Genomic DNA, 121,896 nt, shown 5'->3' on the forward strand with positions numbered 1-121,896 from the left:
TTGAATTGTTATTTGCGTGATACAATTAACCAATCATTCGGCACGCCACTCTTACCCCCATCTTTAATAATTTAATTCAACACTTAAAATTGCGTTTGTTAAAATTGAAATTTAAAGTATGAATTCATTAAATTATTTAATTATTAAATACTAAATTTGATACATTTAAGTATATATCACATTAAGTAATAGGTGAATAATAAGTGAATATTTTATTATTTATTTATGGGAGCAAGTTTTGTCTAGAAAATTCAGTGTTATTTAATTAATTTAAATATTCAATTTTAAATACTGAGTTGGGTTATCAAACAGGGTTTTAAATATAATGGTTCAGATGTTAACATGTTAAGACGCGTTTGATAATAAAAAATAAAACATCTGAATTAATTAAGCGACACTAAATTTTCTAAACAAAACTCGTTAAAAAATTAAGTGACAAGCCATTCGCTTATCACTAAATATAATATACATTCAAATGATATTAGACTTAGTACTTAAATTATTCAATTATTTAATAGATTCAAATTTTACATCTTAAACTCCATTTTTATCAAATGTGCCCTTAGTGATTTCTTGATAAGACGTAGCTTAACCAATAGTTTCAAGAAGAAACAAGAGTTGCACTTTTTGTGGTTTAGGGAGGCAAGGGTTTGCCAAGAAATACTACAAATGAAAGAATTGTACTTACAAAAAAAAAAAATGAAAGAATTGTCGGCTTCCCAACATTAAGGAGGAGGACATATACCATCAATCAATTAAACTGGAAGAAGAGAGAGTCGGGAAGACGCTGGGAAATCACTCAAAAAAGTCAATCTATCAACAGTATTAATTGTACAAGAAAGAAAAAATTATTTGGATGATTTATTTGAAATAATTATTATAGCACTTTTTGTGATGCGATATATGTGAGATAAAAAGATAATTGAAAAGATACAAATATGATTGAAATCTGTGAAGTAACTTATTTTATTTGATATCAAATCAATCCAAACAAACTCATTAATGTCATCGAAGTAGTAACGAAGACATGTATGGTGCAAAACACCCCAGGGATGCCTTATTGAAGGAGTAGAAGAAATGAAAGGCGCTGATAAAGGTTGGGTCACATGAAGATGGCGTGACACCCCAATCAGAATCTTGATCGCTGATTCTGGATCTTCTGCTAAAAGTCTTGGTCAACTCTGAATTATCTCCACTTCGAAAAATAAAAAAAAAATTACCACAAAAGGATTTCTTCACTCTTCAGTAGTTTCTGACGCCCATGATTTTGTTGTCGGAGCATTTCGGAAGTCAAATGACAAATGATCGGACAAATGCAGTGATAGAAGTCAATGGAAATGCCACAAGGCATTCCTCCGTCCCAGTCTCTTTATTAATGGTGCTAGCTGGGCGAACTCAATATTATTACTTTCCGCCCAGTTTTGTTCAACGTTCAATCCCTCCATCTCCATGTCATCATACTCAAACCTAAACCAGCCCAGACTAGTAGTATTATTGAAGCTCAAAGTGTGAAGGAACATTCCCTGGATCAATTTTGATGAGTATTTGATACTGTACTTTTGTGATGCAGATTTGTGGTTGGGGAGACAATGGTGATTCTGTTCTGCATGCTAGTAATGAAGAAGAGTACAGCAGATATAAGAGCAATGTTGTGGGGGTAAGAATCCATATACTCTTCAACAATCACATCGCCACCAACTTCATTAATGAAATGTCATGAGACAGTAGCTACTCACGAATCCCTTTTATGGCTTAGTAACACAAGTTGTTTGTACCATAAGGAGTCAAGACTGAAGACTGCAGCTAGCAGCATTGAAGCATCGGAATAAGCATAAAGAGATATTGATTTATCTCCATTCCAAATTGAAGTAGTATGTGAATAACAACACGTACATCCGTATAAACAGAAGGATTAGTACAAAGAGAGAATACTTTTTAGTTTTAATCATATAGCTTGCACAAACAAAACACAGGTTTTGCTTTCTCTACTCCCAATGGAACCCGGCAAAATATTCTGTTCTTCATTAGTTCATTTGCCTCCAAGGGAAGGAAAACATATTGGTCGGATAATTGGTTTTCACGAGTAGAGGCCATATTCGATTGAACTAATTAGTGATGCAAACGGGTCGAGTCGAGTTTTGATCTAATCGAATCAAATATCAACATAGTTTTATGAAAGTCGAGCTTTCAACGTAAAATTTGAGTTCGAGCTTGACTCAAATTCGAGTCGAGTTCGAACTTAAAAAAAATAATAAAATAATTATTTTTAATTTTAAAAATAAATAAAATAATAATTATTTAATAAATAATAAAATATTAAAAAAATATATAAATTTATTATTAAAATAAAAATAAAAAAAAATATATAATCGAGCCGACTTGCGAATTAACGAGGTGAAGATAATTCGACTCGAGTTCGGATTCAAATTGCTCGCGTGTAGCCCTAGATCCAATATTGCACCATATGTTCTAAGCGCTAAAACAGAAACCCGCCACATGATGCTAGCAATTCGTAACTTGCGCAGGATTGATCAAGTTTCAGGCTCTAGTTCCATGTGTACTGTTTGAGTAACTTAACATAGTAAAAGCAGATTCTTTTCAACTTAACCCTGGATGAAAATTTATTGTGTTTTTTTCTTTATGGACTCGAGCGAAGATGGCAAACATGAGCTCGAGTACTAGATTTCAACAGCGCTTGATAATTAAAGACCCACGTACATTCTTAAGAGACGTCTTGAGCTAGAGATGTTATTTGCTGATTCTATTCAGATGTTAATGACATTTCAATAATTGAAAACTAGCTTAGGTTAATGGTGAGAAGATTCAACATATCCACAGCAGCTGTAAATTGTGAATATATATAGAAAGTGTCTTCATCTCAAAGATGCAATCAATTTTTTTTTTATAAATGGGGGAGGAATGGGTTGGATGGTTCGGAGAGAAAGAGTTTATGTGAGAGATCCCATGTTTGAACTCTTCCATTTACACTATCAAAAAAAAGAAAGAAAGAAAATCTCTTATATAAACAATTCATGTGGATTTGTGGTTCAAGAATAGTGAGTGTAGGTGAGAGATCTCAGATTCGAACCCTCCTACTTACATTATAAAAAAAAAGTTTATATAAAGAATTCACATCTATTAGTATCTAAACTAGGGAAATTTTATCTCCATCTCCACCAAATTGTTTGAATTCGAGATCTCTCACTTACATTCTCTTCCTCGAACCACCCAACCCATCCTTCTCACACAATGCACCAATTACATGACAAGTGCTAAAAATTAATTATATTAATGCTCCAATTGGTTGCATCCCTAAGAGTCGGACATGCTACTATTAAATATCTTGTCATAAAATTAAGAAATTGTCACAATTAACATCCAAGGTGGCCGAATTAAGAATTCTTGTGTCGTACGTACCAATGAACAAATGGCCAAAGATTAATAATCTATACATCCGCCCACTAGACCTGTATAATCTTATCCTCCTGTTCTTACCTCCCAGCATCCCTGCACGCTCTTGTATTTACCACCCCGTACCCAACTCAAATTGCGCCACATGCATGATATACATTAAATAGCGGTGAGGTTGTAAAGAAAAAACCCATCCCTTCTTTCCAGTCCCGAATCCTCCTCCTTACATTTCTGTAGTTCGATCTCCCACCCATGGGAACTTTGGAGGTGGAATCACTAAACACCACCACCACCACCACCGCCACCAACAACCACCACCAAAAATATGAAGACGAGGATGACTCGCCCATTGAAGAAGTCCGGCTAACTGTGACCAACTATGACGACCCAACCCTACCCGTATGGACCTTCCGGATGTGGTTGTTGGGCCTGCTATCATGTGCTCTACTATCGTTTCTCAACCAGTTCTTCTCTTACAGGACAGAGCCACTGATTATATCCCAGATTACGGTCCAAGTGGCCAGTCTGCCTATTGGACACTTCATGGCCGCCGTCTTACCGGAAAAAAAGTTCCGTTTACCGGGGTTTGGGCAGAGGTTGTTCTCGTTCAATCCAGGCCCATTTAACATGAAGGAGCATGTCCTCATCACCATCTTTGCTAATGCTGGTGCTGCATTTGGGAATGGTTCAGCTTATGCGGTTGGCATTATCAATATTATCATAGCCTTTTACAAGAGGAAGATATCCTTTTTGGCTGGTTGGCTACTCATTATCACCACGCAGGTAACTTGTACTCATCTCTATGTCTCTCTCGTATCATATGGTGTAGAATTCTTTTTCTTGATTTCTCCGCCAAAAGCTTGTCCCAACTGCCAACAACTTAATTGGTTTGGACAAACTTGTCTGACTCAAATTTGAACACAGACAATTTGCTAATCTTCCCAATTTTTTTATTTCATGCAACAGTTATCTTTCCTAGCCTTCTTTTTGGGATTTCCTGCTTTTTGTCTCTTAGTTTTAAGTATCTCGAGTGAAACAATTTGACAGCGAACTTTTTTTTTTTTTTTTTTTTTGTAATCTTTATGTAAATGGGGTCGATAGGGGGACGGTTGGTGGAAGCCGTTGATATATAAAGCACTAGCAAGAAAGCTATTTTCAAAAGAATCTTGAAAGATGATGGAAAGCTAAAGACCTAACACATGCTTTCAGAATCCATTTTCTCATCTTCTACGTACGAATTGATGATTAGTTGATTAGGTAAAATATGCGGCAGCGTATCATCTTTTGGTTTTGGAAGTGACTGCACTAAATCTAATGATGTGGAATGGAATCTACAGGTATTAGGCTATGGGTGGGCTGGACTGCTGAGGAAATATGTGGTGGAGCCAGCCCACATGTGGTGGCCCAACACCCTTGTGCAAGTTTCACTGTTCCGGTGAGTTGTATTTTCCCCCCCGCCGCCCCCCTTGCTTCTTATCGCTTTTCGCGGCTCCTGTCCGGTTGCTGCAACGTCTCCCCTAATCTTTTGAATTATTATTAATTGATTGCTCCATCATTCCCTACCTTAGTCCTGAGACCTGCCTCGATCTTGATGGGCTGAAGCTTTTAATAATCACTTTTTGCCCAACCAAATTGGATTTTCTTTCGTTCCATCCCAAGAATCTTTTTCTATCCATGTGCGGGGGGCTTCGCATTTCACAATCAACAAGAAGAAAAGCTGCCAAAAAGCACGATGAATTCTTTTCATTTTTGTTCTCTTTCTCCGCCAAAAAGAAGTCGGCAACCTTAATTACAAAATCATGCATTGAGGAAGTTGTTATTAAACAAGATGCTAACACAAGTTGCTTGTTTGAAGATCACTAGGACTTGACCTAATAAAATGCTAACATATATCATTTTAGGATTTGTCTAGTTATACCTTCGTACCATTTATTTATTTAACACTCTAGCTAGTACTTCTTTTTGTAATATGATGAAACGAAGAGTGATCGAAAATATAAAAATTAGTTAAAAAATATATTTATAATAAATGATATCACTATTGTTAGATCACTGTGTTAGTTATTACTACTTACTAACTAGTACATGATGGTTGTCCTACGATTTTAGTAAGTGCAATGAATGGTTTACAAGGACTCGTAGATTGCTATTTTTTGAAACTTTTATAGAATGATGATGTATTATAGTAATTTTATGTATATGAGATAGATAAAAATATAATTAAGAAAAATCTAAAATTTTTTTAAGGAAAAATTACAAACCAAACAAGCATATGACATGACTCTAGCGGCCGGAAGAAATGCAGGCCGAGATGTTGGATTGCACGTCCGACACAGTAGTAGTGTCTCTCATCCAATAATGCGATTGGAAAAAGCTTAAAGACCTCTGGATTTTGAGGTGACTGTCTCGTCGGCCGTCACGTGCGACTCTCAGCCGCATGTTCCCATTTGAGTACAATTTTACAGCTAAGCTGCTCATAGCTCGTCATCTGGTTTCCCAACTTGCACATGCGACCCTTTACCTTTAGACGTCAACTAAAAAGTAAAAAAGTAAGTAAAGGGTCAACTAATTAGAAAAGCTGGGATGGGATATCTATTATCTACGGCTATAATATTACTAATTGTAAGAAAGAAACAAAAAAGAGGAGCTGGACATTGGACAACTTGACGTATAAACTTTGAAATTGGAGCTTTAGAATTAGTTAGAGGTTCGAATAGCTCTTAGTTGGCTTTCTTTTAGATTGAGTTATCCAATGGTAAGGACGGACAATGCTGTGTGTATCGTATTGTACTGACTACTGAGAGATGGGATTAAATGGTTGAAGTGATGCAGCTTTGGTCTGTGCCGAATGTATTGATGCTGCAAGGCAGGATTTCAGTAAGTTTGGAGTTTAGTCTTGGAGGGTAGTACATACATGCAAGGATAGCATAAACTGCACAAGACTACCAAATTTTTTGTACAGATTGGCACTCAATTCAGCGTTCTTGCTGTCTTGACAACTTGGTAGCTCAGTCAGAGAATTTTGTTTTGTTTATTAGAAATTTAGAAGACCTTCCCTCCACTTAATATCATCAAGTACTGTACAAGAGGTTAATAAAAAATTAGCACTTCTATTCTATGAGCTTTCCAGTTTCAGCATTTGAACTTCCCATCTGTTGAGAGAAATGAAAAACTTTGAATCAATCCCATCTGTTGAGTTGAGACTCCTCCGTTTAGGGCTTTGTAGTGCCCAGAGAACCATTCATATCTCTTTGCTGATTGCAGCAAATTGTCTGGATGATTTAAGAGGAACAGTGTACTATGAGCTAGCTGAGAGGCATCTATGGTTGGCCACAAGCCTACAGCACGAGAAACCACAATACATCACATAATAATTGTTGCAACGAGTAGTTCTTATCGCCAAATTAACATCATCATTTCTGCGTTAGCAGGAAAACGGATAAGCAAATATGCTAGGCATTTACAGCAATTACAAGGAGTAGTACAAACCAAATATTCACCTCATCGTAAACCGCATCCGAGATTGTTCAAGCACTAGTTGTTGACAGATACCACAAATTAACTCATTTTATAACCGGCAATGTATCTCCCTATTTTCATTTTGTCTTGACTGCCTATTCTCAACAACATTTTCACAATCTACACAATGCAATTCTTTTTCTGAAACAAGTTAAATAACATTCATTTTTCTTTTGCAGGGCCTTGCATGAAAAAGATGAGCAGCGCATGACGAGGGCAAAATTCTTCCTAGTTGCACTGATCTGCAGCTTTTCTTGGTACCTGTTCCCGGGATACCTCTTCACAACACTCTCCAGCATCTCATGGGTCTGTTGGGTATTCTCCAAGTCAGTCACTGCCCAGCAAATAGGTTCTGGTATGAGGGGCCTTGGTATAGGAGCATTAACACTGGATTGGTCTGTTGTTGCATCCTTCCTGTTCAGCCCCCTAATTAGTCCTTTCTTTTCCATTGTCAACATTCTCGTGGGGTATGTGTTGATACTCTACATAGTCATCCCCGTTGCCTACTGGGGCCTTGACTTGTACAGTGCTAAAAGATTTCCCATTTTCTCATCACACTTGTTCACAGACAAAGGTCAAAAGTATGACATAGTAGCGATAGTAAATGACAACTTTGAGCTCGATTTGAACAAGTACGAGGAGCAAGGAAGGATACATCTGAGCATGTTCTTTGCTCTAACTTATGGTTTTGGTTTTGCCACTATCGCATCCACTCTTACACATGTGGGTTTCTTTTATGGAAGGTAATACTAAGCCTGAACCTCTCTCTTATTTTCCATTCATTAACACCCTTTTCCTAGTCTAATATATCAATATAGCACTTGCAAAGAAGATTCATTTAGATATATTTTCCATTCTTTCAAAAATGACTTTCCGAGCCTTTAACTGTTTCTTTGTCTAACTTGTTTTTGCCTTATCTTCAACAGCAACTTTAAATTTTTGGAGTTCTGCTTTCAAAAGATTTTTAATCAGAATGGTGAAACTATAGTGGCGAATTTCAAATTCATACCACCTTTTACCTAAGTATCTTATTTTGGCATTGACGCAGAATCCAATAAATATGAAATGTTACAACTCACTCTTTTGATTAAAATTTTGCAGCAAATATTCCTTTAGAACAGAGAATTCAATGTGTTGAAAACATTTCATTCAAATTGATTTGTTACTATTGTTATTTCAACAATGTTGGGAAAATACTGAAACTTAACCATACATACTGCAGGGAAATTTATGAAAGATTCCGTGCTTCGTACAAAGAAAAGGAGGATATACACACGAGACTAATGAGGAGATACAAGGACATACCTTCATGGTGGTTTCATGTCTTGCTCGTTATAACGTTATTAGTCTCGCTAATACTCTGCATTTTCTTGAACAAACAAGTTCAGATGCCATGGTGGGGTCTCCTCTTTGCTAGTGTCTTGGCCTTTGTCTTCACGCTTCCAATCAGCATCATAACTGCCACCACAAACCAGGTAATATAAAAGAAAAAAAAACTTGGTTTGCTTTACAGATCATTGTATCTTGCTGACATTGTAGAGATTGATTTGCAGACTCCTGGCCTGAACATAATCACAGAGTACATAATGGGTATAATATATCCAGGAAGACCGATTGCCAATGTTTGCTTTAAAGTTTATGGTTACATGAGCATGGCCCAGGCAGTCTCATTCCTCAGCGATTTCAAGCTGGGCCACTACATGAAGATTCCCCCGCGATCAATGTTTCTAGTCCAGGTAGATTACATTTACATTCTTAGCAAGAATGCTACAATTAAAGCTCTATCATCCAAATGAAAGCACATCATGATCATATCTAGAGTACTTTTGCAATGCCATATAATTAACAAACTGAGGACTCTGTTTTCTCCATAGTGTAGTTAGTCCCAATGAACATCTTGAGGTCTACTAAGTACTTTTGACATGCTCTTGTAACTAATACAGACCTAGAGAAGCTTTCAGTTCACTTAGATGCATAGGTCACTTTTGCCCCCATAATTTACTTTGAAGTACCACCCCTTAAAGTTTATAAAGTTATAGCGATCTCCCATGTAATTCTGTCGCTATGTTTTATTGACAGTCATCTCCCTTTCTGACACTGTTCATAATTCTGAGCAAAGAGCCTGATATTTGCTCACATGTAAGCCTAAGGGGGTCTATGTTTATGAGGTTACTGACTTTCTGTATTCAAACCCTAATTATCAATATGCCAATACTTAACAGAGGGTATTGTAATCTTCCAAATATGCCTATGGTATAATAAAGTCTATGGGATGCAACTGCTACTAAAGACATGCCTGGAAACTTCATGTATGTCAATCTTCTTTTTGGCATTAATGATGCCTGTCAAAGGGCATACTTAATTTAATTAAGATGTCAATGACTTTTGGAACTAATAAACCTTATTCAAAACTAGGACTAAGGGCAGAGATCATTTCATCTCAAAGATGCTTAAAGGAAATAAACCTTTTTAAGGATTTTGAACCCAAACAGACGGGTGGCACAAAGAAAATTGATAAGACTACCAATGAAAATAGCATCTATAAATCACACAAATACGGCATGTATAAACAAAGAAAGTGCTGCTTTGCTTTAATGAAAAAACAAAATGTACACTACGATCAGAAGTAATAATTACACAGCTAGTCATCTCAGAAAACATACTAGAACAAGGAATTCTGTAGCAAAACTGTTCAATTTTTCTTTTGAATCATACTTAAGGTGGTATTAACATTAGGATATCTTATTTCCTCTTGGGTGAATCCAGTTCATAGGAACAATTGTAGCAGGCACCATCAACGTATCTGTGGCGTGGTGGCTGCTGCACTCCATTAAGAACATCTGCCAGGATGACCTCCTTCCACAAGATAGTCCATGGACATGCCCTGGGGACCGGGTGTTCTTTGATGCATCTGTCATATGGGGTTTGGTTGGACCTAAAAGGATTTTTGGAACTCAAGGAAACTACACTGAAATGAATTGGTTTTTTCTTGGAGGGGCCCTGGGACCTATTATAGTTTGGCTCTTCCACAAGGCATTTCCAAAGCAGTCTTGGATTCCTCTAATTAACCTCCCAGTCCTTTTGGGAGCAACAGGTGCCATGCCCCCAGCAACACCATTAAATTACAATGCCTGGATCATAGTCGGAACCATTTTCAACTTTTTTGTCTTCCGTTACCGAAAGCAGTGGTGGCAAAGGTACAATTACATTCTTTCAGCAGCTCTGGATGCTGGTGTAGCTTTCATGGCTGTGCTGCTATACTTCACAGTGGGAATGGAGAATAGAGAAGTTACTTGGTGGGGTACAAAGGGGGAACAGTGTGATTTGGCAACATGTCCAACAGCCAAAGGCATAACTGTTGATGGTTGTCCAGTGCGCTAATGGATAAATGATTACAAACATCATCTCTGCTTGTGGTCTCGAAAATTTGCAGAACACACTATGTGGATGGTTGGATTCTTCATTTACAGAGAAGACCTTAGATATCTAATATTTTGTACACAAGCTATTTATTCAACACTCTGATGTTAAACATCCTCCAAGAAATGTCAAAGGCCACATCAATTCTTATTTAGTAGGAGAAATATGTTATTCAGTTGCTTTGACTTTAAGATGTCATATTCTTTTGGTCAACACTCTGCAATCAAAATAGAATCTGCAACATCTATGTCAAAAGTTTCTAAAAGACAATTGTTGACATAGGGTTAGGCATGCATTTCCAATTGCCATTCAACTAAGACATTTCACAAACAATTGATGTGACTTATTGAACTACGGTATATATATCAAAGTAGGGGATCAGCTACACCACATTTCCATTGCCCTGTTAACATGGAGATTTCATCAATGACTGAAATTCATTCTCTAACAAATAAAAGCTCTAACAGGACTATAAAATCAATCTTTAAAAAGCAATTTAAATGACATAGTAACAGATAGGAAGAGATTGAGGTAAAGAGAACAAGTTAGAATTGTCAATTCCTTCTCAATGCAGCAAGACTAAAAGCAAGGAGACTTTTTCTGCTAGCAGAAGGCAAAAGATTATGTTTATGCGCACCAGTAGACATCTAACAAAATTTACTTTCCCAACATCTCCAGTGTGAGAGTATATGTGAGGAAAAAGACTATGATGCAGATAACTTCTATAATTTCTAGGGAAGATCCATCAATTTTGTCAGAAAAATAACAGATATCAAATTAATCAAGATTTGCATTACAAATACTGTTGACAATAAAATGCAGCAATCAAATACTAAAGGAAGATAGCTTTGTTTTCACCATGCAACCCTCTGCCCAGGCGAACATGCAAGAACAAGGAGTTCTGTAGCAAAAGCTGTTTCGTTGGCAGTTAAAATCATATTTTACAGAAATATTACCATCAGGTTTTATAATTCTTTCTTGGGTGGATCCAGTTCATAGGAACAATTATAGCAGGCACTATCAACATACCTGTGGCATGGTGGCAGCTGCACCCCATTGAGAACATCTGCCAGGATGACCTCCTTCCACCAGATAGTCCATGGTCATACCCTGGAGATAGGGCGTTCTTTGATGCATCTGTCATAGGGGGTTTGGTTGGACCTAAAAGGATTTTTGGAACTCTAGGAAACTACTCTGAAATGAATTGGTTTTTTCTTCGAGGGGCCCTGGGATCTACTATAGTTTGGCTCTTCCACAAGGCATTTCCAAAGCATTCTTGGATTCCTCTAATAAACCTTCCAGTCCTTCTGGGAGGAGGAGGTGCCATCCCACCAGCAACACGATTAAATTACAATGCCTAGATCATAGTAGGGCTCATTTTCAACTATTTTGTCTTCCATTACCGAAAGCAGTGGTGGCAAAGGTACAATTACATTCTTTCAGCAGCTCTGGATGCTGGTATAGATTTCATGGGCATGCTGCTATACTTCACACTCGGAATGGACAATAAAGGAGTGACTTGGTGGGGTACAAATGGGGAATACTGTGAATTGGCAGCATGTCCAACAGCCAAAGGCATAGCAGTTGAAGGTTGTCCAGTGCACTAATGCATAAGTGATTATACACATCATCTGCATTTGTAGCCTCATCGGATTTTTCATTAACACAGAGGACTTTAGGTATCTTACATTTAGTACACAACTATTTCTTCAACATTCTGATGCTAAACCTCCAAGAAATCTCAAAGCCCATAGCAATCCCAATTAAGTAGGAAAAATATGTCAATCAGCTGCTTTGATGTATTATGATATCCTATTCTTATGCAACTTCTATGCCAAAAATGCTTTTGGTCCAAGAAAAGCTTTGGAAATGTTGAAAGCTCTAAAGCAAAACCTTTTGGTCCAAGAAAATCAAGAAAGTAACACTCTTTTAAGTCCTTCAATGCAAACATCTTCCACACTATATGAAAGAAACTGATTAGTGAAATATATTACTGCTAGACATGCTAGCCTTTTTTTTTTTTCATTTTTTTTGGGACAATAAAATCAACTTGGAGGAAATGTGAATATAGTAGTATTAGTCTTACCAGAAGGGAATGGTGGAATAGAAAGGCAAAATGAGGCAAGGGAGATTGAGGCGGGAGTGGTAGAGGTGTGCAAAGAGTGAGGAGAAGGATAGCTGTAGAAGATGACGACATGTGGGGTTTTGGCCTACGATGTAGAACTCCGACATGGTAGCACTGGTGGTCGTGGGGGACAGTGGAAGGGAGAACAATGACAGAGCCATTGGGCTAAGCTTCATGAGGAAATGTCCTTGCCGGTTGCTGGTTCGACTAATTGTACAGCCATTTCCTTCCAACAATGTCATTCAACTTCTTTAAGCCTAGTTTGGGATTTGGAAAATAAATATTTATATTACAGGATGAAAATTCATCTCTGTACCTTAATAAGCTCAGGATGAGCATGATGAGAGCCATTTGTTATATTCATCCATCCGGATGATGAAGGAGCTGGAACCTGGAGAGCCACCTCCACCACAAGCCTTCATATTTGAAAATACAAAGAAGCTTCAGAGGAGTATTTCACAAGACAACCAGCAGTCTAAGTTTTTTACAATCACCAAGCACACCTTAGAAATTTCGGAAGTATCAGTATTGACATCCATGCTCCTCAAACACATTTTAAGATTGTTTCGTTGCATGTAAACAACAGCTCCTATAGACCTGAATCAACACCAAAGATCCAGATCAGAATAGAGAACAAGAATTGATAGTGTATGTGCACACTACAATTACACCACCATTCCTTAACTAGTCCTGCTGGACAAGGTTTTTTCCTATGATAAAATTAAACACCGTAAGGAATAGTTTTCAAACCACAGGGCAGTTTCATAAACCAGGAATACTTCAAAAACCTCAATACTAGCGTGATATACCAGAAAAGTACTAACAAAGTAAATCAAACACTCTGCATTTAGCTTCTTAGACCAGAAACAATAAAAATGAATGAAAAGAAGACTTTACTAAGATACTACCTTAGTCCAGCCACAGCACTTCTTCTGCTAAGTTCCTTGCCAATCTCATCAATTAAATCTGAACTACCATAAAGTCTGACCCCCTAAAAAAAATAAAGGAGTTAAAAAGTGTACATAAATTACCAGAAAACAAATCAAATAAATAAATCTACAAACATTTCTGAAGAGCGATTTTCTCTGCTAGCAGAAGTTAGAAAATTATGCTCATGCTCACAGAGTAAAAATCCAGCGACATGCACTTTTCCAAAATCTCCACTATGAAAGTATATGTGAAGAACATGGCTATGATGCAGGTAATTGTGCTTTATTATAATTCTCAGGTAAGATCCATCATTTTTGTCAGACAAATAACAAATATCATATTTCATCAAGACTCTTATTCCAAAGCTTTTGAGGCAAAAAAGAACCTGAAGGATGATAACTTTATTTTTACCAGGCATTCCCCATACAAGCCTCTGCCCAACCGAACTTTGAAAACCTTATCCAACAATTTGTTTGCAGCAATCTGTCGAGTAGACACAGAGGAGATGCCTCCAGCAATTATATCCATGGCACTCATCTCCATCAACTGTCACAGAAAGAGAATTGGTATGACTAAGTTAAACTTTTGAAGAAAAATTTAAACCTGCTGAATTTGATGCATAAAGGAACACACAATGCAGAAAGCATATACTTCAATCCTGATTAGTACTATGGAGCCTTGAAGAAAAAAGAGAAAAAAAAAAAGAGTGCTTCCTACCTAAAATTATTTTTAGGCACCGTTTGGATTGAGAAAACGGGAGGGAAAAGAAAGGAGAGGAATTGGAGGGATTTCGTTTTTTGTTGTTTGGATTGATTTTTGAGGAGGGAAAGGAAAGGATAGGGAGGGAAAGGGTCTAGTTATTTTTATGAGTTATGGTCTCTGCCCAAAAGTGGGCAGAAATGGAGGGAAATGAAACTAAATTAATTGAAATAATTTTAATTTTTTTAAAAGATCATTTTCCCTATATTCCTGTAAATTAACACTTGATCTTTTCATTTCCTTTCTTTTCCTTCTTCAATCCAAACAAAAATTTAGTATTTCCTTTCTTTTCCTCTCATACTTAATCCAAACAAGATAGATGGAAATCACTTTCCATTAATACCCTTTCCTTTCCCTTCCATTCCTTCAAACCAAACGGTGCCTTAATGAAAGGAAGATGCACATGGCTACCAAGAGAAAGGTTATGCCACTTATTTTTCTGGATTTTTTGTAGAAAAATTACTGTAGCGATTTGGTATATGTGAGGTAAAAAGGTGATAGGGAAATGTGTTCACGGAAAATGTAGTAATTTTTCTGAGGAAAATTGCAATCCAAACGGGGCCTTAGATTTCTTCTTTTGACAGAAATGATGAGAAACCCACATAAAATCAGACAAAAACCAACTTGTTCTCAATGTAATACAAAAAATTAGCAGACTTGAAGTCCTTTTCACCACTAGGCAATGACCTCAAAAGCCAGTGTCAGTGTGTAACCCCCCAAATAAGATTAACTTTGAACTCTGAGCTACCCAGAGAATGGGAAACCAACAATAATTGCAAACTTTACAACAATTTGAGTCACTTCTAAGTCAAACCTGCTTATACATCTGTGGATTAGTGATGCAGTTGAGCTTCGAGCGCCATTCACGAATACCAACATTAAATGTTTCGCTGTCTGGCAAACTCCATCTACGAAGATCTCCATCTTCAATGTACTTGAGAACCAATTCCACACGCTCTCGGTCTTTAGGATCTATCAGACCTATACTGTTCTCCTATTATTTTATCCAAACTACTGTGTCAAAAAATCTACGTAAAAAGACAAGTATATAAACATAATACTGCAAAGCAGTAATACTTACATCATCCGAGACAATTTCTGAAAGCTTAGAAGAGAAATATTCATAGACAGCAAAGGAGCTACTCTTCTCAAGATTGACATGTAACGCAAGGTTCTCATTCAAATTTTCCTTAGGAGCAGGAATCTTCGCCAACGTCGACTTACGATGATCAAATCCTATTACCCTAATTAAAACAACAATTAGACTCAACTTATATTTTCAGGAAATTTCTTCGCAAAAAAGAACTCGAATTGAAAGAAAAGGAAAACAGAAAAAAAGACATACTTGCAAGATGTTTGCTTGAAAAGCTCTAAAGCAAAACCTTTTGGGCCAAGAAAATCAAGAAAGTAGCACTCTTTAAGTCCTTGAATGCACACATCTTCCACCCTGTATATAAAAAAATGATTACTGAAAAATACAAGACATATTAACCATTTTTTTTTTTTTTTGCGTTCGAGTTGTTTGGCATAAAAAAGTCAACATGGAGGGAGTGCGAGTATAGTAGTATTAGTTTTACCGGAAGGGAATGGCGGACGAGAAAGGCAGAATGAGGCAAGGGAGATTGAGGCGGGAGTGGTAGAGATGTGCGAAGAGTGCGGAGAAGGCACCGGAGAAGGAAGGATAGTTATAGAGGACGAGGACGCTTGGGGTTTTGGCTTCGGAGGCCTTGGATAGGGCTTCAAGAGCTGCGTCCGATCGAAAACTCCGGCATGGTACCACTGGTGGAGGTAGAGAACAGAATCTCCACTTTCGGCAGAATACTGAAAGAGCCATTTTGGCGAAACTGGAGAAGCAAATGTCCTTGCCGGTTGCCGGTTCGACTAATAATGCCAGCGTTGCCAAAGAATAAAATAGATAGATAAATAAATAAATAATGCATGTGTAAGTAACTCTTCCAAACGACTTCGTTCCACTTTCTTTGGAGGGGGTGAAAAAGCAAAACACTCAACCGCAACAGGGAACGAGTCTCCTCCTCCTTGCACTTACAGTCGAGACTTCTTCTCTTCTTCCTTTTTCCTCTTCGCCGGATTCTTCAGCACCGGCGACAATACCGCCAACGCTGATTACTCCCAATTACCGCCCCCGGGCGCCAAATTTATTTATTCCTTTTTAGTTTTCATACAGCATTCTCAGCTGGTAACTTCGTCACTATTACTGCAATTGACTTTTGATTTACGGCGTCGTATCATTATGCTGGTGAAAGGCTCTACAAAATATACGATTGCCACTCCGATTTTCTTTTGAAGCGAAATAATTGGACAATTTGCTCTTCTGTGTCCGCCATTCACTTCGATCCAAGGTCCTGAGCACTTGATCCTGCCGCAGTATTCATTCTTTTCTTTTATTTTCCAGTAAGTATTGCGAAATTCATTTTGTTTTGATAAATTATCCTTTTCCCCCCCTTCTCCCAGCTTTTAGGGCTCTTTTTGTTTGGTTTTTTAGGTAGGACGTGCTTGACAGTATCAATTGTGTAATTCTTTCAATTGTAATAGCATTAAAATTTTTAAATCTGGTATGGTTCTCATTTTTGGCGATTACAATCCGATTTGGGTGCGAGAAACTGGAACTTAGGATTTTGTAAGGAGTATGAATAAGGTTAATGTACTTGACCTTTGATGTTAAGCTTGTTACTGCATTCTCTTAATTTAGTTTCGGGTTAGTTACATCTCATTTGGGTATTCTTTTGTTCGTTTTGTTATTGGGTAATTTTTCCCTGATGTTGCTTGCTTTTGGTTTTGAAGGAATGGCGAAAGCTAGAGATAGAACTGAAGATTTCAGGGATGCTGTCCGTCGTTCGGCTGTTTCATTGGGTTTCACTGAGGTTCATTAAATCTTTGCGATCCACTTCCATCTTAGTCTGTCTGGTTATCGATGCTTACACAGAAATTGAACTTCTGTAATCGTTACTTGTTTATCCAGATGTAGGAAGAATTTCAGCTCGAATGCTTATTGCTTACAATCACATAGCCCTTGTCATCTATTGATGCTGCATTCTTCCAGTGCAAGTTTTTGTTTTTGTTATTCTATGTTGACATGCCAAGATGTCATGGAACCACTTTGAAAGTAGCAATCTTTGTGGTCTAGATAGACAATTGTTTTGCTTCATAAATTTTGTGGGCCTTATCTCTTACATAAAATTTGCCAAAGAGAAAATATAGTTGCAAAGGCTTTAACTTTTGTGGCTGGAAATGTACTTTCGAACAGTGATGGTTTGCCTGCAAGTTTGTGTCGCATTGTTCTGTTACAGTTTAATAAAATCCTATAAGAATTAATTTGACTGAAACTATCTAAATATAGCTGTCAATTTTCTTTTTATTTCTCTAACCATGCATTGTCAGTCCAGCATCTTTTCTTTTATTATTTGGAATTCAGACTATAAACCTTACACTAGTATTTGGATGCTTTTTCTGATTTGTTCATAGTCAAGGTTGTCTTTATGTGAGGTTGGATTCTTGTTGACAGGCCAAAACAGCAGCTATTTTGTCATCTTTTATTATGCACAAACCTTGGGAAAGGACTTCATTTATGAAAGCTGCATTGAAAACGGTAATGAATTGTTAACTACAAATACTTCATTTCTTCTGCTTTATTTTGTAATTGTGTCTTGCCTATGATGTATTTGAGGTAGAAATACATATAAAATCTTTGTGTCTGCTTCCTGTTTATGTAACTAGTTTTCTAAATTATTGTCTAGCTTGGAAGCATTGAAGCACTGGAACACTTCTTAATGAAGCATAAGAAGGATTATTTAGATCAGCACCGCACCACTGAACAAGAGAGAGATAGCATTGAACATGAAGTAAGTTTTTTGAACACCATTCATTTGGCGTGCTTTAGTTTTAGTAGTTTTGAAATAGAAAGGTTTCAAATGTAGTTAATACATTCCAGTTTTACTGAATGATTTTGCTTAGTACTTTATTGTCTTTTTGTAGTAGTAATAGTTTTGCTTAAATAAAAGTTATGCATGGCAGTAATGCTACTTTTTGATCTATGGGTGGTTTGTTGAAATAATGGAACTATGTGGATAGACATGGAGATTCTATTGGAATGTTTCCAGAATTAGCACCTATTGTAGGTACATTCTTTTTCTTTCGAGTTTCAGATCCTAAATTATCCAATGGTTCTTGGGATGGTGGAGGATTGTCCTTGTAAATGATCTTGCATTTTTGGATCTTAAATTGAATGGGGTTTGTGGGAATTGAATCTCATTTGAGGCCTACTAAATTGTGATAACTTGAAGTTCTGTAACTTCTAAAGAGTGTCTTATGTACAGATAGAAGTTCTTAGTCCTAGAAAGTTGGTCTGTGCTTCCATGACACTTTAAAGTAAAAGGTATATGAATATATTCAAAGACCTTTTATCGAATGTGCTTATATTGTATCAACTGAGCTAATTGGAGCAGTGTAGATTGATGAAATGTTGTTGTATGATCCCCAGTGAATAGTTTTTCTAACACATTTGCTTTTGCAGGTTACTGTTTTCATTAAAGCATGCAAAGAGCAAATAGATGTTCTTAAGAATAGTATAAATGATGAAGAAACAAATTCAAGGGGCTGGCTTGGTATCAAGGGTGACAATTTGAACGCTGACACAATCGCACACAAACATGGAGTGGTATGCACACAACTTTTGCTGTTCTGTCTGGTTAGAGATCAACGCATTTCTTTTTGGAGACCATTTTATTCCCTTTTATTGTCCTGTTTGCTGGGTGTGGGTTGATGGTGCATAATCTATTCTCTGAGATGAAATACAAGTAATTTGGGGGGCTGGTTATGGCTGGAACCACAATGACAATGAAAGTAATTGTTCAAACTGAAGATGTTTTAAAACCTGTGTCCAAAGTGGTGAGAATTGTCTGTATCCAATCTCTTATCATGCATCACTGTACACCTTTGTATGCACAGTTATGAAAAGGACAAATCCTGCATCTCCTGAAGAAGGATTGAAATAGAAAAGCTGCTTAAGTTTTTGTAGTTCTGTAATGTTGTATGTTGAAGATAAAGTTGTGCTGGTCAAATGTGTATGTGAAGTACATGACATATAAGGCTTTAGATACATGAGAAGCTTATATTTAATCTTTCAGGTGTGTTGTTTTAGTTTCTGTTCTCCATGGAGTCCTCATTTGACTTTCTGCATCCTTTCCATTCCATTGCATAGGTTTTGATTCTAAGTGAAAAGCTTCATTCAGTTACATCACATTTTGACAAGCTGAGAGCTGTACGCTTCCAAGATGCTATTAATCGAGTAACCCCAAGAAGAAAGCGGAGGCAAGCTGGCACAGAAGAAGTAAAAGAAGTTGCCAGATCAAGTAATGTTGGACCCAGAGAGACATATGACAAAGAGGTCAGGGAGTCTGAAGAAGCTCAACCAGGTCCTATTAGGGTTCAAGAGCAACTTTTGGATGATGAAACACGTGCCCTCCAGGTTATACCCATATCGACTGGGGATGAAAATTTGGAGTCTATTTTTATTTTTTACCAGGAATGTCTCTAAGATGGATAACTTAGCATTTGCTTTGTTGCATGCATATTGGTGCAGGTTGAGTTGTCCAGCCTTCTGGATGCGGCACAAGAAACTGAGAAAAAAATGGTTGAAATGTCTGCCTTGAATCACCTGATGTCTACTCATGTCTTGCAACAAGCTCAACAAATAGAGCTTTTGTATGAGCAGGTGAGATCTTCCCAGTCCTAATGGAAGTATCAATAGCATAACATATCCTGCATTTTGCTCTTTTCATGCCATTTCGGCAAGTCATTCGGCAAATATCTGTTAATACTGGATTATGTTGGTGGATAGCATACTCATGAATTTGTTGGGAGAAAGAGACTATGGATAACATGTTACAACTAGTGGAGTAACGCATACTTGACTGAACGAATCCTAGGAGTAACGCATAATTGACATAATTGCAGTTTTTATAAGCCACTGAAAGAAGATAAGCTGGATTATGCTGGGAGAGGAGAGGTTTATTGGTAGCTTAATCGGGAGAGTTATGTCTTCTGGTTGTGTGTGCTCAAGACTGAATGTGGATAAGCTATGTATGCCACGTGAAGCATCACCATTTAGTCTGAGTTCAACATGTCATGTTAAGAATTTGTCTACTTTTTTGCAGACAAAGTATTGAGAAGACCGATTAACTTGAAATTTCCATACTGCTCATTCTTGGATTATCTTCTGGATTATAGATCTGTCTACTAATTGATTTAAATTTGTGTCAGATGTTTTTCTCTGTCAGCTAAAAAATGCATATGCTGAAAGTGTTTTTGGAGAGCATTTTCAGCTGCAAAAGAGAAAAAAAAACTTTGTATTTACACTTTTCCTTTGCTGTTAACAAACAGGCAGTAGAAGCTACAAAAAATGTTGAGCTGGGTAACAAGGAGCTCTCTCAAGCCATTCAGCGGAATAGCAGTAGTAGAACATTTCTCTTGCTTTTTCTATTTGTACTTACTTTCTCCATCCTTTTTCTGGATTGGTATAATTAATTTGGGACATCTTCTACCATTCGTCCATAGTGTATTATTGGGTTTCCTGAGATGTTGAGGTGGCTTTCATACATGCCTTGGCTCTCATTATTTCTTCATTATGCTTTTGCATCAGGCCTTTCAATACTTGTGCGCGCCAAATGAATTTGTTTACTGGTGTCTTACTTAATTTGATTGATCTAAACATGGTGGACGCGTTACCAATGCATGTAAATGTTCTAGAGTAAGGGGAATCGATGATACAGCTGCTACTGCAACTTTAAATACTTTATTGTACGGAATATAGATTTTAAGTGTCTTGAAAAGAGTTTCGAGCACAAGATAAAAAGGAAAACAAATGCAAAATCTATTGCAATCTTGATAATGATGTTACAGTAAATAAAAATTTGTCTCCAAGCTTGTGAGGATCAAAGAAAGTTTGGATGCTATTCTCGACGGACAAGAAAATTGATTGGGACACTGCATGTCTACGGGATCAATGTGTTTCTGTAAGGTCTGCGTTACCTATGCTGGGACTGTAACCCCCCCAAAAAAAAAAAAAAAAAAAAAAATTCTGTTTCGTGCACAGCAGGCTTCCCAGATTCTACCCTCGAGGGTGGAGACTGCCCTTCGCCTCTACACTGTCAGGTGTTCTATGCAACCACTTTGTGTCAAATATATTGCATAACCATCTTTGCACCAAAACCGCTCTGCTTAGCGGTTCGGGAAGCAATCTGCTTTTTCTTTGCTTGTATCCCTCTGTTTTGTTTAATCTTCACAAACACAACCAGGCAAAGGATTGGCATAGAAGTTCTCTTCAAGTTTTGCAGATTCTTTAACTTCTCTGTAGTAGGGTCCTCCAATTCTGCTCTCGTGTAATCTCTTAACTTCGGATGAGAATTCATCCCAAGACATCAGTCCTTTGTCCAGTTTATCAATAAGCGTGACGAAGTTCCGCCTGCAACATTTAAGACGCGTCATAGGCAGGGAAATATGGACTAAATCTTTCATGTACGGATCGTGCAAATTGTTTTGTTAGAATGAAAGGATCAATAAAACCAACAAAGAATACTCACTTGTCAGGGTTGATTGTTTTCCGAAAGCCTTCAAAAATGCGATGACCACGCACTGCTTTTGCCATATTCCCGTCATAGGTGTAAACAAAGACATCACTCTCTAGGGCAACAGTATAGTCTATTGCAGCAAGCTTGTTGTGGCGTCGCCCAAATGGTTGCAGCTCTTGCTCAGTAGCCAAGGTGGAATGAGAATAAGTATTTGGGTAGTGCTTCTTGAACTGAGTAAGTTTGTCACCGTATATTTCTCCGGCAACTATGTAGATTTTAGTGCTGGAGGGATATCCCAAAGCCTGAAGAAAAACGGCAGCTTCCCTCGGTGTCATGGGACACCCTCCTTCGAGTCGCCGCAGCGTGCCGTTTATCTGTTTCTCTTTCCAGCGCCTGGTTTTATACCTTAAACGCCGAAGCTCCTCGGATTCTGTTCTATTGAGGTTGTGGGTGCAACCAGTGAAGGCAAGCATGTCCTTTTCGTATCTGTCAAGAAATTGCCTGCTTAGGATACTTTCCAATGCCATCAGCTATGACATTAACAAATGCTTACTGTAAACATTCTTTTAACCTGCCTTAAATGAAGTGCAATGTATCGATCACCATCTTCCCTTAGTCTGCTTATTAACTTCTTTCCTAGTTCTTCTATCTCTTCCGCAAATCGAAGTGCTTCAAACATTGTATAACAGCGAAGCCTCTGGATTGAACTCGGCACGCCATTGTTAGCAAGACGGGAATCCGAGAGTGGAAATTCTATCACCCCTTTCTTCTTTAATAACGACAGGATTTCTCCCCTATAGTATCTCGGCTGCAACATCGTGAAACCACCAATGTTTTTAGTGCTCAAAAAATTGAAATAAAAGAAAAAATAAGTAAAATTAGAGGAGGAGGAGATCAGAAGAATTACATGCCTTTGACCAGGAAACGGGGGCTTTGACTATAGGCTTCACCTTGGCGATGCTTGGTGGAAGAGACTCTAGTACTTCAATATCATCTTTGAGAGCTTCCATGAAGTGCTTCCAGTTGAAAATATCTTTAAATTCACTGTGGCAATAAGCTTTATAAACAGCGAGATCCTTTTTTTTCTCCCCAAATTCAGAAAGTGATTGTAGCAAAATCCTCACCTTGGATCTTTCCAAAAGGAGGTATGATCTAAGGAAGGAAGAACCAACGTTGCATTTAGTAATTTTGTGATGGCAACCATATCACTTATCTGTACATGTTTCTTGGATTCAGAGATGGATAGCATAAATTTCGCAAAAATAGTATTAGCAGCACATTTTCCTGCGGGTATGATTGCTTACGGCTTACCCCTGTAGTCATTTGATTTAGTCCACCATTTGCATGAACTAGAACGTAACCATTTGTGGCAGTTTCGCCTGAGGGAAAGTTAAGCTACAATCAAAGATGGTGTAAAAATGAAGATGGAGAAAAAATTCCAGTCGTCAAGATGGGAAAACGATGAATTGTTACAGACCGAGTTTACGTTTCGATCTTCCGATGCATTTAGAAAACCTGCCACTTCTAGGCTTCTTCCAAATATCAGGTATCTGAGATGAAAAACCAAGAGGTTACTATCTTGTGGTATCATCTTTGCTACTGATACACTGTTTGACTATACCTTTTTTCTTTTTGGAATAGGTTTGACCATAAACACTAAGACATTTTTTTTTTTTGGGGTTTTAAAGGGTATGCTAGGGGACAATTAGATAAGCGTCTTTCACTATTTGTATACAATCATGGTAGATTGCAGAAATGCGCTTCAATGACCTTGACTCCCAAAGAGGAATTGGAAGAAGTGCCCCAAACCACAGCGATATATGCTAGAGACATTGGACGAAACAAGCTTGTCCAACAGAAAAGAACATCTGATGATAGGTGAGTATCTTGGTCTAGAAGAAGAAAATAAAATGATCATAAAGCATAAAAGCTACCGTAAGACGTAATAACTTAAGGTGAGGTAGGAAGAAGGTGAGGGGTAAAAGGTGGTTTCAACTTTCACCTATACATGCCAGAATCAGTCATCTTTTAGGAATCACCACAAATGTACCAAACAAGTGAGAGTAAAAGTTTTGCTTCCCACAAGTGGAAAACGCAAGGAACCCCTCTATCCCAAATAGAAGCATGTCTAGGAGATGCATTCTGTCATAAATAAGAAGTTTTATGTACTTCAATGATACTGGCAAGATTAAATAAAGGTACAATAAATGGGAAAAAAAAAGATTTATCTTCCTTTTTTCTTTTGTTTTGAAGAAGGGGGGGGGGGGGCAGGGGTGGTTGAATTTGATAGGGGGAATTGTGAAGAATATTATATATATTTTAGCTAAAAGAAGCATATAAGCACCACCTGTTCATGCAAGTGTTGAATAATCTTCCGTGATGCAACGGCAGAGGAGGCTTCCAAAGGCTGTTGACGTCTCAAAAAAGGATAAGAATTCGTTTTAGCATCAACTGTAGGATTAAAGCTGCTCATCAGCATTATCTTTAAAAAGATGGTGGAAAGCACAAACAATATCAAGGCTCCGAAAAAGCAAAGGGTCACACTCCACCGTGGCCATAAACATTTCAATGTCATTGAATTCATTCTCCTTCGGGGAGATCTATTATGCTCCGAGCGTTGCAGGCTGTGACTGGCCGATGAACCATCGTTTTCCGCGTACTCTATGTAATCCAATGCTCTTCTTCTCGTCTTATGGACGGTGACCGGCAGCAAAGAAGCGCCGCCGGTGTTAGCCTTTTCTTGATCCCCGGTGAACATTAATTTGATTGTTAGTGTGAAGAAACTGAAAAAAAATAGTTTGAGGGAAATGATTAGAGCGGAAAAAAGAAAAACAGGAGAGTGTTCTCAAGGTTCATGAGAGGCATTTTTCTACAACACGATGTTTCTTGCTGGTTCTTCCCACTTCCATATATGGTTGGTTTTTTTTTTTTTAGCATTCCAAGTTACTGGCTCCGAAATGTAAGGTGAAACATCAGCTCTATCTCAAATAGTTATGCGTTCCTAATAACATGAAAGAACAAATAATGATATCCAGCACACCATATATCGTATAGCATAGAACACATTTCATCTTTGCTTATGTTTTGTCAAGAACGAAAAGAAATATATATATATTTTTTGGGCTAGAACTCTGATTTAATTATATAGCTGTCAACTCATGAAAGGATTAGGGATTAAAACCAACACCATTTATATTGAGTTTTGAGGGTATAACAACAACTGCTTGATCTGATAAATGTTGAAGCTAATTGATTTAAATTTATTTGTATATTCATTTTTTTTTAATTTTGAGTTAGAAATCATTTTTACAACAATTGTAAGGTAAGTCCTTTAACGTTTGTACCCAAAATTGTTCCAAGACATTTCAAATGGGTGCTTAGATATCACTATAATTTGCTTTCCAAATTCTTAGGTACACTTTGGATATGGACGAATACACGGTAGCTGCGTAGACTAATTTTCTGAGGATAGGTCATTTTGGCTTCTCGACTTTAAAATTTGCCTATTTGGTCGCTAAAGAATTCATTTGGTTTTTAGATGGTCAAATCAACCATGAAGATTTTGTTTCTACATGGTTGGTAACTATTTATAAGTTGACAGACCCACCAAGTGTGTCAAATTTTTCTAAATTTTCAAAATGCGTTTTTTTTCTTTCTAAATTTCCCTGTGTGTTGACAGACACACAGGGATGTCCGGGTCAATCCTTATGTCCGGATCAATCCTTACCGGTTAGGTATTTCTATCTCTCTTACACTTTTAACCCACCAAGTAAGTGTCAATATAGCATTTGCAGGTACATAATATGTACATCCTCCTTGAACTCTCATTTTTGCTCGTAAAATAGACGAAAATATCAAGAGAAGACATCGAAACAAGCGGAAATGTAACTAAGAATAATTATCTACTTCCCCCACGTGCATTTGCTATTTTGAACATTTAACTATTAATTGCTTTTGCATCATATCTAAGTATGTTTGTGCCTAGCTAATGTGATAAATGGAAGGGATAATTTCAGAAATCTCCCTTGAGGTTTCAGAAAATATCACAAAGCTCCTTCCACGTTTTCAAAATCTCTCTTACCACCCTTTGAATTGACATTTTGTTAACAATGTCAGTCCCTCTAACCAAAAGTATTAATAGAAAATGCATTTTGGAGGAGAGAGAGTGTTTTAGTTCCCTTAATATCATTAAGCTGACCAAAAAAAATCTACGTAGAAAGTGAGAGGGTCAAAGTGTGAAATGCATGAAAATTGGACTGCAAGTGAGAAAGGTGAATGACCGTTAGGAAGGCAACGGTTAGTTTTGGCTTCCCAACAGCAATATTAAAAGGCAGAAATAGCTTTAGAAAATGGGCAAATTGAGAGGAAATTGATACAAGAAAATGACCAGCTATTAAAAAGTATGACATTTTACTCTTATTTATTTGTTTGTGCTATGTTATTTGTACACCTTCTTGGAACTTTAAAACTTTGTAATTAGCAATGTAAATAGAAAAATTATATATTTAACTTTTTTTTGACAAAAACTTCCAAGAAAAACCATTCAAAACCACCCCAATTTTTTTCAATATATACAAAGTTAGTTTCCTTTCAACTCACCCTTGTTATAAGGGTATTATTATTGGATGTATGCATAAAAAAATTCGATATTCCAAAGAACATTATCGTAGCCACATATTTTGATTATACGAGTGTAAGGAAGAAAATTGAAAGAAAACTAAAATAAAACAAAAATATTAAAAAAGATATCGAAAGGGTAATAATAAGGATCCTATTCTCGTTTCTAAACTTGCTACCAGTGTTAGATGTCAAAAGACATGGTGCTGATTTCTTTACCCCAACTAAGGATAATAGATTAAGAAATAACTAGTGAACTAAGGCAAGTATGAAACTAAAAGCAAAGGTGGCCATGGGTAATTTTTTTTTTAAAAATATTTGGTTATATTAAAAAATTATCAAGACGCTTGCACAATATCAATAATAGTTTATACTAAGTGCACATGAAAAGTCAAAATTATTATGTATTGGCCCCAAATTCAAGTCAAATTATAAAGTCCAATGTTTAAGGAAAAAATTGAACTAGAAATCAAAACAATTTTTTTTTGTAAATGGACCAACTGTTTCCCGGGCTTTAGGCTATTACATGCTTTCTTTCTCTTTTTTTTTTTGCTTTTCACATGCTAAATAATTGCTAGAGGAAATGAAGTTATTGTTGACAATTTATCCATTTTGATAGTGACATGTGACACCACAATCACTTGAGGGGTGGTAAGAGAGATTTTGAAAACGTGGGGGGGAGCTTAGTGATATTTCACGAAACCTCAGGGGAGGTTTCTGAAATTATCCCTAAATGGAATGGTGGTATTTAACTTCCCATGAATGGTATTTAATTATATCTGGGTGAAAAAAGTATTATAGGGTCTGAAACTACTTAATTTAATTAAGAGGGATTAATTGCTTGCGATGTATTTCTTGCGGCATTCAATTGTAAATTATTCGCACCCAATTAAGCGCGAGATCTAATTTTTTATTATTTTTTTATTTTTCTAATCGTGTTTTTTCCTTTGGAAGTTATGGTATTAATTAGATGCCATCAATGACAAAAGGACATATTACATTCAAATTAATGGCAAGACTGCATTAAGGCCTGCCAATTTTTAAGACGCGCTTTGAGCTTGTGATTTTAGAAAATCAGTTTTGTGATGTTATGATGTGCTAAAAAAAAAAAAACTTACTTTTTGGATGCTGGTTTTGAGTTTATAAAAATTAACATATACAAGAAGCGTAATCAGCATAAGTACGCCCTAAACACAAAATGACAAGTCATTTTCCTTTAATTTTAGTCCTACACATTCTAAATTTGAAAATGTAAACTTTTCCTTTATTTATTTATTTTTGTTCAAGTCTTGAGGATTAATTCTAGATACGTCAGAAAGACGAGGGACCATTTACCAATTTGCCGCAACATTAGGACTTATGTGGCATGCTTATCGATGGACTATTCCACGTGTAACTGCCAGCCACATTTGTACTTGCTATATGATCGGTTTTCTTACTCCTCCATATTAACATCAAAAATCGAATTTTTATGAATGATCAAAGTGTTAGGAACCACAAAAGTTGCCGGCTTTTGTGGTTTCCTGTGGATTAAGTTTAGTAAAATGCAAAAGTCATTCTGCTGACTAGAATAAAAAGACAAACTGTCCGCTTGGGGTGTGCGTTTCTCTTTAGTGCGTGTGAGCTCTGAGTGCTTAGGTTTGTCCCACATCGAACTTGGGAGGGGGATTTGGGTAGTTTATTAGGCTCCTCAGGAACCACAAAAGTTGCCGGCTTTTGTGGTTTCCTGTGGATTAAGTTTAGTAAAATGCAAAAGTCATTCTGCTGACTAGAAAAAAAAGACAAACTGTCCGCTTGGGGTGTGCGTTTCTCTTTAGTGCGTGTGAGCTCTGAGTGCTTAGGTTTGTCCCACATCGAACTTAGGAGGGGGATTTGGGTAGTTTATTAGGCTCCTCAGAACCACAAAAGTTGTCGGCTTTTGTGGTTTCCTGTGGATTAAGTTTAGTAAAATGCAAAAGTCATTCTGCTGACTAGAAAAAAAATGAATGATCAAAGTGTCAATATCTTCATAATTGCTCGAAGAATGGTCCGAAAAGAATTGGCTATCTGCGGATTAGAGTCTGAATCTGAAGTACGAACAACTACTATTCATCTCTTCGTTAATGCACTTTGTTTATTCTGGGATTAGTTTTCAACTTTCCTGTTACTACCATTGGTTACAACCAATATCTTCGAGAGGTAGCAATTAATTTGGTGAACAATGGCAGTAGTTGTAGCCTCTGTAGGAGTAAGAGGCCAAGAGGGGTCACCTTTTCATGATCTCACCACAACTATGTGTACAAATCAACCAAGACACATCAGTATATTTTAGACCGCATTTGTAAGTCATTTCTGAAATTTGTCGCCCGTCATCATCTTCTTTTTTATTTTTTTTACCATATATTGAGAAAAATGATTTGTTTGGTGGTCTACAATCTGCATTTGGGTGTCAGAAGATTGCCGGCCCAATTTATTTTCTGCTGCGTAACAGATGGGAATCTCCCTTCTGGAATTTCTGGTAAAGGTTTTAACTGCAGCTGCGCCTGATTTTTGATGGGCTATTAACCTAGTTTAAACCATTGCTGGATCAGAGAGAGCTAAATAATCCATACCTAGTTGTATGTTTGACATATTCTCTCGTTGTTCAGTCACTTGAATAAGCAGGCTTTGGTAGTTCACGAAACTTAAAGCTTGGAAGTTGGACGAATTGGACTAAAAATATGTGGGCTATCAAGTACAAGGAGTGCTGGTGACCCTGTAAAATTGCATCAGTTGAGACAGAACATGGTCAATCATAGCCATGAACAGGCTTTGTTGAGCTTGTTTGTTATTCTGGAGTTAGATAACACGCAGTCTTCCGGATGGATAAATATCCCCCTATTCATAGTCAAGCAAGCTTAAATACCAAGATGCTAAGCATCATACTCATTAGAAGTTCAGAAGCAGCAAAACTTACAGATTCTTTGCTTTCAAGATCTTATTCAAATTATTACTTTGCATGCATATTTGCTTTCCTTGGGAGATTAATTCTAAAGCCGTTTCATAGAGTGTAATGAAAATCTCAAACTGATAACTATATTTCTTATAAATTATTCTATCACAAGTATCGCTGTTAAAGCTTGCTTTTTATGATGGGGCAGATTGTTGATGAAGGATGGACCGATACGCCTCACAACTCTAACCCTGCTCTTTAATTCAGCTTCAGCCTGTTTTAGTTTACATGTTAGATTAGTACAAACAATTTCATTAATTAGCTAATCACAACAAAAAATCATCTGAATATACATTGTACGTTTTTGAGTGATACTTACCCAAGTGTTATTAGATCGGCCGGTGGACCATTCCTCTGTGTATGAGGTTGGCTTAGCCGGAGATCAACTGGTGCATGTAAATCATTCATGTTGCTATTGCTAACCTCATGTGTAGTGTTGGTGCCCCTGTCTGCTTCATTTGTGCATCCTTGTCTATGAATCTGGATAAAAAACTCCACTTTTATTTAACAGATGATGAACTTTTTTTTTTTTTTTTGGATAAACAGAAAAGGAAGGTAATGTTGTTATCTCTCATCATCTTTAGAGTTCTAACCTTCTTCTGCAATTCTGTATTTTCTTGATGAATGAGGTTAATATTCTTGTACAATTCAACATTTTCTTGATAAAGAAGGTCTACCTGCAATAAAGTCTTTAAAATTACAACGTCAGTTTAAATTTCAGTATAGCTACCGCATGAAAAAGAGATTTGTTTCCAAGGAGACCTTCTGGTGCAATTCTTTGATCTCATCAGTTAGTATCTCCTCCTGAAACCAATAACTTTATGTTCATAAAGACTCTAAAAGGAAAAGGATTATGTTCAAAACCATTTATATGTTTGGCTTAGAAAATCTATTTATTGCAAACTAGAGTTCTGTGAGGTAGAAAGAATATTTACCTTTCTAGTGCTGACGCTTTTCAAACTCACTTGCAGATGATTTTGTAGATTTTGCAGATCTTCAATGCCCAACCTGGATAATTCCTCCCCTAAAAGGTTCCTGCAATTGTGTTGGCAATTAAGCTGTGTACCACATGTGTCGCTTCCCAAGCACAATGTGTCGACAAGCCAGGACTATCAATCTGTAAATATCTTTGGATTTTCCTCCATTTCATTTAAAGTTGAACCAAAGATAGGAGATTTGGGAACTATCAAATGATACGTAGCGGTGCGATACAATCAAAACATAGTATTTTAGTAATGAAAGATACCTCGTGGCCAAGTAGAAACTTATAAACATATTCTCCACCCAAAATCTATATATGACATGACCAAAATTATTTCTACATTTCAAAGGAAAATTTAGTGGCTTTTTGTTTCCCCCCCAATAAAAAAGGGAATAGAGATAGAACCGTGAACTGATATTCTCCCTCTGTTTTTCTTTTACTCCTTTGTCTTTGCTTTCCAAACATGAACTGAATAATGAAAATAGCGTTAGGATCCTTAGCCCTCTAGTCTTAAGTTTAAGGTCTCAAGTTCGTTCGCTAATGGCTTTGCCAGTTGCGCCCCTCCTGCGTTAAGACTTAAGACAAGAACTGGGGAGTATTGATGAATGGAGGGGAATGGTTTTCCTTTTTCAATCAACAGAAACATGATGACTTCAAAGTTTTCTTCTTCTTTTTTTTTTTTTTAATGTTTCTAAATCTCACTTTATTAAATTGAGATAATACTTCCCGGAAAGCAAAGAGAGAATCACAGAGCGAGAGCAGAAGATTCTTCTTTTCATTCAATTATACTTTTCCTTGGCATTCCGTTTATGTGACAAAATTCTTGAACTAGCTCCACGGTCTTGTAAAAGTAACAAATTAACATCAGTAACTTCTAATTAAACCACTCATTTTGTAAAAGAAATTAAAAGAAAAACAAAAGATGATTTCAAAAAATATTTCAGAAGATGGACCTCATAAAGATAAATTGATTGGCAAGCCTGTTGGAAAATTCAGCGTCTCTATTCCCAGATATTGATCAAGCTGCTCATGTATATGGGCAGTTGCAGGTGGATTCTGCTCTCTTTAATGTGTTTTCTTGATATATGTGGTTAAGTGCCCATTTCCTGTGTTTACTGAATTTTCCCAACAGCAGATGTAATAGGCCATGATTCCTGGGGAGTACTTTGCGAATTAGACGCTCCCTATTGGGCCACCAATTGTATAAACTATAAAGATCGGCCGGGGTTTTTCTTTTTTTTTTTTTTTTGGGTTTGTTGGGGTGTTTTGGGGGGTGGGGGGGAGTTCGAAAGAAAAATTGAAAAAACCTTAAAAAAAACACTCTAAATTAGCTCTTACCTTATCATGCCAGCTTTTAAAAGCTTAAAAAACTCTATATCTTAGTTGCAGTTAAATTGATTGATTGAATTATTAATGTCAAGTTCTAGCTTTGTTTGGATAGAGTATTATTTGAAATATTATTTGGAATAATTACTATAGTACTTTTTGTGATGTGATGTATGTGAGATAAAAAGGTGATTGAAAATATAAAAAGATAAATTGAAAAATATGTTTCTGATGCAAGCGAAATATTATTTGGAAAAACCTGCTATATATCCGAATACACCCAATATGTATGTCCCTCTATTAGAGACTACACCCATTAAATGTGTTTGAATATACAAGGAGCCAAACTAATAATGCTTCCGTTTTTACTTTTGCTAAAAACGTTGATTCCAATATATAAAATATGGGCACCTTCTTAAAATGTGCAAGAGTAGAGTATGGAAATGAAGTGAATATTGTACATAAATTGGACCAATCATTCGTCTCACACTACATTGATGATTGATTAGGATGTTACAATGGTTGGCTCATTGAGTCTACACGTGCATGTTGTTTGATTGTGCCCCAAGTCACTGTTGAAGCCTCCTACGATGAAACACTTAGTCTATCAACATATGGAAAGGGGTAGCTGTTTCTTAACCTTCTTGACTTACCGTCACTACTGCAACGGGTGAACGGGGCTTTGTCTTCTTTTTTTTTGTCCTTTTCACATTTTCTTTTTGTGTGAACATGCAAGGGATGAATTTGATGGAATTTGCAAGTTTTGGTAAGTCCTCATGTATAACTTTGAGCCATCTAGATGGTATCTTGCTTGTTCACAATAATGAGTCTAGTGTTGATTTAGAAAAGGTAGCCTTGACTCCAGAACCCTTTTCTTGAGCTTTGGAGGTGCGAGGCAATTGTAATTTCTTGCTAGACATGTTGTTTTCAATTGCAGGACCTGATGAAGTCACTGAATACTTCTTTTACTGTGAAACAGATCATTTAGGCAGCTTGCAGAATGCCTTTCTAGTAGAATCTCCTGGTGCTTTGGTATCACCTGTCAAAAAAGATATTGTGTTCCTCTAGTTTCATAGATGCCTTCTTTTTGGTTATTCTTGTGAGTGACCTCAAACTTGGTGACTGTGCAAATCCATGTTAGCTGTACAAGAGCATTGAGACTGGAAGCTTGTCTAGAGACATCTTTGCCATTCATCATTTTCGGTGAAGTTAATTTTTTTGTTCAATCCTTCCTGCAAATGAAATAGATCCGAAGCTGGAATCGTAACACGGGGTTTCTAAAGTACAGAAACTCATTGTCACCCTGTAAAACTGTCTCCAGGTCTAGCATTTACAGGATTAATCATAGCCACAGAAACATTTCACAACGCTGTTAATTTTGAGTTTGGTACAACTTTTACTCTTGACAATACCAACCAAGAAAAAAAAAATCACTTACATGACCTACCGCAGGTACCACAACTTACAAGCATTAATAATCAAAATGTTTAGTTACAGCAAACCTCGGACATCCTTCAAGATCTTATTTCAATGCTTACTTAAAATCCATGTGTTTTGCACTGTAACTAGATTTACAACAACTTGAAGTCTGTCCCACAGATTGGAATGAAACCTGAAACTCAGGGCTATCATGCGTAATGTAATTCATCATTCATCACAAATGTCAGTCACTAGGAGTGATAGTCTTCATCACTCTTTGCTCCCTAGTACAGCTCCAGCCTGTTATAGGTCACATGTATTATTAAAAATAATTTAAATGGATATAGGAAAATCACCTTAATAGCACATAAATCTTGTGAGGAAAAAATTACCCAAGCTTCATGGGATTTTTCGGTGCTTCATTCTTCTGTGCATGCGGCTGGCTTAGCTGGAGATTCATTGGTACATGTAACTCATTCATGTTGCTGGTCACATTTGTTGTACATATGCTCCCGTGTGATTTATTTATGTTCTCTTGTTCTTGAACCTGGATCCAAAACTCATTTATGGTCAGCCGGCTAAGAGATATTTCTCAGTGGACAGATGAAAAGCCAGCATTCTCTCTTGCTCTCTCTTTCCTTTCATTTGTTTGGGCTTATCTAAAGTTACCTTCTTCTGCAGTTGTATGTTCTCTTGATGAATGAGGTTAACCTTGTTGTACAACTCAATATTTTCTTCATGAAGATGATTCCCCTGCAATGGAGATAGCAAAGTACTATCAACACATGTTTTAGCTTAAGAAACTATAAAATAGCACTAATTGCTCACAACCTTCCGATGTAATTGCTTGATTTCATCAGTTAGAACCTGCTCCTGAAGAAATTAAGCTATGGTCAGGGTGATAGTAGATTAGGTATTCTCCAGGATCATTGATATACTTGATCTGGAATTATTGGATATTGCAAAGAATTGTCTTAGAAGATGAAAGGATCTACCTTTTTTACGCGGACTCCTTTCAAACTGACCTCCAGTTGATTCTCGAGCTGTACTAGATCATTGACGCTCAACCCAAATAATTCTTCTCCTAGAAGCTTCCTGCTCTTACATGGACACTACATAAGGTATTTGTTTTGTTCTTACCTAGACAGCCTCAATACCCTTTTAAAAAGCATATAAGAACCGTAATGGTACATTTTCTACCATTTCCTCTACATATCTCTTATCTCCAGATTGAGAACATAAATAATCATCTCTGTAGTGATGCATCTCAACTGAAAAAGTTAAGAAAGAAATAAATAACAGGCAGGTGTGATCCTTTATGGAAAAAAAGTTGATTTTGAAGTCAGATATTTCATTTCTGAATCAGAACTTTGACTTTCTTGAATAGATTTTTTTCCTCAATAAATTGCCATCAAAGCAGCCTTTCATTTTCTTTGTCCTACCTTATAAAATGTTTAATGCCTCTCCTGACTGGCAGCCAAAAATTTTGTCCTGTCCCAAATGATAAATATAGATGATATTCACTAGAAATATATTATCTGTCTAAAGAAGCATTCCTTTAAAGAAATTCGTGCAAGGAAAGATCAGCAAGCTTTCATCAAGTTGGTTCACATTAGATTAGGACATCTAGAATGTAATCATGACCTACAGTTTATGCAATCTCTAATTGAGTACATAAGATTATCACCTATCAGCCCTTTTTTCAGAGAAATGCTGCTTCTGTCTGAAAAGAATCACGTTTACTTAGATAGAACAGCCTAAGTGAGTGCATAGCTCATGTCCACAATTATGTCCATGGTTTAAGGTTCAGATATCTCCTTAAAGAAAAATGCAGAAAATTGACAGTCATAATTAACAAACATGGTTCTTCATTTCAATCCTGTGTAATAACAGTAGAAGAAAGGTGATAATAATAACTCACACATCTAGGGTCTCTGTCTGAAGTCAAGAGAGTACTATATTACAGATAGAAAGGCAAAGAAAGTAAAAACGCCAAGTATTCCAGACTGATTAAACCTAGAGCTTTTTTGTGTAAACTTTGCATTACTTATGAGATCGAGAAAATTTTCAAGTGATCGCATGAGAAAAAAGTTTATTGGGATATAAACTTACACTTCATAAACAATCAATCTCATTAAATTAAGTCAACTTGGGTTGGACACCTTATGTTCTTTAACAGCTGTATTAGCAATTTGCCTGTATTTTGCAATTCAGTCAAGTATTCCTATATCTCTAGCCTCTCAGTGCCCTCCTGTTCTGGTTGTCTATCACATCTCTCTATGGATAAATGTACTTGGATATGAATTTCATGCAAGGAGTAAAAACCACCTTTGAGGTTGCCTTCTATAATCTTACCTGTGGGTATCTTGCAAGTAATGCAGCTGCTGCCTCAAACTTGCTACTTCCCTTTGCCAAAACTGTCAAACAATGAAATGAAGCGTTTACCCGGTTTAAGATTAAAAATTCTAGGCATAGTTTTAAATTTAGTTCCCTTTGCTTTTACAACGAAGCGGGAGGTACGCGAACTGCCAAATATACCACAATTATATCTAAAAAACAAAAGGCAAATGCATGTTATGAGTTAAATGCACTTATTATTCATCAGCAACAACAGGACATAGTTCAGCATTGTAAAATGTTATCAAGCAGATCCATTTTTGTCCTTTGCAAGTTATCTAGATGTTTCATTTCTTTGAAAATTGAGAACTCACTAGATTAAATGTTATTGAGTAATACGAAGTACACCTTTAGGATCTGTCTAGTTTCAGAATACTAATCCATTCCGACAAATTGTGAAAAAACAGAAATATGTAATCATCATAACAATGACCAATCAATGTCATTAATGGCAGTTAGCTGCCCTGTATTAAGATGAATTATCTGGGTAATGGATGTTCTACTGGAAGATGAAATTCACAAAGTATGCTTGTTGGAGCATATCACAGGCAATGTCACTTGCGCAGATGAAATTGTGCAGGAGCTCTTGCACTTGATATTTATCACACGACCGAATAGCTTCTTCCCTCAATAGATACTGTAAGTACATAAATAATTTTTTGTTAGTCTCACTGCCAGTAGGAACTTGCAGTTTGGTAACAGATTCAACAAGGAGTTGCCTACCTAAACCTACAAGTTATATAGCATGAACTTAGAGGTGTGACTGGAGACGTTGGTATGCATAAATACAGAACTGACTGCTGTGGCTTAGAGGAGGAGAAGGAGCCAATTTGGAAGCTGATTCTGACTTGGGATGACCTGCAGAATGGAATTAATCATTATCTCGTAAGTAAATGCCTTTGGGGGTTGGCTTAAAAGTAGTAAAACTCTTTTGAAGGGATGATATGTCAGGTACAAGGATCCAACTTTGACTGGAACATATCTGTGGAAAGAAGTTGGGTTGTGAATTTCTTCTAGGCCATACAACATCTTGAATGTGGCGTTAAGAATTCAGAATCTGGCAGACGAGGATTTTTACTTTTTAGGCATCTAAGCGATGCAATCACAGTCATGCTAGAGTTCTTAAACTGGATTTTGAAGTCAGCTTATGCTAGCATATCTTGTGCACAAACATTGCCATATTCAGCGCAGCAAGTCTCACACTCTTTCCTTTGCGGACACCTGCACATCTATTGTCAATCTTAAAACAAAACTGAGCAACATTATCACGAGGACGACTGGTTTTCTCTGAGTTAAAAGGTCGAGGTTGGATCAATCCTGTTACTGGGACCAGCATCTGATAGAGAACATTCCTAACATGCTTGTGGAATACATGATGGTTCTACCTGCTGTCACCCTTACGACTATCTGTAATGTAAAGGAGACTACTTACATATATAGGTTCAACCGGTTCTACCTGCCGTACCAAACTCGGGCTCTCCCTTACAAACGGGTTCTACCTGCTGTCTACATTATACTTACATTACCAAAATGTACCAAAATGAGCTGTGGGCATATAAATTCATATCTTCCTGTACCTTCTGGAGCAATGATTTTGGCTTTTGACTGAAAACAACTGGGAAATGGGTGAAAAAAAGGTAAGGGTTTGCTTGTCTAGAGAACGGGAAAACGATGTCTCAGTAGTTGGTTTTACTGCAGCATAGCTAACTAATTCAGATTTTGGAGTGATGGTACCTGTCCAATTCTGGAATTGAGTCTTAATCTTTCTAATTATTGGATTTCCTTAATGCAATGATTACACTTTGCTTGATTTACGGCAAATACTGAATATATTGTACGTGCATTCTTGGCTCAGTTGAAAAATGTTGAGGAAGGTTTGAATACTGGCTCAGAATGCAGAATCCACACTGTGATTACGTACCTTGTTCAAATTTCATGTCAAGTGCTGAGAGCTGAGGAATGGACAACTTTCCTCTTTACATATGGTGATCAGAACTCAGAAGTAGTAAAATGTGTTTATTGTCATGATACATACAAATGCTCCTCATGACGTAATCAAGTTTCAGATTAGTTCTGTCACTAACCAGCTCTACTTTAAACAATTCTTCTCTTCTACTTGGTAAAAAATTTGGAAAAATCCAATACTGACCTTCAATTAGAAGCAAAATTTTTTTTTTTTTTCAATTAGAAGAAATTTGAGATTGGTACGTTGATGGTCGATCTGAATATATACCTTATAGTATAAGCCCCTCTTTTCAAGTCGTGTATCCATTATGCTATGAATGCTTTTCGAGACAAGCAGTTCTGCTGCACTTGAACCATAAGGTGTTTTGTGTCCTTCCAAAAAAAAAATCTTGGTGTTTTGTGCGATGCACAATTAATTCTGTGTCTAGACCTCTGGCAAATTCAACTCCAGTTTTCTCTGATCACTTGCAATCTATACGTCCCACTGCCATTTTAGGCCAAATAGTTGTGATCTCACCAAGCAACTTGCAACGATGAAAATAATCTTGAAAAATCATCAAATTAAAATTTAAGCATAAATTCAAGCATTGTTACTATTTCTAGTTAAAATATCACCAAAAAGAAAAGAATTCAAACAAGCCCGAAAAATAGCTCGAGCTTGTTTGTCATAATAATCTTTTCAGGACATTTTAACTGGTAAAAGCTGAACTGCTTGACTTTTATATTTGGAAATCCAATTAATTTGATGTAAAATAAATAAATAATCAATTTTGTTAGTTCATCAAAAGCGTTTTGATTAATTTTTGGAAACATGTAAACCATATTGGATTATTCAAGATTTTTTTTTTCCCAGTGGACCGGAGGCACAAAGCCCACGAAACATTTTGTTTCAATTCTATCTTTAAATTGTTTGTGCACTTTATGATCTGACGCACGTAAATAAATATCTGTATTTTGGTGTATTGCATGCATGTACAGAAGTAATTTAGAAATTTTTTAATTTGAGTTGCACCGAGATTTTATCCATTCTGCCAATCTCGATTTTTCCTTGCTTTGCCGTCGGTCGTATTTTGTTATGCCAATTTTCCATTGACCAAAATCAAATGAAAAATTTCAAGCTGAAATTTTATTGCATCTGATTCTCAAGTCATGATGCTTCTTCCCAGAGAGGTGATCGAGGTGTAAATGCAGGCGCACGTCGTCTCATTCTGGAATTCATTCCGTTTCATATCCCTAATGTGGCTCATTCGATCGTATGATCTTTCAAATTACAAATGACTTTCTGGAGCAGATCATTTGCCACTTAAGTTAAGTAGCTTGATTCGCTGAATTAATTAATCATGTACTATCACATTAAGTTAATTAATTTTCTAGTTTCATAGGGTTGCCTATATAATCTGTCATTGTTTAGTCATTAGTCAGTGCTACCGACACCATACGTACCTTGAGGATTGTCTATCTCTATAATGGCCTCGTGAATATGGAGATTCCTTTAGTCCATGTTGTGGTTTACATTTAAATTCTTCCGGCGTCACTCATCTGGGATCTGGCAACGTTGAATTTCCTGATGAACGAACTATCTTTCAATGGAGTTAATGTTCGAACTTGAAAGTCTTTCTCTCTCTCTCTCTCTCTCTCTCTCTCTCTCTCTCGCTCTATCTTTTGAAGCTGATCTCGCATGGCAACACCAAAAGTCCTGGCTTCTGCTCATTCCTCTGCAAATGCAAAGATAATCAATCATATTTAGGTATTCTCTTGCACAGGTGAACCAACTATATATGTTAATATATACTGATTAATACTCCACCTGTTATCCAGAAGCTCACAGCATTCTCCAGAACCCTCAGCTTGTTTGCTTCACCGCATGCAAACTTCGCCAAGCCTATTGGAGAATCACATGCTTGATGAGCCAAATATTCCATCGTCTTTACTTACTGCTCTATGCCATAAATGCGGTTAGCATAGAGAGAGTGTTTCTACGTTAGGTCCTGTGAACAACACTCAGAATCTATGGGTTATAACTAGAGGTGTTAAAATGAGTGACTTGGGCGGGTTTGGATTGGGTAAAATGGGTAATGGGTATAAGTGAGTCAACTCATTTATACCCATTTAATTAGAGGGTATAAATGGATAAGTCAAAAAATGAATTGGGTAACCCAATTACCCATTTATAACCCATTTATTTTAACTTTTTGTAAACTCATTTAAATTCATTTTTGCAAACTAAGTTATCAATTTATACCACTCTTTGTACCCATCATTAGTTTTAAATATTTACTTATAATGTTCAATAAACTTAATTACCAATTTTTTTTCATTTATACTCTATGTCACAAAATTACCTATTATTTAATAATTGAATAATAAGATATAAAAATTTGAACTAAGTACTATAAAAATTAATATAAAAACTTAATCCAAAAATTTTGAACCCCTAACATTTTTTTCATATATAAATTTAAAATTTCATTTTATAAAGATAAGAAAATAGGCTAAAATTTATCATAAATTAGTAATGCTGAAAAATGAGCAAGTTAACAAACTAAGAGAAAATAAAATAATAAGATAAAACCAACAAATAATAATAATAATAATAATGAAACAAAAGTAGTTAACATCATGACAAAATGAAAAATTTGAAAAAAAAAAGGTGGGGGAAAAGAAGAGACTTGGGGGAAGAGAATTCTAAATGGGTTAATTGAGTTTGATTGGTTACCCAATAATACTCATTTAATAAATAGGTATTATTGGGTAACCCATTTATACCCATATACAAAAATTTAAGATACACATACCCATCTATTCATGGGCGGGTATAGGTAAATTTAGTTAAGTGGGTTGATTTGCCACCTCTAGTTATAACTAAGGGCTTGCATGGTCTTCTTCTTAGGGCTTTACAGGACATGGAATTTTCATTCTTGGCTTCTTGTAAAGATAAAAAGCTAAGAATATTAGATTGTTGTCTGTGTCAATTGAACTGCTTGGACAACTGGCAGTTCTGTGTCGTTCACTTGTCAGTAAAAGTCACTATAAGACTGATGAAGCTACTCATTTCTGTTAGGTATATAAAGTCATGGTGGTCGCTAGCTTCGACGACCCCATTTACTTATTGACCTCCCCCATCCAAATGGAGCTAACTCCTTAGAGGTGCCTGCCTCCCAGATTCAGGTCTTCAATAGCGAAGGAGTGCCCCACGCTATCGGCCTATTTGCTCCATGTAAACACTTCAAGAGGAACGCCTTTAGGTTCGTCCTACACTTGAGCCTCAGGTATCAACTAGATATTCCTAGAAAGAACTAATCCTCTATGTGGAAACCGAGCTTAAAACGTACTAATTAGCATCAAGAACTGAATCTTGCATGCCTTAATTCATTGATGGGCAAACCCCGAATGGTCAAAGATCCAATTCCCCAGGACAGTATCCAAATGTCCGATGATCTCATTACGTGGTGAACTACAAACAAATGCTCGTTTGTCCTCTATATTTGATATCGTAAACACTTGCATCTGACTTTTGCAAGATGCATGCTACCCCAGGCTAAGCAATATGATAGAGAAATGCATGCCAGTTGAGATGAGGTTATAAAGTCACTTGGGAAAGGGATGAATCTTATGAAGGTGTCGAAGGAATACATTGTCTCATAACTTAATTGTGCGTTTGATAAAATTGAAATCTGAAAACCGAAATTCGAAGTGTAAATCTATTAAATTATTGAATTGTTAAGTTCCAAAACTGATACATTTTGAGTGTATATCACATAAAGTGATAAATGAATAACTTATTGCTCATTTTTTGAGAGTAAGTTTTACCTACGAATTCAGTGACATTTGATTCATTTAGATATTCAATTTTTCGTTATCAAACCTATCTAAACATATTAACATCTAAATCTATTAAATTTAAGTGCTGAATTGAATTATCAAATAAGGCCTTAGTCTTATTTAGTAAATATACTTATTAACCACAATCTTAAAAAATTCTCATAAACTTTTCAAATATTGAAGAGTACTCGTACATTTTAACAAAATTATAAAATATAAACACATAATAAACTTTTCCTTTATAATAGTTCACAAATAATACATCAATATATGACAAAATTACACAATTCCTATAGAGATAAAAATGTGATTTAAGAGTTTCCCAAAACTAACAAATGTTTATATTGCACTTTTGCCATATATATGCATCCAATATCACCAATTTGAATTAATATAATACCTCATGCACAAGAATATAAGTCAAAAGTAATATTGATATAGCGTAACATTTAGGAATCATCGTAAATGAACCTAAAGTTTTGTGGCTTTCATACAGATTTTTTTTATTTCCTACGATGCTCTACACGTAATTTGCTGAACTCATATCTGCCTTTGTCATTTGATTAAAAAATTCGTATAGTATGTGCATGTGTAATATTTACCATATCTTGTTAGCCATGGTAAATATACACTTAAAGCTTTTAATAAGCAGCAAAATTGTCTACACTGTTATTTCCTAAAAAAACTACATAACTGAAATATTTTAGTGGTTATGTGGCCAACTAACCAATATCACGATATGTTATATAGTACTTTTGATTAGAGGATCTTCTCTTTGCTATTGACTTTTTTTAAGTTGCTTCACAAAAAGTTATTTCTGGATATATTGTTGGAAATCACTTATAGCTTTAATCATGGATCTATGGAAATTAAGTTAATTAACGAATAGTTAACAACCCGGAAAAATGTAAAAGATTCCCATTTTCAGTTGAAGATGGCCTATTTTGTACAAAATCTCTTTAACATTAATTAGGCAACAAATGCTACTATTTTAATATTAGGATTTTTCTAAATAGACACTCACTAGTACATTTAAATCACACTTAACTACCATGTGAATGTATATACTAGTCATAATTATTATTCTTTCATGTATTTATATATTTTTTCTAATTAACTTTAATTTTAAAAAATTAAACATCTGAAGTATATTTTAATGAGTGTCAAGTCCTTAAACAGATCCTTAATATTAATTCTATCAAAGAACAATCAGCTGCTTCAAATAAATCACAATAAGCACAGAACTTAGAGACTAAAATGCTATAGCTTTGTTAGCTAATGACTTCCAAATTAGTTTATTGACCTACAACAACTAAGCATAATGTATACTATGTTCATACCTTCACTATTTATGCACTTATCGAATTAATCATAAAGGAAGAATGTTTGGTAAAAGTTACCTTGATCTCAGAAGCAGGATTCAACAGTCTGTGGTGCTCCTCTTTCATTCTGTTGTATCTTTCGATTATAGATTTCATGCTGCTGATGATGAAGGAAAACCAGGAAAAAAAAAATTATAGAGATGTACCATAAACAAAGAGGGATATTGGGGGGAAAAAAAAAAAGAAAATCTAACGAATTGAGCTGATACAGAAGCCCAATTTGGCAATTAAAATGTGGAATTTTTTATAGTTTTTTCTTCCAATACTTATTTTAGCGTCTCAGACTCTAATCTTTTCCCCTTTTTTTTTTAAGACTCTAATCTAGTTTACCAAACAAGGAGAAAAAAAAAACAAAGAAATAAACATTAGTCTATCACTATAACTTCTAGTTTGTTCCCCGTTTAGTTCCATGCATGAACCGGGAAAGTGTTGAATTCTTGAGGGGTTGGAATTATCAGACAAAACCCTCGGGCTCTAAGCATGCATGTTTCTATCAAAGATAAGCATTTGTCCGATCCAGGTCATTAAAATGGGAGCCCTGTTTTCCTTCTTACTTTTTCCCTTGATTTTTGCCCCTCACCCATTCTTATCATAAGTACTCTGTTAAGATTGAGGATGGCTGCTAGGTAATAAATACTTAGTTTCAAGCTAATTTGGAGCATGAAAACTGGAAAATTAATCAGTTAAGCTATCGAAATAATAGTGAACAATTTGTGTTGTAAGAATTGATTTAAATGAACTCACGTGAATTACTACAAGTGTGAGGATAATTTGAAAAATAAGGCTTGATAAGGGGCTTCATAGTGGAGATGAGCATCGGAAGCAGAAATTAAGAGGGATCTCGACTCCCTACCATCTATGGCACTGAAGCAATGCTTTCAATTAAACAGAAGCGATAATAGAAGGAGTTTCAGAAACTTTTTTCCTGGGTCTACAATTTCAACCTCAGGAGATGAAAAGGCATTGACAAAGCATTAACTATTTGGCTGTAAACATGGCCATACCTTTTTTCAAACACTTGACCAACAAAAATGACACGTTAAGAATAAGAAAAAATGAATTCTCATCCCTCACTTGAGTGTACATGCATGAACATCAATAAAGATAGGAATTTATAGAAAAAAAAAAAAAAAAAAGGAATTCTCATGCTACATGACCTTTCATTTAGTATACATTTCATTGAATTCTTTAAAACCCAAAATCTTCCCAAACCTAGTCACAATTCGATGACTTGCATCTTTTAACAATTTAGTACTTCAGATGACAAATTTTACTTCCCTTACAGCATAGACACCAAGAGATGAGGAGATGAGGAGGACTCAGAGGCAGCTATTCTGATGAAGAAAAAAATCTTTTAGGCCCACCTTTATTTTCTGGTGATCTTAAATAAAAACTTAAATAGATCCATTTCTAAATTAAACCGGCTGAAGGGGGAAAAAAAATTCAATGACTAGACACTTGTAATAATTTCAAATTTACTTGATAATGGTAAAGAGGAGAAAATGATAGGAGAAGATGCGAAATCAACAAAGGATGGGAGCAATGGTTATATGTCAAACTAACCTAGTGCTGGCATAATCATAGAGCTTTCCAGTGCCAGAGAAGATAATAACTCCAACTTCAGCATCACAAAGAATTGCTAGCTCCTTGGCCTTCTTCAACAAACCATTTCTTCTCTTTGAAAAGGTGACTTGCCTACTTGTGGAATTGTCGATCCTACGGATCACAATCTTTCCTCTCCCCATCTGATCTTCTTTTCTACGGTGTTAAATTTCTAGTAAAACTTTCCTTGCCAGTCTGCTTTCCAAATGATTTGACGAAATGAGTTACTTTCAAAGATAAATAATTAGTAATAATGAAAAACAAAAATAGAAAGCTTGCAGCACGGTAAAGATCGAACAATGGCACAATTTTAGCAGTCGACAAAAATGAAAAAGGGGAAAAAAAAAAAAAAAGAGGACATGAAAGGAATAAAAGGGTGCTGATAGAAGGGGCTTACTTACTACTTGAGAGAAAGAGCAAAAAAGGACTCCTTTTTGGAGGAACTATTTTGGAAGCAATTTGTAGCCTTAGATGGAAAGGAGAAAATATTAGGGTAAAAACCGTACCTCGAAATCAGGCTCCATCCAAGCCACAAGCCAATACTGATAGCCATTGCAGGAATTTTTTAACCTTAACACCGAGTCGCACTCGCGGGAGTATGAGATGCCTCTCCACTCGGCCGCTTTGGGCAAACACTTGGGAGACTTGCGGCGTTGACCAACCAAATCTGGTATATTCGAGGTAGTTGGATCTGTGCTGGATTGACACATGGATCGGGAGACAGGAGAGTAGGCACACCACATACTCAGAGCGAGTTGCTAGAATCGCTACCTCGGAGTCTCAAAGTGTTGTCTGATTGGACGGAGGTTCAAACAGTAGTTGAAATGAATTTAGAATTTTAATGAAATTGTCCCACGTATAGATCATCGACACGTTGGGGAATTAGCTGCTGGATTTGGGCTTCTTTTTTAGTGCATAATGTATATTATGCCCACCAAGAAGCAAAGAGTATTGCGAGAGGATATGAAAAATTTTATGTTAGTCATGACTAATTACTTGTCATTGTCTAGTACTATTTGCTCCAATCTCAATTAGAGAATTTTCTATCTCTCATGGGCAGCTCGATTGGTCACAGCAAGCCTCCTTAAGAGCTGTTATCCAATGCCCGCTAGGGTTCGAGTCCTGTGGTTATCGTGTTCGGGGGGATGGGGCCTCTCCTCCCGGGCCGGTGGGGGATTAGTCAGGTCCGGTCTACCCGGTGACCCGGATACCCTCTCCGTCAGTTAAAAAAAAAAATTAGAGAATTTCCTATAGACATGCAAAGATTCCCCTTCATTCTATATGTATGTCAATGGATCTCACTTGGTTCCATAATTATTTAGGTAGGACGTGAATGGGAACCAAGTCGGTATTTACATATTCTCTCATTGATTTTGACTCAATTATTAGGCATGAAGTAGTTGGTCCTCCCCGACATAAAATCTCTCGCAAAAAATTTTTTTTTCTCCAATTTCTTTTATATATATATAAAGAAGTTATTGTATGACTCTTGGGTGGTTTTTATTTGACGTTTGTAGGAGGCGTTTTGGAAATGGTAAAATAGTAACGACATTAATTAAGCAAAGTGCACAAGTTTCTGCTACCTAATTTCACACGGTTTACCTACTTTCCCCTTTGGTAGAAAATGAAATCAACTCCTCTCAAGTATGTTCAGCTAAATTGATTACGCAAATTAAATGCATTTAAGACAATATTAGTGCGCTCAAGCTAAAGATGAATGTTTGAATTGTGACGTCTTCTTCATTCTTAAAGCTCAAGAACCATTAATTCAGCTCTTGCAACAAATGGCACTTATTTGAATCAGTAACTGAAGCACATTGATGAGGCCATTAAAGTGTGAGAGGGGAAGAATCATTTAGGGTGAACTTGACCTCCCATCTTCTTCAACATTTGCTCATCAATTTGTAAAGTAGGTTACAATAATGGTTGTTAATAAGATACAAAATTATGGATTCAAATGGCTCCATTGCACAGTATCAGAGTTCGGTTTGTAGAGATATGCTCAATTTTGCTCTTGCTTTCTAGTCTATGGGATGTATAGCTTTATTCGACAATCAAAATCATGAATAAACCTTTGTGCTTGCTATTGTAGGTAGGTGAAGTATGGAGAGATCTCGCTCTTAGACTGCATTTTGTTGCTAAGGTACATGATAACTCTATATTCCTACTTGATGCATGTCATTTGTTGATTAAATGTGATTACAATTGTACTTGATTCACTTGAATTGTGTGTGAATGATTGTTCCACTTTGAAAATTACATTGCAGTTGATGCAATTTATTGGTTCAATAGTTAAGTGACTGAGATGTTGTGTGTGGATAGAAATTGCCATATGTTATTTTCGTATTGAATTTCGTAGACTTGATAATTGTTTGATACAAGTTAGTGTTTGTAACGAGGAAAATTGATTTCCCCTTTAAATTGTAGATGAATGTATTGATCAAAATAATGGTTTTTAGTTGTGGTAGTTAAGCAAACAAATGTTATATCTAGATTTTCTATGTTTAAATTTAAGGCCTGTGGGTTGAAATTTAGGATAGATCAAACAAACAATATCGATAAACTTAATGCTAAGAAGCAATTTCGAAATCAAAAGGCAAGAAAAAGATATGCATTATTATCAGCGAAAGGAAAAGATAAAGTATGATAGAAACAACGAAAAATAAAGATAAAGGATAAAAAATACAAATTCGTTCTGTTGAAACAACTGACCAAAACAATGGTCCTGATTGAATAATCCAACTTTGTTTGAAAGATTAAATGTAGGGAAAAATGATACATATAATAACACCATTAGCTTCTATTTGTACTAGACATTGAAAAGGAAAGTAGGGGACCATGCCAACAACCTCTGGTTATTATGTGATGCAAATTATGTGATACCAAGTTATTTAACCACGCTACAGGTATCAATGCCTACGCTTTGTAGTTTGTACGGGACTTCCCACTAGTTTTTTTTTTTTTTTAAACCAACTTGGTTAGTAAGAAATACCAATTTAGCTAGTTGGTGCTAACTTGGTTATAACCGATATAAAATTTTGGGCAAAAAAATTTAAAAGTTCTTTCTCCAATTTAAAAACTACCAACTTTGCTAGTAAGAATATTAGTCAAGTGATTATGAAATCTCTGATTTAATTTTTAAACTCTCCCTCTCTCTCTTCTCACTTTTAAGGTCTTAGAGTGTCCTCTTGGACTGAAAAAAAAAAAAAATCATTTGCTTGTGCCTTTGGGCCATACTCATTTTAAAAACATTCATTTGCATAATACTTGTTAAGCCCCAACCTCTCACCGGAATCCAGATCATATGCAAATAAGCTCTAAAAAAAGATTTAAAAAAAAAAACGGTACGAATTAGTTAATGCCATGCCATTCCCAATAGGTATTAACACAAAGGAAAAATACCGGTTTTCATCCCCAAACTTTGGGCACAAGACACATTTCGTCCCTCATCTTTCGGGCATGACACATTTGGTGTCTGAATTAACAATTTTTGACCAAATGTCATCCTCAGACGGCAATTTAGCCAACCTTTAACGGACCTTTAAGTAAATGTGGCTATCTGAAGCAAAATCAGGTGAAAAATGACGTTATCTTCACTTTCCCTTTTTCTTTCACTTCAACAACTTCCTCTGCAAATTTCCAAGACTAAGCTCCTACTGCAAATTTCTCTGAGAGTAAACCCACTCTTCCAATTATAAATATATAATACATATAAATATTACTTATACTAATATTTTATATAATTATAATGTATATTAGATATTAAATCTAATCATTATATAAACTTATATTCATAATAATAAATATAATTATAATTATCTAATTTATTAATATTATATACACATATATATTATAAGGGATAATTTCAGAAACCTCCCCTAAATTAGCTTATGGAAAAATGGGAAAATGGATAATTTATGGAGAAAAGCCATAAAGAGCTGGTGTTTTATTGGAGAACTGGTTTATTTTTATTTTATCCGATAAATAAATTTGTTTATGAAAAAATAGATACTCTGTTCTTATAATAGAGGAAAACCATAAAGAGCTGAAGTTTTATTGGAAAACGAGTTTATTTTTATTTTATTCGAAAATAAATATATTTATGGAAAAATGGGTACTCTGTTCTTATAATGGAGGAAAATCCTAAAGAGCTAGTCTTTTATAGAAAAGTGATACTTTATAGAAAGTGACCGCGATTTGGTTTATGAAATTATCCAAAAAAAAAAATTAGAATGAATTTGTTTATTTAATTAAATAATTATTATATATATATTTATATAATGCATAATATAATTATACTAATATTATTATAAAATATATAATTATAACTATATTATATATATAAATATTAATTATACTAATATATTATATGATTATAAAGTATATTATATATTAATTATAATTTTTAGTATATATTAGTATATTTATAATAATAAATATAATTATAATTATATAATATATTATTACTATATACACATATATATTATAAATATATGCACATATATATTATAAATATATGCACATATAATATACATTTATAAATATATATATATATAAATATATTATAGTTATTACCCTAAATATATTAGAGTTATTAGGGTATAGTTATTATAGTTATTACCCTAAATATATTATAGTTATTAGGGTATATACCCTAATAATATATTTATATATATTTATAAATATATATTATATGTGCATATATTTTAATATATATGTGTATATAGTAATAATATATTATATAATTATATTTATATTTATTGTGATAAATATACTAATATATACTAAAAATTATAATTAATGTATAATATACTTTATACTCATAAAATATATTAGTATAATTATATAATACATTATATAAATATATATAATAATTATTTAATTAAATAAACAAATTCATTCTAAATTATTTTTTTGGATAATTTCATAAACCAAATCGCGGTCACTTTTTGTAAAGTATCGCTTTCCCATAAAAAACTAGCTCTTTAGGGCTTTTCTCCATTATAAGAACAGAGTACCCATTTTTTCATAAATAAATTTATTTATCGAATAAAATAAAAATAAACTCGTTTTCCAATAAAACTTCAACTCTTTATGGCTTTCCTCTATTATAAGAACAGAGTACCCATTTTTTCATAAACAAATTTATTTATCGGATAAAATAAAAATAAACCAGTTCGCCAATAAAACACCAGCACTTTATGGCTTTTCTCCATAAATTATCCATTTTCCCATTTTTCCATAAGCTAATTTAGGGGAGGTTTATGAAATTATCCCTTATAATATATATGTGTATATAATATCAATAAATTATATAATTATATTTATATTTATTATTATGAATATAAGGTTATATAATGATTAAATTTAATATCTAATATACATTATAATTATATAAAATATTAGTTTAAGTAATATTTATATGTATTATATAATTATAATTATATATTTATAATTGGAAGAAGGGGTTTACTCTGGAGAAATTTGCAGTAGGAGCTTAGTCTTGGAAATTTGCAGAGGAAGTGAAGACAACGTCATTTTCCACCTGATTTTGCTTCGGTTAGCCACATTTACTTAACGGTCCGTTAAAGGTTGGTTAAATTGCCGTCTGAGGATGACATTTGGTCAAAAATTGTTAATTCAGACACCAAATGTGTCATGCCCAAAAGATGAGGGACGAAATGTGTCTTGTGCCCAAAGTTTGGGGATGAAAACCGGTATTTTCCCTAACACAAATTTCTGTAAACACTGCCTGCTATTTTGGAAGATATTTTGGAAAATCAATGATTGGCTATTGGGGTAATGTCTAGGACATGATATGACGGGCCACAGTCAATAATGACGTGGCATATGTTGTTTTGTCAGAATGAGAGAAATAAGTATTTTTAAGGCGTTCCTTGAATATTTTTGAAAATTTTAAATAAAGAAAATACAAGAAAATTTTTTTGTACATAGTTCGTACATGTCTTCTTCTTATTTGAAGATGGTAATTCGACCAAATAGACGTCTATAAATATGTACGAACAATTTCGGGTTTTTCTCCATATTTGGAGAGAAGAGTTCATGAGCTAATTAATCTTCTCATCATTTGACCTCATTTAGTTTTTTTTTTCTCTCCATTTGAACCTCCCAAGTGAAAGATACCTCAATTTTCTCTCCAAACCACTCCATTCAAGTAAGGCTGAGGGAGGAGTTGTTTGGAGCCAATTCACGGTATCAAATTCAAGCATTATCTTGTTTTTCCATCTTTTGGCTGATTAACATATTCAAATTCTCAATTACTCCTTCAGTCAATTTATACGTCCACTCATTCCTTTTTTTTTTTTTATTTTTTGGGTTCTTTGGGACAGAATGGATCTGATCTAGAAAGATGAAGAATTAATGTTCACATGCATAGTTCTTATGCAAAGAGACTCTTCTTATGTGCATGTTCCTTGAATGCCCGACTGCAATTAGATAGTTTCAGTAGAGCATTAAACTCGCCAACCTTCCAAGCTAGTGGGAAAGAAGAACAAGAATGGTGCCAAGAGATAACGCAGTAGTGAATGTTCAATTTTTTTTTTTTTTTCTGGCAGTTCTTTTTTAGCTTCTTAATAAAAATTTAGGAGAACATCTAACAAGAATTATTCCTTTCACCACAGATCTTGCTCTCATATCTGAAACAAATTATTTGAGGAAAAAGGCAATCCAAAGTGAGGAACCAAATTTGGCGCATGGAAAGTGAAGGAGAAAATATTTTAGAGCATTACCTTTATTCCTCAACGAATTCCATGCATGAGGGAAAGCATTCGGACACATCATTTTTGGTACACTTATAAGCTAAGTCTAGAATAATATAAATAATGTTAGTTAGTAATAGTTTAACAAATATAGGGTACGGATCCCACCAATTCTTTTTTTTGTTTAATCTGCTTAACAAAGGGTCGCAATCAAAACGATATTTTGTGTGGTTGGGCAATGCGGAGATTTTTTTTTATCACTTTTTTATTAAAAAGAATCAATAATAGTTCCCGTTCATCCCCGTAATGATTTGAACTCATGATCCGCTGATTACAGGTGAAACGCTTTGCCAACTAAATAACGTAGAAATTATACAATTTGGTTAAGGCACCATATCATTTGTAAAAATATAGCAATTTAAACCAACAATATAGTACCTTAATGAAATTGCAAAATTTCTTTAACAACTAGTTTTGAAACATGCCCAAAAAAAAACTAGTTTTAAAACACACTCTATGTGTGAGCAAGTAATCAAAACTATGATTATTTAAAAAAAAAAATATTTTCCATGAAAATTGGTTTTTCACCATGAAATGTATTCTGTAAAGAATATTTCTAATATGATAATATTCTTTTTGTACGGTGGTTAGTTATGTGGTAATTAATTTTAGTCATTACTAATTACCAATTGACATGTTAATACTTAAACGTAGGATAATTAACTCACAAAACTATTCTTGAAACTATTAGTTATATATGCGAAGAAGAAGAAGAAAAAAAAGGCAAGTACTCTTAATTAGTACTAGTTAGCGTGCAAGAGTAAGTTCAAAAAACGATAACCTGTCCTTCAATTCAAATTAAAGACGCTCAACTCATACCTAAATGGCAACCCCTTCCTGCCAAAGATTGGAGGGTAGCTGCAACAATCGAGTATTATTTTACCAAATAAATAACAACCCACAATCATCAAATTGTCAGTTTCACTTTCGCAGTCTGGGATATGTGATCTTTAAAAATGGATAGCCTCAACTTAATTACTACGTACTTACTCTCTTTGTTATTTGGATCAGATTCTTGATGTCGTGAACGAAAGAAAACATCGATCTCCACTGTCCGGCCTGTACTGCAAGACGAACAAATACAATATACAATATTATGATTGCATGTACTTAATATAATTACGCTTGTCAAGCAAGCTGTAATCTGTCTTCCAGAAGACATTATTGTCATGGGTCTTTCAGTTCAAGTGTGCACTTAACAGATTCTTCTTGTAGGGGCATGGCATGTCCGATGGATTCTTTCTACTTGAGCTAGCTAGCGCACTTCCACATACACATGTTATCTTGGGGTGCCCATAAAACATGCCTGAATTATGGCCGATTTCAAGAACGCCATTTTACATCCTTTTCTTATTTCCTTCTAGTGCGATCGAGCACAGCTCAAGGGACAGATATATAGTCCTACAGAGAAATTTCACAAAAGATGCTTATGGAGTATTAATGACCCTGCATCGGGAAGAAGTGCTTTGGTGCATAAAATATATATATATATATATATATGTATATAATAGGCGATATGATAATGTAAGCTATTAAACAATAATACAGTATAAACTTGAGAACCTTAGGCTTAATGTCAAGGGAAAATTTTTGAGAATTCAAAAGGGCACAAATTATAGGATAAGATTAAAAATTTTACTAATCAATTTTAAAAGTTCTTCAAATTAAGCTGGATGGTTGTTGTCCACTCTCACTTGAATGTGAATGTGACTCCACCAGTGTGGACTGTGGGGTAAGCACGTTACAGGAACCAACTCCCAAATGTTAAAAACACAGTCCTTTTCATTTTTATATCGTTTTAGAAATTGAGAATGCATTTAACAGAGATTAGACAAAACAAAGAGACAATGTGCATATGTATTTGCTAGATATTAACTGATGCATCATGTACTAAGAAGACAAAGTTAAAAGCTGCTGTCTTTTCTACCGCACTTTTAAGCTTGATCAAGATAAAAATACATAGATAGAGTCCTTTTTCATTTTTAATTTTTGGACCCTAAAGTGCGTAAATAGATTTCTTATAAAGCAGCATAACAACTCTTGGAAAATCCTAAATATTAGAATACGTGAGTAAGAGACAGTTCTTAGTATTCCAGTTGGAGCGATTTGAATAGACGGTGATGTATATTTAATGTGACAAGCTGTGGGTTCCGTTTTGCAATAAAATATGATAGTATTATGATGTAAAGCCAGCATGGGCTGCAAAATTGCCCGCATCGATGGATTCTTCTTCTTTTTGCTCGATCCGTCCTAGATTAATTACACCACTCGAAAAACAAATAACTAATTGAAACAGTAACATGCCCATTTCTTGCTTTCTGGAGCTGCATTTCCAGGTGTCAATGATCGAAACGAGATGTATAAACATAATTGACTAATATATTGGGAAGAACCAAGACTGCCCAAATCTTTAGTACTCCCACTTAGACCTGTCAAATTAAAAGAACCATATGTCTTAGTCCTAGCTCCATAGCCCATATCTTCTTTTTTTTTTTAATTATTCAATGCGGTTGAGATTTCAATTGCAGCAGCTTTCCGCTCCAACCAATGAAGCTGACTTTAGGTCCTCAGAATTGTGATTATTTTATTTTTTCGAAGAACAAATCTTCATCTTGGTAATAATCTAATCAGTCCCAACCCCTTGTAGCGTATCAACAGCAAGTGCTTGCTTGATGATAAAGCCAAAAGATGGCATCATGGCATTAGGAGGTCGAGGAAGGACATTGGTTGGAATAGGACTGTAAACGAGTCGAGTTTTGATCTAATTAAATCGAGCCTTGAGTTAATTTTATTGAACTCGAGTTTGACGAACTAATAATTTAAAGTTCTAGCTCGAGTTCAAAAAAATAAAAAAATAATTATTTTATTTTTTAAAAAAATAAATAAAATACTCCCTCTGTCGTGATCAATTTGTTGTGCTTTGGAAATCCCACATTTTTTCAACAATGCTCAGATTTCAAAAGGTAATGGGTTATATTCCAAGAATGCCCTGGTTGATTAGCTATGCAGCCTGACGTGTTGCTCCATTGATGGTAGGATAGAGTGGTGATAAGATTGTGGGACCCATACACATGATATATTTTCAAGCTCTTTTGGAGAAGGTGCAATGCACGAACCCTGCTGGTTCTAACGTGACACTCACACACCTCACATGAAAATTCTCTATTTCATAGGTGAACTTTGGGGCCCACTAAAATATAAGAATCTTGTTGTAAGATTTAAGGGTACCAGTGGAAATCAGTGAAAGTTTTTATTGCCATTATTGGTAAGTAACATACTAATTTTGGGATGGACCAAAAAAGAAAGTATGACACTTCTAATGGGACGGAGGGAGTAATATTTTTTTCTTAATAAATAATAAAATATTAAGGATATATATATAATTTTACTTAAAATAAAAAATAATTTATATATATATACTTTAAGCTCACGAACTAACGAGTTTAATATTTTAAACTCGAGTTCGAACTCGAATTTGACTCGAGCAAGCGATTTGGTTCGTTTGCAGCTCTAGGTTGCAAGCAGGGACAAATTAAACCACTACCCTGGGAACTTTGCCCTATGGTACACTTGAAGCCCTATGGGGTCCTAATTAAGCATTAATTGTGGGAAAAAAAGTAACCTAGGACAAAGTTGAAGGGGCACCGGTGCAAGTCTCCCTTGACAGAACTGAGGCTCCAGCACCCAGCATTCAGCCAGTGCACCTATTATTTAAGGTCCTTTGGTAGAAATCTGATGGATTGGGAAGTTTGAACGGGAAACTCTTGATGGATTGGTACAAAATTGAGTTCACTATTATCTTTTATTGATTGAAATCTTGAAAAGTTAATTGTTAGGATTGCTATTAATTGCCAACACAATACCAAACTAATGGTCCTTGGCACTACAATATTGTCTCACTAGTGACACATTAGAAGCAAATGCATCGATGGTGGCAGCTAATGACTTCACTTTTTTGTTTCTTATTTGTCTTGATATGTGTTATATATTGTTGCTTGCCAATTACTAACGGACGCCCAGAAATCATGCTTTGATTGTAGTACGAGGTACTAGGCAGACCATTAAGAAAATAAGCACTAGCTGCTGACCCACCGCATGAGAGTACAACAGCTGCTTAAAGTTGTTACTCTCGGCCAAGATCCTTGATTATATTGCTAGCAATGGGATCTAAACTCATTTTTCCAAGCTTTTTTAACTTATTTCTAGTTTTGAAGTCTGAACAGTACCATGCTATGATAACATTTTTACTAGATATTCTTGGCTAGCTCTTGGTAAACTCATATCCAATTGCATGTTTTCCTTTTACTTTGTTTTTTGTCCAGAACTTTTTTTTTTTTTTTTTTAAATGGTTTTTCCTCTACTACGCATCTTTTCTGCTGGTAAACTGTTCCACGTTCGTGAGTGCCCGAGTCTTGTGTACCAAAAAGTTGTAACATTAAAGATTTCTAATAGTAAATATCGAAGCACAACAATTAGGAGGAAGAGCGGATCTATAAAGCGAAACATGATCAGCTGACCACTAGCGATGAACATGATTATCAATTAAGCAATATGATATGATTAAATAAATTATCTTTTTAACTTTAGTAACTGAGAGAATAAATATAGTGCCGTTTATTTTATGGAGAAACAGTACAAAAGAACCTCGTCTTCATTGCTGTTTCTGGCAACTGCTACCCATATTATCGACTAATCAAATAATAATGCATGTGTATGCTGGTCATCACTAATATGGCTTTGGCTTCATTTCCTTCGCTTGCCACAAAAACACAAAATGACATCTGCAGCATGGCCCGTTGTTGCTTGGGAACAAAAATTCCAAGAAAAAGATTTGAGGGGCTAAACTTTCTTCCGTATGTAAGCAAGTATTACAAGCTTCAACCCAAAAAGCAAAATGCTTACCAAAAAATTCTAATTTTCACAATGACATATTTAAATTGCCTAATTTGCATTCTTTTTCTCATTATCAAAAGGGCTTCAAATCCTCGTCGCAGATGTAAAAGATCCTTCCATGTTAAATTCACTACTCTCGTCATGTGATAATTATTTTGATTTTACATGTGAGTTGAGTTACTGGAATCCACGCGACATTATCTCATTTTTGGACGACCGAATTGGGACCAAAAACTTCCGCGACGAGGATTTGAAGCCAAAAGTGCCTAATATTTCACTAAGAGAGATGCTAATTTCAGAATGTTGTGGGTTGCTGCCTCTACCGTTTCATGAGCAAATTGTAGAAAACTCCTGTTTACCCAAAATCAGAGCCCTTTATGGTATTCTTGATTGCTTCCTCGGAGAGCAGAATGCAAGTGCTTAAAGTTTTAATTATTTGGATTGCAAGAGGCCCGCTCCAACCTTTCATAAATCATTCGGTTTCGATCTCTTTAACACACCCAAAGCCCCAACAACGCCCAGATGACAGATCCAGCAATCCAGGAGTCCCAAACACCGCTTTTATTAATTGGGTTGCCCACAACTTGAAAGTTGGCAACTTGAAAAAAAAAAATTTAATGTAAAACAAAACATGTTTTTGAAAGTTTACAGAAATGCATGATGAAATTGTAAACAAAAATAAAGATTAACCGGAGAATACTTGTGTTCAGTTGAGCCCTAAGGCACTGGTAGTGTACTAGTTTTGTTTTAACATCATGCTAAAATCTTTACAAAGATAATGCATACCACCGGTGACAGTGAATTCCTTGATTCTGAAGTCAGTTTTCAGATTACAGATTTCTTGATCTAGATGTGGTTTTATTCATCTCCTTTCCAAAAGACTTTTAGCTTTTGAAATGCATGATGCTGCTATATTTGAAGAATATGATGGCAGAAAAGTAGTCAACCTTTTTCAAGACATTTGCTTGCTTCCTCTTACTAGGGAGGTATATGATGGCAGAGATGTATTCAACTTCTCTCTTAGTGATGGCTTTGAACATAATGCAATCGTTGCAGTTGAAAAAGAGCCAATGCCATTTTTTCCCGTCTTTCTGAATGAAAGTTGAAACTACAAATTAGAAATATCAAATGATTCACGGTCATTTTCTATAATGGTCAATTCGAACATGCCGAATTCTGGCAGTTTGTACAGGTAAACATTCATTTACAAATGGCGAAAGTAGTGGTGAGTTCTTTTTATGACCAAACCAGCAGCTACTGAAGCAGATAAGATCCAAGTAGACCAGGGACATAACATGAACAACTCAGCTGGAGAATATCTACAGCTTATTAAGCTCTTTGTTTGCTACGTGCTCATTTTGTTCGTCAACTAATGAAAATATGAAATAGGATTAGAATGATCAGCAACTATGCTTTTGCCATACTTTATGACGAGGAATGGTTGAATTCTCAGTGTCATAATACACTTTTTGAATTCACTTCCCATCGTTTCTGTGTGGGGAGAGGGAGCCAATGAATTAGCTCGGTTTGCTGTAACTGAAAATGTTAAATTTTCTTCATTTGGAAGGAGAGGATTCTGAACATGAAATATTTGGGTTGGGGCTGGTTTTAGGCCATATATGTTTAATTTGGTTTCTCGAAAGGAAAAAACAATTAAGAGGTTTTTGTGAACTTAGTTTTATCATTATCATTCCTTATACCCGGCAATTGAGCAGGTTGGACGGGTTTTGGATGAGTTAATATTGGGTTTTCATTTGAATGGGATTATACTCAATCCGCCCAACTTTAGATTGGATTGATTTTGGATTGGATCATATTGGATCATCTCAAATTCATGACCCAAATATGACCCAATATATTAATTAATACATTGTGATACATAAACTCTCTCTTATATATTTACATACACAAAAAGATTTTTTTCACATACATAAACACATTTTCACATAAATAAATATATTTTCACACATGAACACACTTTCACACACACTCACTTTTTAAATTCCTTGGAAACACATCATAAATAGAATAATATTTTATATTGCTTGTATTGCGAATTTTAGATAATAAATTGTACACTTAAATAGATTAACCAAAAAAAATGTTTACTTTATACTTTTTAATACTACTAATTGATTGAAACTTATTTTTGTCAGAACATATTTAACACTTACTATTCATATCTACTTTATTGTAAGTTGTAATATTCTATGTATTTAAATTATTGAATGCTATATTATATCATGCTCAAAAATATAATTAAGAGACATCTAATTTATTGTATTATAATATTGATGAGGAATTATTAACAATGAAATAAAACAACTTAGAGAAAAGTAAAACAATGGAATTAGTACAAATTTAAAACTCTATTCTAGGTACGCAAAATATTAACAAATAGAAACAAGTAACAATCGGAGAACAACAACAACAACAAAAAAAAAAGACAAAAAAGGGAGGAAAATAATATACTCTTAAAAGACATAATAAATTATTATAGATGTTGAACAAGTTTAACTATTGTTGTAAAAGTAAAATAAGCATGAGTTTTTATTTCAAGTTTTTTTTCTTTTAAATAAAAATTTAAAAAATTAATTGAAAACATATATATGAGAATTTTGAATACAAATTGGTCAATGAATTGTTAACACATGCCCAAATGCAAGTAGTTGGACATATGTGTATTGAATCTTGTATTTATTATTTTGAATTATTTTTGAACAAGTTAGGTATTAGGTACTCAAATAAAAAACCTAATCTGTCCAATAAACAAGTTGGGTTGTTCTTACCCAATTCAACTAATCCAATCCATTCTTCAAAATTAGTGAGTGGGTAGGGCGAGTTGTTGGGTTTTAGACATTTTTGCCAACTCTATGACATTCCTACATAAAAAGTATGATGACTCTTGACAATAGAAAATGTAAGAATGTAAGCATATTTTGATCTTAATTTTTGTTATGTCTAAATTACCTTCATATCTTTTAATTAGAGTTATTGCATGCTTTGTAATTAGAATTATTACATTTCGATCATGACACTAACAAGAAAAAATGAAAAGTTTCAATAAATCACATCTCAAAAAATGTTGGTAATTAGAATTAAAAACTATCCATTTACAACTATATTCACCAATCATTTCCCTCATCTCCAATTATTGTACATGTTAAAACTATCTCCAATTATTATATTGTTATTTGTGATAATTAAAGTTAACTATATTTTATATATACATATTGATTTAAAAGAAAATCACAATTAACAAGAAAACAAAAGGTTATAAATAGCTAATGGAAAATAAAAGGTTAAATTGATGATTAAATTCACTACATTATGTCATATTGATTAAGAAAGCTCCTAAAAAAAGTTACCGATAATTGTTAAAAAAAATAATAAAAAGGTTTACAACTACTGAAATTGATAAAAGTTTGTTGTATCCAAATCAGAATGTTTTAGTGTGTGTTAAATTCACGTGCTTTGAACGTGAGTTATTACTAGTTATATATCACTAGTTATATCAAACGTTTTAATCACCTTGGTTCAATTTAATAATAACCAAGTAAGGGGAAATAAAAGGAGGAATGCAAACAAAACTATGCCGAGATGATTGATTGCACTAATGTACAAGGATTTCAGAGTTCTGATAATCAGCACACACATGCAAGCATGTGGACGGTGCACCCTTCTTCCACGACTGTTCTGCTGCTGATCATGTGATTCAACCAGTTTTCAACTCTGGATTATCTACTATCGTGTTTGATTAAATTATCTGGTCTAGAGGATAATCCACCAAAAAACAAGAGTGAAGAGTGACGACTCTTCTCCCCCCACCACCACCACCACCACACCCAATAAAAAAAAGTGAAGACAGAAGAAAGAACACTTCATTGACATGAATTTGTGGGAGAGAAAAGGGGAAGCAAATTAGTTTTGTTGGGGCACATGTGTCCGGGGATCCATTGGCCAGACAAACGAGGAAAGATATTCCCGTCATTCCTTTTCATGTTCTCTCCCCTCCAATCACTCGGGGCCCCAACAGATGACCTTTCCCACAACAACACAACCTCACATTGATCAAACCTATAGACATATCTCTCTTTGGTGAGAATCATGTGGGTCTTGTCCTATTGTGTCAAAAGAACATCCTAATCATTCTTTTCAACAAAAGAGAATAATTACATGCCAAATTGACAAGCCATATTGTCCAGCCTCCGGAGAACTCCACTGAGGCTTAGTGCGCATACCCCAAAAAAAACAAAGGACAAAAAAAAAAAAAAGAAGGCCAACACCAGGCCCCAAGCAGCCACCATGGAACAAAAAGGGAAAAGCCCTAGAAAAACATATTGAACAAGCAGGTGTAAGTCTGAGTTGCGTGCTGTAAAAGATGCATTTGGTTTTTCTTTCTAAAATGTGGGAACTACGCATCCCAAACAGTGTTTTAAAAAAATGTACATTGCATACAACAAGAAACGCGAATTTATTATATCCCAAAAACTGCAAAAACAAAAAAAAACAAAAAGAATGTAACAAGAATCCCTACCCTTTTCCCTTCTTAGAAAAAAATAGTTATGGCAGGAAAAGTAGAAACAGGAGTATCTAATATCTATACTTTGATTCTAATGAAAATCCAAAAGGTGACTTCGCATATGTATATCAGGCATTTCAGCATTTACTTGCTGTAATTTATACAGACTTTCAGTATCCTCCTAGATCAGGTTGCATGAAGATGAAGGAGATTTATCACCTAGCGACGTCATGGCAACTGTTAATAGGACGTCTCAATGCTGATAGAATATCTGAGAACTGAGGACGCTTTTCCGGACAGTTATTCCAGCACTTCATCATCAGAGCCCTAAGTATTTGGGGGCAGTCCTTCGGGATATCAGGTCTAAGCCCACATGCAGCTATTCCAACAGCGGCTTGCACTGGTGAATAAGCAGAATAGGCAATCTCACCAGTAACCATTTCCCATAATACCATCCCAAAGCTATACACGTTACTCATTGATGTCTCTGTGACACCCTCTGGATCACCTGAAATTATCTGTGATGCCGAATTGCAAATTAAGTAACATCATCAACATGACTTCCATTATAATATTAACAAACTCCATTCTCTTCTTGGTTTTCTTCTCTCTTTAGGTCCCCATTCAATTTTCTTTGGGAAATTTCATGTCAAGAAAGATGCCTTTAGAAAAGCTTACTTTTAGATTAAATTAGTCAGGTGATCTGAAGGATCTAAAGCCCAAGCTGTTGAGTAGGAAGCTATGTTTAATTCAGCAGTTATACATGTAGGCAGCAAATCGATTCAAAAGTGTTTTTCTAGAAACTCTTAGCTTGACTAAGATCGGAAGAAGAAGAGTTTTATCCCCAACAAACCAATCACTTTCCTCTTTCCCAGGCCCAAGAGCAATGAAACGTTAACAAGTATCAGGAAACAAATTCTACTTTGCAAACATTTTGTTCAAGGATATGAACTGCAGGTTCATGAAATTTAGTTAATCATTTATTTCAGTTTAATGAGGCGAGGATGTCAAAGGCCTAAAATCAAAAGTTTCAGGGTCCAAAGTAGGTTACCAGCATGGTAGGATGGAATATAATAAACACTAGGGGAGATTATTGCCCAACACTCCCAGCCTCCACTAATGATGAGAGAGAGAAACAGTAAAGCTAGATTAAAGCTACTTTACTTCTGCTTAGCTAAAGTCTTAAAGGCAAACAACCTCTTAACGTGGAAAGCAAAATTATCATGAAAACATGTTACGCATGCACAAAACAATAATGAAGGGATAATTGACATAAAGTTCTCATTAAGTGGACAGAACCGCAAAAGCCTAACATACACTGAATATAACTATATTCTTGAAAGAGCAACACTCGAGAACAAAAAGTTTCCACGGTAGAAATCCTTCCTTTACATGAAGAATTTTGGTTGCTGCAGGTTTTCCAAGGTAATGCTCTGCTTAGGTACTATGAAGGGCAAGATTTTCTGTAAAGAAAGCATACTTTATTTTATGGGCTAGTTTGTGCTTTCACTAATAAACTAACATTTTGAAACGGTCAATCAAATAGTGAAGTAAGCTAAATATCAATAAATTAGAGAAGATCAGCTAATCTGGCACCACTAAGTCACAGTTCAACAACAGTTCAGCATAGGATCAAAAGGAAAAGTTTGGTCCTCATCCTTACTTGAAACTACTTATTTGCTTTAGAATTTCTGCACTACTGTACTTGAACCAGAAACAGAATACCTAATCAAACCATCAAATAAGTAGCTGGCCTTTTGAGGATACCCAACAATCAATGGAATTCTCTTGCTTCAGGAGAACAAATAATGAAAAGTATCTACAGTATACAGTGGGTTATAAGGGTCTGCAAATATGCATAAAGTCCTTTGTGGTTACTAACAAAAACATTATTTTACTTTTTCATATTTATGTTTCTGTTTTACCATTTCTTTTATAACACGACAGTTGGACAATCTAGATTTGTAGGATGATTCCCATCTTCCACAAATTTCTCAAGACCTGTTAATAATTTGATTACAACATGAATTTATATGCATGTCTATTTATATGCATGTGTTGGAAAAAAGAAAAAATAGAAAAAAAGAAATACCATACAAACCTCAGGAGCTAGCCACCTGTAACCATCAGTTTCATACTCCATAGCCTCACCAGTACTTTTGCAAGCTGCCACTATTCCCATATCCCCCAAACAAGAACTTCCATGTTTGTCTAACAAAATCCGCTGGGTATTGAGGTCCCTATATGCTACACCATGATCATTCATGAACTTGATTCCCTCTGCTACATCAGCAGCAATCCTCATAATTTCCCTAGTATGAAGCTTCTTGTTCTTTGACATCAAATCCTGAACTGATCCGCCTTCCATCAACTTAGTCACAACACATAACCCGTGATTTTCATCAATACAAACACCATAAAAATGCAAAATGTTCTTGTGCCCACAAGTCATTAACTCCAATAAATCCTCTCGAAGCTCGAAGTCATATGCATTCCCCTTATCACATCCCTTGAGCGTCTCAATCCCAACTCTTTTGCCCTTATAAACCCCCTTAAATGTAGTAGCCCCAATCTGATCAATAAACTCAAGATTATCAGTACTTAGTAACCACTTCCTGATCTCATTGCCTCCTGATTGCACTGTCTGCCATTCATCAACCGAAACTACAATGGAAGTAGTTGGTAAAGGCACTCGTAACTGAACCTTAGGACTGCCATTCTCAATCCCATTGCTATAACTCTGCTCCACACAATCTTCATCCGTCTCTCCAAACTCTCTACCCCTTGCATTATCCTCCTGACAGCCGCAAAGCCCAAAGGACAGCTTCATGGAGGTACTTTTTGGCTTCTTCAGAGCTACTTTAAGTGCACTTTCAATCTGGGTTTTGAACAATTTTTCTTGCCCAGATTGAACCAATAGCATGACAATTCCCAATGTCAATCCCTTCCTCTCAAAGATCTGAACTTTCTTGCAACAAATGGAAGCACTATCAAGTGCACCCGACATTGCTGGCCATGAAAGTGGAGAGTTACATGCAAATGTCAGCTTGACTACTGACCCATTAGCCTCATCATCAGACACCTCTTGTGTCATTAAAGCTGGCTGGTCCTCCGTTATTGATTGCTCTACCAATTTCATATGCAGAAACACATCCTTCATTTCAAATCCAGCTTGTGCATAGCTATTAAAATTGCATAAGAAACATAATTGTCAAAACAAAAGAAATGTAAACATAGGAGCAGGATATTTAACTTTAGGTTCTGAACCTGTCTGGTAGAGAATCATAATGCTTGCGAATGTTGGAAACAAGCTTTTCAGGGAGTTGACTACCAGGATAAAGCTGAGTTAAGCTCCGTACAACAGTGGCCCAAACGTGCTTTCGGCCATTTTCACCACGACTAATCTGTGTCGACGAGGGCAGATCACGGACCAAGTCAAGGTTAAGGGAGTTCTTGAAAGAGGCAATAGCCTCAGACACATTGCGGCTCAGCCTCTGCAGTCGCTTCTGCATTGTGGAAGAGTCTCTAAAAGCTCCTCCACTGGAGGTTGCAGGATTGGAGTTTCCTGGAGGAGCTTCGGATCTGTCCTGGGTTCTCATCAAAACTTGCTCCACCATGTCCTCATCTGCACTAGCTCGACTAGTCCAGCATTCTAAAGCTGCAGCCATGGCTTTTGGACAAGCTACCGGATCAGGGGTCAGTCAGTCCAACCAGTAGAACTGGAACTAAAAGCCTGATGGCATCAGTATCATGGCGTAAGCATAGACATGTAAGAATTTAAAAGAAAAATTTTAAAACACGCACAGAAAAATAATAAGAACATAATTTTTTCAGTAAAAAAATTGAATGGACATTTGGAAATACTTTTTCTGTCTTTTTGTTTTCACACATTCTGCAAATTAGACCCCTAAAAATGATGAGCCGAAGAATATAAAAAACAAACTCACTTTCTGTTCTACTTGCAAACCAACATAAATTTTAAATTTTAAAGGTAACAGCTCTTCCTACATGTGTATCTCAAATCTAATCAAGTCTAAAATGAGCTATTCAATAGTTGCATCAAATCAATTTGAGACATAAAAAATAAGATACATTCTTCAAAAATAATCGAAAATTTTTAAGAGATACAAAAAAAAAAAAAAAAAAAAGCAAAACTTAGAAATCAGAAATCAAGCTCACTCACATTTACTCACTTTTCTTGAAAACATAAAGCAAAAAAGGTACCCCCACAAGTGCCTAAAACCCATGCCTTCTTTCTAATTATTTCCAAGGCAAGCAATGGAAATATATTCTCAGAAAGCTTCCAGCACAGTAAACGTGATTCAGAAAACTTCCCACAAAGAAAATGCCAGTAACAAACAGATATAGCAGTAGAAGAAATGTGAGGATAGGGGTGGTCGACTGGTGGGCTAGAGACCGTAATACCTTTCTGCATGTGCTTTTTTAGTGAATTAAAGCTTGAAAAAATTGACAATCCAGTGGGCTTGAGTCATTAAAGTAGCTCCTGGGATCCTTTACTCCGTCATCTAATGGGGAGGGGTAGAGGTGGTTGAGCATTGACTGAACGAACGTGGGATTGTGGGTGTACGGACTGTGATTTGAAGGAGAGTTGGGACTTGGGAGATCTGTGTGGCGTAGTTCTTGTTTTTCCTGGGAAGAGTTAACAATGGCCCAAAAACAAAGAGAGGGAGCGGAAAAGGCCAAAAATGAAAAGGATTTGAGGGTACTTCAACAACGTCGTTTTCAGTCCAAAAGAAAGAAACAAAACATGAAATGGTTTTTGTTCTTTTTTTTTAAATTACTTTTTCTGGGAATTTCCAGGTGACGTGCCTGTCCTAGTTATTCGATAAAGCTCTCCATTGGCCGGTTTTAAGAGGATATTAAATTCGGGTCTGCGTGCCGTTTTAAACTGAGCATAATAGCTACAAATGTCTACTAAAAAAATTCGCAATACATGCATTTTATGTTGTAGTTATGAACGTGTCTTAGATTGTGATCAAAATTGAAATTGAAGTTACTTGTCTGAATTCTTGAGGTCGGTCATCTGGATAAAATGTTTTGAGCTCAATCTTCCAAAGAAATGGCGTTTGTTCCTAACCGTAGGACGATTATCTTCTCTTGGTGAAGGCTGCATGTGATTCTTCTTGAAGAAGGTTTCAAGTTTGCATATTAGCATTAGATATTGAAACTCGTATGTCTGTTAACCCCTTTTTCCTTTTTTTTTTTTTTGGTGGGTAAATGTGAATGGCTGAAACCACATTGTCATTGTTTTTTTTTTTTTTCCTTCTTTTTGGTGGGTTTTTTTGGGGGAGCGGGTTGGGGGGGGGGAATATATAAATATATGTATATATGAAAATAGTTATTTTAATTAGAGTTGTCTCTCACTCGTATATGATATGCCTAATTGAAGAAAATTAACGGGTTATGAGTCATTTGGATTTTACCCATATTAAATTTTTTATTGTGTGTTTAAAAATTATCTCTAATTTTAAAATAATTTTAAAAAATAACTAATCTTATCTTAATGATATCCAAAATAACTTTAAAAAATAACTAATTTTATGTTAATAATATATGTTTTCTATCAAATTATTACATTGAACTGTACTAAAACCTTTTTCAAATCACAATTATTAAAATCTTACATATTCCATAAATTACTTCCTTTTACCACAATATCATTGATTGGTGTTCAAATTGTTCATCATATCTTCTCTTAATTTTGAATTAACCTAGTAAAAAAAAATTAACTGTTACATCGACAGATTTACCAATATTGTTGATTTATTGATGAAAAAAACGGATTACTAGATCTTTTCTACTTAATTAAATATGAATATATACTTCTAGGTTTATGGTCATTATAAAAATTTAAATTATCTAAAATAATATTTATAAAAAATAATATCTATCAAGTTTTTGATACGAAATACATTCTTTGATGTAAAATATTATATTATAGTGAAAGTATGTAAACAAATTATTTAAAATTAGTAAATAATTGAGCATTTAAAATACATTAATTTTTTAAAGTTAATATGAATGAACATGTAGGATTGTTGTTAATTTAAGTATTTAAATTATTCATATTTGTATAAATTCACAATAAATAAATAAAAAGACCATGCTAAGGCATAGGTAAAATTCTAGTAATTGCTTACGTTAATTAATGGGATAATTTCAAATACCTCAGTTCCCCTAAGATTTTTGACTGTTTAACCTCCTTCGAAACCAATTTTCTTGTAACAATTTAGTCCAATTAAAAAAAGCTAACAATAAAAAAATAATTTTAGATGTGAAAAGATTTGTTTATGTCAAAAGTGCCCCTCAACTATTATATTAGTTAGATTAAATATTTGATCTAACTAGTTAATTTACTTATGGGGCCATTACTATACGTGGTGAATAAAAAATGTCAATTATCCATAACAAAAAATAACAACTTCCAAAATTTAACAAAACATTTTTTCCCATACCTTAAGATTCTTGCTATCACCATAATTATAAGAAAAATTAACTCAATTGAAATCTCTTTATTTTTTTATTCCTTTTATTTATCCAGTGCATAAATTGGAAAAAAAGGATGCCTAGTATTGGATCCCCTTTTAGATGCCAAATTAGATTTTTTTTTTAATTTCAAATTATGGTCAATTTAGTCTGTACACTGTATAATTGTTTCTCATGTCTAAATCCTTTAATTTATCAACCGCATTACATATGATTTCTTTTATTTGTCAAGTATATAAAAATTTAAAAAGTTACACCTAATATTGACTCTACGTTTAGATGGCAAATTAATTAACTTTTTACAATCCAAACTATGGTTAATGTAGTTAGCAAAATTTTAACTCTTTTCCTTCACATATAGTATGTGTAATTATCCTAAATGATAAGGGTAATAAAGTCATTTAGCCATTAGTGATGTAAGCATTGGGTTTTGACTGACAAGGGATGTAAGTAAAATTTTTAAAACCTCAGGGGAGGGTAGTGAAATTGTCAAAAACCTCAAGGAAGGTTTCTAAAATTATCCCTGAATTATTCCCATCCACTTTTAACTTTAGGAAGATTAACTTTAGGGCTAGTGTGAATTCATGCCCAATGGCGGCTTGGGCTTGGACTCCCATCTTTTCAAAGGAGAAAAGCTTACTAACACGGAATAAAAGTTACAGTAGTATTAATCAAGACTTAGCCTCAACATTGCTTTATTTACATGGAGTGGAGCGACGTGTGGTGCATGCGGAGCGACTCAAAAAGTCTGGTAATATTTTGATAGATTCAGAGCAAAACAGGTTCGAGTCTTGTTTCAGAGCAAAACATGAGGACTTTGGCTTTGGCAAGTCTTGTTACCTATGAGTCTTGTTATCTTCGGGGTGGCACAGGTTCGAGTCTGGCCTCACATACCGCTTGGGTGCTCTTGGGGGGCGGGGTACTTCAGGCGCAGGGGATTAGTCGGGTCGCCTTCGGGTCTTGACCCGGACACCCCTGTGTTGACAAAAAAAAAAAAAAAAAAAGTCTGGTTACCTATGAAAAGAAATCCCAAACAACAGTTTAGGCTGCTAGTATGGGCTACATGGTTCCTGAACGTGCCATCACAGGCAAATCCGGTAAAGAAACTGATGATCCAGAGCATTGGAGTTGTATGTAGCATTGGAAAGAGCTTGGGGAAATGACAAAGGAACGAAAGTCAAGAAAACATGGTTGAACGGGTTTTGGCCCTCGTGGAATGGCAAATCCTGTTGCATCTGCTGCACCAGAAACTCCATTTAGAATTCACTGGGGAGGAAATGGAACACTTGATGTATGATTGTTGGCCTTTGATGTGTGCTCATAATATCCGGCCTTGAGTTATCAAATTGACTCTGTGCTTCATTTTGAAGCTCCACTGCCAATTCTTCCATCTGGTGTCCCTGTCCCAAGTCCCAACACAGTGCACCCCATCTCATTGCCAAGAACACCACAATATATCCGCAGCATGCAGATATTTCTGACAGCAGCCAAATCCAATTGTCATCCTATACCTCATTACGCCAACTCTTCACAGTTGACTTCAAGTGTCGAACCATATTCACCTCAGGCATCAATTTTTATTACTGGTTAGACTGGTTTGCAGTTGCGTAAAACCGTGTTCAAGGACCTGCAAATCACTCGTATTTTTTTCAATTTTATCGTAGTGTGACAGCGATAATAATTTCCCAGGACCAAATCATTTTAGAAACAGTACAGTGATCGAACAGCATAAGCATTGCAGAGGAGTTGGACAGGCTAAGACCTTCCACGTTCATGAAGAAAAAGAGATGTTGGTTATGAAACTCTGTTGCAGCGACAGCATTGACCTTGATCACCAGTAGAAATAGAAGAACCTTTGCATAGATTTAGAAGTTAGCCATTCGTAACTAGAAAATTATAGCTTTGAACAATACAAAGGTTATCAATTCAAGAAAGAACAATTATTTTGTTGAAAAGTCTTGGAGGACTACTTGAACACACGAAGTATATGACCTACTAAGATTGTTTCTCAGGTATATATTTACAGTTTAATTAGACAGAGCAACCCCCAGACTTGACCAACCCATGGCTGTGGTCATTCTTCTGAAGATCTTTTTCTTCTTTCTTCTCAGATTTCGTGATGCATTTGCATTGTACTTCAACCTTTTTGCAATCAGTCAATATCATACAAATCGCTTCATAAATGCTACAGGAGATGCTTATATCTCAAACCAAGGCATCCAAGTCACTCCAGGACGTGTTGGGCAATAAATCAGGAAGAGCCACCTATGTTAAGCCTCCGCATTTGTGGGACAAGGCTTCAGGAATTTTAACAGATTTCATCACTTATTTCACCTTTACCATCGACTCAGAAGGTAGCAGCAGCTATGCTGATGGACTTGCTTTCTTCTTGGCTCCTTTTAATTCCAGCTGTAGCTACAGAAGGTAGTGGCCCTGGGCTTAGAGCTGGTGGTAATATGGCAGAAAATAACACTGCTGATCCGTTCGTTGCTGTGGAATTCGATACTTTTCCAAATTATTGGGACCGTTCCATCACCCATGTAGGCATCAACATCAACTCTATGAAATCTGTTAATACTACAATATGGTGGAACAACATAACGTTAGGAGCGGTAAATGATGCATGGATTAGTTAGAATGCTCCTTCCAGGAATCTTGCAGTTACTTTCACTGGTTTATATGATAACAAAATCACACAAGACAGCCCAAACTATGTGGTTGATTTGAGGGTTTACTTGCCAGAATTGGCTACTTTTGGCTTCTCAGCAGCCACAGGAGCTTTGTTTGAGAAGAACAATGTCAAGTTTTGGGAATTCATTTCCAGTTTGCGAGTTGGCATGTATCGTTAAGAGCCAACACCAAGCCCCAGTCAAATTCTAAATACAGTATTCACTCGGAAAAAGAAAAGCAAGGCAGCACTTGTCATTGGATTGAGTGTTCGTTCGCCTGTTCTAATTCTTGGATTGACTCTATTTAGTTGTGTTGGGTGGAAGAAAAGCAAGAAGAAACAGGATCATTCCCATGACCTGTTCATGGATAACGAAATCGAAAAGGGCAGCAGGCCTAAGAAGTTCACATACAATGAATTGGCACGTGCAACAAACAACTTTGACGAAGGGAAGAAGCTAGGAGAAGGGCGGTTTACAGAGGTTTCTTGGGAGATGAAAATTCGTATGAAGCAGTCAAAAAAGTCTCCAGAGGATCTAAACAATGGCTAAAGGAGTATGCCTCAGAAGTCAGAAGTGAAGATCATCAGTCAATTAAGGCATAGAAACTTGGTGCAACTAACTGGTTGGTGCCATGACAAGGAACAGCTACTACTAGTTTACGAGTACATGCCAAATGGCAGCTTGGATTCCCCTCTTTTCAAAGAAACTTTACAATTGAAGTGGAAATTGCGCAAGGTATGGCGTCAGTTTTGCTATACTTGCACAAAGAATGGGGACAGTGTGTGGTGCATAGGGACATAAAATCAAGTAACGTCATGCTGGATTCCAGTTTCAATCCAAAACTTGGCGATTTCGGGTTAGCTAGACTTGTTGATCATGGAAAAGGATCGCAGACAACAGTTTTGCAGGAAGAATGGGGTACATGGCTCCTGAATGTGTCATCAAAGGGAAGGCTAGTAAGGAATCAGACGTTTTTAGCTTTGGAATGATAGCACTGAAAATAGCATGCGGTAGAAGGCCGATCAATGCCAGAGTACAGGAAGATCAAGTAAGAACTGTGGAGTGGGTTGGCCTGGGACCTCTATGGACGGGGAATGTTATTTGAAGCAATAGATCCGAAACTAAGCAGAGATTTTGATGAACAAGAAATGGAGAGATTGATGGTTGTTGCACTCTGGTGTGCTCATTCCTGACAGTATCTGGAGGCCTTCAATTAGGCAAGCTATTCATGTACTAAACTTTGAAGCTGAATAGCCAATTCTCCCATCGAAGATGCCAGTTCCAACATATCTTGCTCCAACCATCAATAATATAATATATTCACCGAACAGGGCCAGCAGCAATCATCTTCGAGCTACAGTTTCAATATTAATTGGAAATTCGTATGTGAAAACATGTTAGTGAATGTGGAAAAACTCAACATTTAACAAAAAAACGATCCTAAAAGGACGCATTACCTCATGCAAGCATTCTCTGTGACTAAGCAAGGAAACTTGGTAACTTATAGCGAATGCTGATATGAATTATGTATAGCTGCTTTCACAGCCAAATGTTCATCCTGGATGCAGAACAAAATGGCAGAGGACAGAGTCAACCCTAAAACTGAAGCCCAAAAAGAGCCTCGGAAGAAAGATAAAGAATACTTGATATCAAAACTCTCATCAGAGCGCACTAAAGATGGCAATATGCGCTTGTGCCCTAGGAAATGCCACGCAAGAGAAAGTTTCAATCTAAGCAGCCTGGAAAAGCATGTCAAGCACACAGCCAAAAGCCACAGTTAAAATAGTTACAGCCAAAAGAAAATTGAGACATCTATTTGTTCAAACGAGACAGTAAATCCATGTCGGAAACAAAATTACTACTGGACTTGACAAGCCAGGGGAACAAAAGAGCCGCGGAAAAGTAAAAAAAAAAAAAAGAAAAAGAAAAAGATGAGTGCTCAAATTATCTACTTCAACATTACATTCATCTACAAGCAGCGGATGCAATCTTCAGGCTATATTTCCAGGACTGATTTCTCAAATCTCCTGATCTTGTATTGCTCTTTCATCGTCTGCATTACATTTCCGGTACTTGCTTAGATTGGTCTTCAAAATGTGGTGGTTTTGTTCACCATATGTCAAAATAGGACTGTGAATTCTTTTTGCTGCAAATAAAACGTCCTGCAGATTGAACTCCTGAACCTTGAGCCCTCCCTGGGGATTGGGGAAAGTGTGGAAGATATTATTATATGTTACTAATTGTGTTCTGTGTAGCCATATGTCACTCATCTCTTTTGGTCAAGGACATAGACATCTTCATAGCTAGATTGGGTATGTCAGGAACTCTGGTTGCACCTCCTCCATTAATGATTAATGTGCCTTGTAGAAAAGTTCGACACTAATTAAAAAGTGTTAGATCCTTGTCATAAAAGCCCAAAAACAATTCCTGTTGTTATTCACATTATTCAGTTTACCATTTTGTTGTGTTTTATCAGCTATCTTCAGCTGCTGCTGCTTGCGGCCGGCAAAACAACTTTGAACAACTTTTGTGTTTAGTTCTTTTCCACTTTTTTATTTAATGGTACAGGAATTGTGGACTGTCTGAAGTGGTTGAGTTTTTGCCTAAGGATTGGGGGGAACGCATCATCGATGCATTTTACGCGATTTCACAATTCACAGCAGCAGCTTGTTTTAAAGAATGAATTAGTTTTTAGCCTTTGGGTGAAAGGTAAGGGCAGCTGGGCAGGGATCTAACCTAAAAAGAATCTCTTTCTCGTGTTCTATAGGGCACTGAATTTCTTGCTTCAAGCATTCCAATCGGCTACGCAGTCACAACTTTCTTTGAAGAAAAACATTAGTGCCAATGCAGTAAACAAAACTTTTACTCCAATTGTCACCTACTTTCACGTCAAGCTCATACGTCTATTTTTTTCCCATCCCATCTGATCTGGGCGGTAAACAATAGCATTACTTCAAAACCAAACGGAAGCAAATAAGATTTTAAAATATATATATATATATATATATATATCTTCTCCACCTAAAATCAGCCCCATCCAAAAGGAAAAAAAAAGAAAAAAAAAAAAGCGAAGAAGAAGATGAAGAAAAAGAGCTTCATGCTCTCATGTTTTGAAATTTTGCTCCATAACATTCGGACAGGACTTTATTACATGCATGCATGCATGCATTCGTCCAAAGTATATTTTCTCTTAATTTATTGTTTCAGCCTCTTTATTTCTATCAGTTTCTCCTTTTTTTTTCCCCTGATATAATTATGAGAAAATTCTTCTTCCTTCTCCACACATACTATCTTGTTTTGTCTTCTACATATTCTTTTGCTCCTTACAAATAGATAGTCAGTCCCCTGCAAGGCTACAAGACAATTTGTAAGGTCAAATCAAACCGGGAACTGCATTTAGGCTTTTGTTGAAGCTGGCTTCAACTGCCAAAGCTTGCTTCATATGTGACCAATCTGTGTAAATTCATTTAGACCGTTACAGACTTTTGTTTAGCTTAAGGAGTCAACATCACTGGATCTTCAGCAAATAAAACGTCTTTGAACCAATCGAGGCCGGCCCTTTAAGCCCAGCAATTTTGACTAAACGACAGCCTCTAATCAAGCCTGCTTTGGTAAATTAAAAACCTTCCTCAATTAATTCACCATATCTCACTATTGTGCTGAAATCTATTTTATTTCACCACACATTACATACTCTGTTTTTTAATTTTTTTTCTGTTTTTAATTTTTTTTTAAAGGTTAACTTACATTATGCAAATGCACTCCACAGTCCATCCTTCTTCGGTTACTACTAAAATAACTTTTTGTATTCCCTAACATCATTAGAGTATCAATCTTCAAGGTATCTAAGTACAATTTGCCATTATTTAGTGTTAAATCCTAGATAATTAGCCTTGGCAACGTGAAATTGGTACTCTCAATATTCCTAATTTGCCCATGATGCTTCGGCCGCCAATGCCACACATGCCCCTGATCCATATCGAACGGCACTTTCAGCAGAGCAACCAAGAAACAAAATAACGTTTGAGTTCGTGCACTCCTCTGATAACTACCCTTTCTCCTCGATCGTTGTGCCTCTTCTCAGTTCCCATCCCCCAGACGCACACTCCCCATTTCTCCTACCACGCAGCCCGCTCTCAGTTTTTTCATAGCTCAATCTGTTTTCTAAAGCAATTGAAGCTTTGTTAAGCACATGTTACAAATTCCATTTGAATTAATTTAAGAATCCCACAACACCTATATGCAGATTCTTAGTCACCTCTGCTTCTTACTAGTTTTCTGCTCTGTTCTTGAATTACGTAAGAGGGTTTTGCAGTATTTTCTGGGGTTTGTTTTGATGGATTCTCTTACTTGTCTTAGCTCGTACTTGAAGCAATTGAGTTGTAATTCAGAGTTTGGATGTGGGTTTTTGATCTTTTGGAGTTATAAGCAGATTTTAAAAGTATTAGGACTGTTTCTATTATTGGGTTTTGGGCTGAAATTAATAAAGTTCAGATTTTTATGCGATTCTGGTGGAAAGTCAGGTTCTTCGAGGAAGGGGATTTGTGAAACTCATGGTTTCGATGTGAAATGCAGTTCAAAAATTTCATCTTGCAAATTTAAGCCACTGAAGCATGTGCATGATTCAGGTTCCCCTGTAGTAGACAAATTGGAAAAAACCAAGCTTTTGAATTCTGACGCTGATGGTCAGTATGAGGCCACCAATGTTTGTAGTGAAGAGTGTAATAAAGATAATGATGATGGCGATGATGACGAAAACGAGCATTGTGATGAAGATAAGGAAGTTGATGTATTGGCACTGAGAAGATTGATCAAGGCTGAAAGGCGCAGAGCAAATTCAGCTCTGTTGGAACTTGAGAAGGAGAGAATGTCATCTGCCACAGCTGTTGAGGAATCAATGGCAATGATTTTGCGCCTGCAAAATGAGAAGAGTTTAATTGAAATGGAATCTAGGCAGTACAGAAGATTGGCTGAGGAGAAGCTGCTTTATGATGACAATGTTATTAGCTCATTGCAGTGGCTTGTAGAGAGGCATGAATCAGAAAGGGCTGTGTTGGAAGACCAGTTGAGATTATGTGAACAAAAATTAAGGCTTTTCATGAAGAGTAATGAAATGGACGAATTCGAAGAGGTTGAGGAATCTGTAAGCTCTTCCAGCGACATTTATGAAGATGCTCTTGATTTGTTTAGTTCTATTGACATGGATTCATCGCAAGAGTAAGCTTTTCAACAGACATTACATTGAAGCCTTGCCTGTTCTGGGTGGGTTCTAACAGCAACTTCAAGAACAAAGTGGACATGCTGGCAGTTTAAAATTGTGGAACCTCTTATAATGTAATCCATGATGCTATTGTATATGCAATTTGGTAAAGACATTTGACACTTAAATACATTTGCATGTTTTAGATTCGGCTTGCTCTTCATCATCTCCGTTCTATTTTCCCCTTTTTTTCTCTTTGGGATTTGGAAGCAACTGTGTGTGTCAGCAGATGGAAACAAAATGAAAATGCTTTAATGTCAGCATATTGATTGATGGACAATTATTGGACCAACGAGCACCTTAAATGCTTGCCATCCATCCTGTCATGAATAGGGAGAAATTGTTGTGGTCGGTGGTCCTAACATGTGTTCAGGCACCCTTGGTTTCACATTTTATGACTTATTAAAGGTTGCAGTTGCACTCTAGCTGCACGAGGCACAAAAAATACTTCTCTCCTTTCCTCTTCATTTTCTGATTTTGAAGTTTCAGATTTTGTTTTATAACATTTCCTTTTCCAACACCCCGCCAAAAACAACCGGGGTGTAGTTCCTTTTGCGTGTCCCTGCATTTGGCTTTCCACCTGCAGTTGTAGTCAGATAATTGGAAGATTGATTTATTTTGTGATTTTGTAATCTTTCTTTTATGATGATATTGAGGCAGATGAGGGCATTTATTGGAAGGCATGTTTATGGGCTTTTCTTGCACAGACGGAAAATTGCCTCCCATATCATGCTTTATTGTTGTAGAGCTCAGGTGTATCCGGAACAATAAACTCTGCTAGACAGAAGGAAGATTGTGTTTCATTCTAGCATTGGGCAGACCTCTCCTCATAATCATTGGTAAAAAAAAACTACTTTATGATAGAAACTCATGTCGTATTTTTCCCAACTGGATGGAATCCAGATGTTATTCTTCTCTGGCTACTGAATGCAACAGTTGAAGCTGAAGACGCAACTGCCGCTTCAAAGGATCACGGGATTTCTCTATATGTATAATAATGTATCCCTTCCCTGAGGCTAGCTAATAGATTCCCCAACTTAAAAATGTTCATGTCCATGCACCTATCAGCATTTCTACCTGCCATGCCTCCTCTTTTTTTCCTTTTTGTTTTTTGGGGGGGTGTTTGGTAGAGAGCATAAATTAAAGGAGAAGAAAACAAAGGAAAAGCAAGTTCCCTTTCTGTAACATTTCTTGGCTGATACTCTCACTAGTAGACTCAGTTAATACCAACCATGCTGCAAATTAATGCCAAAGGAATGGCCACTGTTAACAATCATTCAAGGATGTTAAGCTGAAATAGGACATGATATTGTGGTGTTTTGAACTGAAAACTCAGGACGGACACTACTGAATTCTGGAAAGTTGAGCTGAAATAGCAATACTAGTAGTACACTATCATGGGGTTTTAGATGATCTTGAGAGAAAAAGAATGAATTGCTTTTTCAATTCATTTGTTACGCTACTGCTGTTTCGCCTTACAGAGTGACTATAGTTTCTCTTTTGAACTGCTGCATTGGCACATTCCTTTCTGTGGGGTTCTGTAATCTCAAACGCCTTTTTTTATCATGATTTTTCCTGTCTGCCTGCCTGAAATTATTGCAAGCAACGTGTCACCTGCAACTGTACACGCCCCTTCGTATTCTCTCTGATTCATTTCTTTTTCTTTTTTCTTTTTTTTCAAAACATTCTTTGCTGTGCTCTGTTTTAAAGCTACACTTATATATTCTAGTAAATTTGTCAAATTTGGACTAAAACACAAACGCCTGTCTGTCACACTATTGGTCCAACGTGCTGTAATGTAACGTCAGGTCAGACATGATGTGAAGGCTAGACCGAGACGAGGGGCTCTAAGAGTGAGGCCACGAGGCCGAGGCCCGAGGGGGCTATGTTTTGGAATATTCCCTCTTCATTTTCCGATTCAAGTATTTTGGCACTTTGTCCTGAGACCACTGAGAATGGAAGAAGAAAACGACTGGCATGCATTATCGTTATGCTCTATCTGCTTGTTTCTGCATTCACTTGCTTTAGCTAACAATCACCAGTTTAAACTTTAAATAAACTAATAATAATAAGTTTCTAAAGCGACGTTCAAATTCTGAAGTCTGCAAGAACGCCCCCCACTTATCACGATTTTCCATTTTAGAACATTTTTGTGGCTCCGCAATGGTGGTGGCAATACATGTTGGAAATTTCTTGGAAAAAATTGACTGTAAATCATGATACTGATAGTTCCAATTCCTGGGCATTATTGGACCGTGATGTTGGATGGCAGGGCTGAGGGCTCTCCTAGTGAAATGAAATCAGACTTAGAAAGGTCATGTCATTTTTTTTAAAAAAAAAAATGTCATCCACCTATTATGTATCAATTATACTTTTATGTTATACTAGAAGTCTGCATTTGGGTTGCTATTTTCATAAATTTTTTTAGAAAAACGTGCTGTAGTGATTTGATATATGTGAGGTAAAAATGTACAAATTGGAAATTATGTTCACGAAAAATGTATAAAATTTTTGAGGAAAAATGGGAAACATATCAGGGTTAATTTGATTGGTGAGAATTCTTAAACGACTAAAAATATGAAATAAGCACTTTTATATTGGTAGACGTAAAAGATATTAAATTCTTAATTAAGGTGAGGGAGGAATGAAAAAAAAAAAAGAAGAAGAGAGAGAGAGTGATTGAGTTTGAGATTTGCGCGCAACCAGCAAATATTTCAGTTGGTTAAATTTTAACCACCGGAGCCCAAATAATTCCTCTTGTACAAATTCTGCAAGGACATTGATCATCAAAGGTTCTTTCAGTGGATCTATTTGGATTGTAAGTTATTTGGGATTATTTGAGATATTTTTACTGTAGCACTTTTTGTGATGTGATGTATGTGAGATAAAAAGATATTGGGAAGATAAAAAGGTGTATTGAAAATTGTAAAGATGATGTAAGCAAATAAAATTGAGGAAATATGAAGCAATCCAAACAAACTAAGGATGGCAACACCCCGCCTCGCTGCCTACTAATTCCCCCTGCCCCGCTTCTCCCTCCGGTATTAATAAAAATTTGTTATATAATTTTATAATAGTTAAATTTTATCAAAAAATCAAGTACTAAAATATCAACATATCACCAAATTATTATTCATTATAATTTCACAATTTAAATTCATAAAAATAATCAAACAAAAGTTATTTGAATACAATCTAACATGATGAAATAAATACAATTAAGGTAGTCAAGTTTTCACTTTTGGCACAAATACAATCACTAATTCATTATTGTGCTTGTGCTTTTTTTTGAGAAAAAAGTGTTATTGTGTTAAGTGTAATTAGGAATTTAGTATAAATGCATTAGTAAATTTAGTATAACTAATTAATAATTTCTATTAGTAGACATATATAATTGTTAGTATAATTGATAATATCAGTTATATTATATATACTAATATACATTATATAATATATATAACTAATAATATCATTATCATAAGTTTGAAATTAATTAAATATTATATATATAATAATATACATATATATTTATATATCTATTTTTTTTAGCGGGTGGCTGGGCGAGGAGCGGGGCGGGAGTACTCCCGCCCTATTTCTAAACAAGGGGAAAAAATCCCCCCCCCCCCAAGCGCCCCATTAAACCCCCGTGGAGCGGGTGCCTGCATTGTCATCCCTACGAGTAATTACTACTTGAGTGTGTTTCTATGAACATTCAACCTTTTTTGATTGGCTTATGTTTAAGACAATAGAAAATTATTTCGGAAACGTTTAACATTTCATTGTTTTCTTTGTTATGAAGTAAAACTTATAATTAAGCTGGATGCTGCTTTTGGTGGAGCGGGAATTGTGTATATTCTACACTCATCAACACAGGAAAATAATACTACGATCATGCATAAAGTTTGTGCAGCACTACGTGATTTTCATAGTAACTTCGTACAGAGAGGGGAGGGCTGGGTTAGGTGGAAGGAATTATAAGTACATAGTTCTAGATTTAAAATCTTCAATTTAAAAAAAAAAGAGTAGTACATTCATATTATAAACATTTGTATATTGTTCTCAAAAAAAAGGTAAAAGTTTAGATTTTGTTTTCCTTTATGCGTAATTTTTTGTAGGGAAATGATATATTCGTGCACATCCTTTAAATTTCTTCCACATCCTTTGTTCTCTTATTAGTACAAAATTTTCACTTAAAGCGTGCGTAATTATCATTGTTTACAATGAAAAAATTATCATTGAAGATGAATGCACGGGTTTCCACCTTCGAATATTTCGATTTTGTTTTGAGTATCTAAGTACAAGTGTACAACAAATAATTTTGGAGAAAAAAATAAAATAGTCCCCTAACTTTTTTATTGAATCACCTTTGGTCCTCCAATCTTGATTTGGGACAATGTCGTCCTTCAGTTTTTTTAATTTGATCCCTCCACTTTAATTTGGGATAATGTTCTCAAACCCAAAAAAAAAACCTACAAATTGATAAGGGGGAAAATGATTATAATTAAAAAAAGGCAGCCAAACTCTTTTTTTTTTGGTCAAATAGCAATTCAAGTATACTAATCCTACGCTATCCTACTTTAGAATAGTGTGGTCCAATTGGGCGTTGAGATTTTGCAATCAACTTTGATTTTTTGTAAGCAATTTGGTAGGAATATTTAAGCATTTTTTGTCCCTTTCTCCTTAGCTATATTTTGTAAGTTCTTGAGCTTTCTTTTTGGTAACTATATAAAAATATGAATGAACAACTTTGTCCCTCATAAGTTAGTTAATACAAAAAGGTTGGAGGATCAAATTAGTTCAGTGATAAAAGTTAAAGAATGACATTGTCCAAATTAAATTGGGGGACCAAAATGACTCATGGTAAAAGTTAAAGGGACGATATGGGGTCCAAATTAAAGTTGGCTGACAAAAGCAAAAAAGTTAGAGACCCAATTGGGTAATTTAACCAACAATCGTTACTGTATACATATGGGAGGACGGATTTGTTGAGAAAAGAAAGGACTAAGAAAGAAAATAAAATTATTCTGGCATTTGGAAGTTCTAATAGGAAAGAAATTGAAAGAAATGAAGGGATGGACACCCTTTTAAGTCAAAAAATGAATTGGGCAACCCAATTATCTATTTATAAATTATTTATTTTATTTTTTTTGTAAACTCATTTAAATTCATTTTTGCAAACTAAGTTATCAATTTATACCGCTCTTTGTATCCATCATTAGTTTTAAATATTTACTTGTAATGCTCAATAAGCCTAATTACCATTTTTTTTCCATTTATACTTTATGAAGCAAAATTACATATTATTTAATAATTGAATAATAATAATATAAAAATTTGAACTAAGTACTATAAAAGTTAATATAAAACTTAAACCAAAAATTTTGAATCCTTAACATTATTTTCATATATAATTTAAATTTTCATTTTAGAAAGATAAGAAAAGAGCCTAAAATTTATCATAAATTGGTAATGCTGAAAAATAAGTAAGTTAACAAACTAAGATAAAATAAAATAATAAGATAAAACCAACAAATAATAATAATAATGAAACAAAAGTAGTTAACATCATGATAAAATGAAAATTTTGAAAAAAAAAAAAAAGGGTGGGGGAAGAGAAGAGATTTGGGGGAAGAGAATTCTAAATGGGTTAATTGGGTTTAATTGGTTATAAATGGGTATTATTGGGTAACCCATTTATACCCACATACAAAAATTTAAGAACCCATACCCATCTATTCATGGACGGGTATGGGTAAATTTAGTTAAGTGGGTTGGTTTGCCATCTATACTTTCAACATAGGAAAATCAGTCAGCCCAGAAAGCGTGAGAGAGGAAAGTAAGTAAATATTTTAATATATCAATTTTATCCTTATAAAGATTGTAATATAATATTAATATTTTCTTACATTATGTGAATTTCAAACTTTAAGGGTACTTATGTAAAATAGAATCGACCCTTGTTTGGAAGCCAAGTTTTTTGCCAAGTTTATCTGCTACAAGTTTTTTAAGAACTTTAAAGTTACAGTAACTTCAAAAAATTTTCACAATTTTTAAACTATATACTTTAAAATATTAAAAACAAAAAACATACTTCAAAAATTTTTTTAAAAAACTTCTACTCTAAATTTTAGACAAACATTCAAAAAACTCATATTTCAAACGGGCCAAAATTATTATTCTTTTCCTCTGACTTCTCTTTACTCCCAAATAAAAGAAAATTTTCTCTCCAAAAACCCCCAAACGACAACGTGAAGAGATATTTCTTTTCTTTTCTTTTCTTTTCCGTCCCAAACTAGCCATTAGTGTGCTTTTAAGTTTTAACGGCGCTAGTCTCAAATCTCAATTCTGTCGTTTTTGTAGAACGCGCGATATCACATCATTACACATTTTTTCCGCTTTCATACAGGCACAATTTAGACATCGCGCTCCGCGACACAAAATCGAAAACGGGAAAAAAAAAGATACAAATAAAAGCAGCACTCTGATTTATTCCAATACTCGAACAATTGAAGCAGAGGAACAGAAATGCATATACATTCATTCCCATTACAGCCACCACTAGGCAGTAGCAAATACAATTAAACAGACTTAAAGCCGTCAGTCGTCACCGTCTCATCACGGCCGTGTTGCCGTCGCCGGTAAAGTGCAGTTCCCTATCTTTTAAACTGATTTTTCGAAGTTGTTTAATGATCAAAGGAAATTTTATTTGGAAAATTTAATTGAAATGTGGTGAATTTTTTTTTCCTGTAAAGCCTTGAATTTTCCGCCAAAATTTGTGCACTTTTGAGTTTAAAGTTGCGGTTGTGCAATTTTGAATATAGATAGTACTGGCTTTTTCAGGTTTGAGAAAATCGAAGTTTTTTGTGAAAAGAAATTTTATGTTTTTACATTTTTTAGGGTTCTGATGTTGTTTTTGCAGATACTTTCTGGGCGAAGTTCGTTTTGCTTTTGGGCTTATTATTTATTTATCTGCTTACTGTTATACTTTTAGCATTATCAGCTTCTCTTAGGTTTCATTTTAGTTATGGAGCTCCCAGTAGTTTCATTGACACTGTAACAGGAACTTAGGCTGTTTTTTGGTTCGTTTAGAGAATTGGAATTGTTATCCCATATATATTAAAAAAAAATATTTCTCTCTTAATGAAAATGTTGACATTTGGCGGCAGATAGGAGTGTGGTCTCTGGCTTAGGTAGGACGGATTGCATGAAGTGTGCGTTTGTTCCGTGCCTGTCTGTTTTTCTTATTCTTTCCATTTTAAATAGGCAGAAAAATATGTTCATTACAGGAAAAGTAATCAATTGTGCATGGTAGACGTGGTTCAGGAATGAGACAAAAGGGGAAAATGCATATACTTCTCTTCCAAGTAAATTGACGCATAAGGTTAAAGTGTATGCTTAAATCTCTGCCAGGGTCGTAGTAACTGCAAACAGCTCATATGGATTGCTTTTTTTTTTTTTTTTTTTTCCCTCCTTCATATTCATCCCTGTTGTCAGATTAACAGAAAATGGGGGTTTTAATTGGAAAGATAATTTACTCGGACAAATTGTTATCTTTTTTTTCCCTTTCCTTTTCCTTTCATTTTCACCAATCAACAAGTGACCTTTGAAGTTAGTGCTATGCTTGATTGATTCCAGACTTTGTTTCTTTGATAGTGATGGCAGCCTGTAAAGCTCAAATTGGTTTGAAGAAATAATGGAGAAGATTCATAAGTTAGAACTGGCTTTAAGCTGACAGAAGTTTGAGGCTGTATCAGGTAACTTGACGAATGAATCCTTGAGCTTCTTGGAGTTTGCTGATCTAATTTTTTTTTTTAAATTTTTATTATCTAACCATGGGTATGAGATAAAAGAACAGTGAGAGGAATAATGAACCAAAGTTTGACTCTTTTTTGAAGATGCCATTCACATCGAACAAGGGGAAACTTGGGCTCTCTCCAGCACTTCCACTGCACTAACCCATCTTTCCCTGCTCTTGGTTCACCAGCTGGATGTCTTCTGACTAATTAGTTGCTCTGGACCTTTTACTGTTTATGTAAAAATTGGGGAAGGGGCAAGCAATAATTCTGGTTTCAGCTAGTCAAAATTTTACATTGGAGACTGGTGTGTATTATCTTCATTTCCGAATTCTGAGTATTTGTTACCTTGTTATACTTTACGGGGAGTAGGCAGAGCATTATAATATTCAGATGCTGAAGTTTGCTGGATGACTTGTCTCAGTTTTACTTACAACTTGTTTTTGTTTTCAATGATAGGTCATGACTAGTTACATGGAGTTAAATGATACCCTCGAGATGCTTCCACCTCCACCCGGGAGCTTCATTGATCGTGAAGAACTTATTCAACATATTGGGGAGTTTGCTTTGTCCCAGGGATATGTTGTTACTATCAAACAGTCTAAGAAGGACAAAGTGGTAGTGCTTGGATGTGACAGAGGAGGTGTTTATAGAAACAGACGTAAACCTGTTGATGAGTCCTCTGGTGAACTTGCTCGCAAAAGAAAAACTGGTTCACGGCTCACAAACTGTCCGTTCGAACTTGTGGGTAAGAAAGAAGATGGCTTATGGGTACTCACCGTTAAGAATGGTTCTCACAACCATGAAGCCCTCAAGGACATATCTGAGCATCCCTCTGCTCGTCGCTTCACAGAAAAAGAAGTCATGCTAATTAAGGAGATGACAGAAGCTGGTCTGAAACCACGCCAAATTTTAAAGAGACTAAGACAAAGCAATCCAGAGCTTTTGTCAACACCAAAGCATGTTTACAATGTCAAAGCCAAGCTGCGACAAGGAAATCTTACAGGTTGAGCCTCTTGTCAAACCCTTTTGCGATTTCTCACGTTTAGGACTCTTTTATTTTCTTTTTCATTCTGGATGTTGTACTGATCATTACACTGAGTGCTCCTCTCTCTCTCTCCGCCCCTCGCATTTTTGTTACATGGTAATTTTCTTACCTGTATACTTGTTGCTTACAGTAGAAATTAGTTTGATATCTCTCTGGTCAAACTGCTATATGTCTTGTTTACTTGAAAGTTTATTTGGGTGGGAAAAGCAAAGAGTATCATATGTATATGTGTGTAGTAATCATCGAGTCAACAACCTAGAGTTATAGGGTGTAGACTGAAGATGTATGTCCAGGGAGTTATCTTCTCAAATCAATGATGCTGTGTATTGCCGAATTACTTCTGCATAGTTAAAGTTATCTACTTTGTGCTTTAATCATGCTGCATACCTTTCAGTTTGGAGCCTCATGAGCTCAAGTGAACAGAATGAACTACAGCTCTTCAGATTGCTTGATCCTTTAAAATTCATAATGATAATTACGTACACTATACCTGCCCATTTGAATGTTAAGTTCTACTTGAGCACATTTGTTTGTCTTGATCTGCAAAGCTCCTTTGCGAGATCCTGAGCTCTGCAATTGTAGATTTTTGTTGAGAATATCAAACCTTTCTTGGTTAGTTGCCCTTGTTTTATTGCAAGATGTGGCTGACATGTGGAGTAATCTAGTTGACTTAGATCTGCCTAGTTAACTTGGGTTTATTTATCTTCATACTGCAGTGAGGAGATTAAAAACATTAAGACCTCAAGCATCTGTTGAGGGTAACTCTCAGCCTTCAACAACTAACGAGCCATCATGGAGGAAACGATGTCCTCCGGTAAGCTTTGCACTAGTCAATCAACAATGTTGTACAACAACCTTGAGATTTTCCTTTTTGGATGCATGAGAAATGTGTCAATTGTTATAGTTTTAGCTTATGACTGTTCTGTTTGTCAAGGTTGGTTACAATGAGTTAATTGGGGCCTAAATGAGTTGATAGTTTGTTTAGTTCTGATTCATTTGTTCCATTGGATTGCATGCTTGTCTAGAATGGTATAAAAAGTTGCTTCTGTAGCTTATGCTAAATACAGGATCATGTCTAGTCCAATTTAACATTTTGTCAAGAATCACAGTCTCACAGCGTTATTTGCAATATTAACATGAACATATTTGCTGGTCACACAAGAATAATGTACTTAGGCAATCAATTGCAAATTTAGACTCCAAAAATTATGCAGGAATGACATTAGAAGTCCAGATTTGTGCATATTAACATTAGAAGTCCAGATTTGCACTCCAGTATTGTTTCGTGCATATTTGTTAATACTGTAGTTTTTGAACATCATGACTTGTGTAAGTGTATATTGCGTTGTGAAAGATTTGAAATTGATAACCGCTTATGTTCAAAGTACGATCGTAGGGCAATTCATTCCACAACCCACCATAATTTTCTAACTGTATATGTAGGAATAAACGTCATGAAGTTTACAACACATTCTGAATACACTGTCCAACTCAACCTCCAAATTTGATTGTGTTCTTAAATAATAAGCAGCTATATAGTTGTATATGGTAGTTCATTTACTCTGACTAATTTTTCCATTGATGCTTTGTGATTGCTCTAACATTTTGTTTCTTTTTGCCATCTCTTTTTCATATGATGAAGGACTTCAAAAGCCTAAAAAATTATTACACAAAAATCAACACTTGCATGAGTATTTGTTTCATGTGGAGTGATTTGGTGTACTGAATTTGGGTTTTGGGCTATGCAAGCACTTATTTCTCCCCTACTTTGTTTTCTGAGTGAGTCAGCTTGGACTCGTGATTAAGCTTCACTAGTCAATTGGACGCTCTCAGATGCCATAATGAAGCAATTTGTAGATACAAAATAGGACTAACTATCAAATTGATTGTTCCGTTTAACTGTAGTCATGGTATATTGTTGTATGGATCTTTTAAGATGAACCTTTCCTACAGAAGGAAGATGATCTCTTGCTCCATCAGTTCTGCAGCCTCCTTACTTTCACTCTCTGAAAATGTTATATTTGCTGATTCCAAGTCCAAAAAAATAATATACTTCTTTTCTTGGTTCGTTCATTCTTTGCGTCTCAATTATCGAATTGCAAGTGTTCTTTCTTTGCCTGTCAATTGTCGAAGTACAAGTGGATGTTTATAAGTTGTGCGATGTAATATACTTTACTTTGAAAAAGTAGAGGATGATGTGGGATTAAAATATATGTTGTGATGGATTGCTTGTTTCTTGGTATGTTCTGCAGAGGGTACCTAATCTGATTGGTGGTAGGTTTGTTGACTCTCAATCATCAATATCCATTGACGTTATAAACCCTGTAAGTTCAGATAGCTCTAATCTCTCTCTCTCTCTCAGATTTAATCAACGAATTCATCAAGAAAAGTACTTGTCTTGGGGAAAAAGGATTAGAAATTGTCTTACTAAGATACACAGTTAATGCAGATTGCTGATGTTGTCCATTTGGCCCAATAAATTGATAGCCTCAAATTGAATTTTACCTATCATATTTACCAAGTTAGTTTGTTGCCTTTCTTATTTTTTATAGTGTTATTTATCTATGAAGTGTTGACAGGCAACACAGCAAGTGGTATCACAAGTCCCTTTGACAACTGCTGAGGAATTTAAGGCTGCTGTTTTCGCAGCAAAAAGAGCTTTTCCCACGTGGCGGAACACACCTGTCACAACACGTCAACGCATTATGTTCAAGCTTCAAGAACTCATCCGAAGAGATGTCGTATGTTTGCTTGATTCTTTTGGATACTATCAGTTACATCATATTTTTTCGCTAACTGAGGAATGTATGTCCTTTAGGAGAAGATTGCCCTTAATATTACGACCGAGCAGGGAAAGGCGTTGAAGGATGCATATAATGATGTGGATCGTGGGCTTGGTAAGTGCATTTTCTGTCCTTGGTTCTTCATTTAGATCTTGACTCAGGAGACTGTTGGACTTGAGTGGAATATGCAGTTCTGTTGTTTAGGGTAATAAATTTAAGGAAAGTTGGGTTTAGTAGACCTTGAATTTCTACCATTGAGATCACTCCAAAGATGGTTGGATTTCTTTGCAGTATATCTAATATTTAAGATATTGTTTTATCTTTTGGCTTCATTAACTTTTCTCAAAAGAAAATAGAAAATAATTGATTCCATTCACCTTTTGTGATATATACCAGGTGTTAAAGTGGAACTGGTAGAAAGTTTTTATTTACTTTTATTTGCTGGATTTCTTTAGCTGAAAGGTTTTTCTTCAGATTGGTGTTCAGATAAACAATATTCTTATTTGAACGGTGAGCTGTTTGCACCATAAAGTTTGAATTTTCTTCTGTAGAGGTGGTGGAACATGCTTGTGGAATGGCAACTCTGCAGATGGGCGACTTTGCATCTAATATATCTAACGGGATTGATTCTTACAGTATTAGAGAGCCTCTGGGTGTTTGTGCTGGGATTTCGCCTCACAACTTTCCCGCAATGATTCCATTATGGGTAAGCTTTTCATGTCTCTTGAATTTTGCCTGTGTAACCTACATCTTCTTGCTTACACTGTTCAATTGTTTGTGAACTATGGATTTATGACTGTTTCTGTTGTTTACTGTTGACTATATCCTGCAAAAATGTGAGAAAGCCTATTTGAGATGGACAGTGTTTCCTATGTTTGTATGTTGGTTGACTGCTTCAACTATTGTTTTCAGTGTATTGCAATTCCATTGTTAATCCATGATTTTTGTATTATCTGTCTTTTACAGTGATTCTGTTCTTGTGGTTTTCAAACTTGCTGCAGATGATTCCAATTGCAGTTACATGTGGCAACACCTTTATATTGAAACCATCAGAGAAAGCTCCAGGTAATTATGTTTTATTGCATAAACATCATAGCTGCAGCAATATAGAGGAAACCTTTTATAACTAACAACTTAAAGCTTTAAGTGGAAATGCTGGATCCATTTGTTAAAGACCTCCCTATATGATTTTAGCTACCACTTTCCAGTTTCAAGCTGATTCTGAAGTGTTTGTCCCAATACTCATTGATTGCATTTGCATTGTTTTCACATCTGTCTTCTGATTTCCCTTTCCTGTTTGAATGCATTATTGATTTTTTCTAGCTGTGCTTGGTCATAAAATTTACATTTTCTCATTTTTCAATACTGCAGGGGCTTGTATGCTACTTGCCGAACTAGCAATGGAAGCTGGTTTGCCTAATGGTGTCCTCAATATGGTTCATGGCACAAATGTAAGATTGACTATTTTGTTAGCAGGCTGTGTTGGTTGTTTCTTGGTTTCATCAAAATCTAAAAAGAGTCAAAAAAGATTATTTGCTTCTATTTTACACAGCAGTGGAGATATTCTGTTTTGTATTCTAATTCCACTTGTTTTATCTAAGATGCTTTTGTTTACAGCTACTACAAGTGAATTATTGTGGTTATGCCATTTCCTTTTCTGCAATCCCCATAACTTTATTTACATTGCCCCATTTGCTTATGTCCAGGTTGATAGTTTCTGCAGTCATGATTCATGACCATTATGTTTCTGCAAAACATCATACTTCTCTTTCTGTGCAGGATATTGTCAATGCCATCTGCGATGACGAGAATATAAAAGCTGTATCTTTTGTTGGTTCAGATGCCGTGAGTTTCCTCCCAGTACTTCTTAGATGGCTACCTCCATATTCGATGTAAAAATGTTGCACTAAGTTCTTTAGCTTCAGATTTTATTCAAAAATTCTTCCCGTTTTACATATTCTAATCTGCTACAACTATGGCTGCATTCCTGTTACATGACATTGGTTTGCTTTTACCAATGTTTTCCTCACCTTCAGCTGCTTAGTGAATTATTTGCCTAGTTATGGCCATTTTCTATGAATGTGGCTGTGAGGTTTTAAATTATTACCCTGATCTATCTGTTGTATCTGTATTTCAAGGCTGGGAGGTACGTTCATGAAAGAGCATCAGCTAGTGGTAAACGCATTCAGGTAAGTGGGTCTTTTTTTATGCCAGTGACTGTTTTACTCCAGTCGCGGAAAAGTGTTGAAGTTTTAATCCTTTGGTTAGTCGATAATTCTTTATAGGCCAACATTGGAGCCAAGAATTTTGCAGTTGTCATGCCTGATGCAAATGTGGATGCTACTCTGAATGCTTTAGTTGCTGCTGGTTTTGGAGCTGCTGGACAAAGGTGTACGGCAGTTAGCACGGTGATTTTTGTTGGAGGGTCAAAGTTATGGTATTGTTGGCTCTTGCTTTCTTGCCTTCTATGTTCATTTTTATGTTTACATGATTCATCCTCATTGCCGTCTGATCTAAATAATTGGCTTTGCATCTTATTTGGAGTTCATATGAAACCACTAGGGCTAGCCCAGTAACTGCTGGTAGAATGTTAGAAGGCTGACAGGCTTGTGTATAGGGGTTTCAAATGCCTCCTCCCTCCAGTTGCCTACTTGTACCAAAGAAAAATATTCTTGCTCTTATCCAGCCTCCTGTTTTACCGAATTATGCAGGTATAGAGGGTTTTGGTCCAACTCAATCTGTAAAAGAATGGCAGAATGCTTTCCTGTCTCATATCTTTTCTATTCGAGGATCATAAGCTGAACCTAAGTTAGAATTGCAGAGCTGTCAATTCATTTGGAGGGTCAAATAAGATACAATAACAACCTTAATTCTTGTACTTAAGACTGACACTTGTCATGACAAGTCTGAAAGTTGAGTAGAACCATATTTTTGGGAAATTGTTCATGTAAGTCCCCTTGAAGTGACCTTGAATCAGCCCCCCCCCCCCCCCCTTTCTTTGACCATGAATGGATGACTGTACGCTGTGAGGTATGGCTATCAGGTCACTATCACTAGCTTTTAGTTGGGCAATGCTTCTAGCTTATGCAGACAATGAAGGTAAAGACTTAAAAAAGATAATATCTAAGTGCATCACAAGTCATGAATCCTCCTTTATGTAGGTCCAACCGTGCAGCATACAGTGCTCAAGATGTATAAAATACTTAGTTCTATTACATTTGGCTGGTTTGATAAGATGAAGGCAAATTACTTGGTTTCTGTTTAAGTTCTTCTATTGCCCAAAAACTATCTACATATTTGATCTGGGTAACAACTTTGGCCTGAACTGAAATGTGGAAAACCAATGGAATAGCCTACAATTAGTATTTGCACTTCGAAAGGTGTTCTTTTTTGAACTTAAAATCAAATGTCTGGTGAAGAGTAATGGATTAAAACCTTTAGGCCATGTACTTGTAGAAGATACAGTTGATGTATCGTTTATTCTTGAAAGAGCTATATCCCAGGAGATGCCGCTGTTCTTGTTCTTTTGTTTTTATTTTATATTGCTGCTTAAATTTTTTAGAACTTGTACATGTTACATTGTTCTCCTAAAGTAAAGATCTTTGTTCTGCCGTTGCTTAAAATTTAAAGCCTATTGAACTTAGAGAATTTTGTTTGCTCTTGCTTTTCGTGTTTTCCACCTGAGGGGACCCGCTGTAGTTGGCTGAATTTTCAGTGGATAAAACTTGGCTTACATGTATAGTATATGTAATTTAGTAACTCCATAGCACAAACTCTTTCCATGGCTATTGAAATTTCTTTGGACTTCTAATGCTTCTAAAGTTGAATAAATCAATGGCTGTGGAAGGATCTTCATGGTGGATATTGGTGCATAATTATGATGGACAATGTGATGGCACTTCTCAGGGAAGACAAACTGGTGGAGAGGGCCAAAGCACTTAAAGTAAATGCAGGAACTGAACCTGGTGCAGATGTTGGCCCAGTGATTTGCAAGCCGGTGAGCTCATATGTTGTACATTGCATAATTTCCTCCTCCATGAATTTTGAAGAAAATAGAAATTGGGTTAAATTGAAGACTTGGAATTGACTTATGGCTTTCTTTTCCTTCACATTGATGTGCTGTTTTCCTGGCACAAGCAAGTTTTCTGTAATCCATTTATGTGGGCTTTGAGCTATCTTATTACTACTCTTTTTGACTGAGTTGTGCTTATTTGCAAGAACTGCCAAATATCTATAGGTCAAGGAACGGATATGCAAATTGATCCAAGCTGGTGTTGATGACGGAGCCAGATTAGTTCTTGATGGGAGACAAATTGTGGTACGTGTGTATCATTTGCTTATGTACTTGATTAGCACCAGAATGTTTGCACAACAATGTACTGTGCATATGCTGAAGGCTGAAAACAGTCTCCAATTGAAAATCTGAATTAGAAAATAAACAGAACATCTGCTTATCAAGGATCTTTGAACCTTGAGGATAGGTGGTTCATCTGGTGTCTCTCGAGCATAGAAATTTACCTTTTTGTATCATGTTTTTCTTCTACAAGTTTCTGGAATCTGCATTTTAGAAACCAAGTGTCAATTAGGAGAATAAATCCTTGCCGAATGGAACACGGGTATTAACTTTTGGAAGCACAGTAGCTTTCTTTTTCTTAATTTCAAGGAACCAATATGAAAAGAGTAAGAGGGCATCTGAGTAATATAGTGCTCGATAATGCTTCTATTGTTTCCTTTTATTCTTCAAAAAGGCAAACTAATGACATGAAATTTTGCCCAGAGATGTAGGAATGCAGATCGTCATAGAGAGTCTCAGTTGTACCTTTGTCTGTAATTTCAAACAACCAATATGAAAGAGCAAGATCCGAGTAGCATAGTGCTCAGTAATTCTTCAATAGTTTCTATCAAATTATCAAGAGCAAACTGATTACATGAAGTTTTGCAGGGTGTGTGTGTGTGTTCTGAATATGAAGAAAGTTAAAACATCTGAGCTTATAAGAACAGGCATGATTGTTAGATATGTAGAAGCATACAAATTGGGGCTAGCATTCCTCGAGACAATATTATTGTTGTTATTGCCTCAATTTGATAGGTAATTGGGGGAAAATATTTGTTTTAGCAAGCCAACTTTTTATGTGTTAAGACATTTTATTGTGCAGTTCTTTTCTTCCCCTCTATTTTCAGATCTATGTTGGTTTACTTATCTTTACCTTTTCCATGGATGACAAACAGGTTCCACAATTTGAGCTGGGCAATTTTATTGGTCCATCAGTCTTGTTTGATGTCACAGAGGACATGGAAATCTATAAGGTGTAATATTGCATGATTCCACCACTTTTATTGGTCCATCAGTCTTTGTTTGTTTTTAGTGTAAAGAAAAAGAAAGAAAAAATAAGCTAATAATTTATCTTGGCCTATGCAGGAGGGAGTGTCTGGTCCAGTTCTCCTGTGTATGCAGGTTCGTCTATCATTGCTCTTATACTCCTATTTGAAGTTTTTATTTTTGTTTTTGTGGCTAAAGTTTTATTCAAAAAATGCAATTTTGTTAACATTTGTATCCCTCCCTTGGCTTTTTTCTGCAGGCCAATAGCTTAGACGAGGCCATTAACATTATCAACAGAAATAAGTAATTTTTTTTGAATAGTTTCTCTTTTTGGACTAATAGTTTCAATTCTTCAGGTCTTGCTACGAATATGTCTATTGCGTTCCTTAGTGCATTCTTCCTGTCTTATTTGAGACTCTTTATTGGAGCAGATATGGCGTTGGAGCTTCTATATTTACTGCATCTGGTGCAGCTGCAAGGAAATTCCAGGCTGAAATCGAGTCTGGCCAGGTACATGTGTTTGACTTTTTAGATGTTGACTCTTGGGACTCTGGGAGCTTGAAAATATAAGTAGAATTTGAGGCCTGAGGAAGCTCCAAATTTGTGAAGATAGTTTGCTCTTTCATTACAATCTCAAGTGGAAATTTATCTTCAATTTGCAAAACATTTGACTCTCAATTAACTGAAGTCAAGTCAAATTATTGAAGTAGTTGCGAAATTTTAACACTAAAAGCATATCCCTGGCCATCAGTGAAATTTCCTTTCCCTTAAAGTTTACATATACCATCACTTGACTCAGGTAGGAAATTTCTTTGTGTTGATTTTAAGTTATCATCAATTGACTCAGGTTGGCATAAATGTTGCGGTTCCTGCTCCATTGCCATTTGTTTCGTTCACTGGGTCCAAGGGTTCTTTTGCCGGAGATCTGAATTTCTATGGTAAACCATATCGTCTTTCACGGTTTGATATAATAGCTTTTATATGCTAGGTTGGAGGGTCTTAGTTCTGGGCCACCGGTAAAGAAAGCCTTTTCAACTTACAGGCAAAGCAGGAGTTCACTTCTACACACAGATCAAAACTGTGACTCAGCAGTGGAAGGATTTTCTTAATGGCGATGGGGCATCTGCAGAATTTCCGTCACAGGATCTCCTAGGGTTGACACCAACAATGCAACCACCCGATTTTCCAAGTAATGACACAGTATCTTTGGGATTAAATTCAAGGGATTTCTCAAATGGTGATGGAGCATCTCTGGGGTTGAATGACGGAGAATTTTCGAGTAGTGATGGGGAATCACTGCCAGAAAAACATTCAAAGGATGTTATACCCAACAGTGGTGACGGAATTTCCCCAACAGTGTCACCATCTAATGGACTAAACTGGACTCTCAATTTTTAGCACCGTCATTGTTCTTCATTTCTAATTCTGAGCGTGTACTTCATTTTCATAATTGTGGAAGTATATTTTCTGCTAAATTTAGGTCCTTTTCTTGATTTAAAATAAAAGGAAAGAAATAAAAACTGAGGTACTGTTGACTTTTATCTTTAGTTCCAAATTCAAAATTTGAACTTAAGTCTGGACAGGACACTTTCCAAATCCGCATAAGTAACTTGTTGCCTGAGATTTTTACGTTGTCTGAAACAGTTCCGTGCTGCAAGGCTCCACCGGTGTCAAAACGGAGAGGTTTTGAGACAACTTTTGAGTTCTTTTCCCGCCATCATTTTCAGAAGAGAAAAATGAATATTTTATTTGAAAAAAAAAAATGACTAACGTCCGAATTAGGGGAAATCCAAGCCTAATGAATCGCAGTATACATCAGTTAGCCCTAGATCCGTATGTTCCACGGTGCTTAGTCTCCTAATCTACAAGATGACATGTTAAATCATCATATAAGAAATTTCTATAATCCCTCTTGAAAATCATTCTTTGAACTTGTATTTCTCATAATAATAGCAGTTTGCATTTTAAATTTTGAAATTGATACAATTACTAATAATTAAAAGGGATAATTTCAGAAACCTCCTCTGAGGCTTTTTATAATATCACTTAGCTCCCCCGAGGTTTTAAAAATTTCACTTATCTCTTCTATTAGCTTGACAAGATTAAATGTTTCTATCAAAGGTCATCAGTGGACAACATTGCCCTTGTTCTTAATGACTATCTAACCAAAAAAATAAAATAAAATAAAAATTTTAACCAAATAAAAAACAAATTGATATATAATAATGGTTCGTATTTCTCTATATCGAGATCGTGGTGGGAGAGTAAAGACTGTGGATAAATTAAATCTAATCAAAGTTAACTACTTAAAAGGATTTTGGTGAATAATTGAGGTTTCGAAAAATTTTGTGGACAGTTATAAGGAAGTCAAGAAATATTTTTAGGAAATTTTCTCTGAAAAAAAAAAAAGAAAACTTGAATCCGCTCTGACGTGGCTCATCATTATCGAAATCGAACAAGATCAATTTATTTAAGAGTTTTATCTCAAACTACCTACTGGAGAAATATTCTGCTACATCGTCTTGCATCTTTGAAACTACCGGTCTCCATCCAACGGTTGGCAATAAACGCAACTGGCGGTAGTAGTATAAATTTGCTTAGTGAAGTGAGTGCTGAACTCACTGACTCTTTTGTTTGATTGGGGAGAGAGTTGGAGACGACTTGCTCAAATCAGACTTAAAATTCTAGTCATGTTGCAGTTTTCACTTCACCGAGGTGATTTTAATTTTTTGGTTTTTTGACGATGATGATTGCATTTTGATGATAGTGCGAAGCAATCAAAGCGTTTTATTTTAAGTTATGACTGATTGCGTTGCAGAAAATAACCTAGTTCATGCGAATTGGATTGTGTATTGGTGTTTTGCAGGGAGGAACATCAGGTTGTTGAGTTTCCGGATACTCGGTATTGCGAGTTCTCACTTCTCCACCGCCGCCGAGCCATCTTGGAGGCATCGGACTTCGCTTGTGAGATTTCACAGATACTAAGGACTATTATATATTAGTATTTCTGCACAATTATCTCTTTGTTTTTTTTTTTTGGATTAAAACTAGCTCACTGGTAATATTAGTTAAATTTTGAGTAGTTCTAATTCCTGAAATGATTGGGAATCAGCTCCGTGATCGTTAAAATATGACTAAGATAACTTCTTCTACATATATCGTGTTTAACGAGTTTGCATACTTCTAAAAAAAAATTTTTGTCTGTTGTAATAGCTTTCTTGGAGTAAATAATAAACCTGTAGCTCAACATTGGAGCATCTTTTTTTATCATCTCTGTTATTATAGCCTGTAGCAAAATTTGGTTTTAAAGAAACTTGAATCGAACATTAAGGAGTGGAAGTTTGAGTTTCATTTTTCTTTTTCTTTTAACCATGTTCCTTATTATCTCTCGTAAGTCGCTTTCTTCTTCTTCACTTAAGTTTATGTCTTTGTTTTCTACGCGAAAGTAGATGTAGATTTGCATGCGTGCAATAAATTGTGCTGATTGTGAATAAACTTGTTTTGAGTGTACCAGAGGATTCCGAACTTGATTGGTGGCAGTTTTTTAGATTCACAAGCGTCAGAATCAGTTGATGTCATGAACCCCGTGAGTCCTTGGAACAGCAGTTTCATTTCTTCTTTTAAATGTATGGGGCAGTCATTTATTTTCTCTGTGCTGTCGTCATAGGCAACCCAAGAAGTGGTTTCTCAAATACCATTAACTACAAGAGAGGAGTTTAAATCAGCTGTAGCAGCAGCCAAAGAGACCTTTCCTTCATGGCGTAATACCCCAATTACAACTCGACAACGGATTATGTTCAAACTTCAAGATCTTATCCGAAAAAATATGGCAAGATTTGTAAATTCTTCAATATACGTCTTTTTTACTGGCATAGACAGAAAAGTGATAAAGCTATTATTGTTCCAGGACAAGCTTGCACTCAGCATAACTACAGAGCAGGGGAAGACACTGAAAGATGCACAAGGGGATGTTTTTCGTGGGTTAGGTTGGTATATATTCTATCTTCTGTTTTCTAAGAACATATTCTGCTGACGGTTGAGCTCTTCAATTTCTTGGTATACGATTATGAAGAGGTGGTGGAACATGCATGTGGGATGGCAACTTTGCAGATGGGAGAGTATGTTTCCAATGTGTCACATGGAATTGATACCTACAGCATCAGGGAACCTCTCGGTGTTTGTGCTGGGATTTGTCCCTTCAACTTTCCAGCAATGATTCCCTTGTGGGTTAGTGTTTGATTCTCATATTCTTTCAAATGCTTTCAGATTCTGTTTCCATTCACGTCTAGCCTTCAACTTCCCATAGTTTTCTGCCCTTGCTCGATTTTGTTTGGAATGAGAGAGTTGTAGCATATAGAGCCTGTAAGAGTTAACGAGAGAGATGTATGACGTGGAGGCCATCGATTTGAGTTTATGTATATTTCTTTTTTGTCTATTGAAGTTCTCTAATGTATATGCTAATTGATGCAGATGTTTCCTGTTGCAGTCACATGTGGGAATACCTTCATTCTTAAGCCGTCAGAGAAAGATCCAGGTAACTGTGTATCTCAAACTTATATGCTAAATAATCAGATACCTGTTTTTCTTTAATCTGACAAAACTGGAAATCTATTGCATCCTTCTTTTCTTCTTGATGATCTATGCTCTGTTATGTTACTGAATCTTTGCTGTCCTTTATTAGGGGCTTCAATGATACTGGCGGAGCTGGCAATGGAGGCTGGCTTGCCAGATGGTGTTCTAAACATTGTCCATGGAACTCATGTAGGCCTCAATTGAAATTGCTTGCAATCTCTTATTTTGCTTCAGAATATCTAATCTGTTACATCACTATATTCTACTAAATAAAATTCGAAGTATACTGACTTCATTCCCCGCCTATTAATTTCAATTTCTTGGACTTATTGCAGGACATAGTGAATGCTATATGTGATGATGATGATATACGAGCCATCTCTTTTGTTGGTTCAAACACAGTGAGTAACTTCACTATGTATAGTTATAGATGCAATTATAGTAAGTTTAATACCTCAAGTTTGTCCTGAAAACATTATTTTATTTTCTTTGCTCATTTTGATAATTTCCTGATCTAAATGACATGTGCTGGCATGATACAGTAGAGTCTGAATGCGATTTACCCCTATCTAGCCTAGTTGTCTGACTTGCTTAATGCGGCATTTAGGTTGGTATTATTTCCTCCATGTCTACCTTTTTCTCTTTAATGCTTTCCTGGACTTCATTTGTCATTTTCAAGTGGGGATTTAATTAATAGGGTTTATACTATGGTCAAGTGTTACTAAACAAGCTTTTCACGATGATAGGTGAATGGAACTGCTTTTTGAATTTTGGCAATAACCATGATAAGGGTCTGGGATTCAATCTTGGCCTAGTTATCAAAGTCAAAATGAGCTAATCTGTGTTAATGTCCGTGTAGCTCAGAGTGATCAATATCTGTCATTAGCAGATATAAAGTTAACATTATTTCATAACCTATCTTAAGCAGTGAAAGTCACTAGAGAGAGAAAGAGAAGGGGGGTGCAATTTTAATTATAACCTGAAAGTTAACAAGCTTTGAAATGTTTCCCCATGTTAACCTGTATAGCAGAATTTAGTATGATTTTGAAAACTTAGAGAAGGTCTCTGTAGTTATCATGAAACTAGGGGTGGTTAGTACCAGTTCTTGTTTTGTCCTGTTCTAATTTCGATCCCGTAAAGCTTCTTGGACATTAAGCTTGGGCCCTTTGATTGGAATTACAAGCACACCTTTGACTGATGCTTATTCATGACTGAAGATGCACTTTATATTTTATGTTACTCTGTTTTTGGATTTTGTTCTACTCTGTTAATGTCCGTACATTAGATTTGAAGTTGCATGATTACTTTTCTGAGCTTACTCTCTCGTGCAATGTTCGTCTTTTAGCTCTTCCTTTCGTTTTATTGTTGATCCTTTCACCGTCTCTGCATTGGTGTTCCAAAGCCGGAATTAGATTTAGTGCTCATGTGATTTCTCAATTTTTTTTCTAGGCTGGAATGCATATTTATGCTAGGGCAGCAGCAAAAGGAAAGCGTGTTCAGGTCAGTGCTCTTAAAATGTTAAAACTTTCTGTCTTTTTGGAATGATTGTAGCATTTGTTGCTTATTGACTTTGGGCTTCAGTCAAATATGGGAGCCAAGAACCATGGAATCGTCATGCCTGACGCCAATGTTGATGCTACACTAAATGCTTTAGTTGCAGCTGGTTTTGGTGCTGCAGGACAACGGTGTATGGCACTGAGCACAGTGGTTTTTATTGGAGACTCAAAATCATGGTATCTTTCTTCTTACCTGCTGGACATAAAATCCTGCTTTTTCCTCATTTTTTCCATAATAAATGAATCTAATCAGGTTTCAGTGCGTTCGGTTGATTTTGTTGTTTTCCTTCTGTGTCGCGTCAAGTATATACACTGTTCTTTCTTAACAATTGCTCTTAGAATTTAGACTTTTCATTTAGGATTTGACTATTGTTGATTAAGAAATTTACTGACGGTTCAAGTACCTGTATGTTTTTTAGATGTAATAGCATTAACTGTCTCTTAAACTTTACCCTTCACAGGGAAGAAAAGTTAGTGGAACACGCCAAGTCCCTTAAGGTAAATGCTGGAACAGATCCCGATGCTGACCTTGGTCCAGTCATTAGTAAGCAGGTGCGTGCATGTTGTGATGTTAATATTGGGAAAGGATTTGTATTTGGAACTTTATTTTCACATTGCCTGTTATTCTGTCATATTTAACATTTCACCTATAATCTGTCATTGTTTTGATCTTCATCATTTTAATATTTGGAGAAACAATTTCCATGCAACAGGCAAAAGAAAGAATATGCAATTTGATTCAAAGTGGCAGGGAGAGTGGTGCCAGACTACTGCTTGATGGAAGAAATATAGTGGTGTGCCTTTGTGCTTTCTTCGACTTAAAGTTCTGCCCATATTCTATTGTTTTTAGTCTATTAGGCTAAGCTTCTTTGGTTATGCTTACACATTGTTTATGCCTTACTATGCTACATGTGGTAATTTGCTTATTGTTAGGCATGCATTTCCCCCATTATGCCTGACCTTTAGAATCCACTTCTCATACCTTTTTAAACATCTCCATATGACGTATCAACATTGTCCAACAACATTAAGAGCATTGATCAATAAGGGACTAAGGTACTAATTGCTAAAGTTCCTGTGTGAATGAAATGCCTGCTGTATCATATGGATGTAACTTACAACTTAATTACTCTTGAAGGAGAATACCTCAAACAGGCATGGAAAAGGGAAATTATTTTCTACATAGAACTTCAGGAGGCTTATTGTAACCAAATTGGCAACTTCTGTTTTACATCTTTTACGATGATCCGATCTGGTGCTTGATTAATTGAGTAATTGCACTGATCATGATGAATTTGTCATTTGATGCATTATTGATCATGTGTCTTCTGGGGGGATATTCTTTTGTAATTCTGCTAAACAATTGTCAAAGTATCTAAGTTTTCACCCGTACTACCTTGTTACAAAGATGATCTATATTATTGGACGTCTAGTGTAGGAATGACATCTGCTTGCTTCCTGTTAATTCTTGGGGTGGAACTTACAAGTGGTGGAGACCCCATGCTCAGTATACATTAATTAAATGGCTACATCAGAGGTGTTCTAGGAATTACAATTTTTTTTTCATTGCTTATGGTTTTGACCAACATGTGAATATTTTAGACTAAAATGCTCCAGTCCCTGATGACTAACAGGTCCCAGGTTATGAAAAAGGAAACTTTGTTGGTCCTACCATTTTGTCTGATGTCACTGCTGATATGGAATGCTACAAGGTACTTTTGGTCTTTACTTGTAATCTCTTTCTACCGGTTCCTCTCCCCGTCCTCTTCCCCCAACCGCACCACCCTGGCACACACAGACACATCCCTTCGGCATCTTGAATCCCTTGCTCAACTATAAGAGGCAGGTTGACCTATTTTATTGCTTGTCTTCCTCTCTTCCTCGCTTCCTTCTCCCCCCCCCCAACCTCTCTCTCTCCCCCTCTTCTTGTGTAATTGCTTACCAATGGATGTCTTGCTCTGCAGGAGGAGATATTTGGCCCTGTTCTCATTTGCATGCAGGTCTGCTGATGTCTAGGAATCAGTTATCTTATCACCATTGAGTTGCTCTAGCTTATTGCAGAGAGATTTTCAGCTGACATTTCTCTTGTTTCTCTTTAGGCTGATAGCTTGGATGAGGCAATAAATCTTGTTAACAGAAACAAGTAATTCCTCTTTCTTATTTTTCACAAACTGGATGGATGATATGTAAGCTGGTAATTCATGCGAAGTATGTTTTTCTATCCTACAGATATGGAAATGGTGCTGCTATTTTCACTACATCTGGTGCTGCTGCAAGGAAATTCCAGAGTGAGATTGAGGCAGGCCAGGTAAGCATATACATCATTCAATACAATATTGCAGCATATGCACTGAGAACTAGATTGGGTTTAGGTTGAGGGAGGGTTGCCTTGTTACTGATGTGTCTATAATCATAACAAAGGGACATTTTTATTATTGAATTTAATCTCACCTTAGCCTCCCTTCTGAATGGAGCATATGAAAATTTTTTCTATAATTCTAAATGCACTGTACATTTAGTCCTTTAATCGGGTGTCAGAACTGCAATTGACTGCTTTAAAGATTTTTCTTCTTGTTTGATATTTTTAATTTTTGATTCTCAACACTTGCTGGTCTGTCTTAGGTTGGCATCAATGTACCTATTCCTGTTCCTTTGCCCTTCTTCTCATTTACTGGGTCCAAGGCATCTTTTGCAGGAGATCTCAATTTCTATGGTAAACTCTCTCTCTCTCTCCGAGGAAAGATTAGTTGTTCTTTTGTGAACGATGTTAGATTCTGATGTACGATCTTCAATTTTCCCGTCATGTCTAATGCCTGACTTCATATGTTAAACTGCAGGCAAGGCTGGGGTTCAGTTTTACACACAGATCAAGACGGTGACTCAACAGTGGAGGGACTTGCCTAGTGGTGCTGGAATATCCCTCGCAATGCCAACTTCGCAGAAGTCGTGAAAAGCAAATTATGTGTCTAGAGCTTTGTTGTGAAATTCGCTATTTCAGACATGCTCTTTTGGAGCTCTCGCTCTCTTTCGCTCTCTCTCGTTGTTGTTGATATGGTTTAAATAAAAATATTTAGATTGTGACGGAAGTAGTAACGGGAAACATTTTCACTTAAAAAAAAAGACAATTAAGAAGCAAAGGCTTGCAAGGATTAGTTTTAGTACAAGTGCCATTTAGGACTGCAGTGCCTTATTTTTTTTAAAAAAAAAGCACTTCAATTAGTATATTTTATCAAAGTACTTACTTATTAAGGGCTTAATCATAGCATTGGGTGCATGGTTGTTGTTTTTTCTACTTAATAATGTGTAATTTTAAAATTTTAAAATATATGTATTAGTTAGTTCAAAGTTTATAATAAAATGGTTTCTACCTCTAAATATAAAGAATGATATTCAGTAAACATTTTTAAAATATTTTTTGTATAGCAGAAGTGCCGTCACTCCAAACAGGCTCTAACGCCAGCAGCTTCTAGCGAAAGGCCAAAGTTGATGGTGCATCCATCAGTTGCAACTTGCAACCGGCTTCATTAAATATGCGCGCAAAATTTTCTGTGCTATGCAAGCCGCTGCTGAATGTTTCCTTCTAGCCCAGTCCACCTCAACCGCCGGGATTGTCTATGAGTCAGATCCAAGAGTCCAGAACCCGCAATCTGGCAAAGATAAAACTTCAGAACAAACTCGGGTCGTGAATGAATTTGGGCTGTTAAATTTAAAAAAGGATGGACTGGTTGGCGACTAGTCTGACAATGAAACCCATTTGGGGACTTGTATTTTTTATTTTTTTTTTGGGGACTTGTAGATGAATCAGAAATGATGGATGGCATCTATTAATGAGATTCGCAACAAACACAGACGGCATTGTCTCCCTAGCTAGGCAGCTAAATTATGGACATTTTGCCAGTGCGTTTATTTAGCGTGGGATCTGAGATTTTGACATGTTGAATTTGATTTGATTTTTCAACTAAGAGTTCCAACTTGACAACACCTGCAGTGTTAATCAGACGTTTTTCAACTTGGTGTGGAACACTGGGGAGATAACAATGCGCCCTGTGTCATTACCAGCAGAAGGTAATTCTTGTTGTAATCTCCTGGTAGAGATGAGTTTGAATTTGCAATCGCGTGTTATTACAAAGAAAATAAATAGAATACTTGTGTGAATTAGAAGGAAAAAAGAAAAAAGAAAAGATCAGTACTATTGGGATCTTCAAGGCCCTTTGGGGGTCAATCTGGACTCCCAGAACGACTCACGTAAGGAAAAGCCCATGTCCTGCAATAATTAACACTTGCCCAATCTTATCTCATCCATCACTATTAAATGGCACAATGATTGATTCATGCCTTGTCTGATCCTGTTTGCTACCGAATTCACTCGCTAGAGAGTTCCAAAACCTTCATCAAAATCTTCCTCACGATGTCATCTTCTTCGTCATACAAGAAATACGAAATCAGGAAGAAAAACCCTGACCCCAAATCCTCAGTTTTGCTAGTGATTGATATGCAGAATTACTTTTACTCTATGGCCAAGCCAATTTTACCTGCCATTAACACCACTATTGAGCTTTGCAGGGATGCTTCGATTCCCATCATATTCACTCGCCACCGCCACAAGTCCCCTCAAGACTATGGAATGCTATGGGAGTGGTGGAATGGTGATCTCATCATGGATGGCACACCTGGGGCAGAGCTCATACCCGACTTGGATAGAGGGGAGGATGATTTAGTTGTCGAGAAGAACACGTACAGTGCATTCAGGGGTAATACCTCTTCAACATCCTAAGTACTAGCATAAATTGATACGATACTAGTTAGTTGCAGCAATTAGACTTCCAATTTCTGGTATTAGTAAATTGATTGAATAATTGTAACTCTGGCATTGGGATTCGGCATGACTAACAAGTACTAGTACTAGGTAGTTTTTTTAGTTCAATTCTATGGGTTTGTGATCTTTATATTAGTTTGGCTTTGTCCTATAATATTCCAAAGTTCCATTAAGAATCTTCCCTCCTCCCTACAAGATTTTGATTTTTGTTGTGGTTACTTGAGAAGACTAGTTCAGTGGCAAAATGAAGTTATTTAGTGAGGAAAATATTTTAGGTTTAATTTGATAGGATTTTTGGAGTGTTGCAACTTGCGAGGCATAGCTCCGTACGCTCACAAAAATTGATTTTTTTTTCTTTTGGCAAAGTTACAAAAATCGACGTTTATTTTCTCACTTCTATAGATTAGATTGAGTTAAGTCCAAGTTCAATTATGATCTTTTATCTTTGAAAGTTTCCAAGTTTTCGTGGTGAGCAGTCTGCAAAAATGTAGTATAACAAAAAAGGCCCGTCGTCAATCTGTTTATTAGCGAGCACAAGTTTAGGAAATAAAAAGAAGGAAATTAAATGTGGAAAAAAAGTAGTAGTAGTAGTAGTAGTATTTATTTCTTTTGTTCTTTTTGGCTTATGAATTAGCGCTATCTTGACACTTTAACCTTCCTTGCAATGCGTTGTGATCAGGTACAAACTTGGAAGAAGAACTGGTAAATATGGGCGGTGTGAAGGAGGTTATGGTGACAGGTGTAATGACCAACTTATGCTGCGAGACCACAGCTAGGGAAGCGTTTATTAGAGGATTCAGAGTCTTTTTCTCGACAGATGCAACTGCAACATCATCACCCGACTTGCATGAGGCTACGTTGAAGAATATGGCTTATGGTTTCGCATATCTGGTGGACTGTGAAAGACTTCAAACGGCATTTTCCAAATCTTCTTCGAGTCACCATGGCACGAGGACCAGGGAGGATGCAATAGAACAGTAGAAGACTTCTCTCGTTATTGTTTCCTGTGGTTACTTCTTGTATATTCAGACAAATTTGTGGTTACTTTAATGCCTACTTGCATATGCACACTTTGACGGGAATAGTCAGTCCTGCAAATGGTTGCTTTTAGGGATGGACAAAATTATCCACTAACCCGAAAACCCGTCATATCCGATTCGATCCGATCCGAAAATTAGGATATCCGATTTTTATTATTTGATCGGGTCAAGAGAGGGTCGGGTACCCGCTAAGATGCGATGCGGGTTAAGGTCATATAATTAAAAATTCGCAGGTACCCGATCCGCCTCACAAATATATATTTTTTATTTTATTTTTATTTTTATACACACACTATAAAATAATAAGTTAGAACTAAATAAGTAATTTTATTGAACAAATTGCATTACAAATATGAGAGACTATAATTTATTTACAAGATTCATTTGTAGAGGCCATGATCTTATATTTTATAGAAAAAAGTTTAATTAATGTGGAGCATATATATTAAAAATTGTGCTATTTATTTCAAACATTTATTGATTTTGAATTCTTTTAATTTTTTTCCTTTATCTTATATTCTCTTCACATGCTTGTTTCTTGGTGGGAAACCTTTTTATAGAAAAAAAATTTATTAAATCTTAGATGAATGTGTAAAATATAAATTAAATTGGTATAAATTATTTTTTTAAAAAAAAATAAATAATAAATGGAGTGGAGCCGGTACCCGCTGACCCGACCCTATCGCAGCAGGTATCCGATTATAGGGTACCCGCTGATATGCGGGGCGGGTAAGGGTCAGAAAATGGCTGACCCGCAAGATGCTGGTCGGGTCAGCCAAATGGTGAATGGAGCGGGTACCCGACCCACGCCCACCCCTCCCTAGTTGCTTTGCAGAGACAGAAAATTAATTTAGACTGATAGTTTTAATCTCAATTTAGGAAGAAAAAATGTGGAGAAAAAGGAGGAAAAAAGAAAAGACCGTGGTTAACTATTCTCTTGAGAGTTGGATTTGATTAGTTCAATTCCTAAAGTTCAATTATTAATTAAAATTATTTGATGCAACTTGTTAGTATCAAATTTTCATATCAATTAAATCTGGATATCAAGAAAAAGAAAAATCTACGAAATCGTCCAAGTATCAGCAGATCACGTATGAAATCTTCCAACTTGTTCGTCTTAGTCAATATGTGTAACTCTTACCACTACTGTTATAAAATTTCTCTAGCATAGAATGACAATTTAATCTTACATTAGATTATTGCACATGCACTAACGTATATTTTATGAACTGGTGGAATTATTTACTTTAGTTTTGCTAATTTTTATAATATCATTACTTTGTTCTGCTGCCATTATTTACCTTTTCTTGACTTCTTTTTTTTTTTTTTTTTGCCGGAAATGCATTGATGATGAATTTGGGCACGTAGCAGAATGGCAAAATGGCACGATGGTAAAATTGAGGAAAACTAGAGGTTTTAACTGGTATTTAGATCATTTAATAGCATTTAAATTTTTAAACTTGTTTTCATTCCTTACCTAATGAAAATCTGCACCATATGATGCCTGGGTCATTTCCTTATGAGTACCAAAAAAGAATTGTTAGGAACTCTCTTTTGATTCTCTTGTGCTCGTGCTACCCATCACATATTTTGCCATGTAATGAAAGCGTCACAAACTCCTGTGCAGCTAGGATGGATATGAAAAGTGACGTCTACGCCTTTAGTGTTATACTCCCGTCTTTGCTTACCAAATTGGTGGTCTTTCACGCTTCCCGGCGACTAGTTTAAAATTGGCCTTTAGTGCCATACTCATTATCCTCAGAACGAGATGTTGCTGGGGAATGAAATGTTGTTCTGGGTTTCAGTGGCGAACACAACACACGGAGTTACAAGATTTTCAAGTATTGCACTAGTATACAACTGTTGCCATGTGCACGTGCTTCTTTAGCTGGAAGGTAAAAGTTTTGCATTTCAGAATCAATAACAGTAACTAGTGCTCAATGCACACCCAACGTGTGTATAATTAAAAAATATATAATATTTATGGTCATATATTTTAAATAAAAATTTTATTACTAAAACAAACTTTAATCTTTTAAATATTTTTCATAAAATAAGTTTATATTGGTAGTTATAATGTTTACGGGTAGTTATGTTGAAAACATATACTTAAATAATTAAAAGTAAAAATAGTTATGGGTAATTATAGGTAGTTAAAGTAAAAGTAGTTTTATAAGGGAATAAAAGAAGGTCGTTCATAAAGCGACGATAAATGTTAGCTCCAATATTAACCCCAAATCCCCTCCTCCCGGTTTATATATAGTATAGATAATTAATCTTAATTTAAATTTAAAATCTAAATTTTGCATATGTATCAACCGTGATAAAATATACACCAACGATGTATAAGATTAACTATTACCTTTTAGGCAATTAACCTCACAAATTCCATCCCAAACACCAGATAAGAAAATAAAATTATCCTCCTCTCTCTTTGAACTTATAAATAGTGTTTACTACTGAATTTTTATTTATGTTCATCGTAGATACACGTGTGTGAAATGTTCATCATATATTCACATACAACAAAAAGCATGGATTATGAATTTGTTGGTACCTAGCAAGGTCGCCTTTCAATTATCTTTTTATTCCACATATATCATATCAAAAATGTGTTATAATATTTTTTTAAAAAAATTATTTAAATAATCCACTATCCAAACACACTCTTAATTTTTGTTTCAAAATTATTCTGCTACCTATTCTCACTTTTTAAAAAAAAAAAAAAAAATCGCTGGTGTGCTTTGCTTTTAGGTACCTAATTTATTGTGTATGAAATTAATTGGAAATCATTTAAACCAAAAAGAAAAAAAAATAAAGAAAACAGTTGTTCTGGTTTTTTGACTACTTTTTTTTTTTCTAATTACAATCTGTGTATATATATACACACACGCACACACGTACATACAGACACACTTTTTTTTTATTTGGGAGCAATTTACACACGCACACTTAATTGAGTGAATGAATACTACCATATCTTTATCTTGACAAAATTCATTTCTAAAAATAGATGAAGATGAAAAATTAATTAAAAGGCAGATTTTTTGGATTGATTTCTCATGCTATCGGAAAACCACATGTTTGAGCAGCCACCAACCACAACTATTCTGACACGTCATGAACTTGCAAACACCGCGGTACACCTGATAAAAATTTCCGACTATATATTCATATCTCCATCTGATGGTTAGCCGACTCGTTTTTTTCGGATGATAAAAGTATAAAACTATAAGCTCAACTCGCTGCGTCTTCATTTCTATCTCTAGGTTCCACCGCCGCCTCAAGACTGAATCATGCCTCGCCGAAGCTCAGGGGGTAAAATTCCTCCCCGATCTCCCCCTGGCTACCTTTTTATTTTTCCTGGACTTGTAGATCTGTGATACCCTCTCATCTCTGTCTGCTAGGGTTTTTTGTAGATATATTTAGATTACTCTTATTTTCTTGAGCCTATTGCTTGATGAAGCTTTTAAGATGGCATTTTATAGCTTGAGCTTAGGTTAGTTTATGATACTATTGATTTTCTGTTTCTATTTGCTTTTCTGTGTTTGACTGGTTGTTTCCTTGCTTTTGGAATTTGTCAAGGGGAGGAAAGGTTGGATGTTTAGGTCTAAATGGCTACTGTAAAATTGCTGTATTTAGTTACTTGTTAAGTTTGCTAATTAGCGGATAATCTCGAGTCCTAAACTGGTTTGAATTAGTCAGTAATGGTATATTTTGCTGGAAAGAAAGAATCTAATGACCTAGGTTTTAGACAGACTGAATGCAGTTTCTGATTGACTTGAACAAGGTTGAGCATCTGGACTATGTAATTTTCTCCTTCTCTTGGAACCAATACATTTGTACTTTTTCTGGGCTGGACTTTAATTGCTTGTTCAATTATACTTGTGGGGCGTGTGGTGTATAATTTGATTTCCTTAAAAAATGTGGGTTTTACCTTTTATTCCGAGTACTCTAGGGGGTAGCTAATCTTTGTGGTTGTTTTTCAACTTCGTGCCTTGGGAATTACTATTTGTTCTATCCAATCTTGCACATGAAACTTTTTGTGCCATCCTGGTATCTTGGATGTCTGCAATATACTTCTTTCAGACATTATTGTCAAAATTAATTCCTGTTGCTTATGATTTTCAAACAAAATTGGTGTTGTTCCATATCTTTTTCCATGTGTTCCACGAAGTTCCAGCTGGCAATGATGAACTTTTTCCATTTCTAAAATCTGTGCGCAGGAAGACCTGCACCACGGCCAGCTGCTCGTCACGCACCAGCCCGCAATCCTCCTCAACCTGGTATGATTTAGCATAAAGGCATTGGGAAAACAAGTATGAATTGTGTTGAAAATTTTCCTGCATCAGCTGCTTGCTTTCTAGCTTATTGCAACTTTTTCATTTTCAGAACAAGTATATAAATTCTCAATGATCATGTCAATTGCATGTTCTTGTCTGTGTTTTTCTGATGAATCCTTTACATGACCCATTATGTTTCTGCATCTGAAGTTTTACTATCTCTGTGATGCAGTGAATCATGCACCTCCTCCTGCTCCCGTTCAAGCTAGTGGTGGTGGATCCTTGCTTGGAAACATCGGTTCAACCATAGCGCAAGGTACCTAAAGAGTTCTTACTCTTTATAACTCTTGCAACAATCCTAATAATCTGTGCCAAAGAGACTACTTGATATGTCGAAGTTAATCAGTATTTTTTTAGTTACAAACTGAACTTGGAGAAGAATGGTAAGAATACTTGTGATCGTGTCGATTAAGTTCTATGAAAATTTTTTCTTTGGCTTGTTGACCGACTTTTCTCCATCTACTGGCACTATAATGATTATTAGTTTTGCAAAATGTGTAACATTTCCATAGAGGCTCTAGTTTTAACTGCCCCTTTCTTTTGTTGTAGGCATGGCTTTTGGTACTGGAAGTGCAATGGCTCACAGGGCTGCTGATGCTGTCATGGGTCCACGGACCATTCAACATGAAACTGTTGGCTCTGAAGCAGCTGCTGCTCCTGCACCAACCACAAACAGCATGGGTGGTTCTGATACTTGCAGTGTGCATGCTAAGGCATTCCAAGATGTATGTTCACTTTTCTTGACTAATCTCTGAACCAGACTGCTGAATTAGTCGTTTGCTTTTTTCTTCTTTCATTTTTCCTCTATTTCTTTCTCTTTTTTTTTTTTATTGGGGGGCACCGGGGGGGGGGGGGGGGGGGTTGTGTGAGAGGAGAAAGTGGGTACCTGAGTCCTCATGACTAATTTATCTGCACAGGCTTCTTTATTGAAGAATTAATTGCGTCAGAATATTATATTCGTTGATGTATTTGTCAGTGATAAACTAAAGTACATTAGTACCTTGTTTACTAAATCGTGTCAGTGAAGATTTTTGTCTCTGCTTTTTCTTTGATGCTGTTGGTGGTGTTTTTATGATGATGTTAATTTTTAAACATGTCTATACCTTTAAAGAAAGAGACATCAGAGAAGAGGCAGGAATAGAGGAGATGTGAATGCCTGACATGCAAGTATATTGGGGTTAATGGATGAACATTATTTTGATCTTTGTAGTTTTTTAGATGCCACATCTGTGGCGTGCAAGTGTTTCTCATTAGCACTGAGCCTCGGGCGAATTTGTCCTACCAAACTACATCTGTCCTCCTTTTTGGAAAGATTAGTTTGTACATGGTCTACGTTAGGGTTTTCATTAGATGTAGTTTCCCGTTTGTGCAGTATTAGAATTTACTCTCTCTAATATGTAGTAGTTTCTCATTATGTGGCTTTATCTGTTTCTTTTGCAGTGCTTGAATGGCTATGGCAATGACATCAGCAAGTGTCAGTTTTACATGGATATGTTGTCCGAATGCAGGAGGAACTCTGGGTCTATGATGAGTTCTTGAGCTTGTTGCATGTGAAATGAAAGATTCATTAGATGGGTCTATGGCTGCTGCACGTATACCTATGGAATTTAAGTTCTTGAATAATGTTCTGAAAACATGAATTTGATGTAAACTTTCGATTAATCAGCTACGCGTCACGGTACTATCTATTGATGCTTCTCTTCGCAGATCTTGAGCGATTGTCGATTGCGGATTATTATCATCTTTTAACGCCTTATATCAGTCTATTTTCTGTCAGTTTTGTGAGTTCGTTTTGCCTATCCGTGATTTATTGTGACTGGTTTTGAACTTAATTGGATTTGAAGATTTGTGTTAAAGCTAGCAGCTAAATTGCTGGTTACGAGACAGCCAGACGGGCAAGGAAATAAATCGAGTATAATATAATCAGCTGAGTGTTACAAGTGACGTTTGTTCCTCGTAACTTCGCTTGTTTCAAGTTTGAAGAGAACCCCCGGTCCCTTGTTTATTTGGTGGATAAACGATGTGCAACCGTAGTTCTTTTCTTGTAAAATGTCAATTGTACCTTTTATTAATCAGGAGCCAACTCCAGTTTGGAAAAGTCAAAATTTATCATTTTGGGAAAATTTTTTTTTTTTTTGCTCTGGAATTTACAATGATGCTTCTAGCTCTGGTTCACGTGAGGACTCAAGACAATTGCATCAAAAATTTCTGAAAACAAAAAATAAAAGTAAAAATGACTCTGCGCTGGGGGTGGGCAAAATTATTTGTTAACCCAAAAATTCATCATATCCGATCCGATCCAATCCGAAAATTAGGATATCTAATTTTTATTATTTAATTGGGTCAAAAGAGGGTTGGGTACCTGCTAAGATGTGGGGCGGGTTAGGGTCACATGATTAAAAATCCGCAGGTATCCGATCCGCCCCGCATATATATATTTTTTATTTTTATTTTTATACACACACTATAAAATAATAATTTATAACTAAATAAGTAATTTTATTGAACAAATTACATTACAAATATGAGAGACTATAGTTTATTTACAAGATTCATTTGTAGAGGTTATGATCTTATATTTTATAGAAAAAAATTTAATTAATGTGGAACATATCTATTAAAAATTGTGCTACTTATTTCAAACTTTTATTGATTTTGAATTCTTTTAATTTTTTTCATTTATCTTATATTCTCTTCACATGCTTGTTTCTTGGTGGGAAACCTTTTTTTAGAAAAAAAATTTATTAAATCTTAGATGAATGTGTAAAATATAAAATTAAATTGATATAAATCATTTTTTAAAAAAATTAAATGATAAATGGGGCGGGGCGGGTACTCGCTGACTCGACCCTATCTCAGCGGGTACCCGCTGATATGCGGGACGGGTAAGGGTTAGAAAATGGCTGACCCGCAAAGTGTAGATCGGGTCAGCCAAATGGTGAATGGAGTGGGAACCTGACCCGCACCCACCCCTACTCTGCGTTGATCAAAAAATTAAATTAAAGATTATTTTTATTCACTGAGTGGAGCAAGAAACTCCGATTTGGCAACCTAGGAAATTCTAAAAAGAATGTTGACGGGAATTATTTAAGAAGTTCGAAATTTTTACTAGCTTATCTTTTTCCTATTGAGTTGGTATTTTTCTTAATCCTAGCTGCTTCAATGTCCTAATCACAACCATATCATCCATTTTTTTGCTCGTCCGACGGACAACCACCGTATGTATATTCACCAGGGAAATCAATTACTAAAAGACAAGGGATAGAGAAGAAAAATCAAATCAAATCAAAGGCCTTGAAGTTAAATCAAAACAGGTTCACTTGACCTCAAGAGTCCAGTCTATTTCGTCGACAGTAATGACATGTAATGATGTCAAAACGACTAACTCTTCTCCGTAATTGCCTGCTCCATATGGTATTTTTGCAGGCTTTTTAACGAAAATGTGGACATAGAAATTTCCCTAATCAAATCCTGGACAGTGGATCTGCTTATCTACAGCTTCCCCAAATTCGCCTACGCTGAATTGAAACCTCTCATCACAATCTACTACCCTTGAGGAAGCTGATGCACAACTTCTTCCATGCCTCCCTATCAGGTTCACGAGCATTCAAGTCAGACTTAGCCTCCTCAGCAAACGACTCCTGAATAAACGTTTAAGAAAAAAAGACTTCTATTTGTCAGCACCAGAGCATTTTTTTTTGTTCCATTTACAGTACTATCTATCAAGTCCAGGAAGAAAAATCAGTAAACCTCAATGAGATTGCGTTGAAGAAGACGGTCAATCAAGTGCAGAAGAATGTCCTTGGTATACTCAGGATGACCCTGAATGCCCATGATGTGATCACCATACCTGAACATCTCTACCCCTGTTCTACCAGACCAGGCCAGTACTTCAGCTTTTGGTGGAAGTTCCCTCACCTGGCTTGTTCAGATAACCGAATTTGTGTAAGTAAACATGTTTTAACCGTTCCATTCGCTTGAAGAATGAAGAAAGCGTGGGAACGAACCATAACAGAAAACAAACCTCATCACGGTGGCATTCAATTACAGAGAGATAAGCAGGCATTTTCAAAGATGTGAAGAGCTTCGACGATGATAGCTGAACATTTGCGACTCCAATGTCCCACCCTGCTGTTGCTCGACCGGTCTTTCCACCCAGTGCACGTCCCAGTATCTAATAAGTTACATGAAAAAACCCTTTTACGTATATATATATATAAAAAAATGTTGGCCATAAAAGCCAATCTGTATGTCTTCAGTCTTCACACACACACACACACAAAAACAATTGTCATGCTAAGTGAGTAGCAAAAAGGTACCACCCACACGTGTTGATCCACAAGGGCTATGTTTTTTGGGTTGACAAGAAGATTCCTTGTCACCGTATCTCTGTTGATCAATAATCTCACTTATCGTTTCGACAAAAAAAAAAATCTGTTGATCAATAATCAAGAAACCAAGGTATCTAACCATACCATGGTAGAGAGGCATAAAAGATGGAAAAAATACAATACAAAGACAGAAACATCGCACGCCTGGACCACTACGAGGAAATCAGGTGGTGGTATTTCACATCAATCAATTTAAGTCCTCTTGTCCGATGCAACCTTTAGGCTAAATGGAACTTGATTGAAACTTTCTTCAGTACAATGCCTTTAAATTTTGTGGAGCACAATGGCTTCTAATTACGGGCGGCAGACATCACATCGCATAGGAATTTGAACACAATTTTTTTTTTTTTTTTTTTGGGGTTGTTTCATCTTTCTAATGCCTTCTCCGAGAGGAAACAAATGGTAAGTAAGAAATTGAATCAAGACAAACTCATGATGTGGAATCCTCCAATAATGATCAGTTGGTGCTGAACAAAACAGAGTGCCAGCAACTCCATGATGTGGATTAGAGAAAGGGCGTAGGAAAATAATAGACAGCTAGCCAGCCCAAAAAATGATAGGAGTATTCAATAATTCAACCACCTCTCGATCTAATCTAATCTAAGGTTTTGAATAAGTCACATTGCATATCAGGTACGAAAAAGCAAAAGCTTTTGGGCCACTGCCAACAATATACAGATTAGAGGCTAGCACTGGCAGAGGAGGGGACCAAAGGGGTTTCAAAACTGCACTAAATAGCCACCATTTTCACAAAACTGCCTATCCCAGTAGCAAACAGATTCGGACCACAAATTAACTGCCTCCGCATTTGGTATCCGCCATCCCATCCCATGGAGGCAAAGAGGCAGTGGAATCCACTTGACTGGCTCCACTCTTTCCACGTCTCTCTCAATCCTCCCCGGTCCCAAAGTGAGGTTCCATCAAATTTATGAAGTTAGCTAAATGTTTTAGTCCACGAGTATTATAATATTGCACTGCCCAAACAGGTCACAAAAGAGATTTGACTGTCTCCTAACTAAAAGAGATTTCTCATCTCCTTCATCACAGAAAAAAAAAAAAAAATGTTGTCCAGATTGAAGTATATACTACTAATTGAATAACTCCCAGTAGTATGATTTAATCATCCATGATTATAGTCAATAACCTGAGACATTAATTAATTTGGAGTTCCTAACAGTGGACCGAGTACGGAAGAAAAGGAAGAGATGTGCGGTAATAGCCCCACTGAAAAAGTGCGACTTAGTCTTTTGTTTCCAACTCCAACAGCTACAGCAAATCTAACTAAACAATTAATTTTTTATGATGTTGTCCTAATCGCTCCATAATAATATCTCAACTCATCATCATGGTGCTGACATTAAATTCACATGTCTAAAGAACCTTTTAGAAAGAACTTCAAAATAAAAACGCCACAACCCCAAAAATAAACGATATTTTAAAGAAATTATCTGCGGATTTTTTTATTTTTTTTTCCCTAGAATAGTAGTCCCTTTTATGTATGAAGCCACCCATGCATTTCAAAATTTTTGTGAAATCTCATATGTATGTATATATATATATATGCTCGGTATATAGTTGAAAAAAGAGGAATGAAGTTGAATAGCAGCTGACAAAATGACCATAATTTGTCAACTTTGGTTAATGAGACTAATAAACCATTTTTCAACGCGTGAGTCGTAACACTTTGAAGACCAAGTACGGAGAAGTTGAAAACCACGTAGCTCTAACTCAGTGACCACCACCTCTCTTGGTGGGGTGGGAGGTCAGGGGTTCAACCCTTGTCTCCCACCAAATTGCCTGCCCCTCATGGGCAGTTCGATTGATCTTAACAAGCCTCCTTAGGAGCTGGTGTCCAGTGTTCGCAAGGGTTCGAGTCCGTGTAAAGAGAATGTGCAAGTTCCAACCACTGAAATGTGCGACTTAGTCTTTGTTTCCCCTAAGAAAATCTAACTAAACAATAATAATATATCTAAGTATATTTCTATGTTGCACATAAGCATGGTTTAATAAAAGCTAAGTACGGCCATTATAGTCATGGTTGAACCAACAATTTCTTCGAATCAGCATGTCTCTCTCTAATAATACCACCTCTTAGAACTTAGAAAAGACGCCCTACCAATTTACCACAACCAGCAAAACCCTCAAACTCCAGAACACCGACAGCTGTAAGAAACATGCTCAGTCGTCAGTACTGTACTGCACTGCACATTTTCTCAGGAAAACAACCGCAAATTTTCATCAACTCACCTAACTCCTCCACCAGCATATTGCATAACAAACTACCACTGCTTTTAGCTTTTAATAGAGGTGAGGACAATCTAAGATGAACGAAAAGGTTAATCTTTCTCATCCGCTGTTAATTTAAAATAAAAAGCCTTGTGCTAGTATAAAAATAACTTAGCCCGTGATGCTCATTAATTTACTCCTGCTTACCGCTTCTTACCTTACTCGTCAAGGTTAGTCCATAAATGAAAGAATAGCCTTGGAAGCAACGCGATTTGATTTTTGCAGTAATGGTTTTGCTAACATATATATATGTATGCATATGAATATATATATATATATATATGTACCTGGTGACCGAAGCATATGCCCAGAACTTTCTTCTTCATGGAATCCAATTGTTTGAGCAGATTGAGAAGCCTGCAGATCCAGACATCAGTCCCATGAGCATCACTGCAACTTCCACTGATGACAAACCCATCAAACTCTTTAATCTCTTCGTCATCAGGGAACTCACCATGGGCCACACGAAACACCTTCCAGGTTTCACCATCTTCCCCCAGCATTCTCACGAAAACTCCAAAGTACCCTCCATAAATCTTCTTGACGTACTCGGGATCATCTGCACACAGCAGAACCCCAAACTTCTTGCCACCCATTCTTATATTTTCTCTCTCTGCTACCAATGAATTCTTAAGAGAGAGAGAGAGAGAGAGAGAGAGAAAAAAAGGAGAGGGACGAGATTGAGGGGAGAGCTGAAGTGGGATGGAAGGAGCTCGTGGTCGTGGCCCGTGGGAGGATGATGTGAAGACAGAATGCTGAGTCGTTGTTTGTTTATATAATCAGCTGAGCTGATGGGAGCACAGCACGGGGAAAAGGGGAAATGTCGCGTTCGTCTTCTAGGTGTTCGAATTTACGATTTTGTCCCTCTTGAATTGATTTCCCTGTTTTTTCTTCTGTTGCCCCCTTGATTTCCTAACTGCCGTAATTTACGTCCGAATTCCTTGATTTCTGTGAACTCCCCAACCGGCAACTTCCAACATTGATACGCATTTGACATTCTATGGAATGTCATTTTTTCCTTTCTGAAGGAAACTGCTAAATGTGCATGCTGATTTACTTGCTTGAATATCCTGCTGCCCCGAAAAAAATGATTCTGCGGTAAAGAATGAGCAAGAAAAGGAAAGCAGACCGTATATATATTCTCTGTTTCTAAAACATTGTGCAAAGTTGCTTTCTGAAGTTGATTCAGTATCCCTTTTGATTTGATAACATGGATTTTTTGATTTTTTTTTTTTCCATTACAAGGATCTCAATAATAATAATATTGTTTCATTTTGTGATTGGACCAAATGCACCCCGATGATTTTACACGATGCTCTTGATGAAGACCTAATTAAAGGTTGATGAATATTATTTGGTTTCCTTAAACCAAAGTATTCTGATTATGTAATCGTTTCACACATGGTAAGTCAATTTTTGCCGGCGGATTCTGTAAGTTGAACTTGAAACCGCATTATTCTTAATTAGAGATCAAGGACTTTCAGTACCTTAATAACCAAAGCAAGGAGCGTTACTATCTGCTGCTGTTCTTTGAAAAAAAAATTCGACCGAGATTCAATGAATCTAGACATCATTACGAACTGTTATCATCGTTGGGGGAAGGGGAGGGGGGAATATTTCTTTTGTTGGTCCTAGTCGGAGGCTCGTAAAACGTAACAGGCTAAGTCAAGCAAGAAGGGGACCAACAAAATTTCGAAGATAAAGTGGTCCGGTCCGTTTACAGAAATTTGTGTATCCACATTCACCCCATACATAGGGGAATTGGCCAATTGGGATGATCCGGATTTCGATTTTATACAGCATTTGCTTCAATTCGACGTCGGTTTTGCTCAAGGTTTTTGGCCCTTATTTAATTCCCAATTTGATGTTGACTAGCGAAAGGGAATACTTAACGCCATTTCCAAGTTTCTTAATTCACCTTGTAGTACATTACTCACCCTCTTTTCTTTTCTTTTCTTTGGCTAGCTTGAATTTCTGCTTATTTGTCATACCTAAAAACTTCTTGTACGCGTAATGATTTTCCAAATGCATAAATAATTGGATTGTTAAGTTTACTCATATAAAGTAAAAAATGCTAAATAATTAGGGATCCATCAAACTATACTGCAGATATTTTTTACAAAAAAATAATTAAAAAAAAATTAGAAGGACATAATCTTAGAAGGGTTATAGGTAACATTAATAATTTTTTCGATGGTTATCAATCCTTCCCCATTGATGCGGTACAAAGAATAAATATGCCAACACTCAGCATCCGCAGAGGTCATGTTTTCTTTTCTTGATTAGGTTATGTTGAGCATGATTTTCCATTACATATGGATAAAATACTCCGCCCTTCATTCTAAAATATGGCTGCAGGCACCTAAAAAGGTGAAAACTACTTGAACAATGAAATCACTGTCGATGCATTGAATCTTGATGTATATTAAAGAATCGAGTATTAGCTCAATGTAAGGCTACGCTTCAATATTAGTGTAGATTAGTAGGCTCTTTAAATTCCTTTGGATTTCCTATAACAAAAGTCATTATGAATCTTCAGTTATGCACCACAATGTTTATCCTCAAAGGTTACATTAAAGATACGCACCACTAATGTGGTACCATTCAATTTAGAAATTTAAATGTAGAAGGTTCGTTTTTTGTAGACTTCGAAGAGATTTTTTTTTTTTTTTTGGGATAGTTTCAGCCTATTTCACTGGCCTTCTCCATATTTTCAAAATTTTAGTAACTTCCCCTAAGGTTAATTACCTTGTAATATTTAAATCCAATCAACAATTAAAAAATGGTATTAGGAGAAAAAAGATAATATGATTCCATAATTACCCCTCATCTACTATATTATTTAATTAATTTAATACCAACCCACGCATTAAAGAAGAGCATTCAATTTTTTTATTCATTATTAGGGATCAAATCACATATGGTATCAAAAATAGTGTATCATTTTATATTTTTCATTCAATTTAAAATCTAAATTACTCTTATTTGTTACATACCCATTGTCAAATATAGTCAACAATAAATAATCAAATAATTTTCAACCAAAATATTACAAAAGAACAAACTTTAATATCATAAATATTCTTGTCAACATATTAAGGTTAGTTGCCGAGATTTTTATGGTATTAAAGTTCAACCTTTGTAATATTTTGGTTATGATTTTTTAAATTATTTGTTACTGATCATGTTTGACAATAGGTTTGTAACTGAAAAGAACAATTTGGATCTTAAATTAAGCGAAATATATAGAATGATATACTATTTTTGATAGCATATGTGATTTAATCCCTAATGATAAACAGTAAATTCTAGTGTTTTCTTTAATGTTTGGGTTGGTATTGGATTAATTAAACAATTTAGTAGATGAGGGGTTATGATGGAATCATATTATCTTCTTTCTCCTAATATCACTTTTCAACTATTGGTTGGATCTAAATGTTCTAAGATAATAAACTTGAAGGGAGGTAAGTGCAATTTTTAAAATCTAGATAGAGGTCAGCGAAATAGTTAAAAGCTCAAGGGAGGTTTCTGAAATCATCCCCTCTTTTCGTGGATTTAGTAGCAGCTGACAGCACAATTACGTGGAACTGGTCATGTGACATTCTATCGAAAGCATGGATCACGTGCAAACCTTGGCAAGCAGGACGGAGAAAAATACGTGGCGTGTGTGGCCCATTTACGGTTTTCCCGGAGGGTGATGAATTATTGTAGAAATTAGAATTGAGCCTAGAACTAATTCTTTCGTGTCTAAATTGCAAGTACAGTTGAGGAGGGCAAATTTGATATTTTGTCCGATAATTGAACAGAAAAAGATTTTTGTCGTGGCATTAACAACTTGTATTTTTACTTGTAGTATTTGTTTTCTAAGTTAATGAAATGGTATGAATAGGGTTAGCGTTGAATATCAAGAAGAATAAAAGGATTGTGAGGGATGATTATTTGCTTGTAGCATCAATATATTTTTTGATCATTTTTTTATTTCATATACACTACGTTTAAAAAGTGTTACAATATTTTTTTTTCAAAAAATCATTCCAAATAGTCAACTATTCAAACACTTTCAATACACGTAAGATAAAAAAAATGATTATGAAAGAGAAAGAGATAATTTAAAAACGTGTTTATTATGCAAGCAACATGGTAAAGTCAATAAAACGCTGTTGTTTTCACAGCGCGAGCATGCACCAAAAAATCATTTCGTGCTGCTTTGCTTTAGGTGATCATTCGGCGCTAGTGCTATTACAACATAGATATTGTCTACGCGTGATTTCATAATTAATCAATTCTGCCAAAGCATTTTGCCATTTTTCACGGGGTAAAACAATCTTTTTGTCGATCGACACAGAGTAAAGTGGCAAACCAATATTCTTGTTTTGACCAGGTTTCATTTCATCCTCAAGGATTTCAACTAGCCTTTGCCTGGCTAATTCGGAATCAACTGGGGAGTCCGATCAACCATGTGACCATCATCTGGTTGAGTACGTATGCAGGAGCATCTCCTGAGCTATGTAAAATGCATATTCTTTCTCAGCTAATTAACAAACCAAAAACCATTCTTTTTCATTTGGCATTGGAAAGTCTGATCAGCCATGTGATCATGCAGTGGTATCACTATCACCGTCTGTAGGAGAAGAGCTATACCGTGCTTTCTCAGCTAACACACAAAAACCATTCATTTTTTCTCTCTCTTTTTTCTTTTTTTTTTACAAGATATTTAATTGCTAGCTTCAGCTAGGTCTTAGCACTCAACATATATTCAATCTATTTTATCTTCTTCCAGATGAATATGACCGGCCAAATTTTTACTGTATTACGGGATGTTAGTCAGTATCTTGGAAAAATAGAATCCTTTCTTTTCCGGTGTTTCTTTTGAAGACGGACGTGACAAAATGGTAGTAAAAACAAAATACAAAAGGTTACTTATACGAGGAGGTACCTGAATCAAACTAACTTCAGTTTGCTGTCGTCGTCAAATCGTATGGACGGACGACACGCCACATTTCACATGCCCCGCCCACCTAATTCTAGTCGTCACCATGCACGTACCCTAATTTTATTTATTTATTTGTTGCTCTTCGTTTGCCCAATGGAAGTTGACCAAAAATAGAAAAAAAAAAGAAAAAACAAGAAAAGATGGGACTGAGATTTCTGCTCAAACTAATTAAAGTTGGACTACTTTCTTACTTGTATTCTTTTCATGACCAACCATTGTCATAATGTATAAACAAGTTTAACGGATTAAGCAAAATGCCAAGGTTGGTTGAGGTGGACTTACGGGATCTGGTAATTTGCCAAAATGGAAATTCTGAGTTGGAATAAGATTTAAGCAAAAAAAAAAAAAAAAAGAAGTAAATAATGAGAGCTTAAAATGTTCGAAGGGTATCATTCTTGGCAGATGCAAAATTTTCCTTGTAGGTTTCATATTGGTTCTTGGTAAAACGAAAGTTTCTCAAATGAAATCAGTCGACAACCTCCTTTATAGTTTATTATCCCCCTCTCGTCATTTTCTGAGAAAAGAAAGAAATGTGGCAACCTCCTCCTCAAGTGAATTATATATATATCACGAAATCCTCTCATGAACCTTTGAATTTAGCCTGTACTCTCTCATTTATCCGGACAAATTAACTTCAAATCTGGCTTGGAAAGACACCAGCATAAAGAACGTAACACTAGTATTATCCTCTGATCGAATGCTCATAGTCTTTTATCTTTTTTTTTTTTTCTTTTTTGAATATTGTACGACTTATCCATGACATACAAGTTTGCAATTACAAGCAACGTGGTAGAGTAGAACCAGAAGTTTTCTGCTTGCAACAGCAAGCTCATCTATGAGCAAACACGAGATCAACCCCGTAACTCATTGCTTCATTCCATCGGAAGACAAGAGGTTTTTTTTTTTTTGGAATCTCGACAGTATAAATGATGTAAATTGTAATAGTAATGAATGCTGCAGCTTTCTTTTGATGTAGTAATGAGTAATAATGCTGTTGGGTTCTTCTTCTTCAAAAACAGACATGTTTCTGAAACTTGGTCCTTCAAAAAAAAAAAAAAAGAGATGAAGGGACCGAAACTTGGAAACATCTGTTTGTTGGTGACCCTGCCGTGGCAGATGAGACGTGGGTTTTCCTCATTATAGATTCGTACGTCCTGAGGCAGCTAGCTGGACGATAATAGATTCTTGAGTATTTTAGAATTTCCGCTTTATCACTTCATTATTGAATATCCCTTACTGGTGATTATAGTATTGACATAATTTTAGGGCATCCCATGTAACAGAGAATTAATAAATCAAATTCAATCTGCTGTGGTGACCTGCCAAGATATGTGAGCTAGCTGGTTCGTTCACGCACTGTCCTACTGGGTGCCCCAAATTAATCTACTGTTACCGATTGATAATACATACAACAGTATTATAGCATGCGTCTTCCAGCGAAAGTACGCATCGGACAATGCAATAATATATATACATACACTTCAACAAACTTGTCTTGTCTACCTCTCTTCAATGTTTTCGAAATATGCTCTCGACCAAGAAGAGAGGGGGGGGGGGGTATGGAAATTGTATCTGAGTCCTCTTAAAAAGGTCGTAGTGGTGTTGTATCGTGTGTTGAATACATTTGCACGTATGTATCATGATCATACTTATAGCCTAAGTAACTAGCTCCCACATATATAGGTTTGACGTACGTTTTTTCCTACTACAAAGTAATCCATCTAAGCACGTTAATAAGTCTGTCAGTATTGAAGATTATTTTTTTTATCAGTATAATAATACTGTAATATTTTTTATGATGTATTGTATGTGAGATAAAAAAAAAAGAAGAATTATTAACAATATAAATAAATGATTGAGAAACATGTTAGTGCAGTGAACGTAACACAAATTGCAAGAATGAATTGATGATTATCCGAGTAAGTAGTGAGTGTCCCAGTCCAGCTATAAGAAGACAGGACAGGACAGAAATACGAGAATGATGATGGTGGTGATAATCACAACATGGTTACTTTGCAACTTTAATTCAGTACTATTAGTGTATTTGTGGACGGCGGAGTAATGCATAATAGGGTTCTATAGATGCTTCTAG

General features: G+C 35.8%; 12 protein-coding genes and 1 pseudogene across 14 annotated transcripts; 8 read left to right on the plus strand and 5 right to left on the minus strand.

Moving 5' to 3' along the window:
- Nucleotides 1–3,596: 3,596 nt before the first annotated feature.
- LOC113761817 (oligopeptide transporter 4) lies at nucleotides 3,597–10,525 on the plus strand. The gene is made up of 6 exons (XM_027304961.1): nucleotides 3,597–4,194; nucleotides 4,749–4,846; nucleotides 7,110–7,673; nucleotides 8,153–8,405; nucleotides 8,484–8,666; nucleotides 9,697–10,525. Exons 1-6 carry the CDS (start codon nucleotides 3,664–3,666, stop codon nucleotides 10,309–10,311), a joined length of 2,244 nt encoding a protein of 747 aa, XP_027160762.1. The 5' UTR covers nucleotides 3,597–3,663; the 3' UTR covers nucleotides 10,312–10,525.
- A 1,443-nt stretch (nucleotides 10,526–11,968) lies between these two features.
- LOC113761818 lies at nucleotides 11,969–15,998 on the minus strand. The gene is made up of 8 exons (XM_027304962.1): nucleotides 15,742–15,998; nucleotides 15,510–15,611; nucleotides 15,246–15,408; nucleotides 14,979–15,158; nucleotides 13,817–13,951; nucleotides 13,384–13,466; nucleotides 12,979–13,072; nucleotides 11,969–12,891 (listed from the first exon to the last, which is right to left on the minus strand). Exons 1-8 carry the CDS (start codon nucleotides 15,996–15,998, stop codon nucleotides 12,802–12,804), a joined length of 1,104 nt encoding a protein of 367 aa, XP_027160763.1. The 3' UTR covers nucleotides 11,969–12,801.
- Nucleotides 15,999–16,160: 162 nt separating this feature from the next.
- LOC113762088 (syntaxin-81) lies at nucleotides 16,161–20,874 on the plus strand. Its single transcript, XM_027305350.1, has 8 exons — nucleotides 16,161–16,576; nucleotides 16,967–17,046; nucleotides 17,688–17,771; nucleotides 17,920–18,024; nucleotides 18,696–18,839; nucleotides 19,383–19,649; nucleotides 19,764–19,895; nucleotides 20,564–20,874. The coding sequence occupies exons 2-8, from the start codon at nucleotides 16,969–16,971 to the stop codon at nucleotides 20,705–20,707; spliced, it is 954 nt and encodes a 317-aa protein (XP_027161151.1). The 5' UTR covers nucleotides 16,161–16,576; nucleotides 16,967–16,968; the 3' UTR covers nucleotides 20,708–20,874.
- A 580-nt stretch (nucleotides 20,875–21,454) lies between these two features.
- On the minus strand, nucleotides 21,455–31,666 carry LOC113759232 (O-fucosyltransferase 19-like). Its single transcript, XM_027301801.1, has 13 exons — nucleotides 31,659–31,666; nucleotides 30,274–30,373; nucleotides 30,101–30,142; nucleotides 29,932–30,015; nucleotides 29,658–29,818; nucleotides 24,098–24,533; nucleotides 23,228–23,300; nucleotides 23,062–23,129; nucleotides 22,875–22,963; nucleotides 22,662–22,794; nucleotides 22,326–22,558; nucleotides 21,763–22,236; nucleotides 21,455–21,644 (listed from the first exon to the last, which is right to left on the minus strand). Exons 1-13 carry the CDS (start codon nucleotides 31,664–31,666, stop codon nucleotides 21,455–21,457), a joined length of 2,091 nt encoding a protein of 696 aa, XP_027157602.1.
- Nucleotides 31,667–33,315: 1,649 nt separating this feature from the next.
- Nucleotides 33,316–44,376, minus strand: LOC113763464 (MADS-box transcription factor 23-like). Its single transcript, XM_027307289.1, has 8 exons — nucleotides 44,195–44,376; nucleotides 42,650–42,728; nucleotides 35,421–35,482; nucleotides 34,061–34,160; nucleotides 33,897–33,938; nucleotides 33,735–33,818; nucleotides 33,458–33,612; nucleotides 33,316–33,365 (listed from the first exon to the last, which is right to left on the minus strand). The coding sequence occupies exons 1-8, from the start codon at nucleotides 44,374–44,376 to the stop codon at nucleotides 33,350–33,352; spliced, it is 720 nt and encodes a 239-aa protein (XP_027163090.1). The 3' UTR covers nucleotides 33,316–33,349.
- A 16,033-nt stretch (nucleotides 44,377–60,409) lies between these two features.
- Nucleotides 60,410–65,065, minus strand: LOC113763278 (dual specificity protein kinase shkB-like). 2 transcript variants are annotated; one of them, XM_027307043.1, is made up of 4 exons: nucleotides 64,853–65,065; nucleotides 63,695–64,160; nucleotides 62,529–63,609; nucleotides 60,410–60,945 (listed from the first exon to the last, which is right to left on the minus strand). In XM_027307043.1, exons 2-4 carry the CDS (start codon nucleotides 64,093–64,095, stop codon nucleotides 60,643–60,645), a joined length of 1,785 nt encoding a protein of 594 aa, XP_027162844.1. In that variant the 5' UTR covers nucleotides 64,096–64,160; nucleotides 64,853–65,065; the 3' UTR covers nucleotides 60,410–60,642. The 2 variants fall into 2 exon arrangements, with proteins under 2 accessions (XP_027162844.1, XP_027162842.1); XM_027307041.1 differs by having other exon boundaries at nucleotides 62,520–63,609.
- A 2,923-nt stretch (nucleotides 65,066–67,988) lies between these two features.
- LOC113759233 lies at nucleotides 67,989–71,384 on the plus strand (annotated as a pseudogene).
- Nucleotides 71,385–73,704: 2,320 nt separating this feature from the next.
- LOC113763195 (protein FLOURY 1-like) lies at nucleotides 73,705–75,010 on the plus strand. Its single transcript, XM_027306937.1, has one exon. The coding sequence runs from the start codon at nucleotides 73,844–73,846 to the stop codon at nucleotides 74,822–74,824; it is 981 nt and encodes a 326-aa protein (XP_027162738.1). The 5' UTR covers nucleotides 73,705–73,843; the 3' UTR covers nucleotides 74,825–75,010.
- Nucleotides 75,011–81,255: 6,245 nt separating this feature from the next.
- LOC113763887 (methylmalonate-semialdehyde dehydrogenase [acylating], mitochondrial-like) lies at nucleotides 81,256–93,348 on the plus strand. Of its 2 annotated transcripts, XM_027307870.1 has the most exons (22): nucleotides 81,256–81,501; nucleotides 82,517–82,617; nucleotides 82,759–82,963; nucleotides 83,116–83,662; nucleotides 84,421–84,518; nucleotides 85,957–86,028; nucleotides 86,284–86,445; nucleotides 86,523–86,601; nucleotides 87,039–87,193; nucleotides 87,489–87,552; nucleotides 87,859–87,938; nucleotides 88,267–88,332; nucleotides 88,626–88,676; nucleotides 88,773–88,924; nucleotides 90,394–90,484; nucleotides 90,725–90,805; nucleotides 91,717–91,794; nucleotides 91,907–91,942; nucleotides 92,067–92,110; nucleotides 92,239–92,317; nucleotides 92,655–92,745; nucleotides 92,850–93,348. In XM_027307870.1, exons 4-22 carry the CDS (start codon nucleotides 83,119–83,121, stop codon nucleotides 93,203–93,205), a joined length of 2,379 nt encoding a protein of 792 aa, XP_027163671.1. In that variant the 5' UTR covers nucleotides 81,256–81,501; nucleotides 82,517–82,617; nucleotides 82,759–82,963; nucleotides 83,116–83,118; the 3' UTR covers nucleotides 93,206–93,348. The 2 variants fall into 2 exon arrangements, with proteins under 2 accessions (XP_027163671.1, XP_027163670.1); XM_027307869.1 differs by lacking the exon at nucleotides 82,759–82,963.
- A 993-nt stretch (nucleotides 93,349–94,341) lies between these two features.
- Nucleotides 94,342–101,128, plus strand: LOC113762682 (methylmalonate-semialdehyde dehydrogenase [acylating], mitochondrial-like). The gene is made up of 19 exons (XM_027306241.1): nucleotides 94,342–94,522; nucleotides 94,674–94,771; nucleotides 95,322–95,393; nucleotides 95,475–95,636; nucleotides 95,715–95,793; nucleotides 95,880–96,034; nucleotides 96,278–96,341; nucleotides 96,489–96,568; nucleotides 96,715–96,780; nucleotides 97,829–97,879; nucleotides 97,961–98,112; nucleotides 98,397–98,487; nucleotides 98,649–98,729; nucleotides 99,570–99,647; nucleotides 99,900–99,935; nucleotides 100,035–100,078; nucleotides 100,165–100,243; nucleotides 100,558–100,648; nucleotides 100,773–101,128. The coding sequence occupies exons 1-19, from the start codon at nucleotides 94,498–94,500 to the stop codon at nucleotides 100,883–100,885; spliced, it is 1,617 nt and encodes a 538-aa protein (XP_027162042.1). The 5' UTR covers nucleotides 94,342–94,497; the 3' UTR covers nucleotides 100,886–101,128.
- A 1,081-nt stretch (nucleotides 101,129–102,209) lies between these two features.
- On the plus strand, nucleotides 102,210–103,865 carry LOC113761647 (nicotinamidase 2-like). The gene is made up of 2 exons (XM_027304721.1): nucleotides 102,210–102,686; nucleotides 103,431–103,865. The coding sequence occupies exons 1-2, from the start codon at nucleotides 102,344–102,346 to the stop codon at nucleotides 103,730–103,732; spliced, it is 645 nt and encodes a 214-aa protein (XP_027160522.1). The 5' UTR covers nucleotides 102,210–102,343; the 3' UTR covers nucleotides 103,733–103,865.
- A 3,123-nt stretch (nucleotides 103,866–106,988) lies between these two features.
- On the plus strand, nucleotides 106,989–109,910 carry LOC113762188 (coiled-coil-helix-coiled-coil-helix domain-containing protein 10, mitochondrial). The gene is made up of 5 exons (XM_027305513.1): nucleotides 106,989–107,109; nucleotides 108,018–108,077; nucleotides 108,307–108,390; nucleotides 108,684–108,859; nucleotides 109,575–109,910. Exons 1-5 carry the CDS (start codon nucleotides 107,088–107,090, stop codon nucleotides 109,671–109,673), a joined length of 441 nt encoding a protein of 146 aa, XP_027161314.1. The 5' UTR covers nucleotides 106,989–107,087; the 3' UTR covers nucleotides 109,674–109,910.
- A 1,486-nt stretch (nucleotides 109,911–111,396) lies between these two features.
- On the minus strand, nucleotides 111,397–115,557 carry LOC113761039 (gamma-glutamyl peptidase 5-like). Its single transcript, XM_027303844.1, has 4 exons — nucleotides 115,099–115,557; nucleotides 112,159–112,308; nucleotides 111,885–112,052; nucleotides 111,397–111,775 (listed from the first exon to the last, which is right to left on the minus strand). Exons 1-4 carry the CDS (start codon nucleotides 115,405–115,407, stop codon nucleotides 111,671–111,673), a joined length of 732 nt encoding a protein of 243 aa, XP_027159645.1. The 5' UTR covers nucleotides 115,408–115,557; the 3' UTR covers nucleotides 111,397–111,670.
- Between the last annotated feature and the right edge of the window lie 6,339 nt (nucleotides 115,558–121,896).

Source organism: Coffea eugenioides, chromosome 2, assembly GCF_003713205.1.
Source record: "Coffea eugenioides isolate CCC68of chromosome 2, Ceug_1.0, whole genome shotgun sequence".
Lineage (NCBI taxonomy): Eukaryota > Viridiplantae > Streptophyta > Magnoliopsida > Gentianales > Rubiaceae > Coffea > Coffea eugenioides.

Coding starts and splice junctions, on each gene's coding strand:
- LOC113761817 (XM_027304961.1), top strand. CDS start 3,664: ATGGGAACTTTGGAGGTGGAATCACTAAACACCACCACCACCACCACC. Junction 4,847..7,109: donor GTGCAAGTTTCACTGTTCCG/GTGAGTTGTATT, acceptor TTTCTTTTGCAG/GGCCTTGCATGAAAAAGATG. Junction 8,406..8,483: donor TAACTGCCACCACAAACCAG/GTAATATAAAAG, acceptor ATTGATTTGCAG/ACTCCTGGCCTGAACATAAT.
- LOC113761818 (XM_027304962.1), bottom strand. CDS start 15,998: ATGGCTCTTTCAGTATTCTGCCGAAAGTGGAGATTCTGTTCTCTACCT. Junction 13,467..13,816: donor GCTTGTATGGGGAATGCCTG/GTAAAAATAAAG, acceptor TATTTTTTTTAG/GGGGTCAGACTTTATGGTAG. Junction 12,892..12,978: donor ATACTTCCGAAATTTCTAAG/GTGTGCTTGGTG, acceptor TCAAATATGAAG/GCTTGTGGTGGAGGTGGCTC.
- LOC113762088 (XM_027305350.1), top strand. CDS start 16,969: ATGGCGAAAGCTAGAGATAGAACTGAAGATTTCAGGGATGCTGTCCGT. Junction 17,047..17,687: donor TTTCATTGGGTTTCACTGAG/GTTCATTAAATC, acceptor TCTTGTTGACAG/GCCAAAACAGCAGCTATTTT. Junction 18,025..18,695: donor GAGATAGCATTGAACATGAA/GTAAGTTTTTTG, acceptor TTGCTTTTGCAG/GTTACTGTTTTCATTAAAGC.
- LOC113759232 (XM_027301801.1), bottom strand. Junction 30,016..30,100: donor TCAAAGAATTGCACCAGAAG/GTCTCCTTGGAA, acceptor ACTTTATTGCAG/GTAGACCTTCTTTATCAAGA. Junction 22,964..23,061: donor TAAATCAAATGACTACAGGG/GTAAGCCGTAAG, acceptor AAACATGTACAG/ATAAGTGATATGGTTGCCAT.
- LOC113763464 (XM_027307289.1), bottom strand. CDS start 44,376: ATGGGGAGAGGAAAGATTGTGATCCGTAGGATCGACAATTCCACAAGT. Junction 42,729..44,194: donor TATGATTATGCCAGCACTAG/GTTAGTTTGACA, acceptor CATCATCAGCAG/CATGAAATCTATAATCGAAA. Junction 34,161..35,420: donor TACTTGCAAGATACCCACAG/GTAAGATTATAG, acceptor ATGTAAGAGCAG/GAAGCTTCTAGGAGAAGAAT.
- LOC113763278 (XM_027307041.1), bottom strand. CDS start 64,095: ATGGCTGCAGCTTTAGAATGCTGGACTAGTCGAGCTAGTGCAGATGAG. Junction 63,610..63,694: donor TATGATTCTCTACCAGACAG/GTTCAGAACCTA, acceptor CAATTTTAATAG/CTATGCACAAGCTGGATTTG. Junction 60,946..62,519: donor TAGCTCCTGAGGTTTGTATG/GTATTTCTTTTT, acceptor TCGGCATCACAG/ATAATTTCAGGTGATCCAGA.
- LOC113763195 (XM_027306937.1), top strand. CDS start 73,844: ATGCAGATTCTTAGTCACCTCTGCTTCTTACTAGTTTTCTGCTCTGTT.
- LOC113763887 (XM_027307870.1), top strand. CDS start 83,119: ATGACTAGTTACATGGAGTTAAATGATACCCTCGAGATGCTTCCACCT. Junction 86,602..87,038: donor TGATGTGGATCGTGGGCTTG/GTAAGTGCATTT, acceptor TTTCTTCTGTAG/AGGTGGTGGAACATGCTTGT. Junction 91,943..92,066: donor CAGTTCTCCTGTGTATGCAG/GTTCGTCTATCA, acceptor TTTTTTCTGCAG/GCCAATAGCTTAGACGAGGC.
- LOC113762682 (XM_027306241.1), top strand. CDS start 94,498: ATGTTGCAGTTTTCACTTCACCGAG. Junction 98,488..98,648: donor GTCCAGTCATTAGTAAGCAG/GTGCGTGCATGT, acceptor TCCATGCAACAG/GCAAAAGAAAGAATATGCAA. Junction 99,648..99,899: donor CTGATATGGAATGCTACAAG/GTACTTTTGGTC, acceptor CTTGCTCTGCAG/GAGGAGATATTTGGCCCTGT.
- LOC113761647 (XM_027304721.1), top strand. CDS start 102,344: ATGTCATCTTCTTCGTCATACAAGAAATACGAAATCAGGAAGAAAAAC. Junction 102,687..103,430: donor CACGTACAGTGCATTCAGGG/GTAATACCTCTT, acceptor CGTTGTGATCAG/GTACAAACTTGGAAGAAGAA.
- LOC113762188 (XM_027305513.1), top strand. CDS start 107,088: ATGCCTCGCCGAAGCTCAGGGG. Junction 108,391..108,683: donor CGGTTCAACCATAGCGCAAG/GTACCTAAAGAG, acceptor CTTTTGTTGTAG/GCATGGCTTTTGGTACTGGA. Junction 108,860..109,574: donor ATGCTAAGGCATTCCAAGAT/GTATGTTCACTT, acceptor TTTCTTTTGCAG/TGCTTGAATGGCTATGGCAA.
- LOC113761039 (XM_027303844.1), bottom strand. CDS start 115,407: ATGGGTGGCAAGAAGTTTGGGGTTCTGCTGTGTGCAGATGATCCCGAG. Junction 112,053..112,158: donor TTGAATGCCACCGTGATGAG/GTTTGTTTTCTG, acceptor TGAACAAGCCAG/GTGAGGGAACTTCCACCAAA. Junction 111,776..111,884: donor TTCAACGCAATCTCATTGAG/GTTTACTGATTT, acceptor ACGTTTATTCAG/GAGTCGTTTGCTGAGGAGGC.